The sequence below is a fragment of the Cupressus sempervirens genome, chromosome 8 (genome assembly GCF_028749045.1).
Source record: "Cupressus sempervirens isolate cs-2001-9-10 chromosome 8, ASM2874904v1, whole genome shotgun sequence".
NCBI classification, from domain to species: Eukaryota; Viridiplantae; Streptophyta; class Pinopsida; order Cupressales; family Cupressaceae; genus Cupressus; species Cupressus sempervirens.
This window is the reverse complement of record NC_143125.1, coordinates 653,772,473-653,916,651: the sequence shown is the minus strand read 5'-3', so window position 1 is coordinate 653,916,651 and position 144,179 is coordinate 653,772,473. Positions and strand designations below refer to the sequence as shown.

Sequence of the window (144,179 nt, the reverse complement as noted above, 5' to 3'; positions counted from 1 at the left end):
ATCTCACCAAGAGCTCTTGTTATTGAATGATCTAGACAATGTTAGCTAAATTTTATTTTCAAATAAATATAATTATGGTTAATTTCTTGTCATGTTAATAGATGTGTGTGGAGAAAGAGAAGGAAGAGAGATAACTTTATATTGGTGAAAGTGCTCATATATTACGTCATTCATAATCCTTCATTATAACTATCATATTCTAGCATAAAGGATGGTGTTGATGCGGATACTACTTATTTTTATTAATGTTTAATAACCATCAATATTGAACTTGAGTGTTATGTACATTCTAAGTAGGCTATGTTATATACTTCAACTTGTTTGTCAAAATTTACATGCACATGTACTATAATTTTTTTAGTATAATTAAAAAATTTAGATGCTTAAACTTCTAGAAAAAATAAACCTCACAATAAAATAATTTTACTTAATTCAAATAAGTTCTTTTTAGATATTATCACTCTTTTAATTATAAGTTATAAGGGTCCAACACATTATGCACTCTCTTTTATGTAATTCATAAGAAATTAAATTAGTAAATATCAATATATTTCTAGATTTGATTGGGTGTTCTGTTAGAATCCAATAAACACATACAATTGAATCCAAAAATATATTGATATTTACTAATAGCTTGTGAAAATTTGATACTATTAAGTTAAATTAGAATATCCTTATTATGATCCATGATTGTATGTTATGGCAATTGATCCATCCATTTTCTCCAAATTCACTCGACCTTATGAACAATTTATTTTTTCTCAACACCCTTCATCCTCAATCATATGGAATCTACTTTTTCTTTGTTTCTATCATACAAGCTAACTTTCTCTTTGTTTTCTAAGTTCAACTTGGAGAATATGTATGACATATATGTTGTTTATTTACATGATGACACATTGTAGGTTACCTTAAATTTATATGTATGCAATGATTATATCATTTCATATTCAAATTCTTATGTTATGCATACATTTTGGGTCAATGCTACATATTTTTAGACATATAATCATTCTAGGATTCACATGCATCTCAAAGGTAAGATAGAAAAATTCTAATTTTTTTTATACCAATTATATTTTCAATTTATTTTTGTGTTTGTTCTAAGGAGAATCCCTTGATAAATAGATATATTGACAAATGGAATATCTACTCAAATGTCACACATTTTTCATATTTAATTAACCCCCAACATTTTCTTTATGCACTCATATCTCAATAAAGTAGCACTAATTATACATTTATCAAATGATTATATGCATGCATATAATTTAAATCGATTTGTTTTCGATGTTGTCATTAAGGGACTGACCTTAGATTTATAGAATTGATCCACAAATATTGAAAATTAAACATTCAAAATAATGTCCACTCATGCCAATTGTTTTCTTTAGAGGATGACTAATATAAATACATTTAATGCGATTCATTTTCTGATTTGATATCATTATGTACTCAAAAACCATCATTTACATTTAGCATTTGAATTGATATAATAGAATAAATCTAAAATTTAATAATCATCCTAGAAACATTTCCATAAGAATGAAGTTCTTGATTGTTCATCAAGAGAACATGCATTTGTATTGAGGAAAATAATAATAGGCTACAACAATCCTCCCTACAAACTATATAGTTGACCAAGTTTCAAAAAATTGAAAACATCATGGATTTTCCAAAAATTTCAGCATTTGATCTTCATGATCTGCATAGGTAGTTGAAAACAACAAAAAATTTCAGAAAAAATTAGTATATTTTTTGTGAATCTGGAAAGGAAAAGTTTGGCTTTATTTTTTCTTTAATAAATTTTGTCTGTAGATTAACCTATCGCATAATAATATAATATACTAAATACAATCTAAAGTACATACATTTAAAAATTGAATAATGATGAAAGCAGTTTGAAAATAGAGCTCCCTTTATGCTGAGTATTCTGCAGCCTTTCATTTAGTTTTACAAATCGTTTACATACAGATGGAATATTCTTGAGTAGCATATCCTCATCTTTGCACATATATAACAACAAAATATGAAAAAATAAAGATTAGATTTTAAGAGTTGTGATTACACTTAATACGAAATACAAGAAAAAAATCAAACAACTAAACATTATCTTATCAGAGTTTAACTTTGTAATTGATAAGAAATGAGTAATTAGGGACTGATGCTCAATCCTTGCTATGAAGGATTGGACCGAGATACCATGAAGCACCAAAGAGTGTTTCCTTCCACTTTCGAAGCTACTTTGAGGTGAATCTACCCTTCTCTTCAAGTTGTTGAAAGGCATCCCCAAAAACCCCTTTTGTATATTGAAAATGTTCAAGTTGTACACCATAGAAAATGGGAATAATCTGAGCACAAGTTTCAAATTTCATAAATGCCAGCTCTTGGAAGCACCACTTTGATTTTGCATAGTTCATTGAGAATATGGCTATATGAACCTTTCCTCTTTTCATTACTGTTTCTAGTACACTGGCCACGTTATCTACCCATATAATGTGAAACTCTCAAATGTACTTTCTTCCACTTGTGAAGCTTTTTGGTGTTGTATTTTCCTTCTCTTTTGTATCACTCAGATGCATCAAAATAGTCTCCTTTCAAATATCGTACATCTTCAGGCTTAACTTGGTAGAAGATGGTAAAACTATATAAAGATGCCCATACATCAACGTAATTGATTCAGTATTATTCAATATTATTCATATGATTCAATATCATTTCAATATCACTGTTAGTTTCAATTATGTATGTTTTTGAATGAACCATGAAAATCTGAATCAATAGTTTTAGTATTTTATATTTTCTCTCTTTCATTTTATATTTTCAGTTTCACATTTTTGGGCCTGTTACAGTGGTATCAGAGCAGGTTTGATCAATAGGAAGAAGAGTGCAAATGGATTTTGGATAAAGAGGACCCTATCTTCTATGGATTTATTGAAGAGAGGTTTGAGATATATTATGCAAATATTACAATGTTATATTGTCATGAATATGGTGTGATCGTTCTTCTTCTTAGTTTTTCGATTACATTATTTATTCTGCAATATTGTTTTCTAAACAATGGATAAATTATCTACAATTCCTAAAATTGAAGGGCCTGAGTTTAACACATGGAAAATCAAGATACAATTACTTTTGATTGAAAAATATTTATGGGACATTGTTAATGGAACAATTCAAAAACCCCAAGATGCAGATGAAATAACAAAGTGGATAGCCAAAGATCATAGAGCCTCTGCATTGATTGGACTTGGTCTATCAGATGCATATTTGCACCATATTGATCTTTCAAAGACTTCAAACGAAATATGGGATGGGCTTAACACCTTGTTTGGTTCACAGGCTTCTAGTGCAAAAATGTCTATAAAGAAAAAGTTGTTTAGATTGAAGATGAATGAAGGTGTTAATATTGTTCAACATATAAGTACTTTTCATTCACTTCTTAATCAACTTGTAGGTGTGAACTTTAAAATTGATGATGATGATGCCAAAGCAATCCTACTTAGTAGCATGCCATAAAGCTTTGATCATACTGTTTTCACTTTGAACAAAATGAATCCTAGCCTAGAAACTATAATTTCTTCTTTAATCGATGAAGGAAATAGAGCTCATAAGAGTCATAATTTTACTAAGGATTGTGTTTTATTTGCTAGAAATAAATCTAGTGTTCTTGGCAGAAGAGAAATAAATTTTTTTTATTGTCAGAAAAGTGGACATGTACAAATGAATTGTTTTCAGTAGGCCAAAGATCTTATTGATGGGAAGTTGAAGAAAAATACAGCCTTTGTTGCAATTGAAGGTGAGACAAACTTTTTTGATTTCACAATACATTCAAATACTAATGATTGTGATAATCCACCTGAAATTGATACAAGATTTGTGCATTAAAGAATTTCAAATAAGTAAATAGGAGGCTAGAGGAAATGGAGGTTGGAGGACTTTTATCATCTCAAGCTAGCTTCTCACTTGGAGATGATTACTGCATGAGAGGCAACTATTTTTGTCCCTGTAAAGTTGGGGCTTGGCCAATTCCTCCCTAAAGATAAGAGGGGAATTGATAGATTTGTGTCCCTAAAGAAAAGAGGGGGCTTGGCTATGTGATTGTCCTTCTACTAAGTGAGGGGGGGCAGGATTTTAAGAATGGTGTTTGAGACACTCGGAGGAGATGTCAACTTTTAGAGGAAAGATGTCCATATGTTAGTAGTGATTTTCTCTATGGCACTTGAGGAGGCATTATATACACTCGAAGGAGATGTGGACTTTCAAAGGAAAGGTGTCTCATGTGCAGCACAGAGCAGGCATCAGGCACACTCCATGGAGATGTGAAATTGTGGAGGAACTATGTCTCGTTGTGTAAGGGAGGTGGAAACAATGTTATTGTGAGGTCAACTTCAAGATTTATAGTCTGAAGTTGGGATATTGGGATAGGAGGGCAACTTCAGGGTTAAGATTTGTAATATGAAGTTGCAAACTACTTTCAAAGATCGGTGAAGGAGCTCAACTTCAGGATTAAGATTTGCAATTTGAAGTTGCACACTACTTTCAAAGATGGAGCTTCATCAAAATTTGTAATATTGGTGAAGGCTTTTCAATTTTGTTAGATTAATGTAATAAGTAGGGGAATTTTGAACTTATTACATTAATTAGGTTAGGAATGTTGGACTTATTACATTAATTAGGTTAGCAAGAATGATTGTTGAATTAATGTAATAAGGGGGGAATGTTAGGTTTATTACATTAATTAGGTTAGTTTTTGTGTTTAGATTAGATAAAGAAAATCAGTTCAATATATAGTTGCTAGGAAGTTATTCCCGTAAGCAGTTGTTATAAGGGAAAATAAAAATATATAAAGATGCCCAGACATCAATGCAATTGATTCAGCATTATTCAATATAATTTCAATATCATTGTTAGTTTCAATTATGTATACTTTTGAATGTATCATGAAAATCTGAATCAATAGTTTCAGCATTTTATATTTTTTCTCTTTCATTTTATATTTTCAGTTTCACATTTTTGGGCCTATTACAGATGTGAACAATTCTACTGATTTTCTTTCTTCTATCTATAAATGCCAGCTCTTCCAAACAGTAGTTGGATTGAGGATGCTCCTTTGAAAATATGACAAAATGCAGGGAAGCACACTCGATTGTTGTTTTTACTTGTTGATCCACCAATTGATGCTCTTCTGAATTTAGAAAAACCTTCAGTTGCATGGCTGCATATTTAAGCTTTTCAAAGATCATGAGTCCAGCCAGCAGATGTTTGGCGTGACTAATAAATACATCGGATGGTGCAGATTCTGCAACATGCGGAAAACTGCTGCTAGTGTTGGAAGATGATGCCATGAAATTGGATTCGACGCTACAAAAAAAAAAAGGGAAAAAGAAGGAAATGTAAAAGAAGAAAGGGATTCTTGTTATTCATCAGACGAAGAGAAATCCAAAACATATAAAAAGCTTAGAGGTGCAGGTAGCGCAATAGAGAAATGTGAAGGAAGCCAGGCGGAACTAACAGAGAAGCGTGAAGGGATACGATGTAATTAAATAAGAATAATAAAAGTGGCTCATTGCAGACAAAGGAGAAAGGAAGTTAGCACACAGGAACTTTCAATTAATCTTTTTGAAATTGTCTCTTTTCGTTTCACTTTCCGTGAAGCGAAGAAATGATAGTGATCCAACACAAAGAGTGGCTAAAACCATTCCTTGCCGACCGGTCTTTGCATAAGTAACAGCATGGAAGACCTGTAGAAGTACCATCTACTAAGTACTTTTAAATTCATAGACTTCCAGCCGATAATCTAGAATTGCTGACCATTTGGAACTCTCCGCCAAATCCACTTTCTTCATATATATATATAATCGTCTGGAAAGGGCTTTTAATTCAAAGACTTCCAGCTATAGAATTGCCGACCATCTAGAACTCTTTATATATATAATTCATTTCTTTAGTGGTTGTATTATTTCATATATTCAACTGTCATATTTTGTACATGAAACTTTCAGCAATGTACCTTAGTGTACAATGGGTACATGTATAGATATGAGAGCTCAATTAAACAAAATTCTGACCTTACTTTTGTATATATACATGCAATATATTTAAATTTGTACATTTTCATATTTCTTTCTCCTACATCTTCCTCTATCTCATTTACTCTCCATCACTATCCATCCCTTATTTCTTCATCTCGGCCTCCTTAAATATCACTTTCTATCTTTATCTTTACATCACTCCCTCTCTCAATGTGCCTTGTTTATATATTTATATCTTCCATCCCTCTTTCTCTAAATTTTCCTCCCTCTCCTATCCTCTCCACATCCCTCTTCTTTATCTTAGCATCTCTCATCCTCTCGATCATCATCCCTTTGGCCCCTTCGACAATATTGTAGTTTTTGTCAACACCAACTCAAGTTTAGGAAGATGTATCATTTGATGCCAAGGTCAAAGCTTAGATTTGTATCACCTTTTGGGATAACTTTGTAGATAATAGTAATTGAATAATAAATAATAGTAAATGAATAATAAATAATCTAGGCTCAGAACTCAACAATTATTGACATGTCCAACTCAATTAAAAAATAAAGCAATTAGCAACCAAGAAAGTTAAAAAATGATCAACTATTAGTAAATGAACATGCATTAGCTACACATCATCATTTTCTTGAAGTTTTAAAAATAGTAATTAAAAAGTATCTATGACAAAACTAGTAGTAGGGGGTCTCCTCTCTTCTCCTACTCAAGGTGCCCGCTTCGAGGTTGCTTAGGAATTATGCAATGGCGTCGTCGACCCAGCCCCAACATTTAGGATGGGTTGGATGTGCGCTCCTCCATGCCACGCTAGGGCATTGCATCTGCGAGCCCCCGTTGCACTTTCTCTAAGTGAGTGGCTATTAGACAATAAAGGCATGAAGAGATGTGTGGATGGTTTTTCAAATAAGGGTTCAAAATAGTGAATATTTTGTATATGTTCATGTGATTAGTTATGAATTTTAAATGTTTAGTTTTAATATTTATTATTTTATTATTTTATTGAACTAATAATATTTATTATGTATATTTATTATTATTTTATATTGTTTAAGTTTAATATATATCATTAAAATATTCAATATATAAGTAGATTTATTTGTTTAATACATATTATTATTTACATAATAAATCTATATTTTAATTTTCAAATTAATTAAATTTAATTTTCATTAATGCTAGTAAATTTAAATGAAAACATATTAGTTTAATATAATTCGACATAACTATAATATACAATATTAATTAGATAATAAGTTTTCAAATTAATCTAGTTAAAAATAAAAGTCTGCAATTGGTAAAATTTGAAAAAAAAATCATAACTTAAATAAAAATATTATTAAGTGTCTATGGTGAGAAATCTAATATAAAAAAAACTAAATGGACCTAAAATAATTTTTTTAGCATTAATCATAAAATTTATCATTTATTTTCCTTTAACAAAGATTTTTAAAATGAAGTAATATAATGAAGCGATAATAGAGTGATAGATGATGCCGCTCTATCCATAACTGTGGGGCTAGATAGATGACATCTGTCATCCATGGCATGGCATGACATGGCAACTGTTGGCCCCGTTATCCAAGTGCATTTGCATTGGAAGCACAAACATTTATTTATTTATTCATAGTGCCTGTTTTTATGTTTGATTCAATTTTGGTTAAGTTAAATTTATTAATAGTTAAATTTATTAATAGCTAGATTTATTTTTAGTTAGAGTTATTAATATTTTAAATTAAATAGTGTTTAATAATACTATATTTAAAAGTTACATTTACGTTTTAACTCTACATAGATATATTATATTTTTAGTTACTATAAATAAGATTTGGTTTAGTATATCATAATAAAAATAGTTAGAGTTATTAATATTTTAAATTAAATAGTGTTTAATAATATTATATTTAAAAGTTACATTTACATTTTAACTCTACATAAATATATTATATTTTTAGTTACTATAAATAATATTTTCTTTAGTATATAATAATAAAAATTAAGTTAGATTTATAGTTAAAATTATTAAAGATTAAAATATTAATATATAAATTAATTTAGTAAAAAATAAAATGCTTATATTAATAAAATTTTAAAAAAATATCATAATAAAATATTTTTCTAATTAGATGTATGTAGACTTTCATTTTTAACTAAATTAATTCAAAATCTTATTATCTTATTGTTTTTTATATATGTATTATTATTTATAACTTAAAGTGTTGTTTAGAATTGAATGTTAAATATTAAATTTTGTCAAATGATATTTCCTTCAATTTTTATGTTAAATATTATTTTCCTTATTAAATTTGTAACAAAATAATATTTTCTTATTATTTTTCTTATGAAATATGAAATATTTATTTTATTTCTTAGATTTGAATAATGAATCTATTGAATTAAAGTTTTAAAATTAATTAATTAATAGAGTTAATATCACTCTATAATTGTTTCATTATATTACTAACTCTATTATATTACTTCATTTAAAAAATCTTTGTTAAAGGAAAATAAATGATAAATTTTATGATTAACACTAAAAAAATTATTTTAGGTCAATTTAGTTTTTTTTTTTAAATTAGATTTTTCACCATAGACACTTAACTATATTTTTATTTAAGTTATGATAATTTTTTAAAAATTTTACTAAGTGCAAACTTTTATTTTTAACTAGATTAATCCGATAACTTATTATCTAATTAATATTATGTATCATAGTTATGTTGAATTATATTAAACTAATACGTATTCATTTACATTTACTAACATTAATGAAAATTAAATTAACATGAAAATTAAAATATAGATTTATTATGTAAATAATATGTATTTAACAAATAAATCTACATATATATTGAATATTTTAATGATATATATTAAACTTAAACAATATACAATAATAAAAATATACATAATAAACATTATCAGTTCAATATAATAATAAAATAAAAATTTTAAAACTAGACATTTAAAATTTATAACTAATCACATACATATATACAAAATATTCACTATTTTGACACTTAAAAGAGAAAAAATTTCTAAACCTTCATCCCACATGCCCACATCTCTTCATGCCTTTACTGTGTGATGGCCACTCGCTTGGACAAAGTGCAACTGGGGCCTGCGGATGATGCCATGGCATGGCATGGAGGGGCACGCATCCAGCCCATCCCAAATGATTGGGCTGGGTAGACGACGCTGAAATTGAGTTCTTTTTTCCCCATTGTCGATGAAATTTTTAATGTACCCAACAAATACGTAGTTATCTATAAAAGGTTGTCTATGAAGCAACATATTTGCACTTGATTTGACTAAATTATAAAGATATTGAAATAGTTATTTTCTTAAAATAAAAAAATACACCATTAGAATAATTTAGCAAACGCGTTTTCATTTAGCCACTCGGTAATTAGATGTTTTCCCTAAATTCGGTGGAACAACAGGCAAGACGCCAACAACTACGAAATGGGATTCCACAGACAAAAATTCTTTTGCGCCTTCTGCTTCTGTTCGGAGATGCTTCCGCATTTCTCCCATGCGGTTTCCTTCCCGATTAAGGTTGGCAGCCACGCAATCGACACGTTCGACTCCACATTACAACTAGCAATCGCATGTTAGTGTGCAATGGGTACGCCGCTTTATATCTCTTCTTCTCTAACACTCCTTTAATTCTACCACTATAAATCTCCCTAAATCTCTTATCTCTACCTCGGTATCTCTTTATCCCCATATAACTCTCCCTTTCTACCTCTCTATATATCACTTCTAAATATATCTTTATCTTTATATTTCCACCTCTCCATTTGTCTTTTCTATATATTTATATCTTTCATGCCACTCTCCTCCACTTATCTCTTTTTTTATTCTCTCCATATCCATTTTCATCTTAATCTACATCGCCATACCACTCTCTCACATGCAATCTCTCCATTTGGACATATCGTTATCTCCCTATCCATTCCTCTCTCTTCCTACCCCACCCATTTCCCACCCCTCCCCCCTTTGTATATTCTTAAAAGAGACAATAATGAGAAATATATTTTATGTAATGTCAATAGTTTGATTTCTTTCACCACAATTGTCTAGTGATATTTTTAGATTGACCAACTTTACTATATTTTTATTGAAACTTCTCTTAAGTAAAGAGAAGTACAAATAAATATATGTATTTACTATTAAAGAAAAAGAAAGAAATATTCTTTAGTACATTTAAGAGATATTGATGAGAAATATGTTTTATATATTAATTTTATATAATGTCAATATGAAATTATTTCAATTTCCATTAATACTTCTCTTATGTGAAGAGAAAAAAATGTATGCTAAATTTGGTATATTATATTTTCTCATTACTTCTCTTCTCTAAATCTAATGTCACCCTATATGTCTTTATTTTTAGCAATTTCCTCTTGCTTGTCCCTCTTTCTATATTTTAATGTATGTATTAGAAGGTAAGATGAAACATTGGAAAGAAAGTAAAATGATTTTAAATTTTGATTATGTATTTTTATAATCATCTTTTAGTATCATAGTAAGGATTTATCATGTTTTCAATAATAAATATTACTAAAGATTAATTTAAAATAATTCTCAAATATTCTAAAAGGAAAAATTATATAGAATATAAATAATTTTAAAAATATCTCATAAGAATATTCTTAATAGTTTTCAAATAAATTCAAATTTCTATGCTATTAATGTGATATTATTAAAAAATAATAATCAAAGATTAAATTTGGAAATAAACTATATATGAATAAAAATAATCACATCAACTATTCTCTAAAACCAAAAATATAAAAATTCTTTCAACTATCTATAATATTTTTAAAACAAAAAAATTATTTTTAAAATATTATACTTATATTGTTTATATTTGTAAACTTTCCATGACTAAATTTGTCTCAAATTATCATAATTACAAAACTAAATTTTAAATAATAATTTAACATATTATATTCATATTAAATAAAACTATTTAAAAAAAAAAATCAATCTAAAATATTCATACTTATTAGATTTTTAGACCAATTTAATGTATAAAAAGCATTAAAAAAATCCTCTCATATAATGAGCATCAAGGGTATCGTAGGAGGTTCAGTGTTTCTTTTGTATATAAGGAACATTCCTTTGCTTCTTTGCCATGTCTTCCAAACATTTCTATTGTCTTCACCGAGAAAGTTTTTGCTAAGAAGTTGTAGTGCAAAACAATGTAGCTTTAGATTTGGACAGTGGGAATCACAGAAAGCATGGAATTTATAACTCTAGGGCATGTTCTTGAGGAAGCCTCCTACTTCATACATTTCATCAACACTTGCCAATTTAGAATATTTTGATTCTGAAATGTAATGAGAAAATAATCCGAAGCCCTTGAAATTTTCCCCGAGAGCTTCCAACTGCTCGACACTTTGAATGCCATCCAACAAGAGATCATATCTCTTGATGAAAATATAACACAATAGAGAACAAATAGTAGAAAGAGAAACTAAGGGAGAAACCATGAGAGACTATGTGCTCCCTCTATTAAATAAAAGTGTAAAATATTGTTAAATATTATTGCTCATTTTGGACTTTTTAGAGCATCATCCAGCTGTGCAAGAAAAAGAGGAATTTAAATTATTTAGTTTAAGGTCTTTTTTTTCTATGCTATAGCAGATGAATGACCATAACAACAAGCTCATCCGTCCATCCGTACTCCATCCATAGCTATAATTTTTATATTAATTAAGTGCCAGCATTACACAATTAAATACGATGAGATTAGTAAGAATCAAGGGCTCTTTCATCATTGCTATCAGTGCAATTTTATTAAACTCAAAAAGAGACAAAAGCCACTGGTGACAGAGTCAATATCTTCAGCGGAAAAAACATGATGTGAATAGCTATCCCATTGGTGTTAGTGAGAAGGCTATAAACATCTAAATATCTCCACACAATGCCTGTCATTACTCATGAAGCATTGGTCAATGAGTTTGACTCAAAAACTACACAGTTAAACCTTGATAGCAATATCACAGCTTTTATCATTTTTCCAAGAAGAACAACTACATAATAAGCACTTTAGGCATAATATATTAGTGTTTGAAGTGCTATCTCATAATTAAGAATATTCATATACCTATTCCACTTGTATTCTCATTGCCAAATGGGATATGTGAAGCAAGAAGTGACATAGTTATGTGATGAATCTATTTGCACTCCCATGAGAATTGGAAACTTCCTCTTCTTGAGCATCATCCTCTATCTTAAATTTTATTTACTTTAAATATAAAATATTTTATTAGGCAAGAGCCTACAACATAATGACAACTTGTGTCTTATGTAAGAAGTCTTGGGTTCAACTCTACTTTAACCTAACATTTAATAATTTATTTCAACAAATAATAATTAATCTAAACTTTCACCCATTACCTATTACTTTAATCTTACAAAGATAATATATATTAAAATATATACACTATTAAGATGTATATGAAATTGTAAATTTGTTTCCTTTAGTATTCTAAATGTGCTATCATAAGCTAATGTGATATTTCATAGAATGAACATTATTTCTCTTTCAATAGATTGTCTATGTCTAATATCAAAGATAATAAATGGTAAGCAACCTAACCACCAGGATCTGACTCCATGGCGCAAAGGAGCTAATCGTAGCACCAGACTCCTTTGAAGCTTCCTATAGAGCTTGACAGCAGGATCAGAATGGAACTAGTAGGTAGACTTTTCCAAAACATGAGTCGTTGCTGCAGCTAAAGGCCTGAGCCTTCCACTCCTCCACATCTGCTAAGAGTAGCTAAAATGGATGCTTCACCATTCATTTCTATCACTTACCCATTATTAACCATGATTACCAACCACATAATCAGAATTCACCACGGGAAAAATCCCAAAATATGCAGAGGCAATCAATATTAGCCTTATTTCGCATATGGATACTGTGATGCCATTAAAACACCATAAACAATGTAGTGAAAAAAAGTGAATTTAAATATAATATTTAAACTTAATGTAATTAAAAATATTCCAACATCTCTTCAAATTCTTCGGCGAGGGCTATTTGCAGCCATTTCTCAGCATCTGCCATCAAGGAAGGGCTCAACAAATGATGAAAACACAAAATTTGTGCTCATTCAGATATCAATCGTCCTCTTGATCTCCTTCCATTACCATCGCTTCTATTTCAAAATCTATCAAACTTGTCAACCCTAAAATTGCAAAAAAATATCTCACACTTTCAATGGTGATCAAACCAAATTGGGGATCTACCAGTACATGGAGACCTTTAGAAAGTTCAGTCATTAAACCTGCCACATGCAATTTCTCTGCCATGATTGGAAGAAAATCTTGGAATTATGCCTTCTAAGTTTTCTAATGGATATTTTGATGCTAAGAAAGGATTGGGTTATAGAATTAACTCTACAACTGAGAAAGTATTGGAGAATGGATTATAGAGTTAAATCAAAGGAGCTGTTATAGCATCCATCGCCGACTCCTCAAAGAAATTATAGATAAGAAGTAAAACAACATAACTTATATGGAAATTATGCATCACCATCCAGTATCTGAAATTTAGGTGTAAACTCGTAATGAAATCATCAAGAAAGGGTAGGCACTTTGAATTAAAAATTACAATGGACTTTTAGAGGGCAATGGCTAAAGGGTAAACTATTTTGTTTATCCTTAGCCGGTACCACCTACCTACCGTATCTGACACCCCCTGCCATTTTCCACGCGGCCAAGTAGTGTCAGATTAAGACTATCTTTCCGTGCAGGGGCTGTTCCTCCAAGCATTATCATATTATTATTTGAATGGGCCGTATTTCTTAAAGATATGTGTTGAAATTAATCAATATAATTAAAATTATTTAATGGATGATAATTCTAAACTAAAATTAGGCTCATACAAATTATAATTTTAATATTACTTTAATTATAATTATTTAATATAAAATTTTAGACGAAATATAATTATAATAATAGAAATAATTTCTACGATAATAATATAAAAAAGAATATAATTAATTTTTATCATTTAAATTATATAATTAAAATTATAATTTCTATGATAATAATATTAAATTATTTTTATAATAAAAATATTAAAAAGAAAATAATTAATTTTTAAGGAATTATAATTATTAAAATATTAATATTTCATATCTTATTATTATTATTAATTTTGTAAAGAATATGAATGTATTATAAGACAATAGTAATTTAATTTTACCAGTAATCAATGACTATTTCAATTTAAATTATGTGATATATTTTTAATAGATTATAATCTTCAAATTTAAAGTTTAAATTATCACACATTAAAGATATAAAAGTCAATAATTACATTTTAAATTTAAATAAAAAATAAAATAAAATTTAAATTATTTAATCTTATTATTATTATTATTTCATATTTAAACTTATAATAATAATAATAATAATAAGATATGAAATATTAATATTTTAATAATTATAATTCCTTAAAAAATTAATTATATTCTTTTTTATATTTTTATCATAGAAATTATTTAATATTATTATCATAGAAATTATAATCTAACACTACTTGGCCGCGTGCATAATGGTAGGGGCTGTCAGATATGACAGGTAGGCGGTACAGGCTAAGGGTAAACAAAATAGTTTACCCTTTAGCCGTTGCCCTTTTAGAGTGCTTCAATCCCATGCATTGATCTCCAAGACGAGACTAATGCAACATCTTGCATACTCTACCCATTTCAACCCAGCATTAATGCAATCCACAATTGTGATAGGACAAGGACAATGTAAATGACTATGTCATAGTTAGTGGTTACCACACATTCTATGCTTCTATCAGGCCGCTTTATTATGTTCGATATTTGTTGATGCATTCCAAAATCGATGATGAAAGTGAGCCGCCCAGATGATTTCAATGGTCGTCTACTCCTTTTTCGAGATTCTAAACCATCAATCACCAAATTTCTCAAGCTATTATTTGAAAAGCCAAAAAGATCAACAGTTGAAAGCGTCTCAATGATAGTCATTTTCTCTCCATGGCTATCAACCGTTGGGTGTCAAACTGAGCCTCTCAACTTCATAGAGGAAACGCCTACGGTGTAACTAGAGCACTTCTTTTGCGTGTTTATTTTACCTCAACTATTTTATTTGGTCCATCTTATCTCAACAAGAAGACGAACAACCCTTTTAGTTTTGTCCTTTAGTTCTGTTTCTGTTGTCTTGTTTCATCAAATCTGATTTCATGGCATCTACTTCCAACACTAGCAGTGACCAAGATGTAACGACTACTCCTGCAAAACAAATGCCACATCAGCAATCTCTGTAATATGCAGAAAAATCAACAAGAGTCAAAGTCTTTTGAATATTGACTAGTCAACATTAGTCAGTTAACTATCATTAACTTTAATTAAATTGATACATATACATATATGCTCAAATTTAAAAGAAACTGTAAATTTATTACCAGATTACTAGTACCAGATACTAGATACCAGGTGGTATAACCATGACAACCAAGTTGAAAAGAGCTCCAGAACTTGTCTAAGAACACAAGGCGAGAATATTGTAGGAGTGCTTTACCACCCTACCACGAAGTTGTTAAGCTTCCCCGTAATCTTTCCTGACATGAAAGATACCCAGCCCGACAACGAGATAGTCTAAACAAGTAAAACTAAGAGAAAGGTAATGGAATTGTGTAGTAACAAGAGTTTTATTCTAGCTATTATATGTAAAGACTGCCACAAAATCACATCTTTAGGCTAGTATCCATCTACCTTAGTAATGAATTTATCCTTAATTCCAATTCACATCATAACCATCGTAAATGCATGTGAAACATGTAGGATAAGCACCTTAATCAATTTATAACGTGACATCCTCAACATGCCATTTAGACCATCATATAAACACTTTACATTTTTATCAACCATCATGGAATTTAACACCATACTCAAAGGTTAACAGTAGTTAATTTTGTGGAAATCTCATAGCTCTAGTAGTTAACTTATAAATAAATGTGAGACCATGACATTTATCCAATGACTTAAACCTACACATCATACATCATCTGATGTACATGATGCAATTACAGGTATTCAATGTTTAAGACAAATAGATACTTCAACTTCAAGTAATTTTAAGGACATTACTTCCAATTGTCAATCATACAAACATCTCTCTCATAAACAAAGAACAATGGAATTCTCATAACTAATTGACTCAATAGAATAGTAATCCGTAATTAGAGTTTGCTTGCACATAGTTTTGATTTATTCCATAACTCTTGAATACAATATAAAAATGTTAAATAGAACTCTTCTTGCAATGTCCTAATTAGTTTTATCGAGTTGGTAATGCTTAATTATCGAAAGGATTTGCATTACTAACCAAATTATCTATTAACTTTCTGTTCAAAATTTATATCAAAACAACTTAACATAGCAACCATGAAATGTATTACAATATCCTCTAATAGCATTTCCTTTATAACTGAGCACAAACAATCGTCTAACAGTGGTTCTCTTATAAATATAGTGACAATATTTCTGTGAAAACATCAAACAACAAATTAAGGTGGGTATGGGTGTCCATACTCAACCCTAATTCCTCACAATGTAGGTAATTTGACTAACTGTGAACATTCTCATGCATTTGTCCTAACTTTAACAACTTAATACGATTAAAACAATTCAAAACAGGTTGTTCAATTTTGTATCACTTGCTTGTCTATCATTCCCTATGAACCTATACAAAGGACTTTGGTACTCTATTTCAAATATTGTATTGTGGTGATCTAAGTACAAATTTACTATCTAATTCATAACCGTTCCACACTTTTGAAAACTATAATAAAAGGTCAAATTAATCTTGTTATAAATAATCCCATATGACTACATGGTATCTCATCTATCTGGTGGTTTCAAGACACTTGACATGCTACTCCCATATTGGTCGTGGACAGCATAAATCAACATAGACAATCAATGCAAGAAATGAAAAAGGACCCCGATACAAAATGGTGCCAAGACCCCTTAAAGACAAGGGCGTCCTTCCTAACCAATCTAATAAAGATTTAGAAAAAAAAAAATTGATGCAGTTTCAAAGATACTGTTGCGTTTCCAACAAAGGCACCTATCAAAGATCATAATCTAATCCCCTCTTGTATATCATTTGACATCATTGACCATAGTAAGCATTTCACATACAACGGCTATGAAAAAATAGTTCACATACAAGAACAATAACAAATCAACAAGCAACCACAGCACTTGCATATTTACACCTACCTATTAAAAAGTCAAACGAGTACTTAATGATTTTTGTTAATGAGAAGGGAACTTGCGGATTGATACTGGCTTATTTGCCTTGACGTGTTCCCATCGGCCTCCCATTTTTTTTTTGTGTGGTATTCCCGTCAGAGGTAGACAACCGCTTCGAGACTAGCTGCAGAAATGATCTCGTCCTCAAAGGCTCACCATGCCATACGTAGAGCAACAACAGCACCACAAATATCAGAAACAAAGTCCCCGCAGAAGTCACCAGCGAAGTAAAATCCATTCCTTTGCAGTCAGAGCAATGGATGTCACAGCATGGCTAGCTGATTTGTGCCTCTTCTTGCTTGGGTTTGAAGTAAACAATGCAGATGAAGATGCAAATGGTGGCACAACTTCCTCAAGGCGTTCGTTATTGTCAAGTGATTGAAGAAGGACAAGGTAAAGAAAATGAGAAATGAGAGATCTGAGAGTGAGAAGATACAAAGAGTCTGTAGAGAGCAGAGAGAAAGAGCCCCAGAATAATCAAAACCAGAGGGTGTAGAAAAAGACACGTAAAAATAAGGATAGAGGCATCCCGTTCCAATAACTCTCCTCCCCATTCTTTGTTAGCGCAACTGTATTTGCATGCCCACCCGAGATGACCTCTCCAAAACTAAATGATAACTGATCCAATCCACCATCTTTAAAATTAACGATAATCAATTCTAATCATTAATTATAATTATAAAATTGTTTCATTTTGTCATCCACGTGGAAATGTGATGCCGATTTATTCGTTAGAGGGGGAAATGGGTTATGACACGAGCTCGAAGAAATTGCCCCATCTACATTTAATTCTGGTGGATCCACAATATCAAAGTTGGAAGAAGGCCCAAGGAGTACGAAAAGTCAAATAAAACTTCAGCTGTCCTCAGCTAGTCAGACTCTGTCATGCTTCTTCATTTCTTCATGTCTTCCGCGGGGTTACCTCAGCGAGTACACGCAGTCTACGCGTTAGTCCCACATTTATTTCTCATTACTTATCCCTCTCCTACTCTTTTATATGCACCCACTCTTTTTCTCTTTGAACGCGCCTTTTCTCAACCTTTGTTGTGTTCACTTAAATCTAATTTCATGGCATCTTCTTCTAACCCGCACAGTGGTGTTCCGTTAAATTGCCAACACGCTGAAGAATTTCCATCATCCACATCTGCTTCTTGTGCATCCACGATGCGTGTGAAAGATTTCCCGCGTTATGATGTATTTATCAATCAATTTAAACATCCTCTGGGCATAGGAATTTATAAAGAGCTTGATGCGTTGGGACTGAAGGTTTTTCTGAATTCGGAAGAGCTCGATTTGGGGGATGAAGAAGTAGAAGCAGCTTTTAAGAGTGCCTAGCTTTACATTCCAATATTTTCAGAGGGCTATGCACAATCCGACCGGTGCTTAGAAGAGCTGTCATCCATGCACAACAGGGGTAAATTAGACACTAAAATTGTTCCTATTTTCTGCCGTGTTAAGACTGATGATGTACGCTATGTAAAAGGAGGCTACACATTTGACCTAAACAAGCTTGAACGTGACTCTGAGAAACTGGAGGAGTGGAGGAAAGTGCTTTACAGCGTTTCACATTATGTAGGTCCGATCGTTGAGAGCAAGGAGTAAGTACTAAGTACCCATCTCTCCACCAGATGCACTCAGCGTTTACTAATATTCATTCTTTTATCTTGAGGCTCATAAACTTCAGTTATCCATATAACTTGTGACGTTTACTCTATTTTCTTCGTTGTCGAATGTGTCCAGGGACGAAGACATGCTGCTGAAGACAATTACAGAGTGGGTAGCAAAAGAGGGAAAAATGTGTCAAGAATTTGTAGGACCAGCTAAGACTAGTTCAAGCATCCAACAACAGGGAGAAGAATTTGCAGCAACTACATCTACTTCAGGTGGATCGATAATGCTTGTGAGAAAGGTTAAGTATGATGTATTTATTAACCATCAGGGTCCTGATGTTAAATGTACACTCGCCACAGCTATCTATAAAATGCTCACAGGAATCGGACTGAAGGTTTTTCTGGATTCAGAAGAGCTTAAGTGGGGGGGTCACTTTCCTAGTGTACTAGAACAAGTAATAAAGAGTACCTGGCTTAACATAGCTATATTTTCAGAGGACTATGCAACGTCCAAGTGGTGTTTGCGAGAGCTTTCGTTAATTAGCGGAAGAGAAGGCAGTAAGTTTGTTCCCATTTGTTACCATGTCTTTCCGTATGAATTAAGATATATTGGAAAGGGAAGCTATGGTAAGGCATTTGGGCGGCACCAAGACAAGGGTAGATATAACCCAGAGAAGCTGGAGGAGTGGAAGGAAGCACTTCGCCATGCTTCGTTTTATGCGGGTCATATCATCAATAGCAAAGAGTAAGTACCGATTACTCCAATCAAGGCAGTTAACCCAAGTTCTTGTTGATAAATTCTTTGCATGTTTCCTTCCTCATTTTCAGGCTCACAGACTTTTTAAATCGATATCTTAAAATTTGAAGTTTATTATGTTTCCTTTGCTGTTGAATATGTCAGCGACGAGGACATGCTCCTGAAGAAGATGACAGATTTGGTAACGAAGGAAGGTAAAGAGGCTCAAGAATTCAAATTAGGTAACACTCGTCCAATCATTCACCCATGGGGTAGATTGGCATTTCTTTGTGGTAAAACATACGCAAGGCCTACGAGAGATGTCCGTTACGACGTACACATTAATCATCGCAGTCCTGATGTTAAGCGTTCATTGGCCCTAGCTATCCATAACAAGCTTAAGGACATGGGACTGAAGGTGTTTCTGGATTCAGAAGAGGTTAGATTGGGGGATCACATCGCTGGTGTAATAGAAGAAGCAATAAGCAGTGCTAAGATTCATATTGCTATATTTTCCATGAACTATGCAGAATCCCCTTGGTGTTTGTCGGAGCTGACACTTATGCTACAGACAGGCACTAGAATTGTTCCTATTTTCTACTATGTTGACCCTGTGGATGTCTGATATGCTAAAGGGGTCTATGCTCATGCATTTGATAAGCATGTAGAGATGGGAAGATATTCCTCGAAAAAGATTTTGGAGTGGAAGAAGGCGCTTTACAATGTTTCATTTAATGTTGGCCACATCGTTAAGAGCAAGGAGTGAGTACTAATTGCTTGACCTTTTATTTATCAATGCATCCTCTGCAATTTTCTTTTATATTGTTACAGCCTGATTCTTATTCAATGTTGTGTTTGTATGTATAGCGACGAAAACACGATGCTCGAGCATATCGCTCATCTTGTGGGGACAGAGGTTAGAGAAGTACCACCGGTGGCCGCAGAATGTCCAGTGAGCGACGTACATGGAGTTGTATAGGACTTTGAATTGAGGACAAAATTCTAAATGTAAATAATTGTACAATAACTATTCAAGCAATTGATATATTCCACACAGATATTAAAGTAGTGAGTAATGTGATTCGATGACTTCCGCGTCACCCTGTAGATGTTCTTTCGAGAGGTGCATAAAAATTGTGGATAAGACATTGTTATTTGACTAGTGGTCCAGTAGATTCTAGATGCTTCTACGCTTCTTCAGGCCGCAGTTTCTGACGGTTTAGTCAATTTTTTCTTTGTCATTTACTCGGTGAAGGGAAGGCCAAAGAAAATTCAATGGAAACATGACACTTTTGGGTTTAGTCAATTGTGTCTTATCTACATCCCTTCATTGCTGTTTCATGGGAAGCAACTAACTATCTAGAGGATCCTGAAAGCAAAGAAGTTACCAATTTAATTAGAAGAATCTATATTAACGATGTTTATTGAAATGAATATTGAATGATAGATGATGCTAGTTAAATTCTATTTTCAAAAAATATAATTATGGTTAATTTTTTATTATGTTAATAGATGGGTTGACTCTATGTGAGTGAAAGTGTTCATATATTATGACATTCATCATCCTTCATTATAACTACTATGGATTCTTGTACAAAGGAAGGTGTTGGTGCAAATACTACTTATTTTTATTAATATTTAATAACTATCAATATTGAACTTGAGTGTTATGTATATTTTAAATAGGCTACGTTATATAGTTCAACTTGTTCTTGGAAGGTCAACATTTTACATGCACATGAACTATAAATTTTTTACTATAATTAAACCTTTTAAATACTTCAACTTCTAGAAAAAATAAACCTTAGAATAAAATAATTTAATTTAATTTAAATAAAATCTTTTTAGATATTATCATTGTTTTAATTAGAAGGGTCCAACACATTATGCACATTCTTTTAGGTAATTAATGTTGATAGGCATTCTACAATGGCAGAATGGGGGAGTGAGATGGTGGGAGCATGTTAATGTTAACTTTTATTCTTCAGGTTAAATTTGACAACCTTTTATTCTTCTAGCTTAAATTTGACAACCATCTACATGTCAAAAGTTTTAATCTTATTATAAATAGAATATACTTATACAAATAATTTAATAAATAAAACCTAAAAATATCCGTTTAAATTATAATATTTGTAGATAAATCATCTATTTTTTAACAAATTAAAATAAAAAGCTTAAATTAGTTAAAAACTAAATAACTCGAGATAAATAAAATATAAATAATTTTAGATGTAGCAAATTAAATTATAATTTTTTTTTAGTGGATATCTATCGACATTCTTTTAGGTAATTCAAAACAAGTTAAATTAGTAAATATCAATATATTTATGGATTTGATTGTGTGTATTTTTAGTATACAAAAAACATATAATTTAATCCACAAATACATTAATATATAATAATATCTTGTGAAAATTTGATATTGCTAAGTTAAATTATGTAATGCCTACCCCTACTTGACTTTTCTTATTTGTTTTGACTCGATTCTTTTAGGCCTATTCTATTATTATGTTTTATGATTAGCGGTGTTGGATTACTGGAATTGATTAGTTGTATTTCATATTTAGTTGATATACATATGTTGAGGTACTTAGTGCCAATTATTTCAGTTATTGAATGATGTTAGTTAGATGAATGATTTTTGTGTGGTTTCTAGGGATACTTACCCCATACTTGCATGTATATCATGTGCATCTATGTTTTCTTTATGTTTGATGTTTCTAATGTGGTTGAGGAAGGGAGTCGTAGTCAACTACTAGTCGGGATCTACACGATGAACCACTTCTTGTCGTTGTTTGTTTGGTTTAGAATATTGTGTTTGTACATGCATGGATTTTATGCACATTATAGGTATCGGGTATTGACTTCCTTGAATTGCCAGGATGAGCATATCCTATTGCGGTATTTCAATGGTATAAGTGGAGAGATAACTCCTGAGTCCAAATCCCAAACCCTAAGCCAATTGTCTTAGAAAATATGACAAGTATCTAAGTTAGTTTAACTGTCTGAATTTGTTAAGTGACATGAATTTGTGATTGAACCCTGGAATTTGATTTTTTCTTGTCTTTAGTTGAGTTGTCATATTTGGTCTTGTGGGTCTGTAGTGATTTTCTGTTATAATTAAATCAAATTAGAAGACAATTTAATAGAAATTTTATAAATAAATTTGATATTTAATCACATTTAATTAATTGAGAAATTAATTAAATGAAATGATTTAATAAAATATTATATTAAAGTTCTATTTTTTGACATACTTATAGTTATTTAATTTAATAATAATTATATAGGAATTTTATTTTAATAATAAACTCTAAATAATATTATTATTCGAATTAATAAATATATCATTAAAACATCTTGTAATTAACTTGAGAGAGAAAACATAAAATTTATAAAGTTTATTTTTACTAAATTGCATAAAGCGTATGCAAGAAATTTAAAGATAAAGGTATAGTTCTAATTTTGGCTTATTTATAATTGTTTATTTTAATAATAATTTATTTAGGAGTTTTATTAATAAACTCTAAATAATATTATTAGTTAAATTAATAAATATGATATTAAAAATATATCATGATTAATTAAAATGAGAAAGAAAATTAATTTGATAAAGATGTTTTAATTTAAATTGCTTAAACTTGTTGCATGAAAATTGTATATAGAAAATTCAATATTTAATTATATTTAATTAATTAATTTATTTTTTAAAAGATTAAATTAAAATTCTAATTTTAACATATTTATATTTATTTAATTTGTTGATAATTATTTAAGAGTTTCATTTTAATAATAAACTCTAAACAATATTATTAGTTGAGTAATAAATATTATTTGATTAAAAAAAAAATATTAAAATATGTGAATATTTAATTAATGAAAAACTAATTAAATTTATGCTTTAAATAAAAATTCTAAATTTAGAAGTCTAAACTAGAGGTCTAAAGTTAGAAAATTGGTTAAAGAAAGATTAGAATATGATGTTATTTAACTAATTAGAAATTAATTCAATATGTACTTTAGTTTAAAATATTTATTTTAAAATTATAATTTAAGAGGTTGTATAAAAATAGAATTAAAATATTAAAATATTAAAGATTTAATATTATTTTATTATGATTATTGAATTAATAATTATTAAATTAGTGTTGCATTTAAATAATGAGCTTTAATTATTCTTATTAATTTAAATAATAAACTATGCTTTAAATAGTTCTTACACTAATTAATAAGTGGAGGAAAAGAAAATATAAAAGAATATTTTAATTAATTTTTTTTTAAAATGTGCATGGAAGAAATAAACTTAAAAGATTTGATTAAAGTTCTAATTTAGTCATATTTATATTTGTTTAATTTAATAATAATTTATTTAGGAGTTTAATTTTTAATAAACTCTAAATAATACTATTAATTAAATTAATAAATTTTATATTAATAATGTCACATTATTAAATGAGGAAGAGAAAGCTTCAATTTAATAAAGTTTATTTTAATTAAATTGCATAAAGTGTGTGCATGAAAGTTAAAATATAGTAATTAAAGATAAAGGGTTTTCACATGATTGCATGATCAAAAGCTTTGATTTGAGAGAAAAACTTTTTATTAAGGAAATTAGACCTCATTTCTAGATACATAGGTTTGGAGAACCAAATTTTTGAAGAGGGTTTTCAAAATAAAAGGAAGATTCTTGCATGTTTGTGTGTTCATTGTTTTAGCATCAAACCCAGGTAGGATCTTATGGGTTTGTGTAGTAGTTGCTCATTATTTGAATCTCTACCTTCTTTGTGTCTATTGAATTTCTATTTTCAAAAGTTCTCTAGGTTGAAACTCTTGTTTAAGAAAATTGATTTCCATTATAGAATTGTCCATGATTTAATCTAGAAACTTTTAGTAAATATTGAACTTTATGCTTTTCAAAACCTAATGAATTATGAAATTCACTTTCAAATGCATTTGATGTAACGTGTGATTTACTAGTGTTGGGGTTTTCAAGTTTGACTTAGCTTTGGCCAGTTAGGATGTTTACTAGAGGCTTGGGAGTTCTATTTTGTGATGTCATGATGATGTTTTGATATGGATCTTTTATAATCAACAATAGTAATATGTTTGGTATGCTCTATGAGATGTTTGATGCATTGATTGTTATTGCTTTCTAGTGTTCTTGTGTGAAATTGAGGTGAATGGTGTAACCTATATGATATAACCTTTGAGTCTTTGATCAGTTGTATTTAGATTTCTTTTTAGTCACTTGTATAGGACTGAGGTGTTTGTATGATTTTTCCTTAGGGATGTCATGCTATGCCATGGATTGGTTTATGTATACTTGATTTTGGGATCAGTCCTATTAAGATGAATGTATTGGTGGAATCCATGATTATGATCAGTTCTTTTCAATACTTATTAATTTCTTGTTTAAGAACTAATGTATGGTATGTGGTCTTTTGTGATTTTGTGATTTTACTAAGCTTATGGTAGGTTATCTATATGTTAAGTTGGGAAGTGGCTTGCAATGGAGGCTAGGGCTCAAAGTGGCTACCAAGGTAACCCATTGTAGGTTATGTAAGAAATGATAACATTTCATTAAATGGGTTTAAAATGAATTAATAGGATATTGGTACCACAAAAAGTCACTTAGGGGCTAGAGGATTAAAAGACTAGCTAGGTAACCTTAGAGTTGACTCGTTAGTATGCCTTGTTAGTACGAAAGGATACTAGTGCCACATAGAGTCACTAGGGGGTTGGAGGATTAAAAGACTAGCATGGTAACCCTAGAGTTGGTTAGTGAAATGACACTTGCCCACTTGCATAGTAGATTTCCTACATGCCTGTGTTGCCACTGGGATTAATTGGTACTTGTGTCTTGGTACCTTTGAGTTAAATTTCTTTTAGGTGATTCCTTGAACCTAGATGTTGGAATTGATTTTTTAGTTTGTTATCCTATTTGGGACTTGATACTATCTCCTCAACACGATGGGAGTTGGCCATTTAGGTTCCACAATGTCAAGTGGTTGTGCGTTTTCTTATACCATTCAGATCTAACTATTGGATATTGTTGCTAGATGTGTTTGTGCAGATGTTCCTTTCTATTGTTTCTTGTATTCCTATGATGGATGGTTATACTTAGTGGATTGCATTTTATTTTATAAATCTTAAAAGATGATGTAATCTATTTTTATGATGTATATTCTTGCAGCCTTTCATACCCTATGACATGTACAATGGATGATTGTGCATTCAAATTATTGCCAAGTGGCATTTAGAACAAATGTATATTATTTAATTGGATTTGAAATTGTAGTTAATCTATAATGTGGATGTGTTATTTATTGGTGTTAGTATTAATTAAACTTAAATGTTATTCAATGTCGTGGGACCCTTAAGAATTGTAATCTATTTTATGGTATGTGTTTATGTGAATGTTAATTGCTTTTGCTATGTTATAACTATTTTTGTTAAGTTATTATCTTTAACTTAAAAATAATTGTTTGAAAAACTTAGTAAAACTTTATATTAACTTCTTTTGGGTCACATGGTGGGGCATTACATTTGGTATCAAAGCGTGAGTTTCTACATTGGGAGCTCTAGGTATATTGGAATGCCACTAGTTGTTAACTACTTGAACTGAAACAAAACCTAAACTATGATATGTATTTATTACAAACTTGAACACTTGAACTATTATATGTATCATTTACAAACTTGAACTTCAAACATAAATGAAACGTAAATAGTGTTATGTATCTTTTGCAACTTTAACACTTGGAAACTTCAAACTTGAACACTTGAAACTTGAAATTCTAGACTTGACACTTCAAACATAGAAAAATTGCAAAACTTGTGATTTAGATTTCAAACATACTTGCTTATGACTGTGCTTTAAGATAGTATGCCTTTGACTATTTTTGTGAACATTATGTTATTTTTGTTTAGTTATTTTCAATAGATTTACAAACTTGAACTTTATGTTCTTGACTTTCGATTTATGTCAATATATTATAACTTTTATGTTTTCCAATGGATTTAGAGATGTTGCTCTTTTGTTTGGAGTATTTTAGGGGATCTATTTTAGTATTTGTTAAAAAGATGAATGTTGGATCAATATGGCTTTCAGTTTATTATTAAACAAGAATCATATTGTTCTAAGTGACTAAAAGTGTATACATAGTTAACTTATTTGCATTAGTTCTTAAATAAGCTTTTGTTTGACATTGAAGATAGTATTCTTTGACTACCTACCCTAGTTTAATTTATCTTTCTTGTAGGCTTTTAGGAGTAAGCCTAATTCTAGGGGGAGTGGATGTAATGCCTACCCCTACTTGACTTTTTTGATTTGTTTTTCCTAGATTCTTTTAGACTTGTTCTATTATTATGTTTTATGATTAGCAATGCTAGATTACCGGAATTGATTAGTTGTATTTCATATTTAGTTACAATAGTGTACCATTGTTCAAATAGGCACTGGTAGCAAAGAACAGGGAAAGAAAAACACCAATCTAGCTCGGGACCATGGTCCTTTATTAGTACATCATAAAAGGGGCATACCCTAGTCAGATTATCATCATTCCTATTTTTACAATAAAAGGGTCTTATTTCATATGAGTGCATATGATCAGATGACTCCTAGTTACAACAAAGACTTTTTGTAGAAGCATTCCATCCACTTCTCTTTGTGTTCTTCCATAGCTAACAAATACATTCGTCGCTACCTATCTATCTTGCCAATCAAACTAGTTAATAATAGTCTTACAATAGTCTTGAACACACAAAAGCTATCTTGAACCGAATAAATTGTTACTCAAACCTTTATAGTTAGCATTACACTTACTAATTTTTCAATATAGCTATAGGGTATGTGTAGGATCATGGTGTGCCAAAAAGTGGTGATTTAAAAAATATGTTGTTCTAAAATGCTTCAAAGCATTTCCAAATCTATTCCAACTTTCTTCCCACCCATCTTGATACCAAACCAAAAAATTAATACCTTTATTAGGCTTAGTATATCTTTGGATACCAACCATACATGGTCAACTTTAAAATGTCCTGAAAATGTGTAATTTTTGTGTTCTTATGTATTTTTTACTTCAAACATGTACCTGGCGACTTTTTATTCACCCAAATTTTATTAAATGAAAATGGTTTCATAAGAATGTTCTTAGCTTTCCATAAAAGTAATGTCTATCAACTTACAACTTTAGTAAGTAATTATTACTTATTTTCTAATGGAGTTATGTATAAAGTGTTGATTGACACACTGATTGAGAAACAACTATAACTTTCAAACGGTACAATACTTTTGAAATCCAAAATATGCATCACATTCTATGTTTCTTCTATTATCAGAAAAAATTAAGAATTTTTTTTTTGCAGAATTTTGAATTAGTTAAGTTGGTTAGACATGAGAGTTTTTTAATTCCAAAAATACTATAGTACAAAAATCATAATTAATTAATCATTTAGAATAAAAATACCCAAAAATATGAGTAACATATGGGCATGAGTTTACTTCATATATCTTGAATCTTATTAAAAAATATTATCATTTGAAATTGATTAAAGTGGTCAGACATATGCCTACTTATTTTTTTCCTAAAACTTTTGTACTATTTCATTAAAATTCAAAATTTTGACCAATCAATTTTTTTAATTTTTAATTTTTTTTTCAGATAAGGCCTAGTAGTTTAGAAACCAAATTAAATTTTCTAGAGAATACTTTCCCTCAACTCTTTGTTAGAAAGTTCATAACAATTTGAAAATTGCATGTCAAGTTGACATAACCCTAATTTGTTGATTTTTATTGTCAGTTACGGCCATAGTTTGGTTGACCATGATCCTACACATACCCTGCAGTACCTCCTTTAATAAGTAAAAAATTATCAATAAAATTGTTAGAATTTAATCCCTGTTAGAACATTATATTTATAGTAGTATTTGAGAAAACATTGTCTTGATTCTTGCCTCATATACTAATCAGTATTGTAATACTTAAGATCTGATTACAGTTTTTAAAGCAGCTACTGAATCCCATCTATCTCAATAGAAACTTTTATTAGTAATCGATCTATCTTAACATCTTAGCAAACCTTTCAAGAAAAAATAGGATGGATACCAAAGGTCAGAAGAAAGCTCAAAAACATCTCCTCCGCTCGTCATTCCATTCTTGAATCATCAAAATAAGAAACAAAACAAAACTGGTGTCCAAACCCTAAGGTCTTACACATTTGGATCTCAAAAGTAGTATGCCCTACTGAATACAATTAATATTCCCCTCTATAAGAAAGATATCTCATAGAGGTCTCTAATCTTTTAAAATAAAAAAATAGGGTGCCTTTCTATAATTGTGAGTCAGAGCTCCATGCTATAAACAATTCTTAATTAAATAAAAAATATTGATGACCATAACAAGATAATTGAAACCAACAAAAGAGGGAAATAGTCATGCTTAGATTAGAATCTATTTATAACAATCATATATTTACATACTTAAGGAATAAAGAGTAGCTAAATTATCCTTTTCCTTAGAGCATACTAGAGGCAACCTTTAAACCGTTACCACTAACCCAAAATGCCAGAGGAGATTGACCACGACCTATCTATTATAGAAAGGTAGTAGATACATAGATAATTAATTTATAGACTATTGAAATAAAAATACATTCATTCTCTATGATAAATGAAGAACCAAAAATCTACCATCGAAAAAGAGGGGATCAGATTGTGAGGCTGAACTGGAAGACCACACCCCATTTTAATTTTTCCAAAAGAGCATGATTACTTCCAAAATATCATTCATATTTTCTGAATGAAAATGTGGGGGGAATTCGAAAGAGGAACTATCCCCACTAGGCTTCTCAATGTTGGGGGTACAAATATCCAGCAAGTCAAGGTTCCCAAAACTCACTCCCAGATGAATGTAGGCTTTGAATAGACCAAGATATTCACTCAGTCAACCAATATTAGTTACCATTGAAATCTTCCTTCAATGTAGTAGAAAATGAAAGCAAAACTCCATCTTTGGGTAGACCAAGTTGAATGCTACTGAATCCCTAATAATTAAGGTCAGCTTGCTGGGGATATTCGCCACTACCAAACTTCTTGGCGGATGATTCATGTCCATCTTAGGAAGAGGCACTCTAAGATATTCATCCAAACTCATGATGACTTCAATAATACCATGATACAAAGTGGAATCGATTAAATTAAGGCAAAGCCTTACCATGGCCCATTTGGAGATCTTGGCTTTGGCCATACATCCAATTAAACTATCGATTATGTCACTGTTAGTCCTCCAAGTGTACTCATAGTTGAAGAATCCTTCTCCAATTTCTTTGCCAACTGCAATGCAGGTTATCCCATCAACTCGTCTAAGGATATGATTCTATCTTTCTGATTTTATATTCCCCTAGAAGGCCACGGTGCAGACCTCAGCCATATGGAAAACAAAAATTTTTGTTTCCATCTATGAGAGGACTAGACCAAAAGAAAAAATCAAAATTCTTTGAAAAGAAGAAATAAAATGATACTACAAACACTCTAGAAACTTCACGAGTGTCCCACACTCACTGCGAGACTTGATGTCATTGTGTGATAATGAGATAGAAACTCTAAACAAAAAGACTCTATATTCATTAGTGGAGTGACAAAACCTAAGAACCTCTACATACTCAGAATAATCTATAGCTCTATAGCTAATAGACATATTTAGAGACACCCCCTAATTTAATTTAAATGCCACTATATATTCATTATTTTATAAAGGGACTAATCCATAATTACCTATTTTCTCTAATACCTAAGAAATGTTTAAAATATCGATAGATTAAATAATAATATATAATTACCCTTTTTGACTCATCCAATCTATGGTAAATCAATTCTAGCTATCCTTGTTAAATTTTAAAAAGCCAAGTGCATCTAAACAATAGGTGAGACATACTAAAAATAAAGATTAGGACCTAGATTCAAAGACCATCTCTGAATAGCAAGAGATTAACCCCACCAACCCCTTTTTTATCCAAAAGGTCTACCTTCTGGTTACCTTCTCAAAAGATATGACAAATCCTAGTTTCTTCAAATCCATCCAATAAGTTGATAACTTCTTCTAGCTTGGAGTTAAGAACCTAGTTTGGAGTAGCTCTTTTCCTTATTCGTTCAATACAATATGAGAATCACCTTCAACTACAATTTTTGGTAATCCTAGGGATTGACAGAGTTTTAGACCTTCTTCTAGAGCTTCAACCTCTGTCAGGTTATTTGATGTAGAACTAATAGACTTGGCTATTTTAGCAATCCAATGGCCTATGTGATCATTGATGATACATTTTACTCCTACAATCCTTGGGTTACCTCGAGCAGCTCTGTCAAAATTAAGCTTAACCCATTCCTTTGGGGGGGGGGGATCAATTTACACCTTTCTCTAGCCTCTTTTGTTTTTTCCACATAGACCTAAGGAGGATTAATCAAGTTAGGCCAGACCTTCTTAATTTGGCTATCCCAAATAGAGAAGGAACCTTCTATTATTCTCAATTTTCTAAGGTGAGCATTAGCTATTTCAAAAATGCTAGCTTCTATTTTATGGACTAGCTCTCCTAATTTCAATTCTATGCCACAAAAGGCTCTTCTATTCCTTTCTTTCTATATCTACGACACAAGAATAGAGGGGAAAATATTGCAAAGTTTACCGTAGATTCCCTTACATAGATTTGTGGGCCAACTCGTAAGCAAGTCTGAAAATGATTTGGGTAACAGAGAATTCCATCGTAAACTCTGTCCCAAATAGTCCCAATAGACTTGGGAATACAAACAATTTTATAATATATGGTCCAAATTTTCATTGTCATTCTTGCAAAGAACACACCTCAAAGGACCTTGAAAACCTAGTTTCTTGATTCTATCTATCGTCACAATCCTATTTTGAGATGCCAAGCATAAGAAGAATCCTACCTTCGGTAGACATGTAGGACCCCAACAAAATTTACGTGGGACTTCTAGTTCCTCCCATCTCTTTGAATTTATTAATGCTTTGTACCAATTTTTCACATTATACGTAAGATCATTTGATGCTACCTAGACAAGCTTGTCTTTTTCTCAAGCTACTTGACTTTCCTTTCTTGAGTGATCTTTTCATATGCTTTTATAGTAGCTAGGTCCATCTCATTAAAAAAAAAGTGGTTTCCACATCCATCTTGAGTATTCTTCCTTAGTGACCTTTATTTTATAGTCACTTAGTTTGCTTCCCCACTGATTAATTAATTTTTTTTGAGGTCTCCTAGAATTGAACCATTGTCTATCGAAGGATGCTTGTCCCAAGAATTTTCCCAAGAAAGGGCTTTATCCCCCTTGCCAACATTCCAAGTAAGGTATTTTCCAACAAGGTTATGAAATTTAACCATGAAGTTCCAACTCTTTGAACATCTAGGAAGGTTTCTCATCCTAAAAATCGAAATCGGATCTTCTGCCTTCAAGTATTTATTATACATATAATCTTTTCCCATTTATGCTCTTTTTTTATGTAAAGGCACCATATTAATTTTGTCCCTAGGGCTTCATTTTTCCATTGTAAACGCTTAATTCCTAAACCACTGTGCTCTTTAGGTCTACAAATATTGTCCCATTTTATGAGAGCCAATTTCTTGGATTCCTAACAATCATTTGATAAGAAATTTTTGAGTTTAAAATCTAACTTGTGGTGAATAGGCCTAGGAAGAGAAAGGCAAGAGAGCAAATACATAGGGATGGACAATAACACTGATCTGATCTTGGTGCTCTTACCAGCTTTTGTTAGCCATTTATCTTTCCAATAATTGATTCTAGCTTCTAATTTCTCCAACGTGTTATGCCAAACCTCACTAGACTTTATACCTTTCTCTAATTGAATACAGAGATACTTGCATGGTACTGAACCTTTTTAAAATCCCATAATGTGTTACATCTATTTTTCCACCTTGGGATTTGTATTAATAAAATATATCTCAAATTTTGAGACATTTACTCTTTGACCAGATGCATTCATATAACTTTCGATAATAGATTTTAAAGCTCTCACTTCTTTTGTTGAGCTCTCACATGGTAGAATAGTATCATTAGCATATTTTTGATGAGTAATACTAGGAATATTCCTCATGATGGTAATACCTTTAATGTCCTGATTGTTATAAGCCCTAGTAAGAGATCTCCCAAAGGCTTTAGCCATAATGATGTATAGAATCAGAGATAAAGGGTCACCTTGTCTAATACCTCTTGAAATTTAAAAAAACCTTAAAGGGATCCGTTGACAAAAACTAAAATTTTAGTAGTGGAGATACATTTGAAAATAAGATTGACCCATTGATGGGAAAAAACAAATGCTTCGAGGGTTTTACAGAGGAATTGCTAGTCCACTGTATTGTAATCTTTTTGGATGTCAAGCTTCATTAACATACCTACCTCTTTATTTTTTTGGGCCAAGTGAATAGTTTCCCGAATGATAAGAATGCCATCTAGGATGGACCTTCCTAGAACGAAACCTGTTTGTTCCTCGGAGATGATCATTGGAAGGATTAACTTTAGCTTATTTGCTAATATCTTCAAAATGTTTTTATAGATGGTGTCACAAAGTGCAATGGGCTTGAAGTCTCCCAGATTATCTGGCTCTATATTTTTGGGATCAGAGTGAGAAAGGAATGGTTAATTTCAGATAGTAGGGAACCACCCTTCCTAGAGGCTTCAATGGCATTCTAGATATCTATGCCAATTATATCCCAACATTTCTAATAGAAAAATGCCTGAAATCCATCTAGACCTAGTGATTTATCAGGATTCATTTTAAACATGACTATTCTGACTTCTTCTAATGTGATAGGTTTATTTAATGCTTTATTATCCTCTACTAAAACCAATTTAGGTATCACTTCAAGCAAGTTGGATTGAGCCTCTCAATTTGATCCTTTAAAGTTATTAAGAGTTTTTTGAAAATGGTCCACAATTTTTTTTGAGATTTTGCTAGGCTTTTCGTTTGAAATCCCTAGTTGATTCCTAATGCTTGTTATTTTTCTTTTGGCTCTATTGTAGAGAGTCGAGCTATGGAAGAATTTAGTATTCCAGTCTCCCTCTTCTAGCCACCTTTCTCAAGACTTCTATCTCTAGAAAATTTCCTCTTTGGAAAGTATATCCTATTGTTTAGCAAGGAATCCTTTTTCTAGGAGATAACTTTCATTATTTCATCCATTTTTTGATGATTTCTAAGTTTAGTTCCTTTAATTTATTTTCAATGTCCATTTTTTCTTTAAATATGTCATTGAAATGTTCTTTGTTCCATTTGAGAATTTTCTCTTTGAGCATCTTCATTTTAGATACAAAAATAAACATCTTAGATCCTTTGAAATTACTTTGTGACCACCAAGTCTTAACATTGTTGAAAAAATTGGAATCTAAAAACCACATTTTCTCACATTTGAATGAACTCCTAGCAAGTTTATGAGGGTTAATAAATTCAGTTCTGACTGGAAAATGATTAGAACCAACAATAGGCAAAATTGAAGTTTGAATAATTAGATTGTCCTCATCTGGGTTTCCTTTAATGAAAAATTTGTCTAATTTTTCTACTATTTATGCAAAATCCTTACGTTTTTTATTCCATGTAAAGTTCCCATTTTTAAAAGCATTGTCTATCAGATTATGGAAATCACACCATTTTAAAAAATCTTTAGAGGATTGGGGAATCTATTGGGAACCCCCTATTTTTTCTTCAAAATTTAAAATGGTGTTAAAATATCCTCCTAACAAGATTATATTATTTTGATAGACCTCCATAAATTGACTGATTTCTTCCCAATCTAATTTTTTCTCTATATTGCTATTAGGTCCATAAATATTTATTAAAATAAAGTTTAGGTTGGATTTCAAGCTTTCAATTATACCACTAATCTAATTATTTTTTGTACTTAAGATATCTAAGGTTACTTTTCTGTGATCCCAAATAAACCCTAGACCTCAAGATGCTCCTACGAATTCTTACATAGTGATACTCCAATTGCCTAACTTCTTGCCTAGTTTAATTCCTAAAGTAAGATGATTTTAGACTCAAAAGATTTTATATTTTGTTTTAATAGTCTTTTTTTGTTAGGGGCATTTAAGACCCTAACATTCCATGTGGTGATCTTCATTGATCCTTGGGAAGGATCTTCCCCTTCCTTGTGTTAAAAATCTGACTGATCTTTTGCTATTCACGTGCCTGACCTTTCGCTTCTCTAAGTTGCTTGATAGATTTTCTTCCCCTTTTGGGTTTTGGTTTACCAAAATTAGGTGATTTAAACCCTTCCAGATTCATTCTTAAACCTAGCTATTCCAAATTTTCTTGAGCTCGTATAACTATTTCTGATTTGCTACTTTCCCTGTTCTCCTTTTCTTCATTAACTAGCTCTTGTAGAATCTATTCTGAGATGCTCTAGTACACCAAGGTATTTTTATCCTTAGTCTCACATGAATTTCTGGCTATTGAGTCATCCATTTTTTTGTTCCACTTATTTTCTTCTTCAAAATATAGAAGGTCCCTTCTGAGGTCTTCAAATGTATAATTGTCTCCTCCCAACTGTAATACCTATTGCAGAAGTTCTTCTTTTTGTAAAATACTATAGTTTTCTTTATTTTCTAAACCAAATACCCAAATTAGTTCCTCTAAGAGCCTTTCCATTGTATCCTTATCTTCCTCTTTTAAGGCTTCTACCTCAAATTTTTCATTTTCCTCCACCTCTATGTTTAAAAAATTCTAAAATTCTAGGACTGGGATAATGTTTTCTATCTTTCCTTCAGAGAATTTTATTCTAAGATTATCTTCAAGAGACTCTCTCCTAGGAGTAGGAGTCTACTAGAATTTGGATATCAACTTCAGAGTCTTTTTGTCAAAAATTGAGATTACCAAAGAAGGTTCTTCATCCTGCAACCTCTGTACCTTAGTCTTATCTTCGTTATGATTATTTTTAACATTTTATGATGCTTCTCCATATAAGGCTGAATCTTCCATATCCTTAATATTTTTGAATAATTTCTCTATGATCTTTTCTCCTTCCATAATAATTTTTGAAACCAAATTCCTCTATTTATTGACTTCCTTCATGTATAATCTTCCAAATCTTTATATCTTTTTTCTTTCTTTTTAGATTTTTTTATTGTTTATTACTAAATTCTGTAATTTGGGTTGCTTGTCTGACTTAAGGGATTTCTCCATGTTATGATTGTATTCTTTCTGATTCATTGCATCTATAATATGCAATTTATCTTTACCCCTATCTATATTAATGGATCTGTCCAGTAGAGGCCTTCCTTTGCTGCTTTCTTGTGATTTCCTCATATTTTCCTTCTGATTTCGATTGGTTTGAGGTCTTGGGATATTGTTATTTTTCTCAGGACCTTCTTCAAAAATTTTTCCCATTTTTCATTAGACTTATTTCTTGTGATTATTGGGACATCTTCCTCAGCCAAACATTCCTCTTGCTCTAGTTCCTGATACCTTATTCTGATAATGGGAAAGGTGGCATTTAGATCTTAAGTAGCTTGTTGAATTCTATGAGAGATCATCAAGTCTAATAATTTCTATGGTTCTTCCTGCATACCTCTAAAAGTTTAGTTTGTACACCAATCTATTGGTGATAATTTTGAGTGGTTCGAGAGTAATATTGTTTTCCTTACATTTAATTAGCAACTTAATGGTATTACAACATTCAAAAGATGCATCTATTATGATTAGATCTGCCATGGCATGTCCTATCCTTTTGATGATATTTATTACTTTTAATTCTAGAGGTATAGGGTTTAATAAAAACTAGGTTGGAATAGAAAAATCTAAGATATCTTCATTATAGTTGGGTATCCAATCAAAAAATTTAACCGGATGACCTTTGAAAAAACCAAACAGAATTGGAAAGAAAATCTTTTTTCACATCTTCCTCATTATAGTGAATAAACACTAATCTATTAAAATAATGAGAGATACCTACCTAATAGCCACACAAATCTTTCAACCAACCAATTAAATTGTGTAGCTCAGATTTAGGGCCATTCCAAAAAGTGAATAAACTAACCTCTTGGCATTCCTACCAGCAATCCTCAGTATCTTGATTACTAATAATCAAAACTTCATCACCATCATCCTAAGGAAGAGATCTACAGGGCAAGGGGGAAGTCAAGAAAGGCAACCTTTGATGGGGAGGGACATAGGGTTTCAGTGAATGAGGAATAAGGGTTGTCTAAATTTGAGGGTCAAATGGAGGTTTAAAGGTGAAATCTATCTGTAGTCTGAAAAAAGGGTTAAGATTATGATTGGCATATTTGGTTTAGTTAAAGAAATAAATCTGCCTATCTAGACTGAAAGTTGAATGAATTGGAGGAGGATCATATCTTAGTGGTAGATAAGACTGGGGTTCATAGTGCGGAGTGTTGCTTACCTCCTTGTGCTGAATGTGAGTTAAGGTGCCACACAAATTTGACAGCTTAACTGCAAAGGCTTGAGCTGTCTGATCACGGCCACCTTGAGAATTCATGTCCTACTTGCCTCTACGATTTGAGCTCTTGGTTGGCCATGTTCCTAGACAAAATTTTGAAAGCCCTAATTTTTCAACCTTTTCATATGTACGAAGATGTTGATAGTCTACTTGTGAAAGAAAATTTAGCACAATTTTTGCATTTCTATTTTTTGACATTTCTTTTTATGTTATAAAACATAATTATTTAGGAGTTTTATTTTAATAATAAACTCTAAATAATATTATTATTTACAATATTAAATAAATTATTAAAATGTTTTGTAATTAACTTGAGACAGAAAACATAAAATTTATAAAGTTTATTTTTATTAAATTGCATAAAGCGTATGCAAGAAATTTAAAGATAAAATTATATTTCTAATTTCGGCACATTATAATTATTTAATTTAATACTAATTTATTTAAGAGTTTTATTAATAAACTCTAAATAATATTATTAGTTAAATTAATAAATATGATATTAAAAATGTCTCATGATTAATTAAAGTAAGAAATAAAATTAATTTAATAAAGATATTTTAATTTTAATTGCCTAAAATTATTGCATGAAAATTGTACATAAAAAATTCAATATTTAATTGTACTCAATTAATTGAAAAATTAATTAAATAAAAGAATTAAATTTAAAAGATTAAATTAGAGTTCTAATTTTAGCGTATTTATATTTATTCAATTTAATAATTATTATTTAAGAGTTTTATTTTAATAATAAACTCTAAATAATATTATTAGTTGAGCAATAAATATTATTTAATTTTAAAAAAAACTTAAAATATGTGAATATTTGATGAATTAAAAACTAATTAATTTTATGCTTTAAATAAAATGTCTAAATTAGAGGTCTAAATTTAGAAAATTGGTTAAAGAAAGATTATAATATTGATATTATTTAATTAGTTAGAAGTTAATTAAATATGTACTTCAATTTAAAATATTATTTTATTATGATTATTTAATTAATAATTATTAAATTAGATTTCCATTTAAATAATGAGCTTTAATTATTCTTATTAATTTAAATAATAAACTATGCTTTAAATAATACTTACACTAATTAATAAGTGGAGGAAAAGAAAATATAAAAGAATATTTTAATTAAAAAGTTCTTTAAATTTGCATGAAAGAAATAAATGAAAAGATTTGATTAAAGTTCTAACTTAGGCATATTTATATTTATTTAGGAGTTTTATTTTTAATAAACTCTAGATAATATTATTAGTTAAATTAATAAATATTATATTAAAAACGTTGCATGATTTAATAAGAGAGAGAGCTTTAATTTAATAAACTTTATTTTAATTAAATTGCATAAAGAGTGTGCATAAAAATTAAAATATATTAATTAAAGACAAAGGGTTTTCACATGATTGCATGATCAAAGCCTTGATTTTGGTGAAAAACTCTTCATTAAGGAAATTAGAGCTCATTTCTAGATACATAGGTTTGGAGGAGCCAATTTCTGAAGAGGGTTTTCAAAGGAAAAGGAAGATTCTTGCATGTTTGTGCATTCATTGGTTTAGCATCAGATCTAGATAGGATGTTGTGGGTTTGTGCAATAGTTTCTCATTCTTCAAATTCTTGTCTTTTTAATGTCTGTTGTGTTTCTATTTTCAAAAAGTTGTTTGGGTTGAAACTCTTGTTTGAGAAAATTGATTTTGATTATAGAATTGTCTGTGATTTCATCTAAAAGCTTTTAGTAAATATTGAACTTTAGGGTTTTCAAAACCTATGCACTTTATGTAACGTGTGTTTTACTAGTGTTTGGGGTTTTTGGGTTTGAATTAGCTTTAGCTAGTTAGGGTGTTTACCAGAGGCTCAAGAGTTCTATTTTGTGATGTAATGATGATGTTTTGATCTCAATCTTTTATACTCAACCATAGTAATGTGTTTGGTATGCTTTATGAGATGTTTTGATGGATTGATTGTTATTGCTTTCCAATGTTCTTGTGTGAAACTGAGGTGAATGGTGTAACCTATCTGATATAACCTTTAATTCTTCGATCAGTTGTATTTGGATTTCTTTTTAGTCACTTGTATAGGACTAAGGTGTTTGTATGATTTATTCTTGGTGATTTCATGTTATGACATGGATTGGTTTGTGTATACTTTATTTTGGGATAAGTCCTATTCGGATGATCGTATTGGTGGAATCAATGATTATGATCAATGTTTTTCAATACTTGTCAGTTGCTTGTTTAAAAACTAATGTATGGTATGTGGTCTTTTCTGATCTTATGGTTTTACTAAGCTTAGGGTAGGTTATCTGTATGTTAACTTGGGAAATGGCTTGCAATGGAGGCTGGGGCCCAATGTGGTTGCTAGGGTAACCCATTGTAGGTTATTTAATAAGTGATAACATTTCATTAAATGGGTTTTAAATGAATTAACAAGATATTGGTACCAAAAAATGTCACTAAAGGGCCAAAGGATGAAAAGACTAGTCGTGTAACCTTAGAGTTAACTCGTTAGTATGCCTTGTTAGTATGAAAGGATACTAGTGCCACATAGAGTCACTAGGGGGCCATAGGATTAAAATAGTAGTGAGGTAACCCTAGAGTTGGTTTGTGCAATGGCACTTGCCCACTTGCATAGTAGATTTCCTACATGTCTATGTTGCCTCTGGGATTAGTTGATACTTGTGTCTTGTTACCTTTGAATTAGATTGATTTTAGGTGATTCCTTGAACCTAGATGTTGGATTTAATTGTTGAGTTTGTTATCCTGTTTGGGACTTGAGATTATCTCTTCAGCGTAGTGGGAGTAGGCCATTTAGGTTCCACGAGGTTGGGTGGTAGTGCTTTTTCTTATACCATTGAGATCTGACCATTGAATGCCATTGTTGGATGTGTTTGTGTAGGTGTTCCTTTCTATCTATTATTGTATTTCTATGCTAGATGGTTGTACTTAGTGTATTGTATTTGATTTTGTAAATCTTACAAAATGATGTAATCTATTTTATGACATATATTCTTTCAGTGTTTTATACCCTGTGACTTGTATAGTGGATGATTGTGCATTTTGATTATTGCCAAGTAAAATTCAAAACAAATATATATTATTTAGTTGGATTTGAACTTGTAGTTAATCTTTAATGTGGATGTGTTATTTATTGGTGTTAGTATTAATTAAACTTAAATGTGATTCAATGTCATGGGACCCTTAAGAATTGTAATCTATTTTATGGTATGTGTTTATGTGAATGTTAATTGCTTATGCTATATTATAACTATTATTGTTAAGTTATTTTCTTTAACATAAAAAGAAAATGTTTGAAAAACTTAGTAAAACTTTAGGTTAACTTCTTTTGTGTCACATGGCGGGGTGTTATAAATTATAATATCCTTAGTATGATCCATGATTGTAGGTTATGCAAGTTGATCCCCTCATTTTCTCCAAATTCACTCGACCTTATCAACAATTGTTTTTCTTAATACCCTTCATCCTCAATCATATGAAATCTACTTTTTCTTTGTTGCTATCATACAAGCTAACTTTCTATTTATTTTCTAAGTTCAACATGAAGAATATGTATGAAACATATGTCATATATTTACATGATGACACGTTGTATGTTGTGTTAAATTTATATGCACACAATGATGATATCCTTAGATATTTAAAATATTATGTTGCACATACATTTTGTGTCAATGCTACAATTTTTAGACGTATAATCAATCTATGATTCACATGCATCTTAAGTGTAAGATAATAAAATTATAAATTTTATACACCAATCATGTAATGTCCCCACTTTAACAATTGTCTAGTTGTGTGTCCATTAGCTTTATTTTATTTTATTTTGTTTATCCCACATTGCTTGTGAAAAGTGGTCGACCCTATGAAGTAGGAATAAAAGGAGAGCTTGTTGCTATTGTTAAACAAGGTTGGATATGAGAAGAAAATAGATGTGTGAGTTATAGATATGTTTTGGGCATTAGAAGACATCTATCCTCTCTTGTGACATTCTAGATATCATTCCCTTGGGTTTTGGCCTTTGGAATTCATTGCTATCAGTTTCATTAATATGCAGTGTGGGCGCATTTGCAGCTACAGGAAGATTGGGTGTTCATTCATATCATTCTCACTTCTTGTACGATACTTATGCCATTGTGGAGGGATGATTTTATGAGGGTCTTGGACTAATTGAAGGTAGTTCTTTTCTGTAGTAGCACTATAGGGTGGCAATATTCATATTAGTATAGAAACAAGATGGGAAGTCATGATTGGAATTTAATGTTATAATGTTGGATTAGTTAGTGAGTTTGCTATGTGTTTAATTTTATAAGTTTGAAAACTAATATTATTTCAGCAGTAGTTCAATCCTTAGTTTGCATAAATTCCTTCTTATTCATGTTATGTGGTTTCAAAATCTATGCAAAAACATTAAAATTTTTATTAGTAGTTGGTTCAATTCTTGTGTATTTTTAGGGTTCCCATTATAGTGGTATCTTTATTATTGTCATATTTTTTATTACATTTGGAGTGACCAACACTTTAGCAATTTCTAGCCATGGACAAACATAGGAGGACTGGTAATTCTAGAAGTTAGTGGTGTAATAATAAAGTTAGCACAAAGCTAAATGCTTTGTGAGAGAGTATGGAGAAACTTAAGCTTCATCAATAGAGATTGACAAAAAGCTTGTTAGATCCAAAGAAAATTGAACAGGTAGAAAAGTATATGGTTTCTGCCTTTAGAATGCTAACATCGAGGTTATAGGGAAGGAAGCTTGAGTTTTTTGCAATAGAAGTCCCTGATGCAAATGTACCTATATTTAGTATGACACATGCTAGTCCTATCTACAATTTTGACAATTGAATTATTTCATAGGGACATGTAGTTGTGTTAGTGGTAGCAAAGGATAATGACACCAAGGTTTAGCAGGTTGAGGCTCCTAGAACTCTTGCTACAGTTAGTGTAGAGATAGTTGATGTAGTTGTTACCACTAATAGTTTCAGCTCTCTCAAGGACAATATTATTATTGGAGATTTGTATGTGAGATCTCATGGTGTTGCTATAGTATAGGAGGTAGTTGTTTTCTCAGATGGGATCAAGACACATATAGAGCCACCCAACTATGATGTTAGTGATGTGGGTGTTTCAGTGGAGTCAACAGTTATGGGTTTACACTCTAGTATTATTGATTTACAATCTTGTGTTGAGTCATGTGTGTAGAGCTAGTAGTCCATATATGAGTCTTTTTCAGGGGATGACAATGGAACAATAGTGAGATTAGGAGAATGCATGGATACCGTCATATCAAAAAACACTTCTATGTCAATTGAACCATCCAATGAAGAGTTTAGCAATATGCATGCAATTGTTGATATGTGTTCTAATGATGACACACATGTTGATGATTATGAGTTTTTATCAACTATAGATTTAGGTCAATTTTCTATTGTGATAGTTAGTGTTGTTCCTATGTCCATATATTTTGCACCTAATATTGATATAGTTGGCATGAGTGCATATGGTTTTCCTATAGCCACATCTTTTCCAATGCATGTTGGTGATAATCAAGATTCCAATCCAATATATATTATGTGGGTGGATATAGGGAAGAAGAGGTTCTTCTACAATGTTTCCTTCTAGTGACATTTTGACTTCTACATCATTAGCACAAGTTTTGGGTGCTAGGCTACAAGACATGTGGTTTGTCCTGATGATTTTGGTTTGCATTTGGTTTAATATCCATAGGGATGTCACATACAACTTCATTTGGGATCCAAGTGGAGGTTGGAGTTCATTTTGTTTCTATATTGTTTGAGGACAAGCAATTTCAAGGGGGCCAAACTATAATGTCCCCATTTAATAGTTGTCCACTTGTGTGCCTGTAGCCTTTTCTTTATTTTAATTTTATTTATCCCACATTACTTGTGAAAAGTGGTTGACCCTATGAAGTAGAAATAAAAAGAGAGCCTATGGCTATTGTTAGGCAAGGTTGGATATGAGAAGAAAATATATGTGTGAGTTACATATCTATTTTGTACATTAGAGGACATCTATCCTCTCTTGTGACATTCTAGATGTCATTCCCTTGGGGTTTGGCCTTTGGAATTCATTGCTATTAGTTTCATTAATAGACAGTGTGAGCGCATTTCTAGCTACAAGCAGATTGGGTGTTCATTCATATCATTCTCACTCCTTGTCTGATACTTATGCCATTTTGGACAGATGATTTTATGAGGGTATTGAATTGATTGAAGATAGTTCTTTACTGTAGCAGCATTTTAGTGTAGCACTATTCATATTACTATAGTAGCAAGATGAGAAGTCATTATTGGAATTTCATGTTATAATTCTAGAGTAATTAGTGATTTTTTATGTGTTTAATTTATTAGTTTGAAAAAAATTATTATTTTAGTAGTACTTCAATCTTTAGTTTGGATAAATTCCATCTTCTTCATGTTATGTGGTTTCAAAATCTATGCAAAATAATTAAAATCTTTATCAGGAGTTGATTTAGTTCTTGTTCATTTTCAGGGTACCCATTTTAGTTGTAATGTCCCCACTTTAATAGTTGTCTAGTTGTGTTTCAGTTAGCCTTTTCCTTATTTTATTTTATTTTATTTATCCGAAATTGCTTGTGAAAAGTGGCCGATCCTATGAAGTAGAAATAAAAGAAGAGCTTGTGGCTATTTTTAGGCAAGGTTGGATATAAGAAGAAAATAGATGTGTGAGTTGTAGATCTATTTTGGGAATTAGAGGATATCTTTCCTCTCTTGTGACATTCTAGACATCATTCTTTTGGGGTTTGGCCTTTGGAATTCATTGCTATCAGTTTCATTAATAGGTAGTGTAGCTACATTTCTAGCTATAAGTAGATTGGGTGTTCGTTCATATCATTCTCACTCCTTGCCCAATATTTAAGCCATTGTGGAGGGATGATTTTATGAAGGTCTTAGACTGATTGAAGGTAGTTCTTTACTATAGCAACACTATAGCATGACACTATTCATATTACTATAGCAACAAGATGGGAAGTCATTACTAGAATTTCATGTTATAATGTTGGAGTAACTAGTGAGATTGCTATGTGTTTACTTTTATTATTTCAAGAAAACTAATATTATTTCAGCAATAGTTCAATCTTCAGTTTGCATGAATTCCTTCTTGTTAACATTATGTGGTTTCAAAATCTATGCAGAAACATTAAAATCCTTATCAGTAGTTGGTTCAGTTCTTGGGCATTTTCAAGGTTCCCATTACAATGGTATCAGAGCCTAGTTCTTGCCATCCTATGGGGTAGGAAATTTTTATTATTTTTAGATTTTATATTACATTTGGAGTGACTAGTAATCTTACAATTTCTAGCCATGGACAGACATAGGAGGACTAATAGTTCTAGAAGTCAATGTTGTAATAATGAAGTTAGCATAAAGTTGAATGCTTTGCAGGATAGTATGGAGAAACCTAAGTTTCATCAATAGATATTGATAGACAACTTGTTAGATCTAGAGGCAATTGAAAGGGTAGCAAGGCATATGGTTTCCACCATTGGAAAAATGACACTGAGGTTGTAGGGAAAGAAGCTTGAGTTTTTCCCTATAGGAGTCCTTGATACAAATGTACCTATGTTTAGTATTTAGTACAACACCTACTAGGCCTATCTATGGTGTTGATAATAGACTTATTTCATAGGAACATGTGGGTGTGTTAGTAGCCGTAGAGGATAACAACACCAAGCTTTAGTAGGTTGAGGCTCCATAACTCTTGCTATAGTTAGTGCAAAGATAATTGATGTAGTACATTACCATTAATACTTTCATCTCTCTTGAGGACAAGATTATTATTGGAGATATGTATGTGAGATCTCATGGTGTTGCTATAGTGCAAGAGGTAGTTGCTTCATTAGGTGGGATTGAGACATGTATAGAGCCACCTAGCTATGACGTTGGTGATGTGTGTGTTTCAACGGAGTCATTAGATGTGGGTTTACACTCTAGTATTATTGATTTGCAATCTAGCATTTTGTCATGTGTTCAGATTTAGGAGTCCATATATGAGGTTTTGTTAGGAGATGGTGATGTAGCAATAGTGGGTTAGGAGAATGCAATGATACTATCATATCAACAACCACTTCTATGTTAGTTGAACCATCCAACGAGGAGTTTAGCAATATGCATGTAGTTGTTGACATGTGTTCTAATCACGGTGCACATGTTTATGATTATGAGTTTTTATCAACTACAAATTTGGTTCAATTTTTTGTTGCAGCAGTTAGTGTTGTTCCTATGTCAATATATTTTGATGTGGTTACACCTATTGTTGATACAATTGGCACGAGTACATATGGTTCATCTATAGCTACATTTTTTCAATGCATGTTGGTGATGACCAGGATTCCAATCCAATATATATTATGTGGGTGGAAAAAGGGAAGAAGAGGTTTCATAGATCTTCTACAAAGTTTCCTTCTAGTGACATTTTGACTTCTACATCATCACCACAAGTTTTGGTAGCTAGGTTGCAAGACATGTGGTTGGTCTTGATGATGCTCATTTGTAGTTTATTTAATATCCATAGGGATGTCACATACTACTTCATTTGGGATCCAGGTGGATGTTCAAGTTTGTTGTGTTGTTGGATTACTTAACGACAAGTAATTTCAAGGGGGGTGGATTGTAATGTCCCCACTTTAATAGTTGTCTAGTTGTGTGTCTATTAGCCTTTTCTTTATTTTATTTTATTTTATAATTTTATTTATCCCATAGTGACCCTATGAAGTAGGAATAAAAGTAGAGCTTGTGGCTATTGTTAGGAAAGGTTGGATATGAGAAGAAAATAAATTTGTGAGTTACAGATCTATTTTTGACATTAGAGGACATCCATCCTCTCTTGTGACATTCTAGATGTCATTCACTTAGGGTTTGGCATTTGGGATTCATTGCTATTAATTTCACTTATAGGTAGCATGGGTGGAATTTTCAGCTATAGGAAGATTGTGTGTTTTTTCATATCATTCTCTCCTTGTTCGATACTTATGCCATTTTGGAGGGATATTTTATGAGGATCTTGGATTGATTGTAGGCAATTCTTTACTATAGTATCACTATAGTGCAACACTATTCATATTACTATACCAACAAGATGGGAAGTCATTACTAGAATATCATGTTATAATGCTAGATTAATTAGTGAGTTAGCTATATGTTAATTTTATTAGTTTGAAAACTAATATTATTTCAGTAGTAGTTCAAACTTCAATTTGCATGAATTCCTTCTTGTTCATGTTATGTGGTTTCAAAGTCTATGCAAAAACATTAAAATCTTTATTAGTAGTTGGTTTAGTTCTTGGGCATTTCCAAGGTGCCTATTACATTGTTTTCAGAGCCTAGTTCCTACCATCATGTGGGGTAGGAAATTTTTATTATTTTTAAATTTGCAATTACATTCAAAGTGACTAGATCTCTAGCAATTTCTAGCCATGGATAGACATAGGAGGATTGGCAGTTCTAGAAGTAAGTGGTATAATAACAGAGTTAGCGCAAAGATGAATGCTTTGCAGGAGAGTATGGAGAAACTTAAGCTTCATCAACAAAGATTGAAAAAGAGCTTGTTGGATCTAGAAATAATTGAAAGGGAAATAAGGTATATGATTTCCACCTTTAGAAGGTTAACATCGGGGTTGCAGGGAAGGAAGCTTGAGTTTTTCCCGACAAAAGTCCCTAATGCAAATGTACCTATATTTAGTATGACACCTATTGGTCCTATCTATAGTGTTGATGATGAACTCATTTCATAGGGACATGTGGTTGTATTAGTGGCAACAAAGGAGAACAACACCAAGCTTCAGTAGGTTGAGGCTCCCATAACTCTTGCTATAGTTACTACAGAGATAGTTGATGCAATTGTTACCACTAATACTTTCAGCTCTCTTGAGGACAAGATTATTATTGAAGATTTTTATGTGAGATCTCATGGTGTTGCTATAGTGGAGGAACTAATTGCTTCCTTAGGTGGGATCAAGACATGTATAGAGCCACCCAACTATGATGTTGGTGATGTGGGTGTTTCAATGGAGTTAGTAGATGTGAGTTTACACTCAACTATTATTGATTTGCAATTTGGCATTGAGTCATGTGTGCAAAGTTAGGAGTCCACATATGAGGCTTTGTTAAGGGATGGTGATGTAGTAATAGTGGGATTAGGAGAATGCGAGGATACTATCATATCAACAACCACGTCTGTGTCAGTTGAACCATCGAACACGTAGTTTAGTAGTATGCATGTAGTTGTTGATTGTGTTCTAATGATTACACACATGTTGATGATTATGAGTTTTCATCAACTATAGATTCAGTTTAGTTTTTCATTGTGGTAGTTAGTGTTGTTCCTATGTCCATATATTTTGATGTGGTTACACCTATTGTTGATATAGTTGGCATGAGTGCATATGGTTCACCTATAGCTAAATATTTTTTAATGCACATTGGTGATGATTAGGATTCTCATCCAATATATATTATGTGGGTGGATTCAGGAAAGAAGAGGTTTCATAGATCTTCTGTGGAGTTTCCTTCTAGTGACATTCTAACTTCTACATCATTAGCACAAGTTTTGGGTGCTAGGCTGGGGGACATGTGTTTGGTCCTGATGATGCTAGTTTTTAGTTGGTTTAATACCAACAAGGATGTCAGATACTACTTCATTTTGGATCCATGTGGAGGTTGGAGTTCATCGTGTTGCTAGATTACTTGAGGACAAGCAATTTCAAGGGGAAAAACTATAATGTCCCCACTTTAATAGTTGTCTAGTTGTGCATTCGTTAGCCTTTTCTTTATTTTATTTATCCCACATTTCTTGTGAAAAGTGGTTAACCCTATGAAGTAGAAATAAAAGGAGAGTTTGTGGCTATTTTTAGGCAAGGTTGAATATGAAAGGAAAATAGATGTGTGAGTTACAAATCTATTTTAAGCATTAGAGGATGTCTATCCTCTCTTGTGACATTCTAGATGTCATTCCCTTAGGGTTTGGACTTTGGAATTAATTGCTATCAGTTCCATTAACAAGCAACGTGGGTGAATTTCTAGCTATAGGAAGATTAGGTGTTCACTCATATCATTCTCGCTCCTTGTTTGATACTTATGCCATTGTGGAGGGATGATTTTATGAGGGTCTTGGACTGATTGAATGCAATTCTTTATTATAGTAGCACTGTAGTGTGGTACTATTCATATTACTATAGCAGCAAGATGGGAAGTCATTATTGGAATTTCATGTTATAATGTTGGAGTAATTAGTAAGTTTGCTATGTGTTTAATTTTATTAGTTTGAAAACTAATATTATTTCAGTAGTAGTTCAATCTTTAGTTTGCATAAATTCCTTCTTGTTGATGTTATGTGGTTTCAAAATCTATGAAAAAACATTAAAATATTTATCATCAGTTGGTTTAGTTCTTGGGCATTTTCAAGGTGCCAATTATAGTGGTCCAAATGAATCTTCAATGTAAGCTAATCAAATTATAAATTTTGCATACCAATCATATTTTCAATTTATTCTTGTGTTTATTGTAAGGGCAATCCCTTGATAAATAGAGACATTAACAAATGGAATATGTGCTAAAACTTTAAACATATCTCTTATTCAGTTAACTTGTAACATTCTTCTTATGCATACATATCTCAAGAAAGTAGCACTAATTACACATTTATCAAATGATTATATGCATACATGTAATTTAAATCGATCCATTTTGATGTTCTCATTGAAGGATTGGCCTCAGATTTATTGACTTGACCCAATAATATTGATAATAAAATGTTCAAAATTATATCCATGCATACAAGTTGATTTCCAAAGGGAGTGACTAATATAAACACATATAATGCAATTTATTTTATGATTTAATATCATTATGCACTCAAAAACTATCAGTCATGTTTAGCATTCTAATTAATATAATAGAATGAATCTAAATTTGAATAATAATAGTACAAATATTTCCATAAGAATGATGTTCTTTTTTATTCATTTAAGACAACATTCCTTCACATGAACCCATAATAACTATGTAATATAGCTAAATATAATTTAAAGAACATATAGTTAAATTTTCAATAGCAATGAAAGTAATTTAAAAATAGAGTTCCCTTTATTCTGAGTATTTTGCAGCCTTTCATTTAGTCTTAGAAATCCTTTACATATAGAAGGCATATTTTTAAGTAGCATATCCTTATCTATACACATATAACAAAAAAATACAAAAAAAACATTATCTTTAATAGGTGGCTATGTGTAGGAACATGGTCAACCAAACTATGCTCTTAACTAATAATAAAAAATTAAAAAATCAAGGTTATGCCAATTTGATGTGCAATTTTCTACTTGTTATTAACTTTATATCAAAAGGTTGAGAGAGAAGAATCTCTAGCAAATTGAATCTAGTTTCTAAACTACTAGGACTTATCTCCAAGAAATAAATATTGATTGGTCAAAATTTTGAATTTTAATGCAATATTACAAAAATTTTAGAACACAAATAAGAAGTAGACGTATGTCTGACCACCTTAATCAAAATCAAATGATAATATTTTTTAATAATATTGTAGATATACGTAGTAGACTCATGTTTGGATGTGATACATATTTTTTGGTAATTTGAATAATACTAGTACAAAGATTTCCATAAGAATGATGTTCTTTATTATTCATTTAAGACAACATTCCTTCACATGAACCCATAATAACTATGTAATATAGCTGAATATAATTTAAAGTACATATAGTTAAATTTTCAATAGCAATGAAAGTAATTTGAAAATAGAGTTCCCTTTATTCTGAGTATTTTGCAGCCTTTCATTTAGTCTTAGAAATCCTTTACATATAGAAGGCATATTTTTAAGTAGCATATCCTTATCTATACACATATAACAAAAAAATACAAAAAAAACATTATCTTTAATAGGTGGCTATGTGTAGGAACATGGTCAACCAAACTATGCTCTTAAGTAATAATAAAAAATTAAAAAATCAAGGTTATGCCAATTTGATGTGCAATTTTCTACTTGTTATTAACTTTATATCAAAAGGTTGAGAGAGAAGAATCTCTAGCAAATTGAATCTAGTTTCTAAACTACTAGGACTTATCTCCAAGAAATAAATATTGATTGGTCAAAATTTTGAATTTTAATGCAATATTACAAAAATTTTAGAACACAAATAAGAAGTAGATGTATGTCTGACCACCTTAATCAAAATCAAATGATAATATTTTTTAATAATATTGTAGATATACCTAGTAGACTCATGTTTGGATGTGATACATATTTTTTGGTAATTTGAATAATACTAGTACAAAGATTTCCATAAGAATGATGTTCTTTATTATTCATTTAAGACAACATTCCTTCACATCAACCCATAATAACTATGTAATATAGCTGAATATAATTTAAAGTACATATAGTTAAATTTTCAATAGCAATGAAAGTAATTTGAAAATAGAGTTCCCTTTATTCTGAGTATTTTGCAGCCTTTCATTTAGTCTTAGAAATCCTTTACATATAGAAGGCATATTTTTAAGTAGCATATCCTTATCTATACACATATAACAAAAAAATACAAAAAAAACATTATCTTTAATAGGTGGCTATGTGTAGGAACATGGTCAACCAAACTATGCTCTTAAGTAATAATAAAAAATTAAAAAATCAAGGTTATGCCAATTTGATGTGCAATTTTCTACTTGTTATTAACTTTATATCAAAAGGTTGAGAGAGAAGAATCTCTAGCAAATTGAATCTAGTTTCTAAACTACTAGGACTTATCTCCAAGAAATAAATATTGATTGGTCAAAATTTTGAATTTTAATGCAATATTACAAAAATTTTAGAACACAAATAAGAAGTAGATGTATGTCTGACCACCTTAATCAAAATCAAATGATAATATTTTTTAATAATATTGTAGATATACGTAGTAGACTCATGTTTGGATGTGATACATATTTTTTGGTAATTTGAAAAATACTAGTACAAAGATTTCCATAAGAATGATGTTCTTTATTATTCATTTAAGACAACATTCCTTCACATGAACCCATAATAACTATGTAATATAGCTGAATATAATTTAAAGTACATATAGTTAAATTTTCAATAGCAATGAAAGTAATTTGAAAATAGAGTTCCCATTATTCTGAGTATTTTGCAGCCTTTCATTTAGTCTTAGAAATCCTTTACATATAGAAGGCATATTTTTAAGTAGCATATCCTTATCTATACACATATAACAAAAAAATACAAAAAAAACATTATCTTTAATAGGTGGCTATGTGTAGGAACATGGTTAGCCAAATGATTCTCTTAAGTAATAATAAAAAATTAAAAAATCAAGGTTATGCCAATTTGATGTGCAATTTTCTACTTGTTATTAACTTTATATCAAAAGGTTGAGAGAGAAGAATCTCTAGCAAATTGAATCTAGTTTCTAAACTACTAGGACTTATCTCCAAGAAATAAATATTGATTGGTCAAAATTTTGAATTTTAATGTAATATTACAAAAATTTTAGAACATAAACAAGAAGTAGACGTATGTCTGACCACCTTAATCAAAATCAAATGATAATATTTTTAATAATATTGTAGATATACGTAGTAGACTCATGTTTGGATGTGATACATATTTTTTGGTATTTTTATTCTAAATAAATAATAAATAATTAATTTTTGACTTTAGTATTTTTTGAATAAAAAAATCTTGTGTCTGACCACCTTAGCTAATTCAAAACTCTACAAAATTAAATTTTTCATTTCATTTCCTTATATTAGAAGAAATATAGAATGTGATGCATCTTTTGGATTTTAAAAATGTTGTACCATTTGAAAGTTATAGTTGTTTTTCAAGTAGTGTGTTAGTCAACACTTTATACATAACTCCATTAGAAAATAAGTAATAATTACTTAGTAAACTCATAATTTGACAAACCTTAGATTTATGGAAAGATAAGAACATTCTTAACAAACCCTTTTCATTTCATCAAATTTTGGTGAAAAAAAAGTCATCAGCTACATGTTTGAGTAAAAAACACATAAAACTAGGCCAAAAGCACATTTTAAGGATATTTTTTAAGTTGACTATATAGGTTTGATATCAAAAGATATAGTAGATGTTATAAGATATTAGTTGTTTTCATTTAGTATTAGGGTGGATGGGAAAAATTTTGGAATATATTTTTTAATGGTTTGAGATATTTTAGAACTATAGATTTTTTAGATCACCAATTTTTGGTACACCATGATCCTGCACATACCTAGTACTTAATGTGAAATACAAGAAAACAATCAAACAACTAAACATTATCTTATAATATGTAAGGACTAACATCCTACTAAGCATTCCACATCATCCATTTCAATAAAGCTTGGAAAAGTCAAAGAGAGTCAAGGTCAAAACACACATTTCCTTGATCAATGAAAAATAAATTTCATAAAAGAGCTAAAATAGTTATGAAATTTTCCCATATTGCTCAAGTAATCCAAAATTTCATGTATCATAATATTTCATTAATTAATCAAGTACAATGATATCAACATACTCATCAAAAAAATCCAACATCATAAGAAGTTATCATTACATAAAAGTGAAATGCATCATGGAGAAAATTACATCAAGATAAATGTACACAATAGTGACCTTGAATGGCAGTCCATCTACAAGTCTCAGTCTCATAGCCCTTGAACATGAGCTCATTTGCATCTCAAGATAAGAGTGTGGCCCAAATGCTTTTACCACCCAACCATGAAGTGGTTAGTTCCCCCTCGATTCTTCCTAATATGAAGAACTCCTTGACCCTACTTGAGAAGCCTAGCAACCTATAATGATTGGATTGGATGGATCTGGTATAGTAGTGAAACTAATTAAAATTCACATATGCCTAACATGTAAAACATAATCATAGATGTGGTTATCACAAATGCACAAAGTGGCTGTGGCCAAAGCACTTAATCACATAATTTAAAACTAGTAGATAGAATGAAATGCTCATCATTTCCAATTCTACCCTTCCCTGCTATTCCACATTCAACACCTCTCTCATTTAATCACTAGAATGAAAAGAAGTAACTATGAACCAACTCTAATCCATTCTTGACATTTTTTAAATAATAATTTATTATTATCTTTATAAAAAAACAAAAAAAAATCCTAAAGGTATGTCATAAGAAATCATTTTAGTAGTTTTGACATCAAGCAATTAATAGAATTATTTCTAACCTTCTCACAAATAACTACCTCTATATTCTAATTTATTTCTACTTCTAATCAAATTATAATACATATTATCTATAACATTCATTTTTACTATTTTTAAAATTTATTTTTAATAGAGATGTGCTACCATCTTACAATAATGAAATAAATTCACTATTTCATTTAATCTACTAAGATAGAATTAAGTTGACATCTTCATTCTAGTTCATTAAATATCAATAAATAACCAACATTTAAATAAAACTTTAAAAAAAAATTCTAATTTTCCAAGAATAAATATAATAAATTTTATATAAATCTACCTTTCTCATTCAATAGTGACATTCTAATTCTCTCATTCCTATAATTTTAAATTACAATTTAATTAGATTAATTAAAATAAAAAATACAATAATTGCCAATTCAACATGCATTTCACATTCCTTATTTTTCTATAAAATTGTTATAACCTATATCCCTTCCCTTATCCATTTTATTAAACAATGAACTCTAATAAATAGAACTACTTCTAAACCATCACTATCACAAGCAAAATGTTCATTTCAAAATTCATTTAGCCAAAGGCAAGAGCCTACAATGTATTGGTAAATTGCGAGCCTCTCATCAGGGAGATCTTGGGTTCAAATCTATTCAAGATTAACACATAATAATAATTAATCTAACAATAATAATAATAATAATGAATGATAAATAATCTAGGCTTTGACCGATTACCGATCTTAAAAAAAATTCATTTAGCTAGAAAAAGGTATAATTTCATGGACAAAGTGTCCTCAAGTTTAGTTGTGATAATTATTGAAAATGAAGTTTATATGATAAATTTGAGTAAATTTTGGTCAGCTATGACTTATTTCATCGAACTATCCTAAATTAAACTTGTCATGTAAAATGGTTACAATTGTCTTAAAATGTACTTCTTATTGTTGAAATTGTATGAATCAGATTAATTTTTGTTTGCATCACTATGATCCATTTATCACAATTTGTTTCAGATTGACTCTAAATATAAATTCATGAGCATGAGCTCAAATTTACTACTATCCCTAAAATAATATTGATAGTTGCCTCAAAATATAGTAAATAAAATTTGTGCAATTTTAAGAAGGTAGTTTGTTAAACTTCTTCCATTTTATTCTAATCATTTTGAATTCAATAGAAATATAGTCAAATTAATTCTTGTGTAAGAACAATTGGGAAGAAAAAAGTAAAAATATCTGATAAATACATACAGTCATAATTTATTTGAAATTTAATTTTAGAGAACTAAAACTCTTTCATTTTTCAAGGAGTGATATAAGCAAAAAAGTCATTCAAATGTCTATGACAAAAACTTGAGTAGAGAAATGAAGTTGGGTTGAAGCTCACAAGTCTCTAAATCTCCCAAATTTTTCATTTCTCTAATTTCAATGTGTGTGCTCTCTCTATCTTTTTTTCTCATTTCTCACCCCCCTAAATTTAAAATAAAATCCCCAACACCATTAGAGGAACTAAATGTAAAATTTAAGAAAATGGTTGAGATAGGTACCTTGGGTGGCTAAAGGAAATGGCTACCCATATTTTAATAAATGAAGGAAATGGGTGCCCATTCTTAATAAATAGAAAAAAATGGCTACCCATTTTTTAAATTTATGAATAGAGCTTTCCTATTAATTAAATAGTAAAGATACATATCCACAAAAAAAGGGGTCAGGGGATACAAGATCACCCCAAGAGTTTACTCGGTATGTAGTCAGATAAGATAGCTATTCATAAAAAAAACACTAGCATAGTAAAGAAAGCCCTCAAATTGTAAGAGCAGTGCCAACTAAGGGAGGGTCTTTATCATTAGAACCTCAAAATCTTGTAGGGTTGGAAAATGGCTAAGGGGGAGCCCAACCATCAGCACGGGCAACAACAAAATCATCTATTTTTTTCACTCCCTTTGGTTTGGGTAGGGAGATAGCTAAATTGGGCTGAGGGAAAGCCCATTTAGGGTCTCTGTGTGCAGAAGGCCAGCTTGCATCAAAGGCAATAGGAGGAGCCACTAGGGACTGAATTGAACCCATCCTCCATGGACACAACCATCAAAACCACCAATGGGAGAGTGATGAGAAGGCTATAGCCTGGGAGTATGTGAGCTACACCTGGAACTGCTCCATCCTCTTTGACAATTGTAAGGAGTACAATCACCAGATAAAGTATCTAGTGGTACCTGAGCAACCATACATTGGGCATTACCCCAATGAGCTAAAATCTCATTAAGTAAGCTACCTCTAGTGTCATTATATCTGTCTATAGTTGAATCTACATCATGACATTATTACAAATACATATTTTAGAGTACATAGCAACTTGTATATCATGACAGCTATGATAGAATAAAACAACATTGCGGTCTTTCAAGATAGTAAATAAAATTTCCATTCTAAAAGCATGCCATATTTGGGAGTATTTAAAACAAAGTTTGGTCAAATATCCCACCATAACATGAATCTAGAGCCAATAATTGTGGACTCCACTGTAGAAAAAAAAAATATGCAGAAAACTTTCTGGCTTGTCACAAATAGGACATCTAAGGTTCAAGATGCTTGGATATTAGAGCTGAGGGCCCAATGGAAACCCCTGGGAAAGTAGACACTAGGAAAAGTGGGCTATTTTTGGCTCAGTGATATTTTTCCAAATTGTGGAAAATCTAAGACTCCAAGTCTTATGAGATGATTACAAATGCCAACACTGGTTGAAAGTGTTGGCCATCAAAAGGTGGGGAACTAGCCATCAATAGCCCAACTTGGCATTGTAACTAGTTAAAGAAGTGTCAGATACCACTTCCAATATTTCCACCATGGGTGAGATGAATGAATACCAAGCTTGTGGAATAGATGGGGAGGCATTGTAGAAACTAGAAGATCAATTGTCTACCGATCTAGATAGATAAGCTTAAACTACACTTGTAGGTCCTCCCATTTGAGAAGACTCATAGTAAACTTGGAAAAGAGATCACCGAGTGTCTTGATTTCCCTTGTCAATATGTTTAATGTGCTAGCTCCTTGAGTCTTAGCCAATTGAACATATTGAACAACAAACAAGGGAGACCACCAAATTTTTTCCTAGTTCATAGGGAGCCCATCTCTAAACCCAATGCTTGCGTAATGAAGCCACAACTTGATGGCTTCCTATGCTTTCCAAATGCTTTTGGCAACAAAGGTGCCCTGAATCTACACTAGTTCAATAGTCACAAGAAGGGTTTGAAATAAACTCCCCTTCTAGGATGGATAATTAACTGTAAAGCCCAAATAAATGCAATGACACAACAAGATTTTTAAGGACTCATTGCCAGTGAGAGTCTAAATGATCCACTTAGCATAGAGGGTAATCCCCTATTTATGAGTGGAAAGTGTAGACACCTAAATTTGATTACACCATTAGGTAATCTTATTTAGTCATCTTCTAGGTCATTATTGATTAAATATTAATTAATTAATTAATTAACTATCATCCCCTAGTTAATTATTTTATTTTATTAACTATAGTCCAATTAATAAAATCAAGTGATAACCCAAAATCAATTTATCAATTAAATCCCTATTCCTTTATTAAATTAAATAAATGTAAAAATCTATTTAAATTAATCCCTCAACCCCCTTTTATTAAATACATTAGTTAATAAATCATCCCAAACCTCTAAACCATCCCTAAAACCTATCTTTAGCCTTAATCCAACCCATTAACCCATACTAACCTCACTTAGCCACCTAACCACTAGTACATTTTAGCAAATATGTGACTATGTGACTAAAACTGTTAGTCATACCACTAAAAATTTTAGTGGTGTGACTAAAACTAATCATATTCTAGTATTTCTTTATAGCTTTCTAAACCATAGGTGAGTAAATAAGTGACTGACTTGATCACCAGGTAAAATCACAAAATCAATCAAATACAAGTGCCTAAATGGACTACAAAATACATGACTAAATGATTAGTTACCAATAATTAGTCACCTAAATACAAACAACTAAATAAACTACCAATTAAATGACTAAATAGACTACAAAATAACTGATTGGATAATTAGTCATTTGTACTTCCTCTCTTCACTTTCTATAAGGTTTATTTATTAATGGATTAGGTTGATTTTTTTTCATAACTCATTCATAGCCCTTGTACTTTCTCTTTCTCATACTAATCATGTTATCACTTTGCATCTTCTAGGATCCAAAATGCTTTGTTAAATGGCTTGCTTGATTTATTCACCATTTTGGGCTCTTTGATCAATATTGTGAACTGATTCAATTTTCACCTAAGAGGTATATCAATAAATGGGTGGATTAATTTTCATCTACTACATGTTTCACATTTGATCTACAATGTGAAATTGTAGTAGCTTCCACCTCAAGGGAATTTGGGGCAAGAACGTTACAAAATATCATCACTAAAAGTGCAAATAATTGGCTCCCTTACTATGTCTTTCTTTGTAGAGACAGTAAAATCTTCTCTCAAATTTTTTATTTCAAACACACAACTCAAATAAATAATTGAAAACTATGTCAATCTAAATAGCCTTATAGAGTTGTTACCTAAATCAATGTTATACTAATTAAACACAAACAACAATATGGAGAGTTATAGCCAAAAGTAACTGATCATATATTTCTCTAAGAATGATAAAAAAATTCATTACTTTCCTCCAATTTCATGTGATCTTTTAATTAGTTTAATGTAGGAAACAACCATCCTATGCATTATCAACAATGTGATATAATTTAAAAATACATCCCTAACAATTATTTATAATTGGTTAGAATCAAAGAGTAACCTGCTAGTAGGAGCAATCCTCTCAAAGGAAGCCATCATTGATAGTCTATATAACAATGCCTAACATGAATTATTTACCATAATTATTAATTAATTGAAATTTATACATGATATTTTAAATTTTAATGAACTAGTAGGAACAATCCTATTAAAGGACACCAGCATTCATAGACTATAGAACAATAGCTAACATGAATTATTTACCATAATTATTAATTAATTGACATTTTATACATGATATTAAAAATTTTAATGAATTAATTTTTATTGTTGACTAATTAATAGCTATAATAACTAGATTATTTTGGATGCTCATAGACATTTTCCTTAATCACTACTATATATATAGATATTTTATGATATTATTTTAATAAAAAAGTATTATCTTATATATATAATTATTATTTTAACTATTATAAAAAATGAAACTATTATTTCTTAAATTAAAATTAAAATACAATATTTGCACCATACGAGGCAAAGTAGGGTGGGAGGATTATGTATAGATTTTTTTGGAGGAAGCACAATAGATTTCAAACTAAAATTTCATGAACCAGTGTTTTAAAAACTTGCTACAAGACTTGCTAAATAGGTAGGGCCAACTTGATCATCTCATATTGACTTCTAATGGACATGGTTTGCAAAGAGAGTTTGAACAATATTTTCCTCTCCTATAATATCTGCATCAAGAACACCTAGAAAGTGGTAAGATATTAGGGCTTTTTTAGTTTTTTCTTTTGCATTGATTCTTTCCTTTTCCATGTACAATTAGTAGTTTAAATGTTTCAAAATGAACTTTTTCTTGATAAAATATATACAAATCTAGTAGATGGCTTTTGAAAATTTGAAAATAATTTGTTTGCATTCTAAAATTTTTTTTGAAACCTCTCTATCAATTACTTTGCCTTCACTAAAGCTAGCAGGGCCAATTGTAACCCATGCTAGGAAAATCTCTATAATCATTTCCTTGGTGTCAACTTCTGCTTAAATGAGGTACTAATCAAAATAAGGAAATTTCTTTTCTAATCTCATTGTTCACTATTTGATCTACATATGTTGATATATGTGATCATATTAAGAAGGCTATCACTAGTTGCATCATCTCCCATAACTAGTAGGAAATGAGCATAATATATCATATCAACTAATATTTAGTTATGGGATTAGAATTTAGTATTTTTAATTCAACCAAATTGAGGGGTGATAACCCAAGGAAGAAGGATGATTTTAATTCTTTTGAACTCACAACCCTTTCAAATTTTGTTGTATTGAAGTATAACCATGGCATCATAATGTGTTTTTCAAACTTCTTTGAGCCTGATGTTTCACACAAGTGATCTTTGTAGAGATGCTCTACTCTATAAAATTTCCCTATACTAATTGGCCAAATTCATTGGGACAATGCTTGGTATATGTAATTCAAACTTTTACATTTGGAAACTTCCCTAAAGCTTATTTTCAAAATCCATTGCATTTAGTAATTCCCCAAACATTTAGTTATATCTTTACATGGCACATTAATGAGTGGGACTTTTCCATGTTTGGATTATAGATGGTTGCAAATCTATTAAGTAAATTGAAACATCATTGAATATATCCCTTATAAACTCTTTAAAATTGAATATACAAATCAACAATGAATTACATTGATTGTCACTCTCCAACGAGATTAGCATCACTATTATTTGATTGTCTTCTATTCAAACTATGTGAACATGTGGGAAATTTTTCTAAATTTGAGGCATTTAGCTTTACACTCTACACTCTAAACTTTTTTTTTTTTCTATTGAATCAGTATCTATTGAATCTACTAAACTTTGTAGGTGGGTTGAACAGGGTTTGCAATTCTAAAATAATGATTAGTGCTTTTGAATTTGAACTTAGATGAACTCCGATGAAACAAGTTGAACCTCTTCGAACCAATCCAAACTGATATGAGCTGCTTTGCACTAGGGTGAATCACTTCAAACCTTCTTGAACCAATATGAACCATTTTTAACTCAAATGCATTTGCATGAACTAGAAAGGACCACCTTAGACCAAGTTGAAACAATCTGAACTAGTTCAAAAAAGTTCAAAACCTCATTCGATCTTTAAATTTCATATTGGAGATAAAAATTTATTCTAAGTAAAGGTTTGAAGTGGAGGGCAATCTAGTTTTGAGATTTTTTTTAATCATGGTCCATGTGTGTACCAACAATTCTACATGATTGTTCATGCCTATTTGATTTGTGGCACAATAGTGGAAATTGTTAAAGAATATAGGACTAAAAGACTTAGATATAAAATGAGTGGTGTCATCTAATACATGAATAGAACTACACTTAAGAGGGGCATAAGAGCACAAATAAAGGGCCATGTTTACCTGTGTAGTAATAGTGAAGCTAGTACTCTTTGAGAATCAAGATATTTCACCATCTATCCATGCCATAGGTCTCCCACTCATTATATATGTTAGATGTTGGATAGATACCTCCTTTCAAGGAATAAATTTCTAAATTGATAAGTTAGATTGCCACTACAACTAAATCATTTTTTTGTGAAAATCTACTACTTTATTTCAAAGATAGTCCAAACTAATATTGATTCTTTTAAGAGAAAATGATTTGAGAACCAAGTCACTAAAATTAGATATCACTCTTCTAATTTAAAAGGAAGAAGTTAAGTTTTCTTTACAAATAAACAATGTTGCTTCCCAATTTAATCTCATCAAATAAAGAAATTAATAACATCTGGTGAAAATCAAGCTTGGGTAGATCACATTAGAATAATGACTTTGCATTTGGTTGTGTATGAAGGTTATATGGATAGGTTTAGAGTATTTATCATATAAGGGAGTAGAAGTCAATTTTATTGATAAATTTGGAAATACACCCTTACTTCAAGCTATCAAGGGTGAGCATAATCAGACTACTTCCTTGCTTGCTAAAAATGATACATATTTGATTTTAGAAGATGCTAGTAATTTTCCTTGCAAAGTAAAATCAAGTAGGAACATAGAATATGCCCTTACTTGAGGTTTTCAAGAGTGGGCATGATCGATTTGCTTCATTGATTGCTAAGAATGAAGCATCTTTGACTTTATAAGAAATGGTTATTTTTTCTACAAAACATAAGCAAGTAGGAACATAGAGTTCTTAAAAAGTCTTTTTGCCAATGGGATTAACAAAACCTTAGAAACCTACAACTATCAAGCACACATAATTTCTGACTCTATGATTATAATTGAAATGGATAAATGTAAATGGAATTCATATACAAATTAGATTGAAGAAAAACACAAACTGAAAAGCTTGCCACTTATGTGAAACCTCCATTGCATTTCTTCACTATTTCACTAGTTTTTTAATCCCTATTTTCATGCTACAATCTATAGAACCTTATTGCAATCATTTGTTGGATATATTTAGTCATATGTTGGTTCTTATTTACCTTAGATCTTGCATATTTATATTGGATTTGGTGGATACTTTAAGCTTTGTTCTACATTTGTGAATATAGATTTTATCATAAAATGCTCATTTTTTGTTGCAATATTTTATACATTTCAAATTGGATTTGCAGATGGCCTTGAGTGTGACAACAGTTAACATGAAACTATGCCATTTTAAAGTGGGCTATGTAAGTTATCATCTAAACCCTTCTTTTTGGATTTTGATTCATAAAATAATTTTATTATTATTTTCTATTCATTGTTGGAATGATTATACTTATTTCTATGGTATGCCTTCTATTAAAACATTTTGATTTTGAGCATAAAAACCACAATGTACCATAAAATTTTTGCAAGCTTAACATGCAATATGTTTGATGCTCTGATGTGTTTGATCAACAACAATTTTTATGTGGATGTATATGTAATGGTGATTTGATTTCTTTGGCATTTTAAAAAAAAAATCATTTTGACTTTTCTAGATAGCAAATACATTTGTATTTCATATCAAAGATTATATATTTGAATCCATGAGAAAGTTTTCATATAAGTTATTTAAATTAAGAAAAAGAAAATAATCATTGTTGAATACTTCCATAAGTGTGGTTAACTAGTTTGGTGGTTCCTTGTGATCACTTAAATAGTTTGGTGGTTCCTTCTAGAGACTTTAGGACCCTTTATCCTATATTGTGATGAGAGCCTAAAATATAGGCCCAAAATATTGTTGTACAATGACATGACACTGTAGCCTAGTAGATGCAAAAAAATGTGGAAATATAAAAAAACTTGTAATGTGTTAAGTAAAATTTTAAGAGTTGTGTGAGACTAAGAGTCTTTTGTGTACTTGGGACATGTAACTGAGGAGGAGATCCAAGGATTGATCTAACAAAGATTAGCCCCCTAGAAATAAAAAAAGCCTTCTGATTTGATTGAAGCAAGAAACATTGAAGGTAGTGTAGATTATTTTTGGAAGTTCATCAAGTCATTATCTTCATTTCTATTCCATTACTTTAGGTGCAAGTCACATAGAATCCTCCTTTCAAGTGTAGCTTTAGTTGAAGTGAAGCACACATCCTTGGTATATCAGTAACTATATCATTACCATATATATATATGTATATATATGTTATACATGTTGAAATTATTCATATATATATGAATAATTTCAACATGTATAACAGATATATATATATATATATATATATATATATATATATATATATATTCACATATTCTATTATTATGATGATCCTTGTTAGTTCCTAATACCCTAGATTAATAATGGGGATGTATTATTATCAGTCAAAGTTTTCTTTGAGACTATCAACATCTTTAATTTAATGTCCCCATAGGGACATGACTCCTCCCAATTATATATATGTGATATTTCTATTGGAAATGATAATCAATCATAGTGGCAATGATCATTTTCCTATAGTAGCATTAACATATTACCAATCTGCCATCTATCAAGGATATCAACTACATTAGGATACATTCACTCTGTTGTCTTTTAATTTTTGATTTATACAAGTTGACCATAGTATAGTGAAGTCTTAATAATATTCAAGATTATATCATAGATATCAGTAATTTTTATTTTCATTTGATCTCTATTAGGGATCCTAAACATTTATAGCCTCAATGTGGCATTTGAGGGAGAAGCCTCCAATAATTTTTTAAAGAAGATCAAGTGCCTTAACATTATGACTATCATGGGGAATACATATCCAAATGGTCAAATATAGTCCCCATGTAATATATATTTTGATCTACTCCCAAAATTAATTCTTTAAAAGTAGAAAGACCATGAAACAATATATTCACCTAGATTTTCCATCGTAGTGCATCCTAGCTCACCAACTTGCTACCATATAATCCTACATTATAATAGAGCCTTTAAAGATTTTTTTAAAAGTCTAAGTTGTTTTAGTTGTTGCAACCTAGCCACTAGTTTAAGAACTTGAACATGAACTTGCAGTGACACCATTTTTAGTTTGATAGTGTGATGATTGCATATATCCATAATTTTTAGAATGGTCATTTTGTGGCTGCCCATAGCTAACCAACTCATTTTAGGGATGTTGACCATAACCTTGTCATCTAGATGCAACATATACTTGCTGATCGGCTCCATTTTACAAGTAAGCAGGTTGGGTAGAGGCATGTTGCTAAGTATGCCCAACATGCGATGAGATTTGTTGCCCTTATCCTATTCATGGTGAATCTTGCTAACCAAAGAAAGGTTTAGTTGTGCCCAAATAGGTATATTCCTATACAAATATTTGTGGTCCATAACTTGCCTCTATCAAACCTTTCTATGGGTATGTAAGTTGGGTTGAATCTTGTTGCCCATAGTGTAGTCAAGAAGATAGTTATTACTCAAAATCCTAACCATGGTATAGGTTGTTGCCCATAGGCAAGTTGAGATGGTGCTTGTTATCCATATCCAAACTATGAAGCTCCTTATTGAGGATAGCAAGACAATGCAAGTGATGGTTGCTTGTAACCTTGCTAGGGTGTAACTAGCTGCCCCTTCCCTTATGTTGTAGTCCCTCGATTTGAAGAAAATTGGGGTGGTCCATATCCTTGTGATGGAAGTCCATCTTGTTGAGTAGCTGTAGGTTGTGTAGTTCCTAGGGGGCCATAACCTTGATTACTATAGGCTTATTGATCATATCCTTGTTGTACATCTTCTTGTTGTCCATATCCCTACTATGATGTAACTTGATTCCTATAGACCTAGTTCCCATGACCTTGTTGGGGGTACCCCTGATGGCCATATGTACTTCCTTTCCCATAACCATCAACCTAGGGCTACCCAAAGCCATAGTTTCTTTGAGCTAAACATGCATTAGTCTAGCTTTTTTATCCATAGTAATCATAATCTCTAAGCTATTATGTTGGTCAACCATACAGTTGAGATATGCATTGTTGAGGTGGATTGGAGTAGAGTGTTGATTATTGATACCTATACCCTAGTTACTATATAATAGGTGCATGTAGTGGACCCTATTGTGGAGTAGGTTGAGGGGCACAAAAACTCTACTCTTCATTGCCATAGACATGGGAGGACCTCTAAAACAATTCTCATTATGTATAACTTCATTGATAATTTCTTGAGTAGATCCAATTTTATCTTTGGTGATAGTCATCTGTAGCATCCTTTAAGTGGATGTATCCTCCTCAAGAAGATGTAACATTATCAGGAATATGTTTCTCATATTATCCTCATGTTAAGTTTCTTCATTCTTTGTTTCAAAGCATTAGATTCCTCACCTTGCATAAATTCCTAAGAGATATTTTGTTAAAAATGATTTAGTGATTATGCTTGTTTGATGTCTATCAAATTTATTTCAAAACTTTGCATAACTAAACTTTTATTTTAAACAAGATGCTATTTCAACCTGATTCATTTTAACTGAATGAACATCATACGGTCAAGGTTGGCTTTAATAGTTGCTCAAGAAGTTTTATATTGTGTCTCTTTGCTATAGAATCTTCATGCTAGGTAATTAAATTTAGACACTTAGTTTTGATTATTTCTCTCAATGTTCCATACTAAATTTATTTTCTACATATTATTCTCCATATCTTCTCCTTTCTGGCACCTAATTGCAAATTTTTAATATATATCAAGCTAATGCTTTAGAATGATCCTAATTTATATATATTAAATAAGACTAGAGGATGGTCCATTTATTTTTGTTTGTAGGTGTAGATAGTTATAACACTTGAATGTATGGTATCAAGAATAATTTTCTCCTATCATCAAATATGATCTTAGAATCCCTTCATTCATGGAATGGGTGATGTGTTCGAGCATCCATAATTGGACTCCAACATTGCTACTAAATACATTGAAGATATCAGTGCTTGTAATGGTAGTTTCTCTACTATATTTAAGAACTGATGTTAACAAAGCTCTTGAAACATTCGACCATGGCTATTAGACATATTAATCACTATTTCTTAAGATTCATAGTCTCCAAGATTCACATTTATAATTTATTTTATACATTCTTGATTGGTCTACTATAAATGCTCTCTAGTTTTCAAATTATGGAACTCTATACCCTTGAATTGTGTTCTTGCAAGATATACTTGTCAAAATACTATACTCTATGTGAAGGTGTTATGGAGCATATTCTAAACCAAATTTATTTTCTAAACATTCTATTTCAAAACCTCCATTTTAATGGTATGACTTTCATTACCCTTTAATGGAAACCTTCATGTACTTCATGTTGTATTTCTTGATTCTCGATATCGGATACTATAACCTCATAACTATCATTCCATCTTATAGCATCACTATCATTTTGTATTTTAGCAATATCTTGATACAAATATAACAGTCTAGAGTTGCTCCTAGCATGCTCTTAAATCAGTAAATGTTTTTGTTTAAAATAAATGATATGATCTCATCATTATAATTAATGTCTCTATTCCATGAATAGTCTCTTAAATAGAAAACCTTAAAAACTAGTCAAAAAATCCTTCAAACAGTGGAACATCTAAACATATGTCCATTACAATAATTGTGTTTGAACATTCCTTTGCATTTATTTGCATTGTATGTGATGTCTTTTGATTGATCACAAACCTTATTTTACTATCATCGCTGCACCCAAGAATCATTACTCTATTATTTATTTTCATGATGGCCATCTCATTGCATTCTTTTGATTGTTATAAACCCCTTACTATCAAGAGCATTGCCTTCATTGATTGAAATTACTATCTCTATATCATCTTTTCAACCATTTCTTTGTATCACCAACAAATGAATTTATCTAGAGACATAGGCATTTAAGCTAAAACCAAAAATTTGAGAACATTATACCGGGTCTCAACATAGACAATTTAACTTGAACTTATCCTTATTCATTATTCTTAATTTTAAATGCACTTCACTCAACAAATATTGAACACACTGAACTGACTAGACTAAGTTGTTTGACTATATTTTTCCTCACCATTTTATCTCAATTGAATTATGTACTAGAGTTTCTATCAATTTAGATTTTCACAACACTCAATTAGAAATATAGTCAAAACATAGTTTTAGGGAAATAATAGAGTTGATTTGATAAGTGTGTATTCAACTCATTAAGAACATACAAAGAGCTGGTTTGATAATGTTTTCAACAAACGTGTATTTAGAAAGATTTGGTTTGATTCAACCCACATGTGTATTAAGCATAGAACCCACACATGTATTAAGCACGGAGACAAAACTAGTATATAACCTATTTTATACTTCCATGCAATTTAGATTTAAAACAAACAAAATAGTTATAGTCTACATTTATATTGTTGACAAATGAGATGCGGATGAAAATAATGTAACTATTGTATTTTCCTTTTAGTTGCATGTTAAGAATTAAATGATCAATGATCTATGAACTTGCTTGTAAATGATAAGATAACTGCTAAGATAATTGATGCAAAAACCAAAAAATTGTGAAGTCTATATATAGGCTCCAATACTGAGGTAAACAACTTTTAGGTCTTGAGAAAGACAGATGATATTTCATTAAATATGAATAAAAGACCATGAAAATAAACCAATTTCATTAAAAGAGATGATTAAAATTTGTGAAACTCTAGAATTGAAAGTAGCTTTCAAATGAAGAAGGTGTTCATTCCCCAAATTGGTTTTTGTTGTTGAAATTATGCAATACACCAAAATTCTAGTTAAATATTCTATCATCCCAAACTTGACCTTGTAACCTCATAGGAAAGGAAACATGCAACATTGGTAGGAATACTTCTAGCCATGGCAAACCCAAATCCCTTGTACAAACCTTTGAGCCCTTCAGAAGAAGCAATTTTTTTAAATGCATTGGTTGAGCCAGAGTATTTTGGTTGGTGGTAATTATCAACCTAGATAACACTCTTCACAACATCAATTGGATATCCAGCTAACTAGAAAGTAGCACCAGTAAGCCCATATGACATAAGGAGAGGACTTTTGTTCAATCAAGAAGTATCCCATCCTCTACTCAAATACTACTTTCATTCTCTCATAGACACCAGACATAACTACATTTCTAGGCATTTTTCATGCTAAAGTAGGAGTAGGACCCTTAAATAGTCCTAAAAACCCTTTCTTACACTTTAAAACATGTTTTTCTACATTGAATGGTCCATTGTATTTGATGGATGTTGTTACTACTATGGGTGCACCTATTTTATAGGAATTTGGAAGGGCTCAATATAAATATTATATGCTAATCTTTAAGGGAAAACAACTGATTTACTAATAATATATTATTCCATTCTTCAGTTGAAATGTCCCCTTTTCTGATTTGATATGGTATTTCACACCTCTAATCAGATTTTCAAAATCAAACAACTACTATCACAAAGATCCACCAAATTTCTCAAGAAACCCCAAATCGGGTATGCCGAAAATAGTGCCAAAAAGCTTCACAGCTTCACCTATTATTAATAAATCTGAAAGTGGAAATTTTTACAGAAATTTCAGCAGCATAACAGCCTACAAAATGATGTTTCCAGATCTATATAGCCTTTACACAACAGCTCACAAATGTAGGAAAAAAACTATGCTCATCGGGCTCCCGAAATTAACACAAAATGCCCGGAAACACCACAAAAACACTAATAAACTATCTCAGAAGTTTAATCACGTCCCAATACATATATTCAGCTCTATTTTAACAGCTTAAAGTCTGAAATACAGCAGCAACCAAAACTGATATGAAATGCTCAACTGAAAACACCAAACTCATGCAAAAAACACACCCAAAAACCCACAAATCTACACTGTTCAGCACAAAGGCAAACTCTGTATGAGCATGCACATGGAATGGCTTCAAACTCCCATCCTTAGCCTTCCTAGAAACCTGCAAACTCCCGTTCTTGGGTCTCCTTGGAAACCTGCAAACTCCCGTTCTTGGGTCTCCTTCTCCACAGGTTTGGCAGCCTCTGAAGAATAACAAAGAATGAGCGAAAGTCAAGTCTGGAATGAGCCCAAAATGCCTCCAAAACCCCTTAAAAGAGGGCATAACTGTAACTCACATCCAAGAGAGGTTAATGAAACATATTTTAATAATAATTTTCATTTATTAGTCCAACGGTTTCCAAAGATTAACCCCCTTTTTCCAAAACTTCACTTTCTTGGGCCTGCCTGCCTTAGCAAAGATTATTATTTTTTAATTATTTGAAAAGGGGACATGACAAGTCCTCCCCTCCCAAACATTGCTTTTCCTCAAGCAATGGCTGAACAATAAACCAATCAATCCACCTGGATCCCAAATGTAGTCATGAACTATACTACTACCAATTAACACAAGCTCCTGCAATATCCTCTGCAATATGACCAAGATGAATCCATAATCAAACTGACAATTATAGCTCAACCAAACTCCAAAATCACCACTACCACAGTCAAAAACCCATGAGACACAAACTCTTAGAACATTAGAACCCAAGTAAAGTGGACAAATCAAACTGCCAACACCATAAATACCATCAACGCATCCCACTGGACTATACAGAATGTACAATCCAACTCTGCAACAATGGTGAATGCTCTCAAATGAAACTATACCAAGTATGGAGAATCCACACACTGTACAACTCCTGTAGTCAACACAACTCTGTAGATCATCGGCCACTGTCTCATAACCATAACTCCCATGCACCCCTGATGGTGAAAAGCCATCACAAGATAAACAACAAGAAATGGAACCCAAACCAAATTTTCCTGCCATCAAATCCTCAACACAAGGATCATTTGCTAACTGATGTATATGACCTGCAATATAATGTTGATTAAAAAAACCAACCTTAGTCAACAACTCACCATGAACAAGTGATACAACCCACTATGACTGATCACAAGCTAAGTCAGTAGATGTCATCGCCAAAGGAGTAGAATCAATAATAACACCTACTAAAGCATCACTCCAAAACTCCTACTCTAAGTCATGTATTATCAAGCTATCAACTACAGGACCTATCGCCATGTCGTGCCCATCACAACTCTCATCCTAAGGCATTAAACTCACAGTGTAATGCCGATAGAATGCGCCAATCTCAGTCAATGGCTCAGACTGTAATCTAGATGAAACTAACTGCAATTGATCATTAACCATGTTGGAACTGACTACTAACTTTGAAGATATCACCAAGGGAGTAGTATTACTAGTGGGAACCATGCCAACTATCGACTCACCAACATCACACATGATCTTTGATACATCTCTAGTCTCTGTGTCATCAGTACTAGAGGCCACCACCATGTCAGGCATACAACAATCTGCTACAACACCCAACTCAACTGAACCTGACTCTAGTGGGAATGAACCTGATATGCCAATGTTAGTATCAAGGATGGATGCATCCCCATCTCCACTGTCTCTGACAATCTCGGCCATGGACATCCTTGAATCACCAAACACCATAGCTTGTGACTATATAGAATCAGGTAAAGACTATAGTCGCTCTAACTCCATGGTCACCTTAGCCAAATGAAACTATGACTCCTTGAAAGCCAATTGTGTACTCTCAAGAATCTCAGAAGTCACCTCAAGTTGCTTAGTAAGCTCACTCACCTCATCTTCCTTGGCCAACAATGCATCATATGCTGTACTGCCCCACTCCATAAGATAATCTCTGTCAGCTACCAACTGCATATAATTCTGTCTCAAAATCTGAATAGCCTCCCATAAAGAGTGGATCTCTGTCAAGGAAAGATAACTACCTTCCTGCTCATCACTAGTAGGAGAACCCCATCCATAAACTGCTAACAACTGATGAGCAGCATCAAAATGCTGGCAAGTGATAGCAATGTCTCGATCACTAACTCTTAACTAATTAGGCACATGATGGCACTGGCTTGACTGTCTCCTACAAACCTCCTCTGATGCATTGTCTAAAGGAGTATCCTCAAAGTCACTAGTCTCTAGAGTATTACAATCCATACCCTGTGAATTAAATCTAAAGCTCATATCAACATATGGAGTATCAAAAACATTAACACTTCTGTCCAACTCCTCTGTACCCAAGGAAACTAAGTCTTCAAAACTGCCCACTACATCCTCCTAGATGTCATCAATGCCAATATGATCCTGGGACTCATCTGTACACACTGCCAAATATGAAATATCATCAACACATTCCAGCAAGTATGGTCGACTAGATATATGAACAAAGCCCAAAACCGGTGTATAAAAACTAATACAAACATTGGATAAGCTCCTGGCACAGGAAAAGACAACACCATGCAATCTGCTAATCAAATCCATGGTAGCACCCAAACAATCACTGCTACTAAAAAGTGTTAATGATTTACAGTCAACTGAACCCCAAATGCCAATATAAGAATCTCGAGTCCATATCTGTAAACTAAAATTAGCTGGTAACTCAAGCAAAATCTTGACTTGAGTAATATGACCAATACCAACTAACTTCACATACCTGTCATGATGAGATAATGTAGTGACAATACTGTCTTCACACACCTTCAGCTGGCGGGATAAATCATGTGAAGTACTACTAGCCTCAACCTCATGTGACGAAGCATCTAACTGTGCCTGGTACTCTCTCTCAGAAAAGTCATGAATGCTCAATGTCTGCTCATCTACACCAGGTATCTCACCATCATGCACAACAACATCCTCATAATCATCATCCTTGAGGTCAAATCTATCTATCACTCTTTGACTAAAATCATCAAATGTAGTTACTTGATCATGACCTTGAGTAGTCATTCCATGATACCACCAATCATAGGCTGCATCTTCCAAGTGTAGACTTGCAATTTGAACAAAATCACTCTCCTTCATGGGGTTAAGTGTGAAGAAGGTCTGTAATTTTTGTAGCCATGCTCTAGCTGAAATTTTATTTGTTCCATCAAAAGTAGGTGCTATAAACTTGCTTATTTTATTTTTGAGCTCTCTTCCACTTATGTCATGCTCCCTTCTGTACTCTTTCTTGGGCATCAAAGTGTTCATCATATCCACATATTCTCTAAAAGGAACTGAACTACAAAAGTCATCATCTAAGCCATTATAAGTAGCTCTTAATGTAATCAAGTTACCTATAACCTCTTCCATAGGATTAATGGCTGGATTTGGTACTGGTGGCTCATCTGTAGGCAAGAAAATAGTTTTGGTTGATTTAGATGGTGTGGATTTCAGATTTCTTGGCTCCTCTGAAGTGCTCCCTTTCTCATTAATAGATGCAACTCCTTGTAGTTTTTCTGTCAATATTCACAAAGCCTCTCTAGTTTCTGCCAAACTATCCACTGTTTGCTTCTGAGTATTTTGGATGTCTTGGAAGAATTTCTTTGCCATCTCATCTGGATCAGCCATACTTTTCCCTTCCTTGGATTTTGTACTTTTACTTTCAACTGGAGGTTTGATCAAAATTTCTTTATTCTTTTCTCGCTGCAAATATCTTTTTTCTCTTTCACTTAGTCGCATGCAAACATAAATTTTGACATGCAGCTGATTAGAAGCAACATGCAACCACCAAATTCACCAAGAACTAACATGCATATGATTAGAAGTAGAATGCAACCATAAATTTTGACTTGCAAGATTTGGGTAGTAATCAAAACTAACATGCAAGATCTGGGTAGTTGTCAAAACTAGCATGCAAGATCTGGGTAGTTGTCAAAACTGACATGCAAGATCTGGGTAGTTGTCAAAACTGACATGCAAACTTCTACAACCACCAAATTCACCAAGAACTAACATGAAAATGATTAGAAGTAGAATGAAACCATAAATTTTAACATGCAGCTGATTAGAAGAAACATGCAACCATAAATTATGACATGCAAAATCTGGGTAGTTGTCAAAACTGACATGCAAGATCTGGGTAGTTGTCAAAACTGACCTGCAACTTCTACAAACCCTCAGGCTGGCTAGATCATGGCTTTGATACCATTTAAATGTCCCCTTTTCTGATTTGATATGGTATTTCACACCTCTAATCAGATTTTCGAAATCAAACAACTGCTATCACAAAGATCCACCAAATTTCTCAAGAAACCCCAAATTGGGTATGCCGAAAATAGTGCCAAAAAGCTTCACAGCTTCACCTGTTATTAATAAATCTGAAAGTAGAAATTTTTACAGAAATTTCAGCAGCATAAAAGCCTACAAAATGACATTTCCAGATCTATATAGCCTTTACACAATAGCTCACAAATGTAGGACAAAAACTATGCTCATTGGGCTCCCGAAATTAACACAAAATGCCCGAAAACACCACAAAAACACTAATAAACTATCTTAGAAGTTTAATCACGTCCCAATACATATATTCAGCTCTATTTTAATAGCTTATAGTCTGAAATACAGCAGCAACCAAAACTGATATGAAATGCTCAACTGAAAACACCAAACTCATGCAAAAAACACACCCAAAAACCCACAAATCTACACTGTTCAGCACAAAGGCAAACTCTGTATGAGCATGCACATGGAATGGCTTCAAACTCCCATCCTTAGCCTTCCTAGAAATCTGCAAACTCCCATTCTTGGGTCTCCCTGGAAACCTGCAAACTCCCGTTCTTGGGTCTCCTTCTCCACAGGTTTGGCAGCCTCTGAAGAATAACAAAGAATGAGCAAAAATCAAGTCTGGAATGAGCCCAAAATGCCTCCAAAACCCATTAAAAGAGGGCATAACTGTAACTCATGTCCAAGAGAGGTTAATGAAACATATTTTAATAATAATTTTCATTTATTAGTCCAACGGTTTCCAAAGATTAACCCCCTTTTTCCGAAACTTCACTTTCTTGGGCTTGCCTGCCTTAGCAAAGATTATTATTTTTTAATTATTTGAAAAGGGGACATGACATCAGTAGGGCTCAAATAATGTACAAATGAATTTCATTGGATTGTTATGGTTTAATCCATGATTCCATGCAATGTCAAGGTTGATTCCAATGGGTTTGAACTTTGAAAAAATTGTCAAGATTTCTATGCACCATGTTTGATGCTTAATACTATAGATTTATTTCCCATTGTATAAAGAAAACAGAAATAGTTTATCTCAATGATTGAAGCCTACTAATGTATGCCATCATTTATTATCAAGAATGGTGAAGTTTACACCAATCACACCATAATACAACTACATCAGTCCTTGTGATGCATGATTGTTGATTCTACAAATGCAACCAATTGAGATACAGTTAACTTTGAAGGTGGAAAAATAGAAGCATACAAATAAATTACTAAACAAGAATATTAGAAAAAAATATCCTTTACCTGTTGTTGTCCTAGCAGTGGTAATTGTAGTAGCTTCTCTAGTGGAAAGAGCACTTTGAGCTTGCAATCTACATTTCACTAGCTCAGTTGGGCATGCTAGAGTTGACACAATAATGCCCACCCCTACTCCACAAATTACCTCCTATTCCATAGAAAGGGGAACCCTAGGTGCTATTCTAATTAAGGATTCCATCCATCCTCTTGTAGTAAACAAAACTACATTCATGTCGCTACTATAGCTAATGGATCTCCCATTCCTTTGTATAGGCCTCAAGGGTCCTCTATTTTAATTGTCTTGTTTATATAATATGATCACTAGAGTAAGTTAGGAAACTCTCAACCATTATGATAAATTCCAATTTTCATTAGGGATCCTTTGTCTTGTCTATAGAGGTTCTTTTCATTGAAAATGGTTGGAGATAGCATAATCAAAATCACAATGTGATAAGCTTAAATCATAAATATAATGAACATTACAGTGAAAGTAACAATTGAGAAATGACTCATATCATGACAAAACATAGTTATTTATCACTAATGAAAACATTAGAATGATCTAAAATAGATATTGAGATGAGACCTTTGGGCTAAAAGCTACTCCTTTTACTAATGTTAACTAGATTGTGTAATTTTAGATAGTTACATAGATTATATATTCTTGTAGGATGTGACCTACTTGCTCCTCAATTTGCTATACTCAAACTACTATTTGGAAACATAAGTTGCTTCTCTCTGATCTCATCATCATTTTCTCTTTCTTTCAAAAGAGCTTACTAGCATGAAAGGATGTAAGCCAAAAAGATATGCTAAGCTAGTCCAAGGTTTCTAAATCATTGCATTCATTCTCTTAATCTTTTACTTACCATGCTAGCATGTTTATAATCCTAATGTATCTACTGTTTGTTGATTTGGAAAATCATTTTATATTTTTTGAACAAATTCTTATTCCTCAATTGTTTAATGGTGCATAGGTGAGCTTTCACTTGACTATACAAGGTCTTACATTCATTCTTACATTGCCTAGAATGCCAAGAATAACCCGTAGCACTACAAAATTATTCAATCATTATTGTAGTAGGGGAAAAACCCCATATGCATTGATCCACCTACAAATTTATATGGGCTAGTATCCAAATATTAGGGCCGACAATGAGGTGAAGCTACAATAAATTTACATGATCTTTAAACATGAGTCAACTGAACTACAATTGATCTCTTTTATTATGTATATAAAATTTTTAAATAAACTGAAACTCAATAGGAAAAAATGAAAAACCTTATTTTTTCCCTCAAATTTGATAAATAAATCTAAGATCTTCCCTTTTGGTGTATGAGTCTCTCATTGTCTCACTTTTGAAGAAAAATGAAGCAACCTTCAAAATAATATTTGCTTGGAAGCAAAAATGTTCTTTTACTCACTCATGTTTTTAAAATGAGGCAAAACAAAAATGTCTCTAAGATTATAAGACCAAGTTCAATTATTATCCTTTATTTTGGACATTTATTCTCCCTTTGGCTCTACTTCTTGGTCTAATTTAGTGGCCATTCCTTCTCCAATTACTTGAACCTCTATCTTACTAGGTTCCTCAACATCTTTATCCTATTTATTGCCATACTTTTTCTCAACTTCTTCCCCTACCTTCTACCTTATCAATTCCTATAATCTCTTTCCTCTTTCTTCATTCTTTTTTAGCCTTCATCACTTCTATCACATTTACTTTGAATGCTTTCGTTCTTTACCTTAACAACCTCATATGTTGAAATGGACTCTTGTTTATTTAAAATATCAATAACCCCTTCCATAGAGCTCCTATCATTACAAATATTCTCTATATTTTCCAGTAGTAGATTACTTGTAACAACACTGGCACTCACCTGAAGAATAGCTTGAGCACCATGATTTCCTTGAGGTGTGTTGCTAGCCTTGGAATTTTGGTTAAAACTAGAATTAGATGGTCTTGAAGAGAAAAAAAAATTATTCAACAAATTAGGAACTCCTTTCACTTTTCTAGTCTCCTTAATTTTATCAGTGGCCATTACTTCATGCCCTGTTGGATAAATCAATCCCACAATTAGGATATCATGATCTTATTTTTCTTCCAATTGACATAGTGATATAGATCATATGTGTCCCACCAATTGACTCTTCTATTACACTCAAATTCATCATTCCCTCATTAAAATAAGAGAGTTTTTAAATTTCATTCAAGGAGTAAATCTTAATAAGGTTTTCAGTACCTATTTGTAGAATGCAATAAGTGCCAAAGTAATGTTTTTATTCCAACTTACGTAACCGATCCCTTGGGAACTTTCAATCCAATAACATAGGTCTTGTTTGGTGATTAGTGAGCATGATTTTCCATGTTGTGATTCAAAGGAGAATTTTTGGGCATCACAATGGTACTGGCCACTAAGACCAACTAGTAACCTCTCAGCCAAATAGTAGTACTTTTTGCACAAATGGGCCAAGTAGCAACCAAGAAAATGAAAAAATGAACAAAAGTGAATGGCTAATGGTGTTCATGGTGATGGTTTGATTTTTTAATGATGGTCTTGAAGCCCTAGTTTATGAGATATTTTTGAGAACATAACCAAGAAAATTCATACATGAATATCTTGGCTCAAAATTTATGGTCTACTAATGTAGTTTATGGTAAAGATTCTATGCGTTATCTTTGAAGATGTTTGAATTGTTGGTTTTTCTACACGTAAACTACAACTCACACATGCATGAGGGAAATTCACTATTTAGAGTAAGACAAGAAAACAAGCCTTTCTTTAAGAATAACATATATGAGATTATTGAAGAGGTGTGAGATTTAGTATTATGCAAGGTTCTATACATTTTTCAGTTGTTTACAATGTTGTGAGTTTGATAATACAAAAGGTATGTAACATGAATTTTGTGCCTTATTTTTTGCATGCATTCAACAATGAAATTGAAAGCCATTTACATTTACGAAAGCTCTTGATACAAAAACTTGATTTCTCTTTCATACTTCTTCAGCTAGCAATTTCATTTTGGCTCTATAACTATTTCTTAGTAGATCCCTAGCATTATAGGGAAGAATTTTCCTACCTTTGCATGTAAAGGTGATGTGTTGTATGCTACTATTTCTAAATGATTATATAAATTAGAGGAAGCTTCATCTGAGACATGCAACTATTAACATTCTTATGTTAAGCAGTCTTGGTGTTGGTTTGGGTTTGTGAGTTTTATTATAAAAAAATAGTGTTTGGAATTGTCCATACTCCATACAATTCATGCCCTTGGTTGGTAGGAATTTTTATTCATATGAATAAACTGAAATAGGAAAATGGGAAAATGTTCTAAAAAAGGTGATGGGTTTGTTGTGATAGGACCAATTGGCTTTAAATTTTCCTTAGGTTTTGTAGTACCCTAGACTAACTAACCCCTTTGCATATCAAACATAGACTTCAAATCTAAGCTAGATTAGACCCGAGTGGACAAGTCTAGGAGGTCAAACTACTCAGTTAAATTCTTTGGTAATGATTTATTCATGGGAAGCCATCATCTTCTCGATTGGAGAATTTAGAGAGACATGGTTCTATTTTGTCAAAGAGAAGTTATTTTGGGTTAAAGAGCTAAGAGAACCTAGCTTGCATTTAGAACATTGTTTTAATTATGTTCTTAGATGCTTCATTGTAGTTATGGTGCTTTAAAAAATGGTTATTCTATTGCTGATGATATCTGCCCACCAAGAGATTGAACTAAGGAGTTTCCTATAGGGGATGTGCTAGAGATTAGGTAGTGCTTGAGAGTGACAAGTACTTAAAAGGCAACAGTAGTTGCATTAAAAACACATGTAGTCCATTAACTTTCCATGGTCATTCGTGGCCATTAATATAATTTCTTCATTTCTTTCTTTTGGATTTGGATCTGATTGTCAAATAAAATTCTATTGATAAATTTGTAGGCTTAAAATAGAAGAGACATGGCACTACAAATGCTAAGAGTTTTTTTAAATTTATCAAGATGATTTTTTAACATGATTAATATAACTAAAATCTTTAGCTAACCCAACTTTTAAAATAGAAGCTTTAACTTTTAGTGACTTGATTATGTACTATAAGTTTCTAATGATCTTTAACATTTTTTGTAGAACTCTTAATAACCTAACTATGTAAACAAAAAAAAATTGATATCAAGATGAACAACTTTGATAGTGAAACATTATTGGGGTTCAAAAGGTCCATGAGTTGAGGGTTTTGGTTCTTTACTCTTTTGGATGTAGTGAAGATAGCTTAGATTGCAATCAAATGGTAGCTAGAGCTTAAAATTACTTAGCAAAGGGGTGTGTTTTTTATTTCTGATTATCTACATCTACTTGGATGATAATTCTTGGTTGGGAGATCTCATCATGTTTGGATTTCAATAAGTCAAGCTTAATTACTACTACTGATATAGACTTCAATGTCATTTTCTTCCATATGGAGCTTTTGACAATTTTATTGCTGAAATTTTCCCATTCAATTTTCCATAGACCTTCATAATTCATAGTTGGAAGTACGTAATGTGTTTTAATCTATTACAATGGCAACTTGGAAGATTGTATTGTGAGAATGAAGAACTTGATCCTCTATTTTGAAGTTTTGTAGAGATAAAAGATAAAATTGTTGCTTTTATATGAAAGCTAAGTTGCTAAGCATGGTTATGATTTAGATTCAGACTCATTTGCAAAAAAAAAATGGTGTGGGTTCCAGTACCATGGGCATGAATTGTATAATAATAACAAGTTTGAAGTGTGATACTCATAAGTCTATAACTGCCAATAGAGTTATAAATAAAAAAACCTCATCATATATATTCATTCTTTGCAAAAGTCTCAAAATGTCATTACACAATCAAAATTTAAACTATAAGCCATTTTAGTCCTCTATAGCATTCACCATTGAAGAAAAATGCTATAGCTTAAGAAGAAGAAAAAATGGTGAAAAATATTTTAAAGATGAATAAATAATCATCAAATGACTAAATTATTGGTCGAATTTAGGTCTTAGATGCCTTTTAAATAAAAAAATTAAATAAATAAATGCTAGCAATAGCTATAGACTCCCATGGATTCTGGCAAAACTTAGGGAATCTAGTCAAAATTAGGATTTAGGCCTAAATAGATTAATCCAATAATTTAGTATGAAAGTGTCCATATAGGTATATTGCATGATAATGAATCTATATTTTCATTGTTGTCTTATTCTCATTTAAATTATTTTCAACAAATCAAAAAAATTTCTTTGTTAAAGTATTTTAATTTCTATATACACTATTGGAAACCATCTTTGCTCTAATCAATTCAATTTTATGTTTGGCAGTCAGAGAATATGAATGGAGGTATAGCTTATAAGTCAAGAACAAATGGTGGGGAATTCAGTCATAAAATGCTACATCCTTCAAAGAGGAAGGGTCGATCACAAGATAAGAAGAGAAGCTTTTTGTGATAAAGAACCACAAGAAGGGAGTCAGACGATGGTTGAATGACAATTTTTGAGTCACAAATATCGCAGCCTCAAGATTTTGAGTGCTTGTAAGGATCAACATGTAACACTTTAGGATTTTTATCATTAGAATACATAGAAAATATTATAATGCATTCAGAGGAAGTCATAGATTTGATTTCCTCCCTTGTAGAGGAAAAAGAAGAATTAGCAAATGTTGATTTAGACAATTTTGATCTAGTATTTAACAAAGTATAGAATTTACACGATCATGCTAAATTACTTATGCCATTTTCTTGCTTTGATGGCTGCTCAATTTTGAACCAACCAATCTATTTTTTCTATGACATTGCTATACTTATTTTTCTTTCATTTAAAAGAAATATTATGCCATAGCTTTATGCACAAAATATGTTTCATAATGTGATATTGCTATAAGGATTTAACGGTGTGATTCTGAGTCAAACTTATTGAACCATGTTTCATGAGTAGTGATTCAACATGAATCCATCTCTCATGAGAATAAATGGAACACTTAGCACTCACTGGATCTAGGTGATGCTCATAGGGGTGAAGCATTGGGACTTCCCATGAGGTCACCTATCCTAGTACTACTCTAGTCTAATCATGCTTAACTATGCAGTTTCCTCCATGATCAAACCCAAAGCTTGCAACAACTCCATTTACAAATCCTTCACCAAGTGTTGTGCCTTATGAATCATTCATTAGAAAGCCCCTTAAGCTCAACAATTGATAAGTAGGAGATAATTTCCATAGCAAGTCAAATGTGATATTGCTATCAGGATTTAATTGTGTGATTTTGAGTCAAACTCATTGGCCCATGTTTCATGAGTAGTGATTCAACATGAATCCATCTCTCATGATGATATACGGAACATTTTGCAGTCATTGGTATCTCAATGATGCTCATAGGGGTGAAGCACTATGACTTCTTGGGAGGTCACATTTCCTAGTACTACTCTAACTTGAACACACTTAACTATAGAGTTTCCTCCATGATTAAACCCTAAGCTTAAAACCCCTTTTGTAAAATCTTCACCAAGTATTGTGCCTTATGAACCAATCATTAAAAAGCCCCATAAGCTCATCAATAAATAAGTAGGAGATAATTTTCATAGCAAGTCAAATGTGATATTGCTATTGGGATTTAACTATGTGATTTTGAGTCAAACTCATTGACTAATGTTTCATGAGTAGTGATTCAACATGAATCCATATCTCATGAGAATAAATGGAACACTTAGCACTCATCGGATCTAGTTGATACTCACAAGGGTGAAGCACTTAGACTTCTTGGGATGTCACCCATCCCAGTACTATTTTGGCTTGAGCATGCTTAACTACAGAGTTTTTTTTATGATTTAACACAAAACTTGCAATCCCATTTACAAAACCTTCATGAAGTGTTGTGCCTTATGAACCATTCATTAGAAATTCCCTTAAGCTCATCAATTGATAAGTAGGAGATAATTTTTGTAACAAGTCAAAGTGATATTATTATTAGGATTTAACTGTGTGATTTTGAGTCAAACTCATTGACCCATGTTTCATGAGTAGTGATTCAACATGAATCCATCTCTCGTGAGAATAAATGGAACACATAGCATGCATTGGATCTAGGTGATTGGGTGAAGCACTCGGACTTCCCAGGAGGTCACCCATCCCAATACAAAGTTTCCTCCATGATTAAACCCAAAGCTTGCAACCACATTTGCAAAACCTTCACCAAATTTTGTTCCTTATGAACCATTCATTAGAAAGCCCCTTAAGCTCATCAATTGATAAGTAGTAGATAATTTCTAGAGCAAGTCAAATGTGATATTGCTATTAGGATATAACTGTCTGATTTTGAGTGAAACTCATTGACACATGTTTCATGAGTAGTGATTCAACATGAATCCATCTCTCATGAGAATAAAAAGAAAACTTAGCACTCATTGGATCTAGGTGATGTTCATAGGGGTGAAGCACTGGGACTTCTCGGGAGGTCACCCATCCTAGTACTACTCCAACCTGAGTGCACTTAACTAGAAAGTTACCTCCATGATTAAACCCAAAGCTTGCAACCCCATTTGAAAAACCTTCATCAAGTGTTGTACCTTATGAAACATTCATTAGAAAGCCTCTTAAGCTCATCAATTGATAAGTAGGAGATAATTTCCATAACAAGTCAAATGTGATATTGCTATCAAGATTTAACTGTGTGATTTTGAGTCAAACTTATTGACACATATTTCATGAGTATTTATTCAACATGAATCAATATCTCATGATAATAAATAGAACATTTAGCACTCATTAAATCTAGGTGATGCTCACATGGGTGAAGCATCGGGACTTCCTAGGAGGTCACCCATCTAAGTACTACTCTAGCCTAAGCATGCTTTACTACCGAGTTTTATACATGATTAAATCCAAAGCTTGCAACCCCATTTTTAAAACCTTCATAAGTCAAATGTGGTATTGCTATTAGGATTTAATTATGTGATTTTGAGTCAAATTCATTGACCCATACTTATCTCCTGCTTATCAGTTAATGAGTTTAAGGGGCTTTCTAATGAATGGTTCACGAGATACAACACTTGGTGAAGGTTTTGCAAATGGGCTTGTAAGCTTTTGGTTTAATCATGGAGGAAACTCCATAGTTAAGTGTGCTCAGGCTGGAGTAGTATTACAATGGGTGACCTCCTAGGAAGTCTTGGTGCTTCAACCCTATGAGCATCACCTAGACCTAATGGGTGCTAAGTGTTCCATTTATTCTCATGAGAGATGGATTCATGTTGAACCACTACTCATGAAACATGGGTCAATGAGTTTGACTCAAAATCACACTATTAAATCTTGATAGCAATATCTGATTTCACTTGCTATGGAAATTATCTCCTACTTATCAATGTTTCATAATGTAAGACAAAACTCAAGAATTTTCTTTCTTGAGATTTTATACGTGCTCTATCAATGAGCTATGGTGACAAGGGTAAATGTATCCTTACAGGGTAACAATAATCAAATCTATATCTCATGGGAAAAATTTGGGTTAAATGCATCTACAATTTTTTCTCATGATGCAAGTGCCTCTACACTATAAGTTTTAACAGCTTGTTTCTAATTATAATATATTTTTCTTTGTAATTTTTAATTTTAATGACATTTAGATGACTCATTTTTATAGGCTTGGGCATATGGATAATGAAGGAAAGCCAAGGAAGGTTGGCCAAATAAGAAGACATCAAAAATCAACTGAGAGTACTCGTCCTAAAAAGGTAAGCCCATTCATTGTGCTCTTTACCTGAATTCAAGAACAAAAGGCTTTCTACCCATCATAATGATGATAAATAAGTTACAAGATATGGAAATCAAATTATTTTTCTATAGATTGTGGTAACTTTGCAAAATAAAAGCATCTTGTTTTAGTTTATGCATCTCTCACTTTCTATATGGTTAATCTTTATCACTGGATTGAATAGATGATTGGACAATAGATTACTACCTTTTCCACCCTAAAGCAAGCTTACAAAACTTTGAGCCCTAGATTAGTATTTGTAGCTATTATAATCATACTACCTCATAGCCTGAACTAAAAAATTTCTTCTACTCTACTTCATTATATGACAAGGTTGTTCCATGACTATGTTTTCTTTGCTTTAAAATAGTTTTTCAAATCCTAGAAAAAGTGCAGTCAATGTTGGGGACCCTATTTTTAATAAAATCTAGCTCAATCAAAGCCTATGTTGCTTGAAATCTTGAATTTTGACGATAGACAAATGAAAAATTCTATGACTTCTTTGGTGTATCAATCAACATGTTTGTTTTGTTTTTGTTAGTGATTCTTAGTCTCCAACTATAGCTATATCCTCATCCGTATGATTGATAGTGAGACCCTATAGGGTAGTGTTTCCTATTTGGTTGTAGGTATGTTGTGGGGTGTTTTCCTTTGGCCCTACAACTTTTCACAAGTGTGCCTAAAGAGCTGTGACTCTAGCCTTCTTAATTGGTCCACCATTTTAAGATTTATTTTCAAGCCATCTATTATAGGATTTACTAATCCAAACTATAATATTTCTTCCTTGTTTCAAGGCATGAATGGTAATGCATAGTGACTCAAAATTTTCATAATGATTTCTTTTTTTCTGTTGGTGTCATTATACATGCAACTTTATTTGACAAATATTCTTTTGAAGTCAAATGTGTATATTCAGTAATATTCCTCATTGGTGTCAATACGTTTAACATATTATATTACTATATCACTATATTCCACTAGAAATGTTGTTTTTTTTTTGTGATACCTTACCTTCATTGGTGCCAAATCCCATATAAGAAAGTGTAAAGTACAACCCATAGCTAGAAAACTAAGTTGTTGGATTCATCCTAGATAGGCCAAATTCATTTTCAAATACAATCATTAAGGATCCAGGAAGGATCCTTGATTCTTCCTATGGATCTATTAGGATCTGCAAAGGTCACAAATCCTCAAGATAGAATCAACCCACAACCTAAGGATCCATAGGCAGAATTAAGGATCTTGCCTGGATCCTCAAAGATCCAAACCATAGCTCGATGATCCTAAATGATCATAATTTCATTTTGTAATTTATTAATTCAATGTGAATGTGTTGATTTTCTTTATAAGTGTGAAAATAAATCAATTATTAAGTGTACTGGATTCATAGATCCATACTAAAACCATAGAATCATACTATGAAATGATTTAGTTTTAGAATTATGTATATGTCTCTCATTATTTAGTACACACACACATGCACACATGTGCACACACACACACACACACACACACACAAACACACGCGCGCGCGCGCGCACACACACACGCGCGCGCACACGCACACGCACACGCACATGCACACGCACACGCACACACGCACACGCACACACACACACACACAAACACACACACACACACACACACACAGAATCCTCCATGAATCATAATTGGGAAAAAAATCCTAAATCCATGAATCTGATTCACGTGCCCAAATCAAATTCGTTTGATGAATCGACAACTAAGCTAAAAATCTATAAATCTCTGTTTACACATTATTTCTATTGTTTTGTTATGTATTTTGCTAGCAAGTATATTCAGTCATGGAATATTATCATGAATATACATATCAGTCCTATTATTTCCTTTTGTGGTTCAAGGATCAATATTTTGAAGTTTGCAAATATACATGGTTTCAATATCTGAAGATGACAATTTGCATAAACTTGTAGTTTTATTATATGTGGTTTGTATCTAGAATTAGTTTAAAGTTTATGTATTCTTATCCTAAGCTCAAGCTTGTTGTTAATGATGAGCTGAATGAAGGAATTTAAGTAATAAATATTTTCAACTTCATACATAATATTTTATATATTCTTAATTGGATTTTTCAGTCATAGGTTTTTTCTTCTCATAATGAGTAGGTTCATTTTCTTTGTCCAGTCCCGAAGGAGTAACTACATTCTACTAAATTTAGAGATATTATGTACTTTGGTATTAGTAATACAATAGTATTTTTCAAGATGCAAGTTGTAGGTGTACTTCACAAATCTTAGTTTCAAACTAAGTAGGTTGTTGAAAGAACTCTTTCTTAATAATGTCTTCCTTGAGCTTTCTAATCCATTAAAGTATGGATGGTTTATGCCATGTTGATAAATCTAGAATCAATTTTTGAAGGCTTTAGATCCAAGGTATATTTGAGATTTTGAAATTATTTCCTATTCAAGCTTGTGCATTCTCTATTACTTTGTAAGGGGAAGAGATATGTGTGGCTCTTTAGACACACATAAATGATGTGATGTTGTGGAGATACTTAATGACATGCTCTATTTCCAATAATTTTGTGCAAGGGGATTCAACACAAAATATAAAGCCTCTTGACCTTGAAACATATGAAAAGCATATATAAGAGATGCAAAAAATTATAGAAGAAACCCAAAGAAGATAGATCAGGTATGTGTCTTCCTTCTAGATTCTTTATTTTAATTATTATTGGTATGAAATTTCCATAGTTTATGTAGTAATAATGCAACATGTATTAGATTGAAACTAGTGATCCATCATTAGGAAGAGCAAACATGAAAAAAAATATTGGCACAAGTTTTATGCAATTCAAAAAATAAGAATGGAAGTTTTTGGTTTAAACTTTAAATTATTTGTGTTATTCAAGAATCTATAATTAGGAAGAGGGGTGATTTTGATGATTGTTGTTCTAGTCCATATGAACATTGTGAAAGAGTTACATATAACTTTGACAAAACTTGCACAGACTGTAAGTTTTGATGTTGGCATTCTTCATAAAATATCCTTTGACACAATCCTAATATTCTTAATAAAACTAGGATTATTTTCCCAGTCACTATTATTTTTTAACTCAATCCAACTCATACTTCCCTATCATTAATCGCAAGAAACATGTTGATCTTATTTCACCCAAAGTTCTCAATACTCTCTCTGATCCCATCCAACTATTATTCTAGACCTAAGACTATTAACATAATTTTACAACTATGGTCTTGTGAATTCACTATTAATTTACCACCTTTTGAATCTCATATAGACCCATATGTAGTCACATGTAAATTTTTACCCCATCCACCTGGTGAAGAAATTGTAAGAAATGTTGATTCAAAAAACTTGTTAGAGTATATGCCTTTGCAATGAGAGATAATGTTATATATGGGCCCTAGTTGGGCATGTTTAAGGGGCTTAATCAAGATGTAACAATCATTTTTAGTAATAATATAAAGTGCAAGATAAGGAAGGTAGACTATGAGTACCTTATCCTAGTTTTCTAGGATCTTCTAGAAGAGGGGCCTTATCCTTATTTTCTAGGTCAATGTGTTCATGTCAGGTCAAGTTCTCATTGAATAGAGGAAGGAGAACTTGACCTTTATCAATTTTTCATTATAGCTGGTCACTCACTAAAATAAATGATTTAGGAGCATATGGAACATATCTATAGACCACAAACTTTCCATTAAGTTAACCACTAATTATTATTTTCTTAGACAGAATCTAGAATGCTCTATTGGTAACATCATTCACCAAACAAGTTAAGTGGACAATATAATAATATCTATAGGAGTATGTATTAGGCTAAGGATACCTAAGTGGGGCTAAGGATACCTAAGTGGATAGTGCTAGGCATATTAAAAATTCTATAAAATGGGAGTGTCCAGAGATAGACGAGATAGTATAGATTTCATCATCCATGGTGGCAAATCATAATATTATTTTATTTAGTAATATTTTATTTCATTTTTAGTGGGTCTATATGGAGCCTTGCACTATCTTGTTGATCTTAGATTGGTTTTGAAAATTGAGTGTCAACACACTTAAGACATTTACTTAGTTCATGCCAAACTAGTAATGCATGTTGAGTATAATATGTAAATATAAGACCATGCCGAGTTGCAATGAGTGCCAAGTCACTCATGTGCTGAGTCACTCAAGTGCCAACCAGATAGACCATGCTTAGTGATTCAAGTGCTAAGTAAATAGTAGATGTCGAGTAGTTTAGGTGCCAAGTTAGAAGTAGAATTACAGTGTATGCTGAGCATCAATAACTACATATGCTGAGTAACATAGATTGGACATATTTTTTTGTTATGGAACAAACAACTATGTAAACTATTTTTATTTGACATAAGGATAGGTTTTGATTCTTCAAAGATAGGGATGAATCTAAATGCAGATTCCCTATGCAATTACATGTAGCTAATTAGAAAATGGGAAGGATTAAGTGGGAAAATGGATGAATCTCAACTGTAGATTCATACCTAACCCTAAGCCATCTTAGTCTTCTTAAGGAGGATGAAACCTTAAATTTTAAAGAGACTTGAGAGCATTGTGAAGGGGTGAATGATCAAATTGGAGGAGTGAAAAAGATAGTTTGTAGAACATTTAAGGAGACTTAGCAATAATAATGAATTGTAGAATTAGTTATGTGAAGAATAGAGGATAGAGGATACAACAATTGATACATCAAATCATGAAGGATTAATCAAAGATTGAATAGAGGTGATCTATTATTGCGAAAGCAAGTTCCAACTACAAGATCTATGTTGAGACATTTGATTGGTGATTTTTGTCAAATATCCTAGGAAGAGAAGTCCTAACAGGCTTTGAAAAATCCTTTAATAGGGTGGCTTTCTAAGTGAATGACCTAAAGTCCTTTAACCACATACATTTCTAATAGGGTGTTGAAATCCTCTAACAATGTGGGACTTAATAGTGTTTTTATGCCTTTAACAGGGCGAGTCTTTCATAGGGCGGATCATATTTCATGGTCAAACCATTGTAACCTTAATTAGCTACACTTTATTGTTGTAGTAATGAAGATTTGTGGGTGTCATCCCTACCATAGTTTTACCTTTCCATTGGAGGGTTTCTAGGTAATCATATCTAGTGTCAAATGTGTGTGTTTGATTACTTATATGTTTTAGATGCATTTACTTTACATGTTAATTTAGAATGTTAATGCATGCAATGTATGAATGGTTAAAGTTTTATGGGTCACAGTTTGAACTCCTGATAACCCTTTTATGGGTCCAAGTTTAAACTCTTGATAACCCACCCATCTCCCCCCCCCCCCCCTCCTCCTCAAAATTTTACCTTTCCCACTTGTAATTACAACAATTGGTATCAAAACCAAGTTCTCAAAAGGTGAATCTTTGCAACATAGACGAAAGATCTTGAAATGGAAGTCTACAAATTGGGAAAGACCATTGAGAACTAGGAGATTGAGATACCTGTTATACTACATCAATTGAATGAAGTTGGAGATGTTTTGAAGATTTCCTTGAAGAGAAGGAAAGAAATTGCCATTGCAAAAATGACACACAATACAAAGAGATTAATACCACAAAGCTATTTGTAGATGGTAACTCAAATGAATTTGATGTAAAAATTGTAGATCTAATGGAGAAGAATAGAATCCAAGTTGAAGAAATTAGAAATCTCAAGTTGGAGCAAGAATCACAAGCTATACTGCTATGTTAGGTGACTGAACAAAAGAAGAAAGCCATGGAAGACAAAGCCATGATTGAAGAAGACAAATAAATTTTGGCAAACAAACTAGAAGAGAAGTCAAGAGAGCTATCTAGGATCTCAAACATTTAATTGGACACCTTGATCCAAATGATGAATGCTCATCATGAATTGAATGTCAAGGACGTCAACATAACTACGTTGAAGTTGTAGAATGAAAAACTGCAGAATGACTTGAAAAGAGAAAGAAATTCACTAAAAGTTTCAACAAGCCAAATGAAGTCATCAAATACTTTGAGAAATTAAAAAGATCCCCTAGATCCAATAGAGATACATCAGGATTGGGCTACACAAGCATTGAAAAAGGAGAATCATCCAAAGTTGTTGAAGAAAGGAACAATAGAGGTAAGAATTCTAAAGCTACTTGTCATAATTATGAAAAGAAAGAACATACCACTAAGATGTGCAAGAGTAATAATATAAATCAGAATGTCAAGCCTAAGAACATGACTCATTGTCATAAGTGCAATAAATAAGGTCATCAGGCACATGAATGCAGAACTAGGACCATGCATGCACCAAAATTTGAAGGATATTGCTACAACTATCAGAAGTATGGACATAGAGCCTTTGAATGTAGATCCAAGTCCATGTGGTCATCAAACAAGCCAACAAAGGTAAGAAGCTATGGAAACTCTTATAATTGGGATTACAATACAAGATATAGCTGCCACTATTGTCAATAATATGGACATGTTCTTGAGAATTGTATTCAAACTCACTTTAGTGGTAACTACAAAAGGTGGTTGAGTCAAACCACATGCTTTAGTTGTTTGAAGACTAGTCATATTAGTAAGCATTGTCTAACTAGGTCAAAAGAACCAAGTTCTAAATTTGATAAAGGCAAAGGCAAGGTAGATGTTGAACACATTAGGAATAAAATGAATAAGACATAGAAGAAGAAAGATAGTTGTAGTACATCAAATGGAGAAGGGATCACTTCATCCAATGGGTAAAGTGGTCACACCTCATCAAACTAAGAAAACAAGAGGCATGTCAGACTTATATTTAAAATATTATATCATACATCAATTCCAAAAGGAGTTAGTATTGAAAGGACTACATTAGCATGAATGAAGATGCAAGATGTTGTTGAAAATTCAAGGTTAAATTTTTAAGTATTTCATGTTGTTGCCAAGCATGAAAAGTTTTCAATGAATGTCGATTGGAATACTAGTTAGTGGTGAGCTACCAAACTAGCTAGTTGATGTCAAGTCTGTAGTAGCTGCTAAGTGATGGTAATATCTATAGATGCTGAATGATTCTGAAATCATGTTCATGCTGAGTTTATAGTTGTACAAGCACTTAGTATTAATTGCAAGGGTTTTTGAAGGGTATATGGTCATTTTTCACTCATTTCTCATCATTTCAAATTTGAGAAAGCACTAAAAGTGTAGAAGGAGATTCAAAAATTAGTTTGAAATGATTGCAAAGATCTTAGTGATGATTTCACTCTAGTTCTTTGGATTTTTAAGATATTTATCACAAGTTGAGTTATGCAGTTTGCATTTATAAAAACCCTAGTTTTTCATAATTGCATCAAGCTCAAGAAATGTAGAATGAAAAGAAGTCTTGAATGTCTAGTTAGTTAGTAATGAGGTAAACAAACCAGATTTTAAAGCAATTCTAGATGTTACTTATAAATAAGATCCCTTAGGTGCATTGTCCATGATTCCTCGGAAAGTCATTATGGTCCAAAGTGTTAGAAAATGCTACAACTTTAACATAGGAGGAATAGGTGACATGGAGATAAGAGAATCCTATGATAGATTATGTGAAAATAGTGTCTTCAAAGAAGAATTAAAATTGTTGAAATTAAGGGTTTGATGCGTTCCATCAAATTTCACACGATTTTCAAGACAGATTGGATAAGAATAGTACTGAGTAGAATTCACAATGGATACTTATGGCTTGAAGGAGGACCAATAAAGATATCAAAGAGAATAATCCATCAGGTGACTAGTTTCCCAACACTAGATCAACCAAAGACTCTACAAAGTGATTCCAAAGAGGCAATAGAGAAGAACATAGGAGCAAAGTGGAACAAATGTGGAATGATAATTGACACTATAATTGATCAACTAATAAACTTTTTAGTAAGGGTTATTTCTCCCATGTTTTATCAATCAAGTAGACTGAACAATGTACCCTATATTGTAGTGTATGTTGGATACAAAATTGTGAAGAAAGATCATACCTATGATCTAGCTGAGCTTCACTTGCAACAAATAATCAAAAATCTTGGAGCAGTGAGGAAGACTAAGAGTGCATAGTGAAAATTTGGATCAATTCTAATTTTGATCTTTTTCTATGTACATAATACATTCCCATCTTTTAGCAAAATAGGATGGAAGACAAATAGTATAGATGCTACTTAGATAAATGAGTACATTGAGTAGATGGGTGAAAATTTTAAAACTATCATGACTAGTCATTTTGAACACTTTAAGAAGTCTATGAAGCAAGGATGAGAATACATGTTTCCTTGGTTGAGCAATATTACAATGATATATATTTTCTTGTAGATATTGATTACACATATGTATAGGCTACTACATCTAGGGTAAGATAGCTAAGACCCTTAGGTTATGAGATCAATGTTGATGAAGCCTCGACAACCATTATTGCACTTCTAGCTAAGGAAGTTGAAAAAATAGCCAAAATATTTGGAAATTATGATGTAATGAAATCAAAGGTGGAAATAGAATTGAAGACATCCTCTACACTAAAGAAGAAAGACAAATTAGTAAAGAAACTCAAGGCAAAATTTGGTGAAGGTGCTAAAGAGAAAGAAGAGGAAGGATATGAAGAGGGTGAAGAGGAAGAACAAGAAAAAACATAGAACTTCTTGCATTAACCCAAGGCATGGGTGAGGACAAAGAAAAAGAGGAAATATAGGGTGCCAAAGAAGAAGAAGTCAAGGAAGCACCAACACATTCCAAGCCAAAGAAAAGAAAGGCCAAGGCATAGCTTGTGGCTAAAGCAAAGAAGGTTACAAAACCTGGCCCAACAAAGACAACAACACTAGCCACTAGAGCAAGCACTCAAGCCACCACACAAAAGGCCAAGGAGGAGAACAAGAAGATAGAATGAGGAGGCCAAGAGCAGAAGAAGCAAAGAAGAAAATATATTGCTCAACCTAATTCAGATGAGGAAAGACCTAAATCAGAAGATACAAGCCAATTCAAAGTGGTAAGTCATACATTAATTTCTAATCTTGAAAATATGTGTGAAAATGTCAGAAATTATGCAGATTTGTTTGGTCTTAAGAATGTAAATTTTGATAATCTGGGAAAAAAGTAGAAAATGTTAGTAGAAGAAGCCCTATACACAATGCTATGCAAACTTAAGAATACATCATTAGAATTTTCTAATTCAGTACCCAAGCCATTATATGATTTAGTTGAGCAAAAATGGCATTATTGTTTAAGTTTTGAAAAGCAACAAGGGAAACTAATCTGGCCCAAGTAATGCTAGAACTAACAAAAGGGAAAATTTCTAAGGAAAATAAGAAATATGGTGGAAGGTTCACACCAAAATATAGAGCCTTCAACATTCTCCAAAATGATTGTGAAGATGTTGTTAAGAAATCCACTCAAATGTGGAAATTAATCTAAGGATTAACAACTATGAAGCAAGAAGAGAAGGACCCCTTTGAGTGTAGAAATGATGAGAAAGAAGAGGATGACAAATATGATAGCAAGGAAGAGAGAAATACAACGGAGGATATTGAGAAGATGGATACTAACATGGCAACAGTTGAACAATAGCATGAGGACTATACTGTGCAAGACACACAAATGTTGAGTGCTAGTCCTCCTCATGATACAAGTACACCTCCAACAACTATCATTGTTAAGGATGTCTTTGATGCATTAGCTCAAAAAATTAACCCATTAATTGTAGAAGATTTGAAGAAGATTCTAGATCAATCTACATTGCAAGCACAACTATGCACAAATCCAATTTTGATTAGTATAGAAGAACTTCAAAATGTAGTAACTAAGGTTACAAGGGATAAGGTGAATACAAAAGAACCACTTTCTACCATCCCTTTAGTTACTAGTGATCAACCTTTGATTCAAACAACAATAGACACATCTATCAAGGTTGACACAAGTGTCAAAGAGGACACAATTGAGTAGAGGTAGACTGCCATAGAAGAAAAAGAGACAATAATAGAGCAAATAGGATAGATAGATACATCTGTACCTAAAGTGTAGACACAACGTGCAAGTCATTTCATTATCATAGATGAAGATAAGTCTAAAGAAGGTGAACAAACACCAAAGGTAAAGGAGCAAGAGGTCATCCAAGCATTGGTAACTTTACCAACATCAAGGTCTTCACCTACAAAACTTCTTTAGAAGCCAAGCACAAAAGCTATACCCCTACAAATCTTAGTGCCAGGCTCAGGCTCTTCTAAGGTTGAAAAGGTAATTCATTATGGTGATATCACTTTAGATGAAAAGATAGTGCTTCCAAAAATTTCTTATGACACAATGACAATTGATCAAATAAGCATTCTACAACAAGCCTTAGAGAAAAAAAAACACCAAGAAATGCTTAGGAAGAACATAGGCAAAAGAAAGCACTACAAGAAATTCAAGACATATATTTAGATGCATTTAGCTTGCCTACACTTGAAGAAACCAAGCCAATATTAGAACAATTGTCAGATATTATGGAATAATGAAGGCTTGGATACAAATCCTAAACTTTTAGAATGGTTTGAAAAAAAGTTTCAAGGGAAAGTAAATGAAAAGATATCTAGTGACATAACATTGACACAAGTTGCATTGGATACCAAGGTTGAGGATGTGAAGAAGGTACTTGACAATATCTTCTCATTGTACACTAAATTGTGTGATCACACCTCTTCACCCAAGACACCAGACATAGAATTTTGAGCCAGGAGAGGAATCTAAGAATATTAGGTACACAGATACCCAAGAACCTAGCTCAAAGTGAGAAGCATTTCCATACATTGCTTCAATCCTAGAGTCAATTAGTTGTGTTAATAGTAGAAGAGGCTAACATAAGAGCCAAATTGACACAAATTAGGCCTCTCTTACACCACACATGGGAATACTCCATAAATAATTAGGCTATGTAGAAACATTGTTAAAGAAAGATATCAATCTTTCTACACTAGATGGCCTAGTGCACCTTGCAGCTAAGCTTTCTATCGAAGTCAAATCATTAGATGTTTCATGTGACAATTGGGATACAATTCTAAAAATAATCACGGAAGTCCATAAATCCTTTTTGGAAAAATACACTATAAGTGTATAGCCCCTTTGACATAAGTGTCAAAAAGGGGGAGTAAATATGCAAGAAGAAAGGGAGAGATAAATAAAGAAAAGGGGGAGATATCAAACTATGAAATTTTTTGACCCCAGTGATATACATTTTTTGAGAAACACAATGCAAAGATAGAAATAGAGTAGAGTAGATATCAGCTAATGTGAAGCATTAAGAGTATAAGTGCATTTAAGTCAAAGAGTACTAATCAACAAAGACAAATCTACTCAAAATGGAGAACATATTTTGGTTATAGAACATACACATTAACTCAAGGGGAGTTATACACTTTGAGGTACATAGATTATTGCAAAATTTTGAAAATTTTGAAATTCTATATATAAGTTAAGTCATGGATGTGTTATACTTGTCAAGAACAGATTAATTATGTATATTCAAGTGTTTTTGACACTCTTATCAAAAAGGGAGATTGCTGATCTCATATTGGTTTTCACAATTAAGTGTCAACACACTTAAGTCATTTACTTAGTTCATGCAAAAATAGTAATGCATGTTGAGTATAATATGTAAATATAAGACCATGCTGAGTTGCAATGAGTGTCGAGTCACTCAAGTGCTGAGCAGATAAACCATGCCGAATGATTCAAGTACCAAGTGAATAATAGATGCCAAAAAGTTCATGTGTTGATTCAGAAGCAAAATTATAGTGTATGCCGAGCATCAGTAACTACATATGCCAAGTAACACATTTTGGACATATTTGTTTTTTATGGCACAAAAAACTATGTAAACCATTTTTCAACTAACCTAAGGATAGCTTTTGATTCTTTAGAGATAAGGACAAATCTATGTGGAGATTCCCTATGTAATTACATGTAGCCAATCAGAAAATGGGAAGGATTAAGTTGAAAAATGGATGAATCTCAGTCATAGATTCATACCTAACTCTAAGCCACCTTATTCTTCTTAAGGAGGAAAAAGCCCCAAATTTTAAAGATACTTGAGAGCATTGTGAATGGGTGAATGATCAAATTGGAGGAGCAAACAAGATAGTTTACAAAACATTTAAGGTGACTTAGCGGTAAGAATGAATTGCAAAATTAGTTATGTGAAGAATAGAGGATAGAGGATACAACAATTGATACATTAGATCATGAAGGATAAATCAAAGATTGAATAGAGGTGATCTATTATCAGGCAAGAAAGTGCCAACCATAAGATCCATGCTAAGACATTCTAATAGTTGATTTCAGTTAAATCTCCTAGTGTGAGTAGTCCTAACAGGCTTTCACAAATCCTTTAATAGGGTGGCATTCCAAGTGAATGACCTAAAGTCCTTTAACTAGGCACACTTCTAATAGGGTGTTGAAATCCTCTAACAAGGTGGGACTTAATAATATTTGTAAGCCTTTAACATGGTAGGCCTTTCATAGGACAGATCATGATTTATGGTCAAACTATTGTAGCCTTAATTGGCTACACTTTATTATTACAGTAGTGAATATTTTTTTATGTCATCCCCACCCCAATTTTACCTTCTCATTGGAGGGTTTTTGGGTAATCAAATCTGGTGTCAAGTGTGTGTGTTTGATTACTTATATGTTTTAGATGCATTTAATTTACATGTTAATTCAATATGTTAATGCATGCGATGTATAAATGGTGAAAGTTTTATGGGTCCAAGTTTAAATTCTTGATTCACCCCCCCTCTCAGAAGTTTACCTTTCCCACTTGTGATTCCAACATATCTTAATCTTTCTTGATATTGTTGCTTTGTTTCTCCTTTATCATATGAAGTCTCTAATGTAGAGAAAAAACACTTGTTTCTAAATAATTTAGTAATGATATGTTTTCGAGTTCATTTGCTTCATATATTTGGTGAAAATAAGTCTATCCTTTTTATGATTTAGTTTCCTTTTCAATCAAAATAGTGTTTAGATATGTATTTTAAAGTTTTTTCTTGAGATTTTTTATTGGTATTCATGGGGCATTAAGTTTTGTTGAATCCTGAGGAAAACAATCCTACTCTATTGGTAGGGCATTTGTCACAACTATGCCCGACCTGCAAGGTGCTTCATTTTATATCCTTTTATACAAATTCCTACATAGATTTAAGTTTGCTAAAAGTTGTGGGTTCCTATATCTTTAAGTTAATTATGTCTTTATTATTATTTTTATTTTTTTTCTATTCTTATTATTAACTCTATTTTCCAATATTTAGATAGTCAAACCTTTGTGTTCTAAGAATTTCTCTATTTGCAACCATTGTGTTGAGCAATTTTATCATCATTTTTTTTGGATATCCAACTGTGTTGGTAAGGTGAGACTCATCTAATTGTGATATTTACAATTGTTAACACCAATGGAGCTTAGTATAATGTTTCATTTATTGGACATTTTTCTTTAAACAAGAAGTGATATTTGAGTTGGTTATTGTACTTATGTCACAGAAGAATAAATGGAATTTTTTCTTATTTTTGTTTATGGAAACTTTTGCAATGTTGATTAGTGGGATTGTTACTTTTCAATGTATGTATTCTTCACTACCAAATAAAATCAAGACCAACTTATTGATTTACTTTTATTGTTGATCATGTTTAAGGTTTAGACAATTTGTAGTTATAATATTTATTTGGAAACATAGGACTAAGGATAGCTCAAAGTTCTCCTTCCTCCTTCAGGCCATGGATGAATCATTTAGCGACTTGGTATCCTAGTGCATTAGCATTTTTAGTCATAGACTTTCTCCTTGTGTTTGGTGTTGCAATGTTGACTAGCATACATGCATCACAAGTAAGTAGTTATTAACATAAGAAATAAATTAAATTTGGAAAATATAAAATGAGGTGATTTGATCATATTAACATGGTGCAATCAAGAAATGACACATCTTGTAATGGAAAGATTAATTATCATTGTAGTCTCTTGAACTTTGTCCTTCTATAGATATTGAAAATTGATAAACAAGATTTTCTCTATTATTCAGCATTAGGTTGGAGTTAATTCTAAGGTCAACTAATTGAGATTCACATTTTAGTGTTCTTCTATGAGAGGATCCCATTATGAAAAGGGACAACTTCTATCATGACACATGGAAAATTTAAGCCATGCAATTTCCATCAGGAAGATAGTCATAGGACTACAACATTAAGACAAAAGTTGTAGCTTCCTTGAGAAAAAGAAAACAACATAGTATGAGCATATACAAAAGGCACACAAATTATATAGAATTGAAAGTAAATAATAGTAGACATGAATATATATATCCAAATATATACAACAAAGTCAGCATTGAGTAGTTACAGCAGGCACATGAATACTATAGAATTGAAAGTAGAATAATAGAAGACATGAATATATACAACATGCACATGAATACTAGAGAATTAAAATCTAAATATGTAGATATAATAAGAGTCTTTGTTTGATATGCAGACTAATTTGCACAACCTTCAAAGTAGATCATGTTCAAGTAAGGTGGGTCATAGAGACCCAGAGGCTTGTCAAGTGTTTTCTAAACTATATAAGACATGATAAAACTAAACCAGGGGTTATATTTGATATGTTATATATCTTCTTGGTTAGAAATCACACCAACTACATTTGCTCATTGTATTTGGTTAATTTTAAACAAATATTTTATAGATGATTGTATACTTATTTTCTTTACTAATTTTTTTTTCTATAAATGGAACTGTATCCCTAAAATCACATGGCCATGCTTTCATTTTTATAATGGATTTTTGTAGTAGTAGTGGTTAGTACATTATAGTCTTGTATAGTTGAATTAAATGTGATTTCCAAAGAATTTGAAATAATATGGTTATGCTTGTGTAGAGTATTACTCTCACAAATTTATAAGATAGACTCAAGGATATAGTATTATGCTAAATTTGAATATATTCACTCCACATTTATTTTGGAAAATTTGATTTTTGTATACATATTTCCTAGATAACCATTGATATGTGGCATCTAAATGCTATTTTGTGTAACACCATGCAAGTTGCATTGGTAATAGAGCCTAAGGACAAAGAAATTTCTATAAAATATAGCTCCTATCTTAGGCATTAGAACCCTAAACTATTGTTAATAGAAATTACAATTATTTGGAAAAGTTACTTAGTAGCTTATAATCGTCAAGGCAAAGAAAAGATCCCTCAATAGCTTTAGCACAGGGCCTTGATGTTATGAATAAGGTGTTATACAAGAAACCACATCTATTCATTCAAAACAATGTGTTGCAAATAACTCAACTATGTGCAAACAAATAAAATATTTTGAAACTATATACTTTCTATACATCAAACTTCAATTTTGAACATTATTTTCTTATAGTTATCTTTTACTATTGTTTTTCAATTAATCAAACTTTGTTTTAACAACAAGCTATTAGGTATAGGGAACTCATTTTGCACACTATTAAAAACCATGTTTGATGCATTTCCCATAAATGTCATGAATACAAAATAAGATGTTAAGATATCATTCCAAGGTTGATGAATTGATAGAGAAACATCTTTTAGCAACTACTACACCTCAAATATCTCTTGAGACAAGCTCAGCTAATTCAATCATAAGTTTTATACTTTCTATTATAAAGAGATGAGGAGTATAAATGTTTTATAGACCCTTTTATGATGCCTTTAGTTTGTGTTCTTCAATACTTCACAAGGGAGATGGGAGAAATTACTAACATCATTACAAAACAAGTATACTTACTCTTTCTTTAATGATTTTATTTTTATGAGCTGGCCTAAGTCATGCATCTTATGGCTCTTATGAAGTGGCCTAAGTGATGAAACATCATCTCTTTTGAATTTTCCTATATAAGTAATTATTGTTTTAGTGTTCTTGATATATTTTCACTTACTTCCTTTTGGATACTATTACTTTTTAAAATAAATTCTTTTGTGCCTTATCTATGTGCAATGTCATGTGGGCTCCGTAGTCACTGTTTTATTTTGAAATGAAAAATACTTTATAATCTATTTTTTTCATCTATTCTTGCCTTAAAAAATAAGCATTTATTTTGTGTAACTACACGGTCAAAGGGTGGATGCAAAATTTGTAGCAACAACTGCATGTTTGATGCATGACCTTGGTGATGTTACATCAAAATTTAAGGAAATACTTAAAATCCTAAGTGGAAGAGCAATGCTTGTACCTGAATGCAAGCACTTGACTACGTAGATATTGCAAGCTAAATGATATGAGAAAGGAAAAGATTCTAGTGTACTCCTTAAAATACTTTATCTAATGAAATATTGGAATGAGAATGACTTCAAGTCATCTAGCTCTAGAACTCTTAATGCTATACATAACCTATTATAAATAAATATACTACTAAATATGCTACTAAATGTTTTCATACAATGTTGCACACATTTTATGATTATTCTTCAAAGGGTATTAGCTCAATGAAAGAGAACCTACTTTTAAAGTAGGAGGATGGTTGTTAAATTCCATCATGCCCTATTGTAACTAAACATACTCATAAATATGCTACTAAATATACTAATTATATGACCAAATAGATCACTACATATAACACTAAATATATGACTTAATCAACTTTTAAATTTATGACTAAATATGTGATTAAATATACTAACTATATAACTCAATGTGTGACTATATCATCAATCAAAATCAATAACTAAAATCAGTCAGGTGACTAATATTAGTTAATATCCAATCATTTATAAAACTACTAAATATACTACTAAGTGATTTTAGTCACTAATTTTTAATTTATGACTAAAATATACTACTAAAATTTAGTCAAGTGACTGATAGTAGTTAATAGCCAATCATTTATAACACTACTAAATACACTACATATTAAAATCAATGACTAAAATTGTTTAGTAGTATATTTAGTAGTGTTATAAATGACTGAATATTAACTACTATTAGTCACTTGATTAATTTTAGTCACATAAATAAAAAATTTAGTGATTTTTTAAGTCATATATTGTTTCTTTTGTACTAGTGAACTAACCTATCCCATCAAAGCTAAGCGTCTTACCTCCTAACCCCCTTTCTAAGATAACCCTAATCCCCTTCCTAAACATGTACACAACTTTAAGCAAGGGTTAAGACTTGCTAATCTAGGCCAAAGTCAATGGTCTCCCTTGTCATCTTCCATCCCTATCCAAGAGAATTAATGTCTTTATATGCCATAAATGCCTCTTACATATATCTTACACACTTTTTCTCCCTCATTAATCCCCTTGGCCTTCCATTTTGACCACCCAATCCCCTTGTGACACTTTTCACAAGGCTAGAACTCTGAAGAAGAACAATCCATGTGCTCTCCTCTCATTACATCCTAGCCCTTCCTCACCTTCTCTCCATCCTCACATCCTGACCCTCCATCTCACTACCCCTTATCCTATAAATTGAGCCCTTCCCCTCTCAAAAACCATCATCTACCAAAATAAAACTTATAATACCCCACTAGCCACTACAATATAGCCATTTGAAACCATTTCCATGTCAAAAAAACCAACTACAAATTCATTGTTAAATCCTCCACTCATCTCCATGCTTGGCAATAACCGATCACTTGAAGCTTGAGCACAACCAAGCATAGATCCTCTATCTCTCTAGACACTTCTACATTATCATAGGCCACACCCAAGGAGCTTACCATTCTTCGTTTTCCTTCCTTCTTGGTGTTCACCTCATCTTATCATAAGTGTTTCTATTATTTGGTATTGTAAATGTTAATTAATATTTATAGCATGCTAGGTTTTTAGCATTACATTTTGTTTCGCTCAGTGTGACCCCACATTTGGGTCATTCTAATCATGCTTTTTGTTAATTTTGTTAACAAACCAAATTGATGCATTGCACTTGTTTGTGTAGGTGCTTGGTTTCTTAACATTGTTTGCAGGTACCAAAAATCCCCAACCAAGAAGCACACTCCTACCCATCCAATCAAATCCTTGTTAAATCACCTTGATCACACCCTTTATTTGCAAACCCATGGTTGTGAATTTGTAATCTTATACCATGCCCCAACAAGATTGCAAATGTATGCAAGTGGGATTGCATTTACCATAAACCCCTCCACCACATTGCATCATAACCACCCCTTAACATTCCCATAGGTCATTCTTCCCATGAAAATACAAACTTTTATGAGTGAGGTCACTGTAAAAACTTGTGAGAATGCTTGACCGAAATAACTAAACCCTAAAATCTTAATTTTTCTCCCATCATCAAATCCAAAAATACACCTATTAGTGAGAACACTACCCCATAAACCTATGGAATCATGCTATCACAAGGGTACCCTATGATTTTTCTTACCTTGGGCCCATTTTTCCTAACATTTCACCAAATTTATGTACCACAATCTCATCTATTTTAAACTTCTTCCCTGCACTGCAAGATTGTAAGTTAACACCTGCAAGTTTCCTAGTTTGACCAACCAACTTTGACCTTTGATTTTTTTTTTTTTTGTTGAGACATCTTGTTGGAATTCAAACATTTACTTTTTGTAGGTTTTCTTTGTATACTCATCAAAAAATTACTCTTGAATGTTTAAAGTAACACTTATAATTTTTCTTGATGGAATAAATGTTTATGCATTCAAACATTTTTATTGGAATGCTTGATTAGATAATTACAAAACCAAATCTTGAGTGTTGAGCTTTAACAATGAACCAATGTGATGAACATTCAGTTTAAGTTGCAAATAAACATTATATGAAAAAACTTAAGCTTTCGGGCGTAAAAAGAATTCATTCAATCTCGAATGCTGTAAAGACAAACTCATCCTTATTCCCTCCTTTTCAAAGCTTTTGCACATGATTTCTTTTTGTTGACATGATTTATTTTGCTGGTCATCACTATAAGTTGGAAGTGAAAGTTGAATGTTAAAATCACATTTGTTTTCAAGATTAGCTATTAAGATACACTAAGTGTCCAAAATAGAAATGAACCAAGTTCCTTATGTGTCTTGAGATTGTTCCCTTTAGCACATCTTTGTCTTCTCTATTTCCTAAGAATTAAGACCTTAAATTACATGATTCATGTAGCAAAAGTTGTTAGCAAGATAATTTGCAACAACCTAGGAGTGCTTCTAGTGAGTTCATCCACCTTTGGGAAGCATGTCCCCTTTTGTGAGGAGCTCAAACTACTAAAAATATGGCCTATATATAAATGAGGGGAAAAGGTAAACTTTCTCACCCTATTAGGAAAATTAAAGTGGTATGTTTTTAGGGATATCCTAAGGTGGGAAAACTTTATAGTGATTTTAGCATGTCCAGAATGTATCCTTAAGTGGATCACATACCTAACAATTGATTGGTTGACTCCAAAAACCCATTTATAACCCAATTTAGTTATCATGATTTTATCATTGGTATGTTAATTCACATTGCAAGGGAAACAACATCCCTCAAGACTACTCATCATCATGCTCCCCTAGTAGAGGGGTAAGGCTACTTGGGTTTCATCTCCAAGAGTTATTGTCCCTATAGAAGGGGGACTTCTATTTGCCATGCCTCGAGGATTCTGTGATGTGTATCATTTGTTAATTGACTCTTATATCAACTCACCTCTTCAAGTAGAGTTACATATTGCACTAGAATTAGGAGACATCAAGTTGTGGGCCACTGAATGACATATGCAACCAAAATTTGACCTTAGGGATAAAGAGTGTGTTTGAAGTCTTATTTGTGCAAAAGACCCATGAAGAAAATTTTTAAAACATACACATTTTATATGGTTACTATTAAATCCTTTTACTAAAGAGATCACTTGTTTGTCTCTCTCAAAGTTTCTTTGTCCTTTGATAGACTATTTCCTCATAATCTATCATGTCCAAAAGAGTCTTATCCTTGTTATCTCAAAAACAATTGTTAGTAAGTCTATTCACAACAACTTTATTCTCATTGCTTCAACTTTAACTTTTTAAAACTATCCTTGTTATCTCAAAAGCAATTGTTAGAAAACCCATTCACAAAAAACTTTGGTTTTTGGATACATGAAGGAAGACATTGGATATTGGATACATGGGAAAAGAAGACATGGCAAGAGGATACATGAAGGAAGACATTGGATGTTCAATTATACTCTTGAGTAGAGTTATGGGTTTGCCAGTAGTTGGACACTTAAATATTTTTATGGTGCACTTTATTGAGACAATAAAGAAAGTAGAGATGCCACCAGATTGGGATTCTACTCTCAGTGAGAATTTGGGTGATCAACTGATAGTGGTGAAGAATAACAAGAAATTTTATATAACTTCATATTTTCTATACTTGTTGGTTGCTAGAGTGATAGATTATCTAGGGCTATATAAAAGGGGCAGTATGCAAGATGCTAATGCATGACCATATATTATATATCCTTAGCTAGTAAAGAAAAATATTTTAGAGCAAAGCAAGGAGTACAAGATAGTGAATGATTCTTTCATCTTTGCAATAATCCAATTCATAGAACAAGATTATGTGAAGAGAATATCAGAGGAGGTAGGTGCATAGCTATCACTAGTTGGAGCTTATTATATCTAGTTCTAGACCTTTACATATTTGAGGGTAGTAGTTAGAACTATCAACCCTATGAAGCTCCCTAGGTATCCCAGTGATAGACTTATCCTCTTGGAGATTTCCCAACAACTCTTGTCTACATATGATAGAGTTAGAAAGCAACACAAAACATGTTGGATGGGGCATATGACTATAGGACCTTTTCAAGTGGATTGGAGGTAAGAAATTCCATCCTTTGAATGTTAATGAGATTAATATCAATTGGAAGAGTATAATTCTCCATGACCTTATTTTGACAATATCGGGAGAGTGCAACACTTAGTAGGTAAAGCATTCCAACATAAGGATGCAGTTGAAGATCACTAGATGAATGCAATAGACAACTACAATGTCCATATAAGGGATTATTGTAGGATGACTCTATATTTAGTAGAGAGGGATTTAATGATAATGATCCCATTAAAGATTGTGCACCAAGACTTAGAGGAGTTTCTTTTACCCATTGTTTAACAAGTACAAGATTGGCAATAGGCCTATCATGAATGTCGAGATAGATAGAGAAGAAAAATTGGACATCAACCATAGGGTGATGCACATCATCAAATTGATGCAAGATTGGATCAAGAAACCATTCAAACTTGATCCAATTCCTCAAACAGTAGTCTTTCATGCCCAATCCTTCCCAACCAAAGGTCAAGGAGGAAAGTTCATGATGCCCATGTTTATAGTCTAGTCACTAGTAAAACTAGAAATGATGCATCAACTTGATAGGAAAGTTGGTTATTATTAGGCATATAAAGGTAAAGGTAAAGGAAAAAGGAAGAGGGGTTCTTCTCAACAAGAAAAATTAGAAGAGGGTGAAATTCAAGCACCTCCACAACAGGAAGGGGAAAATATACAAGAGCCAAAGAATGTAGAAGCTGAACAAGCCCAAGGTGATCCCCAAGTGTCACCAATTTCACAAAGCCAAGGAGAAGAAGAAATTAAGGTATAAGAGGTTTCCTTGCCTCAATAGAAAAAGAAAGCCTTCCCCTCCACACCTAAAAGAAGGAAGATTAAGACTTTAGTAAGAAGGAGGCAAAAGGTGATCAAGAAAGTAATTCCTTTCCCATTAATCCCTAAACATATTCCAAAAGAGGTAGAAGAAGAGGATGATGAGGATGAAGAGGATAATCTACCTTTGAGTTGGAGAACTTGGTTGGCCAGAGCCACAGAGGAGGAATGAAGGGGAAGCTCTCTGGTTACACTGCCATCTATCCCTAATGAACCCATTCAAACCGCTACATCAAAAGATGAAATGCAACAATGGATAAATGAGCAGGATGTGATGGGTATTGATGTCTTTCAGATGTTAGATTTTACCTTTATGCCCATGGGTATTGAGTTGGTTGGGGATAAGATAAGAGACACTCTAAATAATCAACCTCAATAGCAGGATTGGAGTCAAATGTCCCCCAAATCACAAGGACCCGAGGTAGTTATGGTATCCCAAGTACAAGTCACATTCTGTATAGACAAGGGATCAACTACCTCTCTTCCTCTAGGTATAGAAGCTGAATAGGTGTATGCAAAACATGAAGAAGAACCACAAAAAGTATCTATCAATGAAGTGTCAGAAGAAGGGTAGATAAGTGAACAACCTCAGCAAACTTCCCAAGACATAGAGGTGAGAACTGTAGGCTCTATAGATATAAAGAATCCTGGTGTAGATCTCTTACAAAGGGAACATACTCTAGAAAGGAGTGATAAGGGGAAGAGCATAGATGAGAAAACTTCTTCATCTTCTAAAGGTAAATCCCTAATACAACATATCCCAAGGTAGCTTAGAAAAGAAGTAATAAGAAATAAGAAACAACAATTCCCTATTGAGAAGGAGGATAGAATGGAATTCATAGAAGTTCTAAGGAAACCTAATTCACCTCCAAAGGATGCATGAGCACTAGCATTTGTTATGAGTCATCAAAATCAAGACCTTTTTGCTCATGTAGATATCCCTCCTCCACAATAAAATGTTGAATAATTGACTCTGAGGGATTATTAGATCTAGAAAGTTGTGCTTGGAAAGTCAACCTTGAAAATTGCAAAGCTGATGGTAACAATAGAAATGAAGGAAGTGTTTAGGAGCCTAGAACAGGATGGGGTAGAATTGATAACACTTCAACATGAAAAAAATAATCCTAAATGGATATTTGAGCAAAGTCTTTGGTCCCTTGGATCCCACAAACCCTGAGGAAACCTTAAATGCAACAATTGAAAGAAGAGATAGGGGTGCAATACAGTTGGACTCATTTTTGAGAGCTTATCAACAATGGTGAGAAAGTTTTGAGGAGAAAGGTGTATTAATTATTCAAGTAAATATTAAGTTATTACATGTTATGCAAGAGAATATACACAAGTTAGTAGCAATTTTGAATCAAGATTTTGGTTTAATGGATGAAGTGCATACCTGGGGAAAAGACTTGCAAGTATTATAGGCAATAAAAGGCCAGAGGTATCAAATGTTGATGGATGTATATATAGCTAAGGAATTAGATAAGATAGATGATTGGATAGAAAAGATTGTAGATAGTAATAAAGTAATGGAAACATTACATTTGGAGATTCATACGCTTAAGGACCAAGCCCAAGAGAAAATTTGGGAAGCTAAGAAATATTATAGTTATACATGTTTGGACATTTTTAAAAATGATACATAGGAAAAGCTAATACTAGTAGAGGTAGTAGTTGAGAAATTTTAGAAAATTTTTGATGAAGTTTATAATGATAAGGATATCCAGTAAGCATTTAGAACAAAAGAAGTATTATTAGAGCTTGATGCAAAACTTGGAGATTTTGTAGAAACCTGTATAGAAGTGGATGACTACAAGTAGAAAGTAAAGGAAAAATATAATGCCTTAGATATGCCACATGTAGCTCAAGTCACTAACATAATTGATAAATTCAAGGGAAAATATCCAGACATAGCTCTGGTATAAATGGGAACAAAACCCAGATGTCAAATTTTCAATTTTGACACATAGTGAAATTTTGTTTTTTTGGAGCCTGCTTCTAAGGTACGCTGCTGCACTAGGTGCGCTAGGTACATAGGTGTACTAGGTGCACAAGTGCACTTTCTAGTAGTGTTCTAGAAGATTTTAAAGAACTCAAACGTGCACCATTGTAAAATTAGAGTTTTCCATGCATTAGAAGTGCATTTTGATAGTAATTTAATTCTAACAAATGCCTCATGAAGATGGAGCTTCTATTTTCAACACTTCCAAACACTCCTGCATCAACTGAAGGCTCTCTTCTTTTGGTTTTCACCTATTTTCTTTATTTTAAGACATGCAAGGGCTCATGCATCTAATTCATGATAGAAAGATGGATGGAGTCCTATTAAGCACCAGTTAGAGAGTCAATTTGTATATAATTAGATTTGTTTTATTAGTTTAGAAGCATATGATTGCATAAAGATATCTGTCACTCTCAACACAAATTGAGGAGAAGATTTCTTATAAATTCAAGAATGTAACATGTATTCTAGGCTGCCATTATTTTGCAATAATATATGCTTTTGGTGCTTGCATTTGGAGTGTAGTGATTCTTGCCTAAGTGTGTTATATTTTGTGGATGTATGTTCATGCAATGTAATTGAGCCAAAAGTTTATTACATTATTTTTGGTTGTGCGATCTTTAAATTTTGGTGTTTTCTATAGTTTTACAAATTCCACTAACATACTTAGTTTGAGAAGAGATCATCATATTGTTCCTACATAACTTTTCACCTCACATGAGTGCACTTTCCGTGGCCTTGCGATTTGATGAAAAGTGAAACACCTTACAGTTACTGAATTCCCATTGATGATTGCATTAGTGGAATTAAGGAAGCATTGCTGCTATTTTCATTGGTTACCACTGATCCTTTTGAAAGCTTAACTCTTAGACATCCTATTACCATAGTTTATGTCCATTAGGATTTTACTTTCATGTTATTTTCTTAAACTTCTTGTTACCCTATCTTTATTATTCGCTTCACTAACCCCTTGGTTAAATTAGGAATTCATATAGCTACATTGTTAGGTTGCATTCATCATAAAATAGAAAAGTACAAAAATATGTTTCTTTTTATGTGTTTACTCTTTTGAAGCAATAAATATATTCTCCATCTTATTTGAAGTTTTTAGAACTAGCGAAGGCCTCCTCATGAACATTTACATTTATCTTCAACTGAGTGGATTCTAGTAGGTTGCAAAATCACTCAAAACCTTGGAGTTGATCCTTGGATTATCTTTTCAAGAGAGGAGTTTGAAAGAATTCCTATCATTAAGCATTATGAAAAGCAATAGCTCAAAACTACCTTAAAACCACCAATTGTGATAAACCCCATAAAGATATCTCATGTCAAACCTACCCAAGACCAAGTTCAAAAAGGCTAAACTTCCACAAATACTAGCTTATAAATAAATATAAACATAATGAAAGAGGCATACCCCTAGCCCAAGTCTCACAAAACTAGATCAATTTGAGAAAGATGGTGCTGACACATCACTATAAACTGAGTGGGATTACAAAATTTAGAACTTAACTCTTAGATGCGGTGTCAATCAAATCCTTATCAACAACTCTAGTGTTACTTACTCTAATTAGGTCCTTCTTTTTTCACACACACTTATGCACTTATCCCTTCACATGCTTAGTCTTACATATAGCTCCTTGTCTTACTTAAGAATTTTTGTAGGTTGTTCCCCTCCCTTTTTTAATGAATCTTAGGTTTTGAAAAATCATCCAAAATAAGCATCATAGGTCCAAACATCCTCCATTATTTACTCATTGCTTAAGCATTTGGTATCACCTCATTAAGAATTGTTTACCCTAGAAACTTCCATCCATCATACTATCATAGGTATCCTTGAACCAAGCATTATTTAGGATCAATTGTCATTTTCATTTGTATCCCTCATCACCTTGAGAAAAATGTTGGGCTACACACTTGAATCATCATTTGTCTTTCAAAAGGTCACAAGACTAACTTAGGGTTGATATCACCATCACATTTTGAGTTCACACATAAGGGAAGCATACTCTCTTAAAGACTTAGCACCATATCATTAGGATCATTCCCATACATTCTCCTTTTCATCTTAGAAAGTCCCTCCACCCTAGGTATACATAGACAAATCACCTCCTTGAATATACTTCCCTCCATCATTTTCACACTCCATCCTTAGGGAAGTCATCATTTCATGCGACCTACTACACATCTTTGTAAGAATAAATAGAATAAGAAGGACATGGATCCTAGTCTTAGTAGTAGTATAGCTTGGGCAAAACCATACCTTGTATTCTACACAACACTGTTAGATCCACCACCGCAAACTTTGGAAGAATCAAGTTCTACACTAGACATTTATTCTTTTGAACTAGCCTAGTCATGCAACCATTGTTAATGCCATCATAGATTGACACATGAAGACCATGATCACAAAATTCTTAAGGGATAATGTTGGTTCCTTTGATTTTGGAAGACTACCATGTACCAACATTATAGATCTTACGCATCCTCTATTTAGATGGCACCCGCAATGCACAAGGTTGTCTAGCCCTCATGATCCCTTCTTTTTATCAAGTGTTGGATACCAACCAACACAAATAGAACCAAAAAACACTAATATCCCTTCAACTTGTTAGATTATGGTGACTGATTAGGAAAGTACTATACATACTTCATAATTAGTGGCCAACGTTGTAGCCGACATATTATGGCCTACATATGACCGACATGTTGTAACCCTAAAATGGATAAAATACTTGTATAAAAGGGTGTAGGGTTAGGTATTTTTCATTATGTTGTGATGCAAAATTGGTTCTTGTGGTGGTATTGAGCTGTAAGGGATTACAAATTGTAATCAGGTTGTAATCAGTGGATTGTAATAAGATCGGACTTGCTGTTTGGTGGACTTAGCCCAGGGATTGGGTGAACCATGTTAAATCTTGGTGCCTTGTGTTCATTTCTGTGTGATCTATTATTTTTTGTTATTGGTTTTATTTGCATGTAGTTTTTATTTATATCCATGGTTTATCCTAACAAGGGGTATCAGAGCGAGGTTGTCTTTCAGTTATCCTCTGCAGGAAAGTCTCACGGTTAAGTGGGAGTCTCACTGTTGAGTGGGAGCGATGGTAGATGAGGGTAACCTGAGGGTTGATAGGTTTAATGGGAAAAATTTCTAGTTGTGGAAGATGCAAATGGAAGACTATCTATATCAGAAAGATTTATGGAAGCCATTGGAAGGCAAAGCCAAGAATCAGGGAACTATGTCAGACGCTAAATGGGATCTTTTGGATAGAAAGGCACTCAGAAGCATTCGATTATGCTTGGCACCATCAGTGGTATTTAATATTACAAAAGCAAAGACAACAGAAGATTTGATGAAAAATCTAGCGACACTATATGAAAAGCCCTCCGCTTCAAACAAGGTATTTCTCATGAAGCATTTATTTAATATGAAAATGGAAGAAAGTGGATCTGTTGCAAATCATTTAAATGAGTTTAATACTATTACTAGTCAGTTATCTTCTGTGGGTATCAATTTTGATGAAGAAATTAGGGCTCTCTTGATTTTGTGTTCTTTGCCTGAAAGTTGGAATGGCTTGGTAATGGTGGTGAGTAATTCTGTTCCTGGATCTAGTACCCTAAAATATGATGATGTGATTGGTGTTGTTTTGAGTGAGGAAACTCGTAGGAAATCCTCACATGGATCTACATCAGGAAGTGCTTTGAATGCACAAAGCAGGGGTAGAACAACTGAGAGAGGAAGTAACTCTGGAAATTGTGGGAAATCAAGAGAAAAGTCAAAGGGGAGGAGGTCTCAATCGAGAGGACCAAAGGATTGCTAGTACTATGGGAAACCAGGGCACAAAAAGAAAGATTGCTGGAATTGAAAGAAAAATGAAGGAGATAAATCAGATGGAGATAAGGAGGCAAATGTGGTAAATAACAAATCTGAAGAGGATGCTTTGCTTCTATCTTTAGAAAGTGTTGATGATTGATGGGTTTTAGATTTTGGTGCTTCATTTCATGCTACACCTCATAGAGGTTATTTCATTGATTATGTCCAGGGGGATTTTGGGCTTGTTTATTTGGGGGATAATGAACCCTGTCAAATTGTTGGAAAGGGAAAAAATTAAGATTAACTTGTAGAATGGGAATCATTGGCTAATACATGAGGTAAGACATGTTCTAAGGTTGAGTAGGAATTTAATTTCAGCGGGGCAACTCGGTGATGAGGGTTGTGTAGTTATTTTTAATGATAAAAATTGGAAGGTTTCAAAAGGTTCCCTTGTAGTAGCAAAAGGTGTGAAAGTAGGCACCTTATATCTTTGTAGAGGTCATATTGTTCCTTCTACTTTGATTGTTTCAGAGAAAAATGAATGTTCAGGAACAATTGCTACAGTTGAGCTGGGAGAACAAATAGTTGCTGTAGATTCTAATACAACACTGTGGCACAATAGACTTGGGCACATGAGTGAGAAAGGTATAAAAATACTTCATTCAAAGAAAGTTTTACCAGGTCTAAAATGTGTTAATATGGATTTTTATGAAAGTTGTGTGTATGAAAAACAAAAGAGAGTGAGTTTTGTAAAGACTGGGAAGGAAAACAAAAAGGAGAAATTAGAGCATGTGCATACAGATGTATAGGGACCAGCTCAGGTATCTTCCCTTAGTGGCTCTCATTATTATGTTACATTTATTGATGATGCAACTAGAAAAGTATCAGTTTATTTCCTTAGACAAAAATCTGATGTATTTAAAACTTTTAAGAAATGGAAATGCTTGGTTGAAAATGAGACTGGTAAGAAATTAAGATGTCTTAGATCTGATAATGGTGGTGAGTATTGCAATCATGAATATGAAGATTATTGCTCCACTAATGGCATTCTAGACAAAAAATTGTTCCAAGGACTCCACAGGAAAATGGAGTGGCTGAATGCATGAACGGGACTATAATGGAGCGTGTAAGGAGCATGAGGTTGCATGCTGGGTTTCCCTTACACATGTGGGTGGAGACTATTAATACTATAGTATATTTTATTAATAGAGGTCCCTCTACTCCTTTGGGCTGTGGTATTTCAGAGGAGGCGTGGACTAGTAAGAAGGCGAGTTATTCTTTTCTCAAGACCTTCGGTTGTGAAGCTTTTTCTCATATAGACTCTAAAAATAGAACCAAGCTAGAAGCTAAATAAAAGAAATGTGTCTTTGTTGGATATGGTGTTAATGAATTTGGTTATAGGCTTTGGGATTTTGAAAATCATAAAATTGTTAAAAGTCGGGATATATAACAATTTTATGATTTTCAAAATGTGGAACAACCGCAACAACAAATACCACACACACTAGTGAATGTTAGATGGTAAATGAGGCAAATTAGACCTCCAAAAAGATTTTCTCTCACTTTGTATTCTATTTTACTTACTGATGCTAGTGAACCTAAAAGTTATGATGAAGCTGTGCAGGTGGATACTAAGATTCAGAGGGAGTCTGTAATGAAAGATGAAATGGACTCTTTGTTGAAGAATAAGACATGGGATCTATGCAAGTTGCCTGCAGGTAAAAAGGCTTTATAGAATAAGTGGGTTTACAGGTTGAAAGAAGAGGAAGGAGGTAAGAAAAGATTGAAGGCCAGGTTAGTTGTAAAAGGATTTGCAGAGAAAAAGGGAATTGATTTTGATGAGATATTTTCTCTTGTTGTTAAAATGACTTCTATCCATACTATTTTAAGTCTTGTGGCTACTGAAGATTTGCATTTAGAGCAGTTGGATGTTAAAACAACTTTTCTTCATGGTGATTTGGATGAAGAAATATATATGGCTCAGCCATAGGGTTTTCAGGTCAAAGGTAAGGAGAACTTAGTGTGCAAATTGAAGAAAATTTTATATGGCTTGAAGCAAGCACCTCGGCAATGGTATCTGAAATTTGATAGGTTTATGCATGAGCATGGCTATAACAAGTGTCATTTAGATTATTGTGTTTATTTTGAGAGGTTGGATGATGATAGCTACATTATTTTATGTTTATATGTTGATGATATGCTTGTAGTTGGGTCTAACATGGATCATATTAAGGGGCTGAAATGCCAGTTAGCACATGCATCTGCTATGAAGGATTTGGGGGCAGCACAACAAATCCTTGTTATGAAGATTTGCAGAGATAGGAAAAAAAAAACATTAATGATATCTCAGGTTGATTATGTTGAGAAGGTGTTGCAACATTTCTCTATGGAGAATGCTAAAGCTGTCAACACACCTTTACCTAGTCATTTGAAGTTGACTAAGAAGATGTGTCCTAAGACATAGGAAGAGGAGGATAAGATGTCGAAGGTACCCTATGCTTCAGCTATAGGAAGCTTGATGTATGCTATGGCATGCACTAGGCTAGATATTGCACATGTAGTGGGAGTCGTTAGCAGGTATATGAGTCATCCAGGATTTGAGCATTGGAATGATGTCAAGTGGATTCTCAGATATTTTAGAGGAACATACAATAATTTTTTACACTTTGGGGGCTCTACTATTGATTTACAGGGCTATGTTGACTCGGATTTCGCAGGGGATATTGCTACCAAGTGAAGTACTACAGGTTATGTCTTTACTGTTGGTGGGGCAGCTGTGAGCTAGGTTTCTAGGTTACAGAAGATTAATGCTCTATCCACTACAGAGGCAGAGTATGTTGCTACTACAACGGCAGCCAAGGAGATGATATGGCTTTAGTTCTTCTTGGAAGAATTGGGACATCCTCAAAAGGATAACTATTTGTTCACCGATAGTTAGAGTTCCATTCATCTTGCAAAGAATTCAGCTCTGCATTCTAAGACCAAACACATACAGTTGTGGTACCATTTCATTCGATCAATTTTAGAGGATGGACAGTTAAAGCTAGCAAAGATACATACAAATGACAATCCAATAGATATGTTGACAAAGGTTGTAACAAGGGAGAAGCTAAAATCCTCCTCAGCTTCGGTTGGTCTTCTAGAATGAACATGAATCAAAGAATAGTAGAGTCCAGGGTGGTTTGATCCAGTGGGAGCCCCATGTAGTAGTGGTATTGCTACAGGATTAGTCTCCAAGTGGGAGATTGTTAGATTATGGTGACTGATCAGGAAAGTACTGTACATAAATAAAAAATTTGGGCTGTGGCCAACGTTGTAGCCGACATATTATGGCCGACATATGGCTGACATGTTGTAACCCTAAAATGGATAAAATACTTGTGTAAAAGGGTGTAGGGTTAGGTATTTTTCATTATGTTGTGATACAAAATTGGTTCTTACAATGGTATTGAGTTTTAAGGGATTACAGATTGTAATCAGGTTGTAATCACTAGATTGTAATAAGATCGGACTTGTTGTTTGGTGGACGTAGCCCAGGGATTGGGTGAACCAAGTTAAATCTTGGTGCCTTGTGTTCATTTCTATGTGATCTATTATTTTATGTTATTGGTTATATTTGCATGTAGTTTTTATTTATGTTCATGGTTTATCCTAACACAACCCAAGTCCTCAATGCTCCTATTCCACAAAACAATAAACCCATCATCACTCAACCCTTAGTCAACACCACATCGAAACCAACCACAAGTATACCATTTGCATCTACTTCTACCTCCCGTATGCCCATTTTACAATATAATCCTTTTTCACCTGGCAACACTACACTTTCCCTTCCATCACAAAACCCATCCAATCCACTTCCCAGTACACTATAGGAATGCCTCCATTACGGTCAAGTATTTCATCTTCCATATGACCCAACATCAACATCAATCCATTTTCCACTAGCTAAAGTTCCTCTCCCTCATTTCCACTGGGACCGTGGACTTTTGGTCAAGCACAAGGGCTTTCCACTAGTATTCTTTTTAGCACTACATCCATGCCTATACCTCAATCACATCCATCCCTTCCACCTCAAGTCTATTCATTTCCATCATTACCAACTACTTTTCTATGCCACCCTTAGGTAATAGCTAAGTCATCCCTCCATTGCAAAACCCTACTATTAACACCCTTCCTAAGATTAATTACCTAGCACCCATTTACACTCAGTTTCTTTCTCAAGAAGGAGCACAACTAATATATATTGGGTATGGTATATATTATTAGAGCATGGCCCATGTACTATCCACATTAACACCTTTTTAGCCACAATCCTGACACCAACAGTATGTCTGGGCACCTATGCAAAGTTATGTAGTTAGGCATCGACTCCACACCTATGTCCCCCAACCACAACTCCCCCATGAATAGTCTACCCAACAGATGTGACAATATGCCCAAATCCTATTCCAACAACCAATAGCATCCATCCCAATAGTTTCACAACCCATATTTCAACCATCACCATATGGCAGTCAAGGTTTTCTAGATCAACCTTTCCCATCTGCTACATACCTCACACCGGGGACACCAAGATTGGGGCCACCCATTATCATGCCTATGAACACTAAAATGGAAGAGATGAAAAATTCTCTCAAATCACTCAAAGATGGAACAAAATCCAAAACTTTCAAATTTGAAAATGATTGTCCATACCCATTTGACAAGACCATTATGATGAAGCCTTTTCCTAAACACTTTGAAACCCCAATTTTTTTAAAATTTAGGGGGAAAGGTGATCCATTCACACACACCAATGAGTTCCATGTATAGTACCAAGAAGTGGCCTATAATTTTTTTTTCCTCATGTGGCTTTTTCTAAAAAGCCTAGGAGACACCCGCCCCCCCCCTTCAATGGTTCTATTGTATACTCCAAAGCACCACTAAATTTTTTGCCTACCTCTTTAAATCCTTTGTGTCTTAGTATGTTCATTTGGTCAAAACTGAGTTATTTGTAGTAGATCTAGTTCATAACAAATAGAAGGGAGGAGAAATCCTCATAGAATACTTACAGTGATGGAAAACTCTCATAACCCAAATCTCATTCACCATCCCTGAACGTCACCTTTTCAAGATGTTCATTAAAAATGCACATCATAGTCTTTCCAATCACATGGTTATGAATTTCCTACAAATGTGCAAAGACATTAAGGAAAATGGGATGGGAATTGAGTAAGGGCTCATCAAAGATGGTGTCATCAAGCTTTACAAGGAAAACAACCAAGATTGCAGTCCAAGCAATGAAAAACCATGATACTAGAACAAAAATAAGAATGTAGTTACTAATGGAGTCACTAACATTGGACATGTTTATGTCATTGAAGTAGCTCATCTAACACCCCCACCATGTTTTGTCAAAGAAAACCTTACTGGCAACAACCACAAATCTATTAGTATCTACCTATACAAAATAATCAACACAATGTCCTAGTACCTGTATATGAGCAATGTTAGTATGCTAATAGAAACCAAATTTAAATAAAGCTTCTACAAACTAAAAAAAATTCATAAACTTCAAGAAAGACTAAGATGAGCTCTCAATTGAGAATATGAGCCATTAATGGGCTCTCTCAATGAGAAGCTCTCTTGTTGAGTAGCTTTGTCTAAATAGATAGGATGTATGCTCAAGCTTTATGCTTCAAAAAGGGCTTCAAATGGAGTTGGAATTTGGGTGTGAGTGTATGGTTTTGATGTAAAATGGCTTCTTAAAATGGAATTATGACTTTACTTCATGGATTGTGTTATTTTGCAAAGGGGAAGGATCCAATTTATAGGCAAGAGGCTTGAGGGATTGAGGGCTAAGATGCAAGGATGGGAAAAAGCTCATGGAGGGCTCAGATTGTATGAGAGGAGAGCACATGGATTATGCTTCCTTATAGCCAAACAGGGAGTGCACATGTCATAGGGTGAGAGGATGGAGGAAAGGGGAAGGATGAGTCAACAAAGGAGGCTCAAGGGATAAAATCTTCATAAAGACCCTCATAATGGCTTGTAAGAGCAATAAAAGGGCTTGGAAGAGTCATTTATGGCCTAGTGGGCTTCATAAAGTTTTATGGTTGAGATATTTTGAAGGAGATGAGAGAAATTTAGACTTGGGCTTGATTAGGAGGGTTTTAAGCTTGCTCAGGATTGTGCAAATGATTAGAAGATGGATTAGGATGGTTTAGGATTAGCTTAGAGATAGGCAAGTGGATGGCATTTAATGAGGGTGGGTGAAGGAGGAGATATTTGTTAACTTTGGCTTGGGTTAGTAAGTTTTAACCCATGTTTAGGGAATGTGACAAGGTTAGGAGGGGATTAGGATTAAGTTTAAAGACTTCTTCTAGAAGAGTCTAGACTTTGGATGAGGATAAAGACTTTCTAGAATAGTCTAGAACTTCTTAGGATGAGGATGAAGACTTTCTAGAAGAGTCTAGAACTTCTTAGGATGAGGATAAATTAGATTTTTAGGAAATAAATAAAGTTTTATTTATTTCAAGGGTTTGGGTTGAGGAGATATTTATTAAAACTTTTTTAATAAACATGAGGATTAATATTTAATCTTAATTAAATATTTTGAGTTGGGATTAGGGGTAGGAAATGATGGGATTAGCCTTTAATCAAAATTAAAGAAGGATTAGAAGATTTTTGAAGAGGTTAGTGGTCTTAAGGAAATTGGCCAAGTTTTGGGCAAAAAATAAATTTTTTATTTATTTTGGGTTTTTTGGTCAATTTATTAATTAAATAATTAATAAATAAGGAAATAATGTTTAAATAAGACTTAAACATTTTTGGGAGGGATTCCTTAATTAAATATTTTTAATTAAGATAAAGGGATTTAATGGCATAAAAATAAATAAATTAATAAATGATGATCTCATCAGAAACTTTTTAGAAAATAAAAATACTTTATTTTCTAAAGGTTTTTAGGTGTCTACAGTACCCAACCATAAAAATAGACTAACACTATCACACTTCTAGCTAGACCCAAACCATGCATTGATAGGAAACCTCATGTATATACCTTGTTGGGTGAAGCCCTTGATGTAATTTTAGAGAAGCTAGCCAAGGATAACCTTATTTGACATCCACAAACACAACCCTTAGAACATAGTTAGTCTAGGGCATCCTAGTATAAGGATAATGAGTTTTGCAAGTTCCATCGTGTCAAGGGGCATACCACCACCAAATGCATGCAAGTCAAGGACTATGTCCAAGACCTTATTGATAAAAAATACATAATAGTGGGGGCACAAGCCTCACCAAATGTAGCGCTACTGATATACCAAAATGCTTTCCCTCCACACAACAAAAACACCAACAAAGAACATGCAAACATTCCTATCAAGAACTAACCCAAAAATGCTTTAAAAAAATAAGGTGATAACCAAGACAAGTCTCATAATTATACCTCAGCATACCTGGACTATAGAAACCTCATTGGATGCATATCACAAGTCAAGCCTTCTATAAATCTTATAAATATCAAAGACCTAGAAGCCCAATTTGTGGCCACCACTCAAAGAGATTGACTCAATATAGTTGGCCCATCTGTATCTACACCATCGAGTCCAACTTCATTAGGACCACCCCCTTAAGGACCATAATATAACATCTTGGAACACCTTGTAAATATGCTAGCTTAGATTTCCATTTTAGATCTCTTTCACACAAGCCCATTTTATCAAGAGATCCTCAACGATACTCTCCATGAGTCACATGTCCACACTAGCATCAATGCCACCAAGTTCCACAACTTGATCGACCATCTATCCACATCATGTGCTCCATCCTTCAAAACTTTTAACATCCCAACAACTAAGCCTGATCATATACTTCCACTTCACATATTTTTTCATGGTTTCTAACTTTGTAATAAAATGGGTCATGATAGATAATAGATCGGCTCTGAATCTATGTACCTTAAAATTCATCAGATAGGGAGGATATACTAAGGAAAATATTGTCACTAAGGTCATCACCATTAGAACATATGACAACTTAGAGCACACCACTGAAGGAACCATCTTGCTACCTCTCAGAATTTGCCCAGCCACTAAAGAAACAATTTAGCATGTAGTAAATCTTAAATTTCCATACAACATCGTCCTTGGTTGAGCATGGATTCATGCCATGAAGGCTACTCCATCCACATATCATTAGTGCATCAAGTTTCCACATAATGGCACTAAAATAACCATGCATGCAAATCATGAACCCTTTTCTTATTGCAATGGGGTAGAAGCTTCATACACCAACCATTATCTTGGAATCAAAATTGGCCACACCATGGCTAGTTCCTCACGCACCTATCATGATCTAGATACCATTTTAGCCTCCAACCTTTCCATGATTAAGATCAACTACCAAGGTTGCAGAGAATATAGTCTTTAAGATGCTTTTGTTGTCGATGCTTTACCACTTGATCCACATACTCAAGCGTGCCTGACATATCAGGGCCTAAAGCCAAGTATGACCCATTAGCTTAGAAAATTTGGCACTACCAAATTTGTTGCCAAAGGTATCTTCGACCGAGAGGAAACAACTCTTGACATTAGTACATGGCTATATAGAGGGCCACCTCCAAAAGTGAAGAACTTAGATTGATCACTTCAAACAAAAATACCTACGGTCACATTGCCTTGCTACCAAGAAATGAGATTATCAAGGAGGTGGTCTAGGTCATTAGGATTTTAGCATTAGGTAGTTTGCAGAAGCATACAAAGAAAGGAAAAAGAAAGGCTTAGGTTACAAACTCCTTGCAATTGGGAGCACCACAAAAGAGGGTCATGCCTTCTTAAACATCCAAAATAGTCCTGTTGAGGTTGAAGACATTGCTAAGGATGTAGAAAAGAAAGCTTATAGACTTAACACTAGCTCACCCTAAACTCATTGATTGGGACCAACCAAGTGTTGTCGATGTTGTCATATTATCCATAAGGCATGCACTCCTTAGATTCATAGGAGAAGAAACACAAAATAAAAAGCTGCCACCACAATCAACATATGTCTAGAAGTTGGATCCAAAAGGTTACTTCAAGAAAGAGGAAGTATCCAGTTGCCAAATTGAATATAAAAATGAAACTAAAAAGCAAAAAATTAAAGAAAAGGCATCCTCTAGTGAAAAACTCTTCTGGAGCACCATTGAATGACTTATAAAAAGAAAAGAAAACAAAGGATGCATCAAAAAATGAAAACCTTTTTGAGACACCTAAGGATGGACATTTCATCCTTCACCCATAGGATCATAGGCCCACAATATCTTCAATCTTGACAAAAGAAACAAGAATGATAAATATTAGTCCAATAGAGTAACCAAAGATCACATACATTGTGACATCTCTACCACCTAAATAGGCATAACTTCTAATCCAATTCCTTCATGAAAATATTATTCACTTTGCATGGTCCTATAAAGACATGCTGAGGTTGGACCCCAAGTTAGTGGTACACCATTTGGTCATTGATCCAAAGGCTAAGCCTTTCAAGAAAAAACTCCACAAGATGCATCCCAAAGTTGCTTTATTGGTTAAAGTAGAGCTAGAAAAACTACTAGAAGCAAAGATCATTTGCTTGATTGGATATTTAGAATGGATATCCAAGATGGTAATTGTCACAAAGACTTCTGGTGATATTAGGATTTGCATAGACTTCAAAGATCTCAACAAAGCTTGCCCAAATGATGATTTATCATTGTCAAACATAGACATGATTGTTGATCTCACTATAGGCCATGAGCTCTTATCACTTATGGATGGTTTTTCTTGATGCAATCAAATATAGATAGTAGAGGTAGATCAACATAAGAGAACATGTACCACCCCCTTGGGGGGCATTTTGTTATAACATGATGTTGTTTGGATTAAAGAACACTGGGGCACCATATTAGTGTACAATAACAGTCATATTCTATTACCTATTCCACAAAACTCTTGAGGATTACATGGATGAGATTCTAGTGTATTCTCTTAATCCCCTTGATCACTTATCTCACCTTGAGAGATTTTTTGATTGATTGGCTAAATACCATCTCATGCTCAACCTTAAGAAATGTTTCTTTGGTGTTACATCTAGAAAGCTCCTGGAGTTCATTGTATCACAACGTCATATAGAGGTTGACCATAAAAAAGTCAAGGCCATCATGGATATGGCTCCTCCTAAGACACTTAGAAAACTTTTCTCTCTCTAAGGGAAACTGTAATCAGTTAGAAGATTCATCTCCCAGCTCATTGATAAGTGTCAACCATTTACACATTTACTAAAAAAGGATCAGAATTTCAGGTGAGATCTTGTTTGCCAATTTAACTTTGAACTGATCAAGTAACACTTGACTAATCTTCCTATCTTAGTTCCTCCAGTTCCAAGACACCCACTCATATTATACGTCATAGCTACCCCAATGGCACTAGGTGGTATTTTAGCAAAACTTGATGATTAAGGGAAAGAGAGGGCTATTTACTACATCAACCGTACTCTAGTTGGGTACGAGCTTAATTACACACCAATGGAAAAGGCTTGCTTAGCTGTGGTCTTTACTAATCAGAAGCTCTATCATTATATGTTAATCCACACTATGAAACTAATATCCAAGACTGATCCATTAAAATATATGTTGTCATGCATAGTACTCACAAGGCATCAAGCTAAATGGGTCATGCTGCTCAATGAATTTGACATCCAATATGTCAACAAAAAGGATACCAAATGTCAAGCTATAGAAGATAACTTGGTTGATGGACCTTTGGTTTTTTATCACCCTCTCATTATGGAGTTCCCAAATGAACATATCTTCCTAATTAATGAACAACCATCCTGGAAGTTATACTTTGATGGATCTTATACATCCCATGGCTTTGGAGCCAACATACTTTTGGTCACCCCTCAAGGTGATTACATTCCGAAATATTTTAAAGTCTAGTTCTAGTGTACCAAAAACATCTTAAAGTATGAAACCTTTATTGCAGTTCTCAAAATAGCAGCTAAATGGAACATCATAGAGTTACAGGTCTTTGGAGATTCACAACTTATTATCAATCAAGTTCTAGATGAATATCAAACTAAAGAGGACAAGCTTTAGCCATACAAAGAATTGATAGATAAATTGAAGGAAAATTTTACCTAGATTTAATTCATGTATATAATTAGATTAAAAAAAAAGGTTGGACATGCCATGGCTACTATTGGTTCACTTTTGGAGATCCCTTAGGAAGCTACATAGTATGAGTTCTTAGTTGAGCAGCTACATAAGCCTGCATAGGAGAATAACAAATCAACATAGGTATGCATCTTGGTTGGTCCCCAATCCCCATAGTACCACAAAATTCATGCTTACCTACTAAAATTTATCGTATCTCCCCATCTCACACAAACCGAACACCAGAAGCTTATTTGTAGAGCATCCTATTAGACTATCATATCTAAAACCCTATATCATCATGGCTATCATGAAACTCTCTCTCTCAATGTTTAGACCAAAATGAGGCTACAATGGCTCTCAAACAGGTGCACACTAGACTTTGTGGTGCTCACACAAGGAGAATAGTTCTAGCTAAGTAGATACTTTGGGTTGGATATTATTGACCTACTCTAGAGCATGATGCATGCGACTTCGTCAAAAGTTGTCTACCTGTCAACAACATGCCAATTTAATCTAAGCCCTAGCTCAAGATCTTCAACCTATTGCACCGCCATAATCATTTTCATGTTGGAGGTTTGACCTTTTTGATGTTATAACACATCTCACTTTAGAAGGACACAAGTGAATAATTACCGCCACTGATTATTTCACTATGTGGGTAGAAGTAGTCCCACTTATCATCACCATAAGAGTTCAAGTGTCCATTTTTATCTTCTACCATATCATATGTTTCTTTTACATCTTGGCTACCATTTTTACTAACAATGGAGGTGACTTTGAAAACCTCAATATGGAAGAATTGTGCACCTCCCTTCATATCCATCACCATTTTTCTAGCTTATACTTCCCACAAGGTAATGGTCAAGCAGAGGAAACTTAAAAAACCCTACTCAAAAAAAATTTTGGTTGTGATTGGCATTTTCAAGTCAACCCCACCCTATGGGACTACCACACCTCATTCCATACATCCATAGGCACAACCCCATTCTCCTTGGTCTATGGTGCTGAAGTAGTATTACCTGTTGAGGTTGAACTCTCATCCCTACGCATTTCTTTTCTGGACCAAATATTAGATGAATATTATAGAGTAGCTAGAATCACCTAGCTATATCTACTTAATGAAAAAAGGCAACATGCCTATGACCATCTTATGGTCTATCAGAATTGCCTCAAGTGTAACTTCACCAAGAAGAGGTCCATCCACACCAATTTCAAGAAGGAGACATGTTACTCAAAGAAAACATGAAGGTCCAGGCTAACTGAGAAAAGAAAGGCAAGTTCAAACCCACATGACTTGGTCCTTGCATGGTCACAACATCTTATGGCTTAGGGGCCTATCAACTATCCACACTTGAAGGTGAAGTATTGAAAGATCCCACCAACATCATTCACTTCAAGAAATTCTATACCTAAGATCCTCAGTGTATCCTACCACCTTAGAGAGAAAAATAGTAGGAAAAATAAGCATCCAATGGTGAAGACTTGGCAATTCAAGTGCCTCGGATAGGTACCCTAATGAGAACCTACCAAATAGACACCATGCATACTTAGCCTATTCATTATATATCAATGACCTATACCTCCCCCATCATCCCTCCACATCTCATCATCCATCTTACCATTTCCCAAAGGTGTTCCAAGAGTTCCATCCCCACACTCTGATAACTCATGACATATTATCATTATCCCTTAAACCCATGAGAACATTTCATTCTATTGTGGTAATCACATCTATCCTACCCTTGTACCTTACCATGTGTATCATATCCATGTATCATACCCTTGAAAAATGTAAGTACTATATGCATCATGCTACCTTCTCATCCTAAGCTTTTCCCTATTATATGCATGCCTGCTACTATATTCTACCGTAGTTTTTGAACTACCCACATGTTGTATAGTCACACTTGTACATTTTTGAATCTTGTAGTGAGACTTCGCATCACCAACATATTGCCTATAGAAAGTTATAGTTTCCAATTATATCATAGTCTACAAATACCACTGCTCGGTTCTTACAGGATGCATCCTTCCTCATACCTAACATGGGGCCATTAGTATCCAGTCAAACTGATCTCTTTGGAAAGAGGTTACTTTTTCATGGATTTATTATTTCTTCTGATGTTGAGTTTTTTGTAGTTTCTTCAAATGGATATTTTCCAAGTAATTTAGTTACTCCCTCCTTATGGCCACCATGATATCTTATATAATGGTGTGGTTTGACATGGTGCACTCTAATTGGGGCAATTCAAAAGTGAGGTTTTGATCAAGGTCTTTTTCTTATTGTGAGTCAGCCATATATGACCCTTGCATATTCCAAACATGTTTTCACTTGTGATCACATGATGCAGTTGGGAAATATTATTTTCTTGTGGATCACCCAACATCATTTCCATATATTTCTCTAGGACTCATGTGTGATGCTCAGGCAATGCTTGTGTGCTTGTTTGAGTTAGTCCTATGTAATATTGGGGAAAAGGCCTTGATGTTCTTAGTAACCTTGGCATATCCCTAATATTCCTATATCAAATAAAGTGCTCACACTACATGGTGGCATTTCTTTATGAAGTACCCCACCCTCAAGCTTCAAGTATATCCCAACACCTTTGCCATTTTGTCCCATACAAAAAACTACTTGTTCATACTTCTTTTCCAAACTACATCTGTACTATCCACATCCTATGCATTCTCCTGCTACCCTAAACATTTATCCTATCTACTCATCCATTCCTTTACAAGCTCCATTCTACCACATTATCACCTCTTCCTTTCATCCCAATCTCCTACCCATTTCTATCTCCTTGAGTCTCCTATAACCATTATGTTTAAAAAGTTGTGCATATTGTTTCCATCATCAAACCAAGGTTATGGTTGATCTGTGATATTCTATGCCACCTTCCTACAATCCACATATGTTTCTTTATCCTTCTACTTACATTTCATATCATATCCACTCACCTCCCCCTACATTCCGTTAATCTCTTTTCCTATTTTTAGTCATTATTTGCATCATCTTAAAACCCCACATCACTCTTCATTTTCCCTCATCCTAATATTTATGGTTCATTCTTGGGTCATCTTTGCATTATCATAGCTTTCAATCCCTCTATTATTAGAATCTCTTGATTCATTTCCTTATCTTGAACATTAGGTTCATCATCATTATCATAAACTTAAGACTCAAAAACCTAATACTCATGTGTTTCATCATCATAATTTTTTAGTTAATTTTATCATGTTTTACCATCATAATTTTTAAGTTCATACTTCACCATCATAGTTTTAGGTCATTTTATCATATTTCACCATCATAGTTTTAGTTCATTTTATCATGTTTCACCATCATAGTTTGAGTTCATTTTATCATGTTTCACCATCATAGTTTTAGTTCATTTTATCAAGTCTCACCATCATAGTTTGAGTTCATATTATCATGTTTCACCATCATATTTTCAAGTTCATGTTATCATGTTTCACCATCATAGTTTGAGTTCATTTAATCATGTTTTACCACCATATTTTTAAGTTCATTTTATCATGTTTCATCATAATAGTTTGAGTTCATTTTATCATGTTTCACCATCATAGTTTGAGTTCATTTTATCTTATTTCACCATCATAGTTTTAGTTCATTTTATCATATTTCAACATCATAATTTTAGTTTATTTTATTATGTTTCACCATCATAGTTTGAGTTTATTTTATCATGTTTCACCATCATAGTTTTAGTTCATTTTATCATGTTTCGCTATCTAGTTTGAGTTCATTTTATCATGTTTCAACATCATATTTTTGAGTTCATTTTACCATGTTTCACCATCATAGTTTGAGTTCATTTTATCATGTTTTACCATCATATTTTTAGATCATTTTATCATGTTTCACCATCATAGTTTGAATTCATTTTATTATGTCCTACCATAATATTTTTAGTTCATTTTATCATGTTTCACCATCATAGTTTGATTTTATTTTATCATGTTTTACCATCATATTTTTTAATTCATTTTATCATGTTTCACCATAATGGTTTGAGTTCATTTTATCATACTTTACCATCATAGTTTTAGTTCATTTTATCATGTTTCACCATCATAGTTGAGTTCATTTTATCGTGTTTCACCATCATAGTTTGCATTCATTTTCTTGTACTTCATCATCCTAGTTTATAGTCATGTTGTCATGTTTCATTATCACCATTTTAAAAAGTCCATTCACATTATATTTCTCATCATAAAGTTGAAACACATAACATCCATCATCATATCATAAATTCATTTCCAGTTGTTTTAGCCATCATAAACATCCTCATAAACTATTTTCCAAATCTCATCATAAACACATCACATCTTGCATCATAACACGTCATTAACATCATAGATCTCATCAACATCACATCCTTCTTAAAATGGTGTCAATCTCTCTTCTACATCTAACCATATACATCTCATACAAAATAATCACATAAAACACAACTAATGACACAGTACTTCATACATCCATATCAACCCTAAAGAATGATCATATATATCACACCCATAAAGAATAACTAATACACCACCCATCCTTGAAAAAATATTGAAAGTCCATCATAGTCTAAAAATCTAGCATCCATATCATAAAAACATCCATATCAATACATTGGGTTTGTGCCTACAAAAACATCCAAAAATACTATACCAAAATAACATATCATTGATCCTCCTCATCCATTGCCTCCTCTCCATGAAACTCATGGGTGTCCTTCTCTGCATCTGGTGTTGTTTCTGGTGGAGGTAGTGACCTCACCTACACCCTTTAGTACTTAAGTTCTCAGCCTCATCCCTTCTCCCACCTATCCCCCTATCTCTCCTTTGGCTTTGCCCTGTGCACTGAGACCCACTAGTCCTTTATGAGCCCCAATGCTCCATCCAATCTCTCCCTCTCCATGCATACATGTATGAGTCTAAACTATACTTGACTGTGTCAACCATCTATAATGCTCTATCTTCTCAATTGGAAATACTGTATGATATCTCTTGTCGTAGAACCCTGCTCTCTCTCTTAGATCCTCCACCTCTCCCCTCAACCACCTTAACTCCTCCAAACCTCCACCTACCACCACATGGGCCCTCAATGTCACCATATCCACTTCCAATCTAACCCTTTCCTCCTAGATAGTATCCATCCTCCCCTACAACAAATGTCTCTCCAAAGACATCACCTTCAACCTCCCATCAAATTGTGCAAACTCCACCCACAACATCCCCAACTCTATCCCTTCTTTATCTACCTATCCTAGCACCACATCCCACTCATAATAGAACTTGTTGCACTCTACCCTGAGCTAATAGCTCTCCTACTACATATCCTGCAATAGCTGGCTGGTTGCCTCTTGTGCCTATTGCAAGGACACATACCTACATGCTAATCTATCATCTCCTCCCCCTAATAATGATCTGGCTCCCCCTCCACCTACTAGCCCCTGTGGCCCCTCTCCAACATCCTCGTATGGTCTTCTCACCTTTATTGACCTATCCTCTCCCCTCTCTCATTGTAGCCTCACATCCTCTAGTCTCTCCTCCCTTACAACCCTCCACCTCTACCTTAGTGGCACCTCCTACTGTACAACCACCTCTTCTCACTACTACAACCCCCTAGAAGCATATCTCCCCTGCCTCACCACTCAAGAGATCTCTCCTACTACTACTGCTACTTTAGTGACCTGAGCCTGACCTACTAGCCAAGGACACTCAAACCCATCTTGGTACTCCTGAGTTGAACCCGTAAATGCAACACCCCCAAACCAATCGCACTCCTATGGTGCTAAGTCTCACCATGCCTATAGTAACCCCTCCCTCAGAAGTGCAGGCCCAAAAATAGTAATTGGCTCTTGTATCACACTTTGATATTAGTTTAGCTCCCTTGTTGTAACCTATGACCATCTACACTATCAAAGGGGCTTTTCTGGCTAGTACTACTCTGTAATGTACTCCCAACACCCAAAAATAAAACATGGTGAAATGGTGTATGAAAAATGATAACTCTCCTCCACCCACAACCCCATACATATATATGATCTCCATGTAATGACTCGAATCTCATCTATCTGGACTCGCTAGTAGTCCACCTCTTCTATATGCTGATAAGTGAGCAAATCACCCTAGCTATATACAACTGACTCCTTTGCTAGCATATCCCTCCATCTAAATGGCCTAAACACCACAATATACTCCTAGGCCTACACCTATAACAATGTCAGAAACCCCACACTCCTCCCCTAGTACCTTGCAACCTAGTATACAATATGATGGTCTCCGCTAGCATCAATGAGCCCCATGCCACTAGGACTCCATCGTCGACAATTTGCATGATCATCAGCATCAATGCTAATGTAACTCCTATGCCACTAGTATCTGGGGAAATATATCCTAAAACAAGCCTACATACATAGAAATAAATCCTCCTCTCTATTGCTACTTGATCCAAGTGCCCATCTAAAGGAAACTTTCCACTCTAGATATGATACTAAACTCTAGGCCTCACCAATCGTTGTATCGACACCTCTCCTATCATCTCCTTGGTAGTCATCACTAGCATCCCCTACACAAATAATTGAAAGATAATGTAAACATCCTTTAAAGTCATTGGCATCTCCCCTGTTAGCAAGTAGAATGTCCTAGTTTTACTATGTCATCACTCACATAAGACTGTTACCATTGCCATATATGTTTTTATGTGTGGTAACCTAGTCAAATATCCAATCTAATACTGTTGATCCTTACCTAGTCTCCTAGCATGTAGTACAGCCACACATTGCTCCCATGGCACTAGAGAATCTAATGAACACTACATAGAAGCCAACATCATGCCATTTTTCACTTTCTATACAGTTTAACCATGATTCAAAAAACCCAACAATCCCCGTTTCTGAATCCCTCATTTTTTCACTAGAATTTGTAGTTTTCCCTTTCCTAGAATTCCTTCTAGAGAGTTCCTACAATACTACCTTTACATTTTATAGTAGGATCTCTCTTTGACTTTTTCCTACCCCCTAGAGCCCTATCTAGCATTCCCACTATCCTAGATGAACCCCCGCATTCCAATAGCCCCAACTTAGTGTGAGAACATGCCCAACCCATTACCCATCTCAGTCAAATTTTTTCCCATTCCTGCATTGACCTTTCTTAAAACTGTCCTTAACCACAAGAACACATTCATGCAAACAAGAATGCATCGCTAGTGAACTCGCTATCTTACGAAAAATTGTTCGCAGATTCGTGCTCTCATAAGAATTTACCAAATTCATGATCTCATGAAAACATTTTTTGATGCTAATTTTTAGCCTTACTCCCTACCTAATTTTGTGGGGTCACTATCCCATCAATCCCTAGATCGATCTCATCAAACATGTGCCTACGAGAACATGTTTTCTAAGTTGTGGGGAACACTACAAAAGGAAATACATAAATAACAAGGTAAAGTTTTTTTGTTGTACCACTCATTCTAGTGTCCACCACACCTATACTTTTCATACCCCATCCACTTGATGCTTTGGTCATCTCTACACAACCATCATCTCGTCCAAATTAGAGCTCCAAATAGTGATATATCGATGTTAGTATGAGAGTCAATGATGCTTTCTACCCCTCCTAGCCTCCCTTATAGAGCTCCTATGGCACCCTTCCTCCCTCTTTAACCCCTCTAGCACCCATCATTTCCTCCCGCCATGTTATTTTTACAATTTAATTATCTTTTTAACACTCATTTTTCCCTTCTCCACCCCTTGCTCCCATCACTTTGTTGTAGCTTTTCAATAAGTCATGGAGTTTCATTTTCTATCTTCACCACCTTCTTGAAGGGGCATCATGTAGTTCATTCTATCTGCTTCTATTCAAAACCAAGCCAATCATGTTTCTTTAAAAAATCTTCTTCGCATCATTTATATCCAAACTTCATTGAAATAGTGTTGTCCCAACACTATGTCAAAGAGGGGCAAAAAGTGGACACCTAAATTTGACTATGCCATTATGTAATCTTATTTAGTCATCTTCTAGGATATTATTAATTTATTAATTAATAATCACCCGCTAGTTAATTAATTAAATTAATTAACTATAGTCCAATTGATAAAATAAAATGATAACCCAAAATTAATTTATGAAATAAATCTGTATTCCTCTATTAAATTAAATAAATGTAAAAAACTATTTAAATTGATTCCTCAACGCCCTTTTATTAAATAAATAATTTAGTAAATCATCCCAAACCTCTAAACCATCCCTAAAACCTATCTTTACCCCTAATCCAACCCATTCACCCATACTAACCTCACTTAGCCACCTAACTAACCCATCCCATCAAAGCTAAGCCACTTACCTCCTAAACCCCTTTATAAGCTAAGGCTAGAGCTCTAAAGAAGCACAATCCATGTGCTCTCCTATCATTACATCCTAATTCTTCCTCACCTTCTCTTCATCCTCACATCCTGACCCTCCATCTCACTACCCCTTATCCTATAAATTGAGCCCTTCCTCTCTCACAATCCATCATCTACGAAAAGAAAAGTTATAATACCCCACTAGCCAGTACAGTATAGCCATTTTACACCATTACCATGTCAAAACCCACCTACACATTTATTGAACTAAATCCTCCACTCATCTCCATGCTTGATAACAACCCATCACTTGAAGCTTAAGTACAACTGACCATACATCTCCTATCTATCTAGACACTTCTACATTATCATAGGTCACACCCAAGGAGCTTACCATTCTTAGTTTTCCTTCCTTCTTGGTCTTCACCTCATCTTATCATAAGTGTTGCTATTATTTAGTATTGTAAATGTTGAATTTTTTATTAATAACATTTATAGTATGCTAGGATTTTAGCATTACAGAAAGAAGTCCAAGGCCACAAGAGTCTTTGGATAGACAACAAAAGTCCTAGGAAACTCTATGAAAGTCATGATGCATAGCATTCGAGGCCCAGAGGAAATCCCTTAGAAGGCATTCAAGCTTGAGTTATGAAGCTTTGGAAGGGGCTCAATGTAAGGAATAATAGACATGTGTAGTAGCCATCACTTTAAAACAAATCTAAAATTTTCCCGCAAGAGAGAGAAGTTTAGTGATCCAATAGTCCAATTTCTTCTCAATCTATGCCAGGGAAACATTCCATAGCTCCATAGGGGAAACTTGAAAAGAAAAAGGAATTCCCAAAAAATAAAATATTTCACCATGATGAACCCATTTCCATCTGTAACACTGCAGCCATTGAGAGCCTAAAAACAAGGATTGTCTATAGAAAAGGGTCTTGTGCCATTGAATAGTAGAACCAGAGGAAAGGAAAAAAGTATCCAAGCATTGTAAGGTGTTGCCAATATTTTTTTCATCCTTAAGAAGAGTGAGAAAGGATTCATCTACAAAATGGCCATTCACAAGCTGCATAGTGAAATCTGGGAGAGGCATGCCATGCACAAGACCCAGAGAGATAGTGTTGGCAAGAAGATAGCCTAACCCTTCAACCACAAAAACATAAAGAGAAGGCCCTAAAGGACAACCTTGATGGATACATCTATAGAGCCTGAAAGTTTTAGATTACCAACCATTTATGGTAATACAAGAAAAGGCATCACCAAAAAGCACCTGAACTAATTGCAAAAAGATTGGACCAAACCCTAGGGCTTGAAGCATGGCCAAAATGAAATGCCATTCAATCTAGTCATAGGCTTTGGCATAATCAATCATAAGAAAAAAGGCCTATAGTTTGGACTGATGAGCCCACTCTATACCTTCCTAAACAAGAATAATATTATCCATAATATATCTAGATTTAATGAAACTAGTTTGTTCAGGATGAACAATCTATGGGAGCAGATGTCATACTTTAAGGGAGAGAGCCTTGGCAATAACCTTGTAAGAGACATTCAACAAAGTGATGGGCCTCCAATTGCATATGTTTTCAAGATCACTAGCTTTAGGTATGAATTTGATATTAGCCATATTAATAATGTTGCCTAGGGAATGAGAATTGTATGCTTCTTGATATACCTAATGTAGATCAAGGAAAATGTCTCCCCATAAAGCTTTGTAAAATTCACACAGGAAACTATCACATAGAACTTTGTAGGGTTTTTTCCTACTATATCCTTTGACACAGCTATCTCTAGATCTCCATCATCACTCTCCACAAACTAAACATTTTAACTAGAGAAAAAATACCAGTCACACAAATCCCCTATCCTCAAAACCAAATCCTAGGGAAAAAGCCAATAGAAAAAGCTATGAGCTTGAAGCGCGATGACCTATAAAGTGGTGAAAATAGGCATTCCAAAATAACAATTTAAAAGAAGGTAAGAACTAATGAACATTGGAGATTACTTCAATGGGAGTCATTCCTCCTACACTATTTCCAATCGTTGGATGACAATTTTAGCTCCTCGATCTTCAAATAAGGAAATGCCTATGACATTAATTATAAATATTTTGAATAAAATCATGTGTTAATGATTTATAGTCTATTGAATACAATTGTGTGATTTCAATTAAGAAACAAAAGCTCAAATTTATTTAAAATAAATTGGAAGCATGTGTTGACATTATTGGAAATGTTCAAATTTTAAATTCTCATCCAAAAATTATGATGATAAATTTAAATTTAAATTTCCAAAATGCTAGAATGATTTGAAATATACATAAAATATAAGTAAATTTTAAGTCTACCTTTATGAATTTTGTTCTAACTATTTTGTACATTGTTTCTATTTTGTATTTATGTTAATTAAATGGGTGTAAATTATTATTCATTCGTGAGAGTTTAAGGTGATTCAATTTTAGGGACCAATAGTGTAATAATTTTCCTTAGGGAAAAATTCACCCAAGAACTAAGAACTCAAACACAAGCACAACTATAGACTAGGAGTATGATCAGAATAACAATGTATTCAATTCAATAAGCATAAAGTACACTAGGAGTGCCTATATATAAAGGCCTCTGGGATGCATCTAGAATGCCTAAGAATCAACTACATGATAAGTCATACAACTAGGCACATGTCCACCAGATATGGGTTATCCTCCTTTAAGCACGAAAGTAAGTGCAATAATGAGAGGATAAGCCTATAAAGGTGTAGCATGCAAATTTATGTTGTAGACAACATGTGCTAAAAAGGGAGTGCAAATAACTATGTTGTAGACACCATGTGCTAAATTAGAGTTGCGTACTTCTATGTTGTCAACATGACAACTCATAAAGGTGCACAAACTCCTAAGTGTCTCATAAAATAAAATAATAAAATAATGCATTAACCTAAGTAAACTTAGGTATGTGTAAATAGTAAATACATATTTACACCAACACCCCCCCTTAAGTGCAACTTAGAAGAATGCCCTTAAGCTTATGAAAACTAGAATGAAAATACATGATGGCTCCCAACTACTAGGCCATGTTAGGTACCCATGTATAAAATAAAATGCAATCTCTCATAAAGTAGAGAAAGAGGGAAAACCTTGTGGAAAAAATCCTCCCCCAAAAAGAGAGATAAAAAGAAAGATGCATGGATGGATGGAGTAATCAAGATACCCCCGTTATGACATTCATCAAGTATATAAAAAAGACAAGTGGGGGAAGGAAAAAACCCCCTAAGAGGAAAATAGATAGGGTAGTCCAACCCTAATGACGAATTTTGACCAGTGATTGTTGCTCCAAGAAAGAAGTTGGTCCAAGAGTGCAAGATGATGTTCCTCCCCTTTGGAAGAAACAAAGACAAAGGTATAATCCTAAAGATATATGGTGGCCCTAAAACCTACTCAACTATCCTTGTGTTGATTCTGATGGTCACCCCTTCCAATAGTTTTGAAAAGAACAAATAAAGATCTAGCAAGGATGTCTATTGAACCTGTCCCAATGAGCCATCAGTCTCCTCAACTGATAAAGAGACCTCAAATAATTGTTGTTTATAAGGATCCACAATCATGCTAACCTATAAAGATAAATCATGTAGAGAATGGACATGAGGGTCAGAGTGAGCCCTCACAACAACTATAGAGGGATCATCTTCATCAAAGAGAAGATGTCAATCATCAAGGCTATCTCCCAAATCTATGTTTTGTCACTCTATGAACAAACCTAAAATGTTAGTGAAGAAGTCATAACCTAAGGCTAGAATTGGAAGACGAAATTTACCCTATTGTGGTGAAGTACATGAATCATTCACCATGCCAATAGATGAATAATTTTCCTCAAAAAGAAGATGAATATAATCAAGGATGTCCCCCATATCTTCAATGTGCGACTCCACAAGCAACTATGCAATGTTTGGTAGGAAGCCATCACATGAAGGTAAAGTAGGAAGACTTTAAGTGTCCTACTGCAATAAATCCAAAGCATCTATGGCTGAAATAGGATTAGTAGGAGCAACAAGAGCATCAAGAGGTGTGATCTCATTAGGAGAGGATGCAATTGGAACTAGAGGTAAAAGGTCTATTGGGAATGGAGGAATTTATGGATCTCCATCAAGCTCCTAAAGATAGATCCAAATATCATGTAAATCTTTTGACTTCAATTCATCAAGTGAATCCATAACCTCCATATCCATAAATAGAAAGAGTGCATGACAAAGGATTGAACATGTGTCCTCATTGTATAAAAGTCCTCTTGCATATGGTAGTGCATTATGCTAAGTAAGATATGGGATAACCAATTGACTCCATTCCTAATAGTTATATGGTGTGAAGGTAATTAAATCTTCCTCTTCCATGATGGACTAATCAATGTAACCCCCAAAGATGCAAAATAAATCAAAGAACCCCCACTTAATGTATGATTTGGTGCTTTATAGCCACTTGCCAATTTAGGGCCTATTTCTAAAAGCATTATTTTTGTCCAAATAACCTATAATTTTATTGTAGATCTGGATAGTAGACAAAAAATTATGCACTTTCAAAAAAAATGAAACCTGAATATGTGTCTAGATGAGCCCATACTAAGCATTTGAAGTGAAAAAAATTGGGATTTGCGAGTTGCAGAAAAATTTAGGAATAGAGATCTCAAACCACCTACACCAATGTGTAGATCATGAAATTCTACCCTAAAACAAAACAAAACATTGCTCACAAAAAGGATTTTGTATGAGGGAGAGATCGCTATTTGAAAATCACTGTTGCTGTTATTTTTTTGAATTGTCACCATCGCACCTCCAAAAATCAAATGGCTCTAGATTTTGCCTTAGATTTTTTATTTGGATGAAACAAAATGTGATTTGGTTTATTTTTGACCTTTTGAATGTGATGCAAATATCTTATTTGCACCAACAAGCACCAATATTCACCTACAAAAAATCTCTCCTATAGCTTGATGGCTAATTTTTTTGAAAAAATAATGCAGATCCAAAAAAAAAGAGGAGAGATGTAGATGAAAAAAATGTAGATCTAAAAATTAAATGTACAGATTTGAAATGATCATACCAATTCTGCAAATTGGTCCTTCAGGTGTCGGTTTGCAAAAAAAATTGCCTCAATTTTGACTATGCCTAGGGTAGGAAAAATTATAGTCAAATTTCACTAAATAGGCATTCTAGACACAATGGCGAGGTTTGTTCTGGCTCTAGATGCTCCCAATGACTATGATACTCCATATTCAGACCAAGGTGCTAAAGCAAGAAGATGGTCTCAAATGGCTATGTGAAGAAAAAATCTCCAAGAGCACTAATACCATGTAAGAATTTGCCTTAGGGAAAAATTCACCCAAGAACTAAGAACTCAAACACAAGCACAAATGTAGACTAGAATGAGTATGGTCAGAATAACAATGTATTCAATTCAATATGCTTGAAAGTGCACTAGGAGTGCCTATATATAAAGGCCTCTGAGATGCATCTAGAATGCATAAGAATCAGCTACATGATATGTCATACAACCAAGCACATGTCCACCAGATATTGGTTATCCTCCATTAAGCAAAGAAGTAAGTGCGATGATGAAAGGATAAGCCTATAATGGTGTAGCATGCAAATTTATGTTGTAGACAACATGTGTTACAAAGGGAGTGTGAATAATTGTGTTGTCTTCATGACAACTCAATAAATGATGCAAATTCTAGTGTTGTAGACACCATGTGCTGAATTAGAGTTGTGTACTTCTGTGTTGTCAACATGACAACTCATAAGGTGCACAAACTCCTAAGTGTCTCACAAAATAAAATAATAAAATAATACAATATAATAAAATAATGAACTAACCTAAGTAAACTTAAGTAAGTGTAAATAGTAAATACATATTTAAACCAACAAATAGTTAAATAGATATATGACTTTCTTATTTAGCCATTCCAAATTCACAAGTCAAATGTTCTCAAAAGATCATACAAATGAGAACTTTTGATTAGTATTTTTTAAACACCTATTATTTCATTAAAAAATTCATTTTCATTCTAATATTTTATTAAAAAAATATTTTATAAATTTATTGATTTTTAAATTTTAGGAGAAATATCGACTTTATTTAAATAAAAATTAATTAATAAAAAATGAATAATAGATTAAAAATAATTCACACTTTAACTAGAAAATACATTTTCAAAAAATACAATATTTTATCATTCTAAGCTCAAAGGTAGGGACTCCAACTCACCAAGAGATCCCATAATTGAATGATCTAGACAATGTTTGTTAACTTTTATTTTCAAATAAATATAATTATGGTTAATTTCTTATTATATTAATAGATGTGTGGGGAGAAAGAGAAGGAAGAGAGATGACTTTATCTTAGTGAAAGCACTCATATATTACGTCATTCATAATCCTTCATTATAACTATCATACATTCTAGCATAGCGGACAGTGTTGGTGCAGATACTACATATTTTTATTATTGTTTAATAACCATCAATACTGAACTTGAGTGTTATGTGCATTCTAAGTAGGCTATGTTATATAGTTCAACTTGTTCATCAAAATTTGCATGCACATGTAGTATAATTTTTTTATAGTATAATTAAACTAGTATAGATATTTTAAATAAACCTATCTAAAGAAATACTGATAGATATCCACTAAAAAATAATTATAATTTAATTTACTACATCTAAAATTATTTTTATTTCTTTTATCTTCATTTATTTAATGTTTTACTAATTTGATCCTTTTATTTTAATTTCTTAAAAAATCGATGATTTATAACTCCAAATATGCTAATTTAAATAGATATTTTACGTGGCATTTATTAAATTGTTTTTAAAAGTATACACCATTTGTAATAAGATTTAAACTTTTGACATGTAGATGGTTGTCAAATTTAACCTATAAGAATAAAAGTTAATATTAACACTCACACCATCCCACTCCCCCATTCCGCCATTGTAGAATGCCTATCAGCATTAAAAATTTAAATGGTTCAACTTCTAGAAAAAATAAACATCACAATAAAATAATTTCATTTAATTCAAATAATTTCTTTTTAGATATTATCACTCTTTTAATTATAAGGGTCCAACACATTATGCACTCTCTTTTATGTAATTCATAACAACTTAAATTAGTAAATATTAATATATTTCTAGATTTGATTGAGTGTTCTTTTAGCATCTAGAAAACACATACAATCGAATCTAGAAATATATTGATATTTACTAATAGCTTGTGGAAATTTGATATTGTTAACTTAAATTAGAATATCCTTGTTATGATCCATGATTGTAGGCTATGGAAATTGATCCCTCCATTTTCTCCAAATTCATTCAACTTTATCAACATTTTTTTTTCTCAACACCCTTCATCCTCAATCATATGGAATCTTCTTTTGCTTTGTTCCTATCATACAAGCTAACTTTCTCTTTGTTTTCTAAGTTTAACTTGGAGAATATATATGACATATATGTTGAATATTTACATGATGACACATTGTAGGTTATGTTAAATTTATATGTATGCAATGATTATATACTTTGATATTCAAAATCTTATGTTATGCATACATTTTGTGTCAATGCTACATATTTTTAGACATATAATCATTCTAGGATTCACATGCATCTCAAAGGTAAGATAGAAAAATTATAAATTTTGTATACCAATTATATTTTCAATTTATTTTTTTTGTTTGTTGTAAGGAGAATCCCTTGATAAATAGATATATTGACAAATGGAATATCTACTCAAATGTCACACATATTTCATATTTAATTAACCCCTAACATTTTCTTTATGCACTCATATCTCAATAAAGTAGTACTAATTATACATTTATCAAATGATTGTATGCATGCATATAATTCAAATCGATCCATTTTTGATGTTGTCATTAAGGGACTGACCTTAGATTTCTATACTTGATCCACAAATATTGAAAATTAAAAGTAAAAAATTATGTCCACTCATGCAAATTGTTTTCCTTAGAGGATGACTAATATAAATACATTTAATGCAATTCATTTTCTCATTTGATATCATTATGCACTCAAAAAACATCATTCACATTTAGCATTCAAATTGATATAATAGAATAAATCTAAATTTGAATAATCATCCTAGAAATATTTTCATAAGAATGACGTTCTTGATTGTTCATCAAGAGAACATGGCTTCATATCGAGGAAAATAATGATAGGATGTGACTATTCTCCCTACAAACTATACAGTTGACCAATTTTCAAAAAATTGAAAACATCATAGATTTTTCTGAAAATTTCCGCATTTGATCTTCATGATCTACATAGTTCATAGTCGAAAACAACAATAAATTTGAGAAAAAATTACTATTGTGAATCTGAAAAAAAAAAAATTTGACTTTATTTTTTCTTTAGTGCAATTTGTATGGATTAACCGACTCATAATAATATTATATACTGAATACAATTTAAAGTACATACATTTAAATATTGAATAATGATAAAAGCAGTTTGAAAATAGAGCTCCCTTTATGCTGAGTATTCTGCAGCCTTTCATTTAGTTTTACAAATCCTTTACGTACAGATGGAATATTCTTGAGCAGCATATCCTCATCTCTGCACATATATAACAACAAAATGCGAAAAATAATCATTAGATTTTAAGAGTTGCGATTACACTTAATACGAAATACAAGGAAAAAATCAAACAACCAAACATTATCTTATAAGAGTTTAACTTTGTAATCCATAAGAAAAGAATACGGGACTGATGCTCACTCCTTGCCATGAAGGATTGGATCGAGACGCCATGAAGCACCAAAGAGTGTTCCCTTCACTTCCGAAGTTACTTTGAGGTGAATCTACCCTTCTCTTTAAGTCGTTGAAAGGCATCCCCAAAACTCCTTTTGTACATAGAGAGCAGTGAAAGGAAAACAATATAGCGCGTGAGGTGGAACAATCGGTACTTACTTTATGTTATTAGCAATGGGACCGATGTAATGTGAAACACTGAAAAGTACTTTCTTCCACTTCCGAAGCTTTTTTGAGTTGTGTTTTCCTTCTCTTTTGTGTCGTTCAAATGCGTCAAAATAGTTTGCTTTCAAATATCGTACATCTTCAGGCTTAACTTGGTAGAAGATGGGAACAATTCTACTGATTTTCCTTCTTCTGTGTATAAATGCCAGCTCTTCCAAACAGCGGTTGGATTGAGCATGCTCCTTTGAAAATATGACAAAATGCAGGGAAGCACACTCGATTGTTGTTTTTACTTGTTGATCCGCCAATTGACGCTCTTCTAAATTCAGCAAAACCTTCAGTTGCATGGCTGCATATTTAAGCTTTTCGGAGATGAGTCCAGCCAGCAGATGTTTGGCGTGACTAATAAATACACCGGATGGTGCAGATTCTGTAACATCCGGAAAACTGCTTCTAGTGTTGGAAGATGATGCCATGAAATTGGATTCGAAGGGACACAACAACAAAGGGAAAAAGATGGAAGTGTCAAAGAAGAAAGGGATTCTTGTTGTTCATCAGGCGAAGAGAAATCCGAAACATATAAAAAGCTTAGAGATGCAGGTAGCGCCAAAGAGAAACGTGAAGGAAGCCGGGCGGAACAAACAGAGAAAGCGTGAAGGGATACGATGTAATTAAATAGGAATAATAAAAGTGGCTTGTCGTGGACAGAGGAGAAAGGAAGGAAGCACAAGGAAACTTTGGAACTTTCAATCAATATTTTTGAAATTGTTCCTTTTCGTTTCGCTTTCCGTGAGGCGAAGAAATGATAGCGATGCAAGAAAAAAAGAGGCTGAAACCATTGATTGCCGACCGGTGCCGGTCTTTGCATAAGTAACAGCACGGAAGACGCGCAGAAGTCAGCAGATCAACTTAACAATAATGTCTCGTCTTCTAAGCACTTTTAATTCAAAAACTTCCTGCCGACCATCTTAAACTCTCCGCCAAATCCACTTTCTTCATATATATATATATATATATATACAATTGTCTGGTAAGGACGTTTAATTCAATGACTTTCTAACAGCACTCTAGAATTGCCGACCATCTAGAACTCTCCGCCAAATTTACTTCCTATATATATTAACAATCGCATCTTAGTGTGCAATGATTACGTTGTAGAGGAATGGAAGATAATTTAACTATTTGTTCCATTATATGTATCTTCTTCCCATCTTCTCTATATCTCCTTATCTCTTTCTCTTTATCTTTCCCTCTCTATATCATCCTCTATATTCTTCTTGTCTTTGCTGCTTAATCTATCTCTATAAATCTATAAATGTTTCTCCCATTTTTGCACTCTATATTAATATCTATCTCTATCTTCTTCTCCCCCTCCATATCTAGACACATCTCCCTCTCTATATCCATCCACTCTTTCCATCACCCCCTCCTTATACTTTTAAATGTCTACATCTCTATATTTCTTCCCTCATCTCTATCTTTGTCTCTATCTCTATTTTTGTTTCTATCTTGTTATCTTTCTTATCCCTCTCCATTCCTACACACACACACACACACACACACACATCCCTCTCTATCTCTCTCTACATCACTTTCTACTTCTCTTATTCTCTCTTTTTTATATGTTTATATCTTCCATCTACTCTCCCTCTCTCTCCCCTCACTAAATTACTCTTTTCTCTCTCCATATCCTTCTCTTCAATATCTATTCATATTCTTACCTACCAAACATATGCTTTCATTATACATGTCATTGGTACAAGATATATATGAAAAAAAGTAGTAAGAATATAAGCACATATCAAATCACATACAACTTTGATTTCTTGCAAAGTATAAAAATAAGATATTTTGTCTAAGATAGAAATAAGTTAATTCAAAGATAATGATTAAATGTGATACACTGCAAGGTGTTGCCTTAAATCATTTGATTTTGTACTATTATGATACTCACAATCTCTGTCAATTAGATGCCAAACCCACTTCTTGACTAAATAGGATTCTCCACTTCAAACCTACAATCTAAAACCCGTTTTGAGTAAGCATCAAAGAGATTTTTCTAGACTTGATTTTTTATATGCCCTCTATGAGATCTAAGATCTAGAAGCCTATTGCATTTTATTGCTTTCTTAACTAAGAGAAAACCTAAGGTTCCTATTACAAATTGTCTAGTCTGGCAAGTGTCGAGAGTGAGCAGAGTATTGTTGACAATTCAATCTATTTATTATGCTCAGATTAAGTTAACCAAGACCCCATCTCCATGTCTATTGAGTAGGAAATATTTAAAACCATATAAGGGCATATATATGTTTCCTTTGATTATTCAAATTCTTATAATAAAAATATGAATGTGAGAGCCATAGTCCTCGATTCTCCTTCCACCGTTAGACCTAATTATGAGAGTGTTGTAAATTTGTAATGGTAGCAATGCTCAACCCTAGAGGAAGGAAAAATGATTGGATATTTTCTACAGAGTCTGGGCATTACCAACTTAAATCCACTGTCTAAGGATCCCATTTAATTGTAAATATATTAAATGGTTCATGACAACATATGTTCAATATGGATTTTATTTTCCTTTTTTAATGATTATATTGTAATATGGAGAAGATTTATGTTTGACTTTGCATGCAATACATTGACATAGAATACTATTGGAATGCCCATAAGCTTTATTCTTGTTCATGTGACCTAAATAAAATATTGTATTTGTCTCTTTGTCTACAGAGGTATGAAATGTCATCTCTCTCTCTCTCTCTCTCTCTCTCTCTCTCTCTATATATATATATATATATATATATATATATATGTATGTATGTATGTATGTATGTATGTATGTATGTATTCATTTATGTTTCTATCTTCCTCACCCCAAACCCTATCTCCCTCCCTCTCGTTTGTACTTGTCCCTCTTTCTTTCCTTGTCTCTCCTTGCCACTACATGAACGCCCTCTTTGTATCCCTCTTTCTCTATCTATCTCTCTATATTTATCTCTCTCTCCAAATCTTGACCTTTAAAAATAAATATTTTTTATCATGTGGCTTTATTGGCGATGCAATTGTAAGTTTGTGAGTTGAATTGGATCTACATAAAAAAAATTGTGCCATTGCATCTGACAAATAAATTTATCTTAATTTCATACACACATCCCAAATGATTTTGTAAACAACCCACATCATTGTTAAACTATGAATTTGTGTGAGTGATGTGTTTTCTTTGTTTCAGATATATATATATATATATATACCTGTGTGTGTGTGTGTGTGTGTGTGTGTGTGTAAGCAATATTGTTGCTTTGGAAGAGGATAATATTTTGTTTACTTGTGAGTGAGTGTGTGTGTGTGTGTGTGTGTGTGGGAGAGAGAGAGAGAGAGAGAGAGAGAGAGAGAGAGAGAGAGGGGGTTGCGGGGGGGTTGAGGGCTTGTGTTTATTCAAATAACTCATGTTTCTCATACTATATGAAAACTTGAGGACAACTATCTTCCTACCATGCTTATGATGGAGGACAAAAGTATCTAGGTGACCATACTCTGCATTAAAATGTTGGTAGTAGGAAGGTGTATTTGTGTTTTAATCTTGATAAGTGAGAATGTCTCATACAAAATGATAACTACAGCCACAACTAATTAGAAATTAGAGCCAACTGAATATAAAAGTATAATGTGTGATAGGTTGATCCCCGACAAACTATTGATACTAGAAAAAAAAAAACATTAAAATAATAAGATGTGAATTTTACATTATTCATTTAAATTAGAATTATAATCTAAATTTAATTCTTTATTGAATATTAAATTTAATATAATATATATATTTTAAAACATTTATTTATTAATTAATTTATTCATTCTTAATTGTTGTTTATCTAAAATAATAATTTTGTCTTTTCTAATAAGTTCCCCTCAAACTGAACAGATGTATTTATAATACGACCCAGTTTTGTAGATTTGTTATGGCAGTCAGAGTAATTTTTTGTACAATAAAGTTGCAGGGTTGCACATTAACTGTATTTCTTTTGTTGGGGTAAAATTGTTGTTTCTAGAGTTCTTAGTTATGGAAATTATATACTGGAAGAAATCTATGTTTAGTTAAGTTCGGGTTTTCCATTGCTGTGTTGCAAATAAAGCATTAGGAGTTCCTTCGCGATACACTTAATGTATGTTCCATTTCTTGTGGACGCATTCTTCTTTCTTCCTCTGCATTTAGTGGCTGAAATCGATAAAGATAATGTAAGTTCCATTTCTTGTGGATGCATTCTTCTTTCTTCCTCTGCATTTAGTGGCTAAAATCAAACTAGTAGAATACAAGGTTCGACTGATCCTGATTATAAAGTAGAGGATGCAATTATTCCTAATTCTTAATCACGATTCTGAAACAGAGGATGAATCAGAGCATAATCAAATTGAAAGTATAGATGAGCTACCTTCATTTCCTTGCCTAATGATTTCTGACAGAAGGTTGACCAAACATGAGAGTTCATTTCAAGAGGAGCTATGCCCACCGTTTTCATCAAGAACTCAAATTTTGACACGTCAGATTCTACAAATTTCCGCTATTGAAGACACGGGACGCTGTAGTGACTTCTGAACAGATATCGTCAGATTCTCTGTCGCGTAGGGAAATTGTTCTGTTTGTTGTGCTGGCAGATGTGCTAGCCATTCCCTCTCACTGGCATTTGAGTTACCTCTGAATGCTCTTTCTTCCGTTCTCCTCATTTATAACTCAGCAACCCCAACGACTGATTTAACTGTTGTACTTTGTATTTGAACAACATCTCTCATATTTATATGATATAAACATCATACAATTAAAATATATGGATCAGTTTGGGAAAGCCGCAACAATCAAATATTTAACTTCCTGGAAGCTGAGCTCAACGGAAGGAATAACTAGAATGTATATGTTTGATTATAGTGCAACTATGGACAACGCGAATCCTTTCAGGCAGCATTCCGTGGTTGACAAGTGCTCCATCGATAAATTACAATGAAGGGAGCACAAACTGGTATGTTTCCTATGTTAGATTGAAAATATTGTCAAGATGCATCGACTGACATTTTACCGCCCTGGCCTTGAGAGATGGGCATAGTTTTCGCATCAGGCAAGAGATAAAGACGATCGTTGTTGTGGGGATTCACACCGGGGATAAAACGGGAGTGAGTCATTGAAGCGACTGGTGCAGATAATGCAAGTAAATACATATAAATCCTCTTTCTTCCTAAATTTCAACTATATCTACAGATGCCACTAAACTCAGAACTCTACGTTTTAGGACCACAGAACCCTTCTTCTTTCAGAAGTAGGTTGGTTATATGGAGCTACGAAAGCCCAATGGAAGGTAGCTCCAAATGAGTTTATTGTCATTCTGTTCACTATCCATACAACCAATGTATTTTCTCATCCCACTTTTCTCGGTGAATCTGTACAGCAGCACGTCAATGAATACCCACAATCACATTCTAGATAATGAGTTGCAGGATTTATGATTGTTTAGGGAGTATAATAGGAAATGGGTTGCCCAGATATTTTGCGGCAGTTCGTGTGGGCTCATCAGATTTATAATACCTGTTTTGTACTTAAATCACCCTCTTTTTTCGTATCTT

At 32.9% G+C, this 144,179-nt stretch overlaps 1 protein-coding gene and 2 pseudogenes across 1 annotated transcript; all 3 read right to left on the bottom strand.

Moving 5' to 3' along the window:
• Nucleotides 1-63,571: 63,571 nt before the first annotated feature.
• On the bottom strand, nucleotides 63,572-64,876 carry LOC149544129 (uncharacterized; annotated as a pseudogene).
• A 2,488-nt stretch (nucleotides 64,877-67,364) lies between these two features.
• On the bottom strand, nucleotides 67,365-128,157 carry LOC149544128 (mitochondrial carnitine/acylcarnitine carrier-like protein; annotated as a pseudogene).
• Nucleotides 128,158-138,082: 9,925 nt separating this feature from the next.
• Nucleotides 138,083-139,051, bottom strand: LOC149544127 (toll/interleukin-1 receptor-like protein). Its single transcript, XM_089795895.1, has 2 exons — nucleotides 138,570-139,051; nucleotides 138,083-138,215 (listed from the first exon to the last, which is right to left on the bottom strand). Exons 1-2 carry the CDS (start codon nucleotides 139,049-139,051, stop codon nucleotides 138,083-138,085), a joined length of 615 nt encoding a protein of 204 aa, XP_089652021.1.
• Nucleotides 139,052-144,179: the final 5,128 nt, after the last annotated feature.

Excerpts from the sequence above, each read along its gene's own strand:
- LOC149544127 (XM_089795895.1), bottom strand. The coding sequence starts at position 139,051 with ATGGCATCATCTTCCAACACTAGAAGCAGTTTTCCGGATGTTACAGAA. Across the intron at positions 138,216-138,569 it reads CCCATTGCTAATAACATAAA|AGATGAGGATATGCTGCTCA; the intron begins GTAAGTACCGAT and ends ATATATGTGCAG.